At 40.4% G+C, this 121,896-nt stretch overlaps 3 protein-coding genes across 6 annotated transcripts; 1 reads left to right on the top strand and 2 right to left on the bottom strand.

The window, feature by feature from the left end:
* Positions 1 to 2,615: 2,615 nt before the first annotated feature.
* On the bottom strand, positions 2,616 to 13,652 carry KNOP1 (lysine rich nucleolar protein 1). Of its 2 annotated transcripts, none has more exons than XM_067551030.1 (5): positions 13,623 to 13,652; positions 11,079 to 12,456; positions 8,089 to 8,157; positions 7,389 to 7,466; positions 2,616 to 3,295 (listed from the first exon to the last, which is right to left on the bottom strand). In XM_067551030.1, the coding sequence occupies exons 2-5, from the start codon at positions 12,453 to 12,455 to the stop codon at positions 2,981 to 2,983; spliced, it is 1,839 nt and encodes a 612-aa protein (XP_067407131.1). In that variant the 5' UTR covers position 12,456; positions 13,623 to 13,652; the 3' UTR covers positions 2,616 to 2,980. The 2 variants fall into 2 exon arrangements, with proteins under 2 accessions (XP_067407131.1, XP_067407132.1); XM_067551031.1 differs by having other exon boundaries at positions 2,616 to 3,292.
* Positions 13,653 to 13,748: 96 nt separating this feature from the next.
* On the top strand, positions 13,749 to 84,760 carry IQCK (IQ motif containing K). The gene is made up of 9 exons (XM_067551024.1): positions 13,749 to 13,837; positions 16,315 to 16,370; positions 18,545 to 18,683; positions 21,862 to 21,959; positions 30,944 to 30,996; positions 31,139 to 31,216; positions 51,166 to 51,250; positions 62,718 to 62,829; positions 83,844 to 84,760. The coding sequence occupies exons 1-9, from the start codon at positions 13,789 to 13,791 to the stop codon at positions 83,936 to 83,938; spliced, it is 765 nt and encodes a 254-aa protein (XP_067407125.1). The 5' UTR covers positions 13,749 to 13,788; the 3' UTR covers positions 83,939 to 84,760.
* A 127-nt stretch (positions 84,761 to 84,887) lies between these two features.
* On the bottom strand, positions 84,888 to 103,595 carry GPRC5B (G protein-coupled receptor class C group 5 member B). Of its 3 annotated transcripts, none has more exons than XM_067551023.1 (4): positions 103,325 to 103,595; positions 93,593 to 94,602; positions 89,869 to 89,981; positions 84,888 to 88,400 (listed from the first exon to the last, which is right to left on the bottom strand). In XM_067551023.1, the coding sequence occupies exons 2-4, from the start codon at positions 94,596 to 94,598 to the stop codon at positions 88,356 to 88,358; spliced, it is 1,164 nt and encodes a 387-aa protein (XP_067407124.1). In that variant the 5' UTR covers positions 94,599 to 94,602; positions 103,325 to 103,595; the 3' UTR covers positions 84,888 to 88,355. The 3 variants fall into 3 exon arrangements, with proteins under 3 accessions (XP_067407124.1, XP_067407122.1, XP_067407123.1); XM_067551021.1 differs by lacking the exon at positions 103,325 to 103,595 and adding an exon at positions 102,744 to 103,161; XM_067551022.1 differs by lacking the exon at positions 103,325 to 103,595 and adding an exon at positions 100,687 to 100,777.
* Between the last annotated feature and the right edge of the window lie 18,301 nt (positions 103,596 to 121,896).

Raw genomic sequence — 121,896 nt, 5'->3', positions numbered from 1 at the left:
AGGAACACTGGCTAACATTTATGAAGTGAGGATGGTGCTTCAGCTTGTCACACAGTTACCATAACCCAGGGTGCACTGCTGCTGTTACCATGTTGTAACTTGCCTGTAAGGAATGTCAAATGCCTAAGCAGGGCAGATGGTGAAATAAATGGGATTACTGCATCCATTTGTACATTGAACTATAGGACCCATATGTTTCCTCATTGGCCATATAAGATTTTCACCATATTGTTCAATATTTTACTTGTTTTTCAGCACCCAGATAGCTATACGGTGACAGACAAAAATACCTTTGCTAAATATAAACACCTAATCAGAAAATAAATGAACACACCCCGTCTCATTAAAAATCTTTCAAAGTTACAGTAAAATGAAGTTTAGGTACAAAGAATAAAATGTTTTCATTATAAATATATAAAAACCTCTTAAAACAGAGCTGCTAAATACAAAGAAAGAGTGAGAAATGTGCATCTTACAGGTAGCTAGCGCAGAGGCCAAGGTAGGGCTCCTCACAGAACAAGGCTATCAATGTTCAGATCTTGCCCTTTTTTTTTAATATACAAGTCTGAAAAGCACTGAAGGGAGTGATTCTATACACCCCACATGCCAAAACAAGCCTGAGTAAATGAGAAAGGAAGATGTGGATTTATTCTGAAAGTGACTAAAAATGGCACCTTCATGTTCAGGAGTGCTGTTCCTGCTGCTGGCTGATTTTTCTACTCACAACTGGCTGCTCTGCAGAAGCAGCCCAGGTAGGGGAGAGTGAACTAAATGTACCATTCTGGCTCACATATCAACAGCATCATATTCCAAAGGCAAAGCAACCTGTGCAACTCCTCAGTTGATACACTTAGTTATACACCTGTGCAAATGCAATGAGAGTAAGGCCTCAGCTGATGACACAGGTTTAAGAGTAATATAGTAGCCTGCAGCATCTTTGTTGTAGATGTGTGATGTCTGCATCAAGCCAGCTTGACTTTCAGATCCCAGGCTAACCTTTCTGTGGCTCACAGTGCAGATGTTGGTTTCCCTCCTCCACTGACCAAATCACCAGCCAAGATTTTTCCACTCCTTCCTCTGCTTCTCCAATTTGATTCCTGCCTTGCTCAGAGCAAAACAAAGGCAAGTGTCTCCAGCAGCAGAGCTGCCACTCTTCATATCTTGACTAGAGAAGGTTAAAGTTAGAAGCATGGCTCTTGCAGTAGCATTCTACAGCCTGAGATTTTTCTGTTTAGTGAGAAATCTCTGCTGCCTGAGGACAGCAAGGCAGGAGCTAAAGCAAATTGCAGAGTTGTGTCACAGACAAGCCAGTCACTTGGCTTGTGGGGGGAGGGGGGGTGTAGAGGGGGAGAATTCCAGTGTGAGGGCAGAAGCTCTCCCTTTGGTAGTCAAGGGCTGTAACTTACTCAGCAAGGGGAGAGGAATTTGACTTGAGGCAGTCTCAGATCCTGCAGAAGAAAGGATTCAACATTTCAGTGAGGGAAGGGAGGTCACCATGCCCCCTTTTCCTTGTCTGAAGTACCGGAGTGGATTAGCGGGCACTTCCTACTCACCTACTCAGGTGGTTTTAATCTTACTTTACAGGAGGTACCTAAAAAGCCAATGGAGAACTGAGATGTTTTGTACACACAGACCAGACTTGTCTTTTCAAGGAGGTACAGAAGAGCAAGCTAACACTGTTTCAGAGCAATGGCTGGAGAAGCAGAGGAGGAAGGCCTAGCAAATGGAAAATCCTGGCTGGACATCATCCTGCCTGTCGGTGAGCAATGAGAAACAACTGAGCATCTGCACTATTGAATAACTAAACAAATCAGCTGGTAATTAGGGAAAATAATAGGCCATTTTCCTTGTAAACTGAGCCCCATTGCTGTGGAAATGCTGGATCCAGGAAATAACCACACTGCCATTTTTACAGTCATTTCAGAGCTATGCTAACACTTATGAAGACCATCTGCTCCCTGGCCCTGTATCCCAATAACAAGTGGCAGGACACTGAGTGAAAATATTAAACCAGTTATGTGACACACAGCTTTTCAGAGTTTCAAGAAGACAATGCCATCCCCGCTGATTCAGACTCTCTGGAGTTCCAAATATGCATAGATTGCGTAAATATAAAATTGCATTTATACAGTTCCTGCTCTCTTGTACAGAGCCAGTGAAATGACTGTGTAACATTACACACAGGAGTTAATCCAAAGGCTAAGAAACAGGAATTTCATTCATGCAGGTTGTGCAGTTCTGAGAAACAGTACTCATTAAAAGTTACTATCTGTGGTTAACTGCTACATAGAAATTATAACCAAGATTCAGCTACACAGCTACTGTACAGATATAGTCACTAACTGGGTTTTTGGTGTTTGAAATAAAATGTTGCTTGTGCGACCTTGGGAAGTGAAACTGATTTGGCTTGTGGCATTTTAGAAAAGGCAAAAGAAATTGACCATTTAAAAAAAAACAAACCATAAGATTTGCAAATAAAAAGTAGCCCATTGATCAAATTTTAGACTTACCTATAATGTCTCGTTCAGTGCTAAAGGCCATAATTTGGCACCACACTAGCAGAAAAATGTAAGTGAGGATTTTACATGGTGAACTGTAAAACAGCAAAGGAATCATTTTGTTGCCCATGAGTCACTAAAATGTATTAAAGGGTTTTACACAATCTGCATTCTTAAGAGTCTAAATAAATATTTACAAGATTTAAACTGCCACAGGCTACAGCTGCAAGTCTCAAATCTTTGCTGAAGGAGATTTTCTCCTCTCTTGTAAATAACATACTGGCAGATCTTCAAGATACATTGGAATTTGTCATTTAGTTCAGGTTAGAACATAGTCCAATGTGCACTACGATTTCTCGTCACAGCCTCACATGCTGTTAAGTGGCAACCTGGGTGCTGAACTTGCAGTTTCATTCCAAGAAAAAAAATGTAGAAAGCAAGTTTGAATGGTTTTTCATCCCATCATATTGCTGCGACAAAGTTTAGTCATCAAATTTAACAGATCTAGAAGCATATGTGTCTATGTGCACTTTTTTGTTGGAAATAGGCTGGAATCCAAGGCCAATTCCTCTGTGTTGCTTCAAGTTTATTGCTTTCTCAAACTCCATTTGTAGGGTCTGCTTTAACGTTTCCTCACCTTTCCTGTTTAGAGCCATGTTTGGTTTTTCTGTGGTTGCTGGCAGATCTTGGGTTGAGGCAGAACCCTTTTTAAAACCACCCATCAGTTTAAGGAACTTTGTTTTTTGGTCTGAACTCTCAAAAGTAGCTGTGCTCCACTGGCCAAACTTTGTATCCTGCTGAATAAAACAAAATGATTAGGTAAAACTTGCTAAAGCTGTATCATTCATAAACTTAAAGGATCACAACATTAAATGACACCAGCATTAAGTATTGCAACCACCAGTGGCTCTAAAGATTGTGGCAAAGACATCAAAACTGTGGTGGGGCCCCAGCACACCTGGGGGCCCAGCGAAGCAGAGGGGAGGAGAAACTGTTCTCTTCCTATGGCTGCATCCCACCTCCCAGCCTGCTCCATGCTCTAGTTCAGGGAAGCACATGGTAAGGAACTGGCTGCATTAAACCTTTGTAACCATCTGATGCTCAGAAGCCTCCTTGCCATCTGAGAGCAGAACTTCTCTGGAGCAGAGTGAGGTGGAGGTTTGAAGGGGGTAACCCTTAGCATCCAAGTGCATTACCTACCATCAGAAACAATGCCATGAACCCAATCCCACTGGCTTTTGCAGCCATTAAAATCTACAATAGTCTTAGGGAGACATTTTAAGCATCTTTGAACAAGACATGTACACTGCGATAGGAACTGCATGAAAAGATACCTATGAACAACATCTACCTACTATATTTCTTTTAAAAACTGTTCAGTATTTGGGACGGTGAGTTTTGAACCCTTTCCCCAGCTAACCTACAGGCAGGCTTGAGTGGTTTCATCTTTCTGGCATAGCTGCTCATTAACTTCTTCAGTTAATGAAGTAGCATAGAGGGGCTTTGCTGCTCTAACATTCAGCAATACTGAGTACAAATGTAGGCCTCCACCGAGCAGCCTCAATCCCACACAGCACTGTGCATAATCTGGCCCATGATAAGCTAAGGGAGGAGGGAAACGGAAGGTGCAATGAAATATGAAAACAGCTGGGCGTCCGTAGGTGCTCAGGACTGACTCCTGAGTCCTTCCTACTGTTTGCGATTTAGTCTGTCACAGATTATTCAAATTATCGCTACCATGTTATGCACAATTACAACCCCTGCCCACTGTTTTCAGAACTTCAGTGGGGGGGAAAGAAAAGCTACAGCCTAAATTATTTAGGCTTTGTCTACCATTAAGTGCCTCAACTACATAAACAGCTATCTAGAAATAATACAACAGTTTACCACAGACATTCATTTCAGAATATTGCACCCTTGCTTTGCCTCAATGCAGTGAATATAAACAGAGGTATAAGCCCTGTATGTACCATTACAGCATTTACTTCTTACTTATGTAATGGGACAGTGTCTCATATGCTCCAGTGAACCTTCAGATATAAGCCAAAGAATGTTCAATGGCTTTTCTCAAAGCCATGATAACCATAAGAGAGAGAGCTGCAGTGTCAGATGGGTTGCAAATTGAACAAAAGCTGCACCATGGTCCATTTTAAGATCACAGTGACAATAGACTGCATCCACCAGGACATCTACATAGATGAATTTGCAGTCACAGCACCATATTCATTCCTGTTTTGTCTCCAGTGCCTCTTTCCACTTTATCTTTAGGCATCCAATTTCTCTGCCATCTGGATGCTTCTCTCCTAAATTCCCAAAGACATAAAAAGCCTTCTCTTGCCTTTCTTATTCTAATGAGTTGGCCACTTGGCTTTTCTAGAACAGGTTTCAGATCTGTCACCTGCCTTTTCACTGTCCTCATGAAGGTATTAACCTCAGAAACGTTTTCTAATAAGTTAACTATGAAGATGCATCCAATCTGGCCCCTGGGTTCTAAGCACCAATTTCTTTCCCTACTAGTTAATTATATTGTATAGGCACAACATTAACACACACACAACCCACAGAACTACTGGCAACTCACATAGTTTGTCGTTCTTTAGCTCTCACTTTCCATGCTTCAGCTGCTAACGAAGGCAAGAGGAAAGGAGGTCTGCTCCGGTGGTAGGAGCATTCATGGGTGTTAAACAATGGAGCTTCACATCAGTCAGTCATCTCCTTTATATTTAGTTAAGCCGTACATAGCTCACTCTTCCCAGCTGCAATTTTTCTGTGTGCCAGACTCTGGACTATTTTGGGGATACACATAGGCCAAATTCTGGTCTGGGGTTGCCCTGGTGTAAAAGCACAATTCAGCCCTTTGTATTTATTGACACATTATAGGTTACATCAACAGCAAATGCACTCACCTTCATATTATTTAAGAACACTCTATTATCTATAAATCTCTTTACAGAGTTCCTATGCGGAGACCTAGAAGTCTCCCTGTCATTGTTAGCTCTCATTTCTGGCATGACTGACACTCCAATTTTCCTCTTTGAAAGTGGGGATGACACTTAAAGTGGAACTAACATGCTAGCTGACTACTGATTTGGCATTGGAGGAGCTGGTTAAACTGAGGGAAAATCTGAATTCAAAATGCAGTTTATGTGAATGTCTTCAATCCATCCAATTCAATACTTAGAGCTCATCTGAAACCACAATAGCCAAGTCAACAAAATAGCCAAGATGATACACAGCACACTATACACACTGCAAAGTTGGCAGCAAGCTGGGGAGGGTTTTTTGCAAATTATACATAGACAATGGGCGTAGAGTGTTTAATTCAACATAGACTAGTATGTCTGCTTTTAAAAGCAGTCCTTCTACATTACTGAGGAGTTTCACTTTTAAGAGGATATAAACTTCACCATTTCTATTTCAGCGTTAGTAGCAGTATTCATAGTTTTGTCATACAGCGAGGGGTGCTGGAACTAGGGGTTCTGAGAGTGCGGTAGCACGCCGAGGCTTGAAGTGGTTTCCATCATATACAAGGTTTAGGGTTTTGTGCAATGGCTTTCAGCATCCCCACTATAAAAATTGTTCCAACACCACTACATACAGTTGCTGTAAGTCAGTATCTGTGACACAAACATTCTCTCTGTGGTGTGGAGGATATATATCAGCACAGATGCACAAATAATTACAGCTTTTCAAACCCTGTAATTTTTTAAGTTAACTGCTGGCTATTACTGCACATCACTTTTACTGCAGCGTTTCCAGCTTGCTCTTTGTGAAGCTCACTAATTAGTCTTCATAGCTCCTATTCTTCTACGTGCTAATAACCACTGATAGATTAGCATCAAAGGACTGGGATTCCCTGCCAAAATGTCATTTTCTGAATGACTTCAGTGCCATTTAGATAGTTAGTTTCAAAGCATACCTTAAAATAAAAGCAGGGAGTTCACTTTCCAATCTCCCCCACCATGCAAAAATGTACATGTATTTTATAGATTTCTGCCATTTGTTTCATGTACATTCATATTTTACTGGCATTGTGGCAGTTTTCTGGTGCAATTCACAGACAGCGGAGATAATCTGGGATACTAATAAGGCCCCCTCCCGTTTCTGAATCCCACTACCTCTGCTAAAGGTCAGCAATTACAGCAGCTGACAGATGTTCCATTCTCAATCTGCCAGGAAGCAGAAGATGCAAAGACAAGGAACCCAGACAAGCTCTATGAGTGATGGGGGTAGAGGACATATGCACTATATTTTCTTATTCCCCTTTCTGCCTTCCCACACACTTGAGTTGAAGTAGCAGGTTACATTATTTGTTTATAGAAGAGAGCAGGTTTTCAAATGGATTTGTCAGTTTCTCCATTCCCTCCCCAGAAATACTTCTGCACCTTGACACGCGCAGCAAGCACTTATTCGTGAATGACCAGCTTAAAATAAGATGGCTGGGTTTGATGCCGCTCAGTAATTTGGGACTAGCTCCCTGCTCTCCATTTCCATCAGAGCAAACTATGTGCTAATTCTAATCTCAGTGACAGCTACATGCATGGGTTACTGTTATTTGTATTCCACAATAAATAGAAAGTGATTTTGCAGCAAATTCATTTTGGCTAATTCTCCAGGAGGAGCAGTGAAAATGCTACTTTTCAGGACTAATGATGGGAATTAGAGCTCTGTACAATCCCCACTGCTGTTGGAGTTGGCAAGTCTGCTCCCAGCGTCTCTTGGGATTGAACTAATTTGTTCTGTAGTATGACCTCAAATTTGCAATCAGAAAAGAGGGTTGTGTGCCAAGTGGTGTACATGACTAGCATACAGAGAAAGACAAAGTGCATTTTCAAAAGGGTTGCTTTGGACACATTCTCGTATCAGATCAAGCTCTAGGTTCATACGTACAGATTCCACTTTGTTTCTGAAAACCTTTGTTTTGCCAGATTCTCTATCAATCTCTTCTTGCAGAGCTTGCCGTCTAACCTAAAAGGAAGAAAAATAAAACACACAAGATGCTGGTTTGTGGATGAAATTTTGGTTAACTGAATTCACAACATAAGAATGAGATGACAAGGAAAGGTAACTAATCAAAAACCTGCCTTGCAACTTAATTAAAAGTTAGCATTCTAGCCTTTCACACACTTGATTTCAGAAGGTAAAGCCATTATTAATTTCCACCATTAGCAATTCTTACAAATAACTGCAAAACAGTAACTCTGGTACTTATCAAACTTATTAATCCTTCCACCTGGGGCTGAATTTTCTTGGCACAAAGTCCATTGGTAACAAAAACACTGAACCTACCAGCACTGATGAGGCATGGACAAGTAAGCATTAAATCTGATCAGCTACTTCAAACCCTTTGGCATCCACTGCAGTGGCATGCTCTAGATTTTACCCTTTAGTGCATGGCCCATGGAAAGTATAGCATACTCCATTTAGTAAATAGTACTTTCTCGCATGTGTGCATACAATAATAATCAATGCAGTTCTTATCTGCACACAGCATATCCACATTCACGTGGCTTGCTAGATCCAGACACACCTACTATTAGAATATTTGACTTTACACAAAGCTACACAATTTACAGAAATGAGACTGTACCTTGTCTATATTTATTTCATCGCAGTTTCCTTTCCTTTCCTCCACAACTGTTACATCATCCTTGCATTCCTGCAAAAAAAGATATAAACCTGAATGTAAGTATAAATATTTACTCACTTTAACTATAATTTACATAGCGATAGTCACAAATGTCAGAACACTGTCTAATAGCAGAGACAGTACAGTGTTGCAAAATCAGGTAAATGGAAACAATCACATTCTAAACTGAAAGTTACAACTGAGAGATTTCCATCAATAGGGAGATAAATCTGCCAAAGCTTTGCACAACAGAACCCTGCTTTTTAAAGAGAATCTCAGGGACACCTGAAAACCTTGTAAAAGAGGGACTTGTAAAGAGAGAGGGAACTTACAATAATCTGTTGTGCAGAAGAAGGGGACACAGAAGCATTTCACATTAAATAGTTTGGTAAAAATCAGTTACCAAATTTTGAATGTGCATATAAGCTGTACATGGTCTACTCTTTCCAGATGCAATTTTTCTGTTTCCCAGACTCTACAGAGTTCCTGTGGGAGGCCTGGGACTCTGAATATTACTCCTAAGTGTTTTCTTTTCTGTCATGACTGACACGCCAGTTTTCCTCTTTGAAAGTGAGGATTACTGGACCAACTTCTTCTGTTAGTGAGAGACAGAAGCTCATCTTGGGACCGACACAGCTACAACTACATTGCATGCATTAAAACGGCCAGCATTTTTGGCTTTCATGGTAACTATTGCTATCATAGTTATTTCCTGTTGAAAGTGTACAGAAAAACTATGGGTACCTCTGGAACCTATTCTACTCCCACTGATATCAACAGCAAAACACATTCAAGTAGAACAGGAAAGGCTTTTCTGAGATGCAGTGATGTGTGACATGCATTAAGGATTAGAAAATAGTCCAGAACTGTGATGCAGTTAAACAGAGGACCAGCACTACCACCATCTATTACAGCAGTGCAACAATAACCAAATTTCTTCAGACCAGCACTACCTGACTTCTAAACTTTCAGAAGAATTTCTTCAGGGTGGATTTCTTTGTTAATTTACTATTCACGTTCAGTCCTCTGTAAAAGACAAAACATGCGTCTCCTCTCCCCCCTTGCATCAGTTGCTTGGAAGGCACTTTGCTGCACTTTCCCTCTTCATTGTCCAGTACCATCATGCAACTACCTTTGTCATTGTAAAGCTTATCTTGCCTGTGCACGTGTGTGAGCAGCTGCAGAAATCCAAATTATGTTTAACCATCTCAGCAGGACAATTCCAATTTAATTAGAAAATTTATCCCAGCAATAAAACCATCTTGTCCTTTGAAAGGTCAAAAGGAAAAACCTAATAAAGAAGGCTGCAGCCCCAAATGTCTTACTCACATGTTAAATGTACATGCCCCCACAAACATGTAACCTTGTGATCAAAAAGAGCACATTTCCATGATGTAATGTAAGCTGAAGATTCCACTTGTACGCGGTAATCTACGTATGATTGAAAGTACTGGACCTTGGAAGGCTCTGCAGGTTTCCACTGAACACATATCAATGTAATGGAGACACACCAAAGCAGAGTACCCCAGATTTACTAATGTGCTTTGTCTCAGAAGTGAGTTAATTGGAGACAGTGTCTAAAGGACCAAGCAACCTGCAAAGTCCATCATGAACCTAACATGTCAATGTTTAAAAAAAAATCTGAGGAAGTAACTCTCATGCTCTCCACACAAGTGCTGGAGCACATGGAATGCTAACTACCACAGCTGCAGTGCTAAACCTGTGCCACGAAGAATGCTCATTTTACAGATTTAAAAGTGGAATGAGAATGAATGGTTAGAGCACAAACTAAGGAAGCAGAGTTATATTCCCTGCTCTGCCACTTACTTGGGTATCTTATCTGTGCCTAAGTTCTCCCTGCTGTAAAGCAGGTGGAGTAATAATTATTTCTGAGGGTCGTTGAGACAATGTATGTAAAGCTCTTGTAGAGCCTTAGATAAGAGGCTCTGTGGAAGTGCAGAGTATCATATAGTAATATTGTCATCGAGGGTCCGAGTTTTAGAGGTGCTGCATATATGCAGCTGCTGTGGACTTCAACTGGAGATATAGGATCTCAGCCCCTATAATTTTAAAGGGTAAGGAGAGAAAGTGATAAAATGATCATATAAATAGTAACTCGCTATCACTATTGTTACATAGAGTTGAACATTTTGAAAAACTTCAGAGAAAAAAAATTTCATTTGAAAATGCTTGATTGGTGGATTATTTTTACAAGTATATCTAATAAGCGTTTCTATTCATCCCAGCCCTCATTATCTTATGAACAAGACCATTTCTCCATGTACATTCCATCCCACAGCAAGTTCATTTGGCTCCTCAATGTACCACAGAGTGTAACAATTTTAAGAATCCCTAATGGGAGTTCCATTGTTGTAACCACTAGTATAGGCAGCTCCTCCAGCGGTGGCAACAATAGGAGAAACCTTAAGGGGAAAAAAAGGTCCAGCATAGACAAGGTGCTGATGGACACTAGCATTTTCTCTTCATGTAGACACAGGTCTAGATGGCCTGATGATAAAAACACTGGCACCCCAGTCTACACTAGAGCTGCTACTATTGCTATCACGAGATCAACAGTGGGAGGAGAATGAGAAAGTTCAGAGCATAGACACAGCTTTTTGCTTCTGTTTAACTCCTGAGGGTGGTTACATAAGTATTTGATGCATTTTACATTTTTGTAATTAAAGCACTAAGTGGCTCTAGCAATAGGCATTAAAACAACAAAATACTTCTCTCAGAACTGTTGTGCGGCTTAGATCATTCAACTCTGCTCCTGCAGGCTGTTCCTCACAGTTTGACCCTATACCTGACTGCAGCCCCAATAATGTGAATAGGGCCCTGCGTAGTCCATCCATGCAGAACAGCTTGCAAAATTGGACTGTTCATGTGTCCATAAAAAGCTTTGAGCTCCTCAGTAGGAAGATGGACAACTGATTATATTTAGTGCTTACCATTGCCTCATTTTCGTTTTTTTCTATTTTTACTGTGACTTTTTTCTTCTTTTTCAATCTTGGCTCTGCAGCAAAGTTCTGTGATCCCTGTTTATTTCTTTTCTTACCCTTATTGTCATAGTGCACATTATTATTTTCATGAAGTCCCTCATCTACATTGTCCACTGTGAGGTCTTCCAGTGGTTTGGATTTCCTTTTCCTGTTCTTTCTATTACTTTTAACTGGTGTGATCTTTTCACTTTCAGATACTTCCCCACCTTCATCCACAAGGTTTATAGACTCAGTTACTTCCTCCTCTTCCTTCTGAATGTTTTTCTTTTTCTTCTTGGTTACTTCACTGTCATCTACAGAATTCTCTCTGTGTTTTTTACCAGCAAGTGCTTTTTCCTGGGACCTGGCTTCTTTTTTTCTTGGAAGGTGTTTATTAGAAACTCTATGACTTTGGTCCTGATTATCCTCACATATTAAGGAGGAAATGTCTTTGCTTTTCTTCTTCTTCTTCTTCTTGGTTACTTCTCTGTCGCTTTCAGAGTTCTGGACAATGTCCTCTTTTTGTTTCTTACTTACGAATGTACTTTCTTGAGAATTAGTTTCTTGATTTTTTCTGAAGTCTCTTGTTGAAAGGTTCTCATCAGAAGCTCTGTGATTGTTGTCCTGATTACCTGCCAGTGATAGAGAGTCATGTTTGTCTTTCTTCTTCTTCTTCTTCATTATACCAGAATTCTGGACAACATTCTTTCTGTGTTTTTTAGCAGCAAGAGCATTTTCGTGTAAAGTGGTTTTATTTTGTTTTTTAAGGTTTTTATTAGAAACTTTATGATCACTGTCTTGAATTTCCATCAGAGCTAAGGAAGAAACGTCTCTCTCTTTCTTTTTCTTCTTCTTCTTCTTCTTGGATACTACATTGTCACCTTCAGAGTTCTGGGCAACATTCTCTCTGTGTTTTACATCAATGACTGTGTTTTCCTGAGAATGAGTTTTGTGTTTTTTTGGAAGGTCTTGATCACTGTCCTGATTATTCTCCAATGTTAACAAGGAAAGACCTTGGTCTTTCTTTGACTTCTTTTGGAGAACTTTAGATTTCTCCTTTATTTCTTTTACCAATTCAGAATCTGAACTGCTTCCTATGCTCACAGAGTTGTCAGAACATGCTTTTTTCTTTAATTTGGAGCCAACTTTCTTCTTTTTACTAAGATTTAGCTGATCCGAATCCTCTTCTGCTAAGCATTTCTTTTTCTTCACCTTAGCTTTTGCTTGTGTGTCAGACTGGTGGTCTTCTTCAATTCTGATGACAGTTTGGCTTCCAGTGCTCTTCACCTTTTTCTTTTTCTGTGTCATTTTCTCATAAACACTCCCTCCCTCTTCCTTTATCATCATTCTGAAAAACAAAATACAGGTTAGTGCACAGCTTTAGTATTGCAACACAGAACCTTCTGCTCAGTGCTTCATACTCTTTTAAAGTGTTAATTCTAGTTGAACTGTGGAGAGGGGGGAAAAACCTACTGGTCTAATTTTCAGACATGCTCAGCACCCACAGCTCCCTTGGCCTAATCTAAAAGTCCAAGGAGCGGCTCTGAAGATCAGACCATAAACGTTTCTTACAAGGTTAAATCCATCAGGTATTTCTTTCGATTAAGGCTCTGTCCACACTCAAATCAGATCTACGCTAGCTACCTACGCATTGAAAGCCTGCTGGTGCTAGCATGATTTTCCTGAGCCTCGTCAATAGGGATTTTTTTCTGATCTATGCTGACCCAACCATGAGAGACAACTCTCTGTAACAGGAGGGCAGACTCTGTGCCCTACATAGGCAAACAAGAATCTTCTGATTCATCCTGTTTTCAGGTGGTCCCAACCAACATGATGGTGCAGGCAATCACTGCATACTAACATTATCTCCAACCACAACATAAGAAGGGACAAAAAGCACGAGGGACTGGAACAAAGGATTCCAACAAATGAGTCCTTGCAACAGTCAAACTTCGGGGAAAATAACAGGCTTATATTGTGGTGTTTTCATTAGCCACTTCCTGAGGCGGGTTTTATGGGTAAGTTTGGACTATAGACAGTGTCTGTACTCTCTGTTTAGAGCAAGGTAGGACTATCATGTCCTCTGCTGCCCCCCCACCCCCACCCCTGGCTGTCTGTTATATGGGACCCTGAGAGAACCACACTAGTCAGGGGAAGTGCTAGCACTAGCACTGCAGATCTGCACGTGGGGGAGCGGGCCTGTCCCTGTCCCTGTCCCATCCCGGCTCGTGGCACAGAGCAGTGACAGCACCTTCTCTGAGGGGGCCTGACTACAGTCAGCTAACAGGGAGCTGCTGTCCCACCAGCACTTCGCTTGGGCGGGTCTGTGCGGCCCCTTCCTTTCCCCTCAACCTGCTTTTCATTCCCCCACGCTGCACGCACCAGCCAAACCCCCGGGCTCCCCCAACCCACTGCACCTGCACCCGACCCCTTCCCCCGCGTGCTCCCGCTCCCCCATCCCGAGGCAGCGCGCCAGCTGCGGAACTGGGCTCGGCGAGGTCGCTTAGCTCTTACCTGCCGCTGAGCCCACGTGCCGCTCCCCCTCCCCCCACTACAGCGTGTTCGCCGAGCCCCGGCTCTGACCCGGAAGCGGAAGGCGCGGCCTGGCGCAAGTCCTCTGGGTAATCCCCGCCTGCTGCTTGGGGGTTGCTTGGTAACCGCGCTCCTCCAGCCCCAGACCATGGCTGTAGCTCAGGGACCAAGGACCCCCTGGGAGCAAATCTGTGCAGGTGGGAGATCCCCCTCCATGGCCTCTCGGGCGGGGCTCTGCCATCGGAGCTGCCTCTCCTCTATCCAGAGCCCCCCAAGCCTCCCTCACTGGGGTAGGGGTGTGGGTGGGACTCCCCTCTTCAGAGCCCCCCACGCCTCCCTCACTGGGGTGTATGTGGTGGCGTGGGACCACTCACCCATTCAGAACTGCCCTAAGCCTCCCTCCTGGGCTCGGGGTGCGGGTTCCCTGCAAGGCGGTCCAGGTTCTCTCCATCTGGGGCTGGAGGGTTTTGTCTGTCAATTTCAGTAAGACTTTCCCTGTCTCACTCCTGGTTGGTGTTTTTTGTTTTTTTTCCCAATCCCTCTCCAGAGGAGAATCTGGTTCGGCAGGGTTGCAAAAGACTGGACATCTGGGTGCCCTTTGAAACATAATATTAGACAGACCCAGCTCTGCAGACAATCAGTCTACAAAAAAATACATTGTTCACAAATGCAGGACAAAAGGTTCAAATATATTTAATATAATTTGCATAGTACTGTTGTGATTTAAATTGCCATCAGACACTCCTGTTAGAAACATAGCCTTGTATCATGCAGTGGTGATGTGGGCGAAGGTATCCAATTTATTGTACATATAATGAAGTGATAATATCATTGCCCTTTGTGTGAGACAGTAATCTGATTCCCAAGTGAATCCAGCTTTGTGGTTTATCACAAGGGAATCAGTTTATTGCCTTAGAAAAGCAGAGAGGCAATGATATTATTGCAAGTTTAATTAATACAAAAATAATAAGCCTTCTTTTCAATTCCAATAATAGAAGCCCTCGTCCTGGCTTTTTCCCAACATCTGAAGTGGTAGCTGTGGCCACTAGGAATATTCAGAAAGTTGAGGAGCTCACACGAGTCATTTTATTGTACCTAAAGTTATCTATTTATTTATTTAGTATTTTATAGTGCCCTGGAGTGTGGTAGGTGCTTCATATTAAAATGGCCACTTTTAATCCTAAAATAAAATGCCACCTACTCTAATGTGACTGAATCAGTGGGTGCATACCATGGACGGAAGCCAGAATGCCAGTTAAGGCACCTGACTATCAAAGTGGTAGGTTGAATGGTTGCAGGCATATTTTGCATCTCAGGCCCTCATCCTGAATTGTGTAGTGTGTGGCCAGACTGCAGCTCCTTCCCATAACCCTGCCAAAGTCAGTGGGGCTCTGTAGGGACACTTAGTTCTTAAAGAATGCCGGATCAGGGTTTAAGTCTTGTAATTCTATTTTGGGTTTCTGATGATGTTGACCAACTACTTGAGCTTTAACGAGAGTCCTGTAGCACCTTAAAGACTAACAAATTCCTGCAGGCATAAGCTTTCATGGGCTGCAACCCACTTCATCAGATGCATGGTACTTGAGCTTTAGTTTTAATGTCACGATACCAATCGATCCATGTATTTACCCGATCCATGTATTTACAACTGTATTAGGTACTGAAGATATGCCAAATATTGTGTTAAGATAATATTCTGTAAGATTTCAGTTTTACTTCTCAGATCCATATATTCCTACTGTATGAATAAAATAAACTTGTTGTGGAAAAAAATAAATGGGTCATGTGTAGAAATCCTGAAATTTTGTTAGAACTTCCCTGCTAGAGAACCATTGAAATCCCTTGCCATGGCCCATTATTCTCTATTTTAAAATTAATTTAATTAAGAGCAAAATTCTCTTCTTGGTGGATCTTAACTACACTCTTGCTCTTCATGTGGCTGATCCAAGACCAATGATGCTAACTGAAGGATTTCCATTCATTTCAGTGAGAGTTGGATCCAGCCCCATATGTTTACAAATCTATCATTGACATCAATAGGAGATCTGCGCATATAGTGAACACAGAACACCAAAGTGAGATTCTGCCTTTGATATGTACTAGGAACATTTTGCAGTTAGGGTGGAGCTGTTGTCTAATGGTCAGTGCAAAGGGCCAGGATTCAGGATTCCTGGTTTCTCTTTTTTACTGATTCACTGAATAGTCTGCAAAGATCACATAATCTCTCTGCACTTCTATTTTTTCCATTATAAATTGTAGTATGATAATACTTAGGTATCTCAGAGGAGTTTACTTGTTTATAAAGAGCCTAATTTGAAAAGCACTATTGCATATAAGTGAAAAGAATTATTAATTTCATGCATCCACATTTTATTTAACAAGCATTTTATAGTCTTAAATTACGCTAAATTGTGTACAAAAGGCTTCTTTTCAAGAAAGACTTCCTGTATCACTGAAAATATTGATCTTGAGTCTCCAGAACAAGTGACTCAAAAGTTCTATCTAAATCTAAAAAATTAGATTTTATGTTAAGTATTTGCTTATCATACACAGTTTATCATTTTTGAAAACAAAAGTAGCTTTTAATAAGTAATATTTGTTTGTATGTTTTCAGAAAAATAATTATAAAGTCCTTTTAACATTTAGTGTGGTGCTGGGTTTTGTCTCCTTTTAGAGTATGAAGCAGAGCAGCCTCCATTTCCAGACAGTCCTGAATCAAAACAAGATTCTGTGAGTACAATTCAAACAAAAAATCCATACATGATATATCTAGAAAGGTGTATCTATTTCTAAAGGTGAAGGTTAGGTATCAAAAAAGTAACCCAAAATTAATTTGATGAATGTATAACTGTGTATTTCAAACTACTCTTAAGTATCGAATGCAATATTCCACATATCACTGCTTTTCTTTAAAGAGATGCTGGTAAGGCTGCTATGCCTAAAATTAGATTACCAGCTGTGTTTTGGTTTGCACATTGCACTGTCCTTCTGCTCTGCCTGTCTGCTTCCTTCTTATGAATAAGCAGGATATTGAAATATGCAAGCCTCTTGTTCTCTGAGTTCCTGCATACTTCAATACTCTGCCTGATTGTAAGAGTGAGGAAAATAGGCAGAGTAGAAGACTGATGCTCCATTTTCACACATGTGCCAGTGTTGCCTTACTCTAATTCTTGCTATTGCAAAAACACACAGATCCTCACATTTATTGCTGGTATGTCACCTGGTGGTGAGTTTGGAATTTTATATACTGTGTACTGAATCCCTCAGTTTGGGAAGCTGATTGATTTTTTTTTCCCTTCCATATTAAAGCAAACAAAAAAACAGTTACAAAAAAGTAGACCAGATTCAGACCTGCTATGGGCAACTTTGCTGATGTCAGTGGAGCTGCACCTGCTTAAACTTGGTCTGTATTTGGCTAAATATTTTTATTGTAGGAAAACTTTGGGCCTGTTGACATCAATAGTGTTCATAAAACTTAAAAAAAAAACCTTTGAGCCCTTGTCTCAAAAAGAACTGCATGAGCAGTGGGATAAATCATCGACTCAAATACAAAGCTTATTGTGTAAAGCACCAAATTAGCCCTACAAAATGATCTAAATACCAAAGTTTGATCAGCTTAATTTGGATGTTTTCATTTAAACTAAGCATCTCATAGCTATTTTAGCATACTACTAATCAGTTTGCTTATTATATTAACATTTTACAGGAATATTAACATATTAAACTTCTCTGTGCTCAGCTGTATAGGATATCCTGTTGCCTGAAGTGAAAATAACACCATTATAGCATATTAATTTATGTAAAAAGAATAGCAAACTCTGAAGACTGTGTCATTAATTTGGGAATAATATATCTATCCATTCTGTTTACCTGCAATTGTATCAAAAACATAGTGGAATGACATGCATTTATATGTTAATGAAATTCTGCTAATTCCTTAATAAGATTTCTTTATGAACCTTGCATGTATTAAAAAGAAGTCTACTCATGCCTGTATTATTAATATGCAACATATTAAATGTATTAGGGGTCTGATCCTACTAATATTTTGTTGAGTAGAGGAGGAGTATGTTCATAACCTGTCTAAGTTTTAATATGTAATAGTTTAGTAGGCCAAATTTTGATAGCAAATTGTGACAATGATGCAATAGTATTGGTAGGAGGTGTTTTCCTTTTTCTAAACATCAGGTATAGGTCACTGTCTGATAGAGTACTGTTCTGGTCCACTATAACAGTTCTCGAGTTCCTAGAACACAAATGAAACTTTGGATATACAGTCTTGTTAGTCTCACTATTTTTCCCCATCATTCTGCAATTTTTTTTTCTCATGCGAGAAGAACTCAGGCTTGGGTTTGCATCACCTTTGAATTCGACTCTCCGTATTTTCTTTAAAAAAATAAAAACACAAATATTTCAATGCTTTTTTATTTCTTAAACAACAAAAAGAATTCCAGGTTTCAAGATGAGTGATGCAAAAGCAAGTAGTGAATGCAAACAATTGAATGGAAAAAAACGTTGTTAAGGAAAATATTTCAATTTTAGTTTCCAAAGGGGTATTATTTATTAACAGTGAATAAAACATTTTTAAATTGTGAAAATCCTCTTACAGTGTCCTTTTTAAAACAGCTGTCCTAGTCTTTCATATGCATAGCCTCTTACATTTGGACATTTTTAGTGCACTGGAGCCAAGAAGTTTTTTCCAACCAGAATTCTCTCTTTGTTTAAAGTGTTCATAAAGATAGAAATGATCCAGCCCAAATATTGAAATCAGTTAATATCTTAATCATAGTAAATTCCTTTTTTTACAGAACTTGTATTTCCTCTGACACTGAATTTACTTGAAATATCTTACAAGGGAAACCAATATGGATGAGGTATTTGTCAATTATGTTTATTTTAAACAGGTTTCTTTGGATACAAGAATTTTGCAGCCTTTACGTACAGAGCAGTTTTATTCAGCTTCTACTGAATGCTCCATTGCCCAAAAAATACCTTCCTTGTCCACACTAGCACAGTCTCCAGCAGCACCTAATCCAAAAACATGTAAGTAATTGTCTGAAAGAATATAGTTACTTTGTAAGGAACAGAAAGGGTGTAAAGAAAGTCGTGTGACCACAGGCAACCTAGTGTATGGTGCAGAAAGGAAGGTCTCTTGTTACAGTGCATAAGGATGGGCACAGAGCTATGTATGGCTAATATTACTGACCATAGATTAAGATCTGAAGAAGCATATCTGGCTTTGAATGAAAGGCTTGCTGCTAGGCCAAAAACAATTTAGCAAGTATGCTGCTGTCCATAGCACATTGCATGTTCTGAGCACGTTTCTGCACAGAAGATCTGAATCAAGATATGCCCCACAGTATGTTGGGCTATCCTGACAAACTGTCCTACCTTTGAAAGAGTGCACATGCTGGCATATTAGGGCACACCTTGCTATGTTTATTTTTCAAGTTTATTTAAAAGTATACATTACAAACTTCCACACAGTTTCTTATTTGAGATTCTCATGATTGGTCCCCAGGACTTCAAACAGATACCCCAGTTTGGGCCCACATGTCCTTGTAGGGTCTTACTGATACTCTCTGCAGGCATTAGAAATCCGTAACAATGCATTTGTTTGCAGGATTAGAGGCTTAACGCATAATTGTATAAAACTATTGAGGACAGTTAGGCCCTCTCTTCCTACTCCGAATAAGTGACTTTTTACTCAGCTATTTATATTACAACAGAAGAAAGACAAGCACTTTTTCCCTTCTAATCTTAATGAGGTCAAATTAGGTTCAAGTTAAATATATAATTGAGTCTGAAAACTCATTTCAAAATATAGTAGTTTGCTCATTTGTTTCTTTTCCATCTGTGATCAAACTCTGAATCTCTCTTCTTCCATCTTTATCAGTGTGGTTTCAGCTTTCTGAACAGTATATCTTCTTTTAGATGTTTTGCACTTTATCCTTCATACTGTCTTTCAACCATCACCTTTCTTCACCTCCTTTTCTATGTTTCTTCTCTTTCTTCTGTTCATTGTTTTCCATAAGGAAACAATTGCTGGTAGTGAGAAGCAGTAATATCCTGGGCTTTTATATAGGATGCCCTTCCAATTAGGAACATTTTCCAGCTGTATCTGAACTGGATTAAGGATGTGAAACAATGAACAAACCCTCCACTCCAGATATACCTTGCGAGGAGACAACCCTTTTAAGAATCAATCTTTATTTGTCACATTAAGACAGGAATACTTACTGCAACAGCAGCTGAGGACAGCACTTCAGCTGTTTAGCCCCCTTCCACTTCCCTCCAACAAAAGTTCTGTGCTTGTTCCCTAGGATTTCTGAGTCACTCTGATCTCATGACTAATAAAAATTGTTCCACACCTGATATATGATTTATTTTATAATGTACAGTGCTCCAAAATATTTCTTCTTAAGGTCTTCAGTACAGACAAGTTTGAATCTTGAAAAGGGTTCACTTTTCTTAATGACTTTGGTGTCTAGGTTATGATTTTCAAAGAAGCCAAAGAGAGTTAAATGCCCAAATCTCATTGAAACTCAATGTCTTTTGGACACGTAAAGCCAGAGGCACATTTAAAAATTCCAGCCTGTAGGTATTTAGTTTCATTTCCAAGATTGGCATACAAGGTACCCAATTTGTTTCTAGTTTGTCCATAAAATATACAGCCAATTAAGACTATTAACAACACCACGGTTAAACAAACAGGACACACTTATATTATTAAAATAATTATTACTATCAAACAGGGTAAGGGATAAGATTAAAACTTGTTTAGTCATTATATAGTTAATCAGGATTTTTTTGTGTGAGTGAAATTTAAGTTACATACATTGTACTGAAATGCTTCTTAGAAATGGCTTTCTTGTTTGATTTAATTTATTTTTAACTTTGAGATCATAAAAACCAGAAGAAAAAATGGGTTATATTCTGCTCTTGGCTAAGGCAGTGCAAATCTGGAGTAACTCCAACGAAGGTGATGGAGTTACAATGACAGAAATCCAGATTAACTCAGGGCAGAAATTCACCTGATTAATACAAATGTCTGTGTATTTACATACACTGGACCACATAATTTGAAAGGTAATAATAATGTTGTTGTTTCAGCCTTTTTAATTAATTTTTTTTCACCTTAAAGATGAAAACTTGTATTTTCAAAAGTACTTTGTCATGGGCCTAACTCTGTGCTCATTAAAGTTAATGGGATCTTTACCATTGACTTAAGTGAGAGCTGAGCTAGGTCAATACTGAGTGCTTTTGAAAACTCCTCTTTTAAAATTCTACCCTATATTTACACATGCACATACTTTCTGTTTCAAGGAAAGCAACCATGAACTAGCTTTGTTATCTAAAGCTAAGTGTTAAAAACTTCCAAGCAGGAAATCAAAGTCCAAATCCCATCTCAGTCTCTTGCCTCCAAGGCCACAGGAACTGCAATCGAGGTGAGAGGCAAAACATCAGAACACTTGCCAGTTATGTTTGCTGGCAAATCAGGAGCTCATAGAATCATAGAGTTGGAAGGGACCTCAGGAGGTCATCTAGTCCAACCCCCTGCTCAAAGCAGGACTAACCTCAGCTAAATAATCCCAGCCAGGGTTTTGTCAAGCCGCAGCTTAGAAACCTCTAAAGATGGAGATTCCACCACCTCCCTAGGTAACCCATTCCAGTGCTTCACCATCCTCCTAGTGAAAAACGTTTTCCTAATGTCCAACCTAGACCTCCCCCACTGCAACTTGAGACCGTTGCTCCTTGTTCTGTCATCTGCCACCACTGAGAACAGTGAGAACAGGAGCTGCATTGACGGAGCTCTGATGGCAATTCTGTTTAGCTTTCTTGTTCCTGGAGGGGTTTATTCTTCATTATGACATAAAGCCTGTGAAAAGGAAGTGGGTAAGAGAGGGAAATCATTGTGCCACAAAGTGCAGATTTGACTTGCCCCTCCTCCTAGTACTTAGGAATTGAATTTTGTGACTGACTAAGTCACTCCAATTTCTGAGGGATTGGAAAGCAAACTAATAATGGTGGATATCATTCAGGGGCAGGGGAGGAGAAAGCACTCAGTTTGAAACTTATTCAAGTTGGTGTATTCTTTGTGGTTTAAGAGGAGTGAAATAAATTCTGTGATTATCTTAACTGAAAGAATCTGTGTTTAGAACAAGCTGAGATTATAGTGATTCAAATTGAGGCTATTTGAAAAAAAAATTGTTTTGTCCAGGTTCTCCTCGAGAATACTTAGAATATTACATATTTCCAGTACTTCTGCCAGGAATGGCTGAACTTCTGCATCAAGCAAAGAAGGAAAAGTGTTTTGAGGTCAGTTCTTAGTTTTCGGTTCAAGACTCTGTTTCAGAATTCCATCGCTTTTTAATCCACTATCTGCATTTTATTATATTTTCTTTTAAAAGCAAACTGACTATAATAAAATAAAATAATGTATTGTATGTCATTTTAAACCGAGTTAGTTTTGAGTGGTGTACTTCATAAGCCCGATCGATATGACATGCCCTACATTATGCCTTTTCACGTAAAACCCTTTCTTAAATTTCCAGTTGTATCTAGCCCAGATAGCTATCCAACTTCAGGGGGAGGGGTCACCTTTCTAATTAACACTAAGAGGCACTCAGTTGAATAAAGAGAGAAGATTATGGACCAGAGCAGTTGCAGATAAGGAATTTAAATTGTATCTGCTACAATAGTTATGAAAATACATTGCTCTGCTCAGTTGTAACACTGTCTGTTGGACTATTGTCTTGATTTATTTTTTGTATGTTGGCCTTTTGAAGTTTTGTGAAAAGTGCTATTTATAAAGTGCACTATACACTTTAAGTATTTGGTTTCTCTCAACAATCTTATAAAGACTGGGCATTGTGGCAAGATTTGTTTGCCACATATACACAGTTTTTAATAAATGCTTCCATTCATTTTTGTAAAGTTGTTATTCTTAATTCAAGTCCACTTAGTCATAGCAATCCAAATTTTGCCCTTAGTTAAAAGTAATATTTCTATATTTTTCTATCTGATTAACAGTTAATGTGTCTTTCATCAAACATTTTCTTCCTTGTGTATAGCTGATTTGTCTGATTTATGTACACTTAACTTCAGGGGTGGCAAAATCATCTGAAAATACATTAAGATTTTCTGTTGAGAGATGCATACCAACTGTGTTAAATTAGTATTTCTCAACCAGGGAGTCATGGAAGAGGTTATGGGGGGGGCGGCGGCACAAGCAGTGGCACCATTGGGGAGTAAGAAGCAGGGCAATTGCCTGGAGCACCACATCACAGGGGACCCCATGAACCTAAAGTCTAAAGGGGGTCATCAACACAAAAAGGTTTAGAAATAGTGTGTTAATAATCTGAAAACAAACTAAGGTGTGTGTGTTAAAAGTTCAGACCCTATATAGCAAAGCGTGCAGTTTAGACAGTTTTGCTATTCAAGCTACTGACACAGACTTCCTATTATATATAATATAATATTTTAAAGTGTTTGGCTTGCAATTACACATGCAGAATTAGCCATTGATATATGCACATATGGTACAGCCAAAAATACATTACACTTTTCCGCACTTGGCTGCTCCTCCCTAATTTGTCTTCCTTGTTCAGATCTTGTTCTTCTGTGTAAATAGGTTGCTTCAGTTTTCACTGACTTCACAAGGTTTGAGTGTAGTTGTAAAATTATTCATTTTGTTAAGTGAGCAGGTTTATATCACCTGTGATTGACACTGTTGAGGGAAATGGAAAGTTGTTTTACTGCATGTAAAAATACTTGGTGAGCTCTATACATTCATGCCATGATATTTGTACTGTCTAGCTCAGAAACCTATTTACGTATACAATATTCATCACATTATATACAAGACCTATACTGAGGTTTTGTAAAGAAAGGAAATAGAGGGCAAACCACCTCATAATATGAAAATATTAAATATTTTTAGGACAGTTGAATAGTTAATTTTCACAGTTGCTTAGCATAGGTTTGGGAATTTTGGGGGGATGTGAGTTGGTTGGTTTGGTTTTTTTAGTTGACATGTTGGGAAGATTCAGGTATTTTACTATGAGGGCAATAGATTGTAACAGAAAGTGTAGGAATACTGTCAGTTTTTAAATCCTCTGATGCTTTTTCTTAACAACTTGTGCTACTGTATTAAAATGTGGTTAAATAGGTTTTAAAGACACTATTGATGTAACAGTAAGAGCAGACAGAAGCCACTTATAGATTAGGATAAGCACTGAGAGAGCCCAACAATGTAACAAAAATATAGTTGTTATAAGGAATGTACTAATGAACTCTTTTGAGTCAATAATAAATTCATCCCAGTGATTAAATATGTTTTTTTAATAACAAGCAAAATAAAATATCCATGTACTTTAAAAGTTGGTTTATGTTTGTATATGAACTTTTACAACAAAGAAACAAAAATTACAAACTCAAACCGTAAGCTATATTTGTCTGTAATACTTTTTTACTTGCTATTTTAGGGTTGGTTTTTATTTTGGTTTCTTTCACATAAAAATTAGCACACTTTATCAAAAAATAAACTAGGTGATTTTGGTTGTAAAAGGGAGTAATGTCGTGTTGCTGGGGAGGGAAATTTAGGAAAGCATGGGTGTGTCATATGATAGTTGGGACAACATTTTTTGCTCTTTTGGAATAATGATAGCAAAACAATAGCTCTTGGTAATAGCCAGGCTAATTGCTGGTGTCTCCTTGTGGCAGATGTCCAGTGCAGGTACTCCATAGGGAATGGATGTGGTGATCAGATAAAACAGATGTGGAAAAGATTTAAAGAAGGTATTCTTTAAAGGCGTGGAAACAGGGTGGGTTCGGGGCTCCTATGACTGGTATGGCAGGAAGTGAACCTCCACCTTTTTATAATCCCTGCAGTACAGTGGCTGGGGACCAGGATAGGGTAAGTGAGAGGGCTCACAGCAGCCCCCAGGGTATACATAAATGATTATGGAATTACCTGCACTGTACAATTTTATCTACTGAGTACCTCCAGACTTTTAGGAATGAAGTTGCAGCCTAATTCAACCACATCCAGTGTTTCTTGTCCTTCCAGCATAGCCAGACAATTATAATACATTGTGGTGACATGTGACCAAATTTTCAGTGGGCCTCATGTGTGGTCACGCATGACACCTCGTTGTGCATGCAAAGTGAGTTACTATATGCAAGAATGTCAATTTACATATGGAAATGGTTGTAGCTGCATATTTTTCTGGCACATTTGTGAATGCTGAAAATTTGATCCTTAATTGTTATATCAGTTGTTCATTCAACTTGTGCATGTGATATTTAAATCACAATATCAAAAATTTATAAAAATCCACAGGAGGATCTGTGTAATAAAGGTGAAGCAGAAGTAAGGCACTAAATTTGTTTCAAGAAAATGTTTGCATAGCTCTGTGAATATTAGAAAGAGGTTCTAATTATCATTTAAAGCATTTTTATGCAAGTTAGGCAGTAGACTTTGCTTGTAATTCACCAAAAAGAATGCTTTGATTATGTGACTGCTAGCTGAAGTAGGCAAGGTTCAATTAGAATTCATGTATTCAAGTCAGAAATCAAAATAGATTGTCCAAGTATTAAGCATTCTGTCACCAATGGAAAGTAACACTAGTATTCATGCCAGTGTTGCCAGTGTAGGAACTTTTTCATCCCTTTTCACTTGAGAATCAAATAATGTATTTATTTATCAGAATAAAAATTGAACACACTTTAAACATTTTTGATTACCATTATTCTGACATTCTTTTCAGGTTGTATACAAATAGCCACAGAAAAGGGAGGTTACAGCTGTGCCTCTGACAAAATATTTTACATTTTAAAAGTACAGTATATACTGGAAAGTGAATGGAATTGTGGTCACCAACAAACTTTCTGGCTTGTGATGAATTCATCTAGACATTAACAATAATTTTTCAATTTATTGTACTTAACATATATCATATAAGATAAAGAATGGAAAATGATTCCTGTGTATAAATAGTTTATAAATACATCAGCAGGTTAACAATACACAATGTGCAGGCGTTTCCTGTGTTTGTCCTGATCAGTGCAGCATAGGAGGAATGTGCCAAGAGCAGGTCAATTTATGTCGCTTTTTTCCTTCTAACAGCAGGCTGCTGTACAACCACAGATCTCACTGACTAACAGTGATAACAGCTGCATAGCGTAAAAAACCTCACATTGGGCCAAATTCATCCTTAGTATAACTCCACTGACTTTAATAGAGATACACCAGTGATGATTTTGGCTTATTGTTTTCAATGGTGACTGCACCACTGTTCTGATTAATTACTCTTGTATTATTCATGCTAGATAATTTCTATGTTCCTGTCAAAAAAAAAAATAGAATTTACTTCCTAAAATAATTCACTGTATGGTGGGTCCATTAAACAGTGTCTAGTTTAATACTATGATTTAGAATAACCATCATATAAAGAGATTGAGCCAAAGTCTGCCAGTTGGTTTTAGGTGTAATCAAAATCAGGACTTGGCCCTCTAGTTAAGTTAATTCTTGATAACCTAGCAGAAGGCTTTCTTATGAAGGAGCTGGCCTTTTAGAATGCTGAACTACAGAGTGTTCTTAAATTCTAGGAACAGCATCTGGTATTGTCATGACAAGCCCAGGGAAAACTCCTCTGGGAGATTTCTTTGTTTCTGCACATCCACATGCTGAAATGAAAGTTAGCTTTACATGAACGCTGGGAGTCTTGCTGTGAAGCAGCTCTGGCCTGATAACATTTTACCATTATCTCTTTCCCCCTGCCTGTTTTTTAAAACATGGTTAAAACTGTCCTCTGTCCCAGGGCCATATCTGTGTGTCAGCATATCTGCTTTTTATGCTGTGATTCTTGTTCAGGTAAGGACCATTGGCCACATCATACCTTCCCAAGGGAGGGGAAGACTTACCAGGAAAACTCATGTGGAGTTGTTGCTATTTAGTCATGTGGATGCCCTGAGTCCTTCACTTTGGAGAGCTAGCCTCTCATGTGCTTTTCCTGAGCTCCTCGCCTCCCATTGGAACATTCCACTGGTCCCCAATTCATGTCTGCGCACGAATCCCCTACCCTTTAGGAGAAGTATATGATGTACAGTATAGTTCCAGAGGAAGCCTACCAGGGGGCAAACTTATCAGGTACCCAAACAACTCATTTGACTCCTTTTGATCCAGAGGAATAGGTGAGCTCCTCACCCTGTCTCAGAGAGTCAGCTCAGCCATCCTGTGGAGAAACCTAATTTCTGCCACTTGTACCCATAATCTTGTCATTTCAGTCATTACCCACAGTTCATGACTATAGGTGAGTATTGGGACGTAGATTGACCTGTAAACCGAGAGCTTCGTCCAAATACTTAGCTCCCGTTTCCCCGCCATGGATAGGTACAGCGCCCACATCACAATCACCGCTGCACTAATCTGCCAGTCAATCTCACAGTCCCACTTACCATCATTCATGAACAAGACCCCTGGATACTTTAACTCTTCCATTAAGAGCAGCTGCTCCCCCTTCACCTGGAGAGAACACTCCACTTTCTTCTGGGAAAGAACCATGACCTCTGATTTGGAGGTGCTCATTCTCATCACAGTTGCTTCACACTCAGCAGCAAAGCATTCGAGTGTGCATTGGAGATCACAGTCTGAAGAAGCAAGAAGGACATCATCTGCAAATAGCAGAGATGCTACCTCCAAGTCCCCATACAGGATACACTCCGTGAATATCACAAACAGGAATGGGAACAGGACGCATCCTTGGCAGAGGCCAATGCCCACCTTGAATGAACTCAACTTAATGTCAAGAATGTATGGGGAAATCAGCCTGTCAATGTTCTGATTCACAAGCAAAGAATAACTTAGATTGTAATCTCTTTGGGACAGAGACTGTCCTTTTGTTCTGTTTTTGTACAGTGCCTAGCACAATAGGACCTGGTCCATGACTAGCATGGTAATGGTGATAATAATATTACTGATTAAAGGAGGAAGTCATGACATTAGCTGTCTGCAGCAATTAGCTTTTTAGAGGGCAGAGGAAGAGAAGGAGAGCTACACAGAAGGTGATTGTCTTTTCAGAAATAGCTGCAAATGCATTAGGAACTGCAAGTGTATTAGTCCTTTTTCCTACATCCAGTGCATCTGTCTGCTGTTCTCAAGGCTTGGCATGGAATCCTGCCAGTTGGTCCTGAATGCTGCTTGCTGGATTTGGCCCCGAGGCATTAATTCTGCCCTATATTCTCAGTTCCAACTATGAAATCCTGGCACTACCCCCCAAATGCTGGCTGCTGCTTGTAATCTTGGTTCTTTAATCATTCCTGCTGCTTCTACAACTGGTCCTTATTCCTGGCTCTAGTGGTGCTTTTAGGGCCAAATTGCTGTACATTTATAGACCATTGGAGTTTTTCAGTTGACTTCAACTAGATCATGATTTGGTCCTTAGTCCTTAATATTGCTTTGCTTCTGGTTCTGTGTCCTTTACCCTTGCTCTATTTCACATGATTTTTATCTCCAAATGTTGCTCTTGATCCTGTGGTTTGGGAGGTTGCACCACACTTAGGGCTTATCCTTGAATTTTAGTAATGCGCAGTGTATTTCTGGACCGGGGTTTGCATGTCCTTTGCGAAGGTCACCCAAAGTTTCCACTTCCCCCTCTGGACCACCCAACAGATAATGCTTCTAGTTGAGCAATGGCACAATACTTTGACTGTTCTGTCTGTGCGTGAGTATGCACAACACGTCCATGCTGGCCCCAAACAAAGAGAGAACAACATTTCTTCCATTTTCTTTCTCTGCTTCAGAAGTGATTCAATCGCTCAGTGTGCCCCTTACATATCATGTTGCTTGCCTATTTTTACAGTAGCTCTGGCAGCACTTTTTAACTATATGAAATGAAACTTCAAAACTAAATAGTGCTGTAAATGCGATTACAAACAATGTATTTGCTGTAAAAAGAAATGTTGCTATTATGCAGTTTATTTATGACTAGCTAATTTAAATGATTTTCATACCATTTACATAAGATGCCCACTTTCATTTCCCTACAGTTATATTTTTGTGTTTTCATTAATACTGTCTTTTAGAAAGCTACAACATGTTTGAATTGGATTGTAAGGTATAATTTAAGAGAAAATAAGCTTTCATTTTACTAATGTGTATGGCAAACAACAGAACAGTTTGTTTATTACTGTCTAGTGCATTAGAGCCAGCCAGTATCTTGAGTAAAAAAGTGGCACATGAATTGCATAATATTTGATTGCATTAAACATTTCAAAGCAAAAGTTTCAATTGTGTATCCTTTTTATAAGTTCAGAAGTTACTATTATGCATGCATATCTGTTTTGGTATGATCTTTAATGTTGCCAAGCAACCTAAAATTATGCTGGCCTAAAAACATTTGTAATGGAATCACCCAGGTCCCTGGATTTCAGATTATACTAATGTTTGTTTTTGTAATGCTAAATTGAATGTCTAATTATATACAATTTTGCTTTTTTTTTTGAACATTATTACAAAAGTTAAAAGGGTAACTTCCAGTAATGCCAACCACAAGTATTCAAAAGTCATAAGTCAGGCCCCAGAAATCAGAAGATTGGCTGAAAAATGGAGTTTTTCAAACTACAAATTTTTTTGAGTTCTTTTTATTTGCTTTCTGTTTTATTTTTAAGCATTTAAGGCTCAGCATTTTCAAGCTTCCCCCCCCCCCCTTCCCTACCTCTCCCCCATCCTCACAACTATAAGGACTAGAAACTTATTTATTTTTTAAATGAAAGTAGAGATTCTCACATGATCACTTGTCTCGAGGAGCTGGAGCTTCTAAAAAAACATCAACTATTGTGACACTCTCAGTAAAACCATGAAAGTTAGCAACTCCTATTTCAGTGAAACTTTACCTGGGGGACTGAATACACTGGGCCAGAATGTCCCTAGCCATAGTTTTGTTGCTTCTTCCTCCATACACCCTAGGCAAGGCTTGGAGACAATCCTAGTCTCTATGCTTCCTCTGTTTTCCTTTGGATGCACAGATTTCTCCAAAGTGGGATAGGGCCTTGCTTGCCTTCATACCTGTCTGCTGAGCTAATCATGTGTCCTGGAGTAAGCAGCTTGCATGACTTAAGTACAATGCCTCCCTTAGCTCCAATGGATTGATGTCGTTTCACACTACCTCCTACATACAGCTGTTATCTTGTCCATAATAGGGGTCCAATTCAAAAGAGAGACTGGAGTCTTGTGTGTCTTTGTAACACACGTTTTGTGTGGAAAAGATAGTTTTCCATATGCAACAATCAACATTACTTTACAGATTAGATTACTTTTATTTTAGATTAAGGAAAACAATAAAGCGTAGACTAGATCCTGTGATGTTCTGGGTGCCCTCAACTTCTACTGATTTTAATGGGAATTGAGGGTGCTCAGCATATTGCAGTAACAGGCTCATATGGCCGAATGCTGCCCTCAGATACATAGATGCAGCTCCCTGTGACCTAAGTGGAGGTGTGCTTGATTATACTAGTGCTCAGCTTGGCCTCTTAATTGTAGGAACAAGGCCATGAAGTCTGCCAGGCGTACTTGCCAGCTAGTTTCTTGGGACCTATCACATTCTGCTCACCATCCTTCCTGGCTCCCTTTGCCTTACCAATTTCAGATGCCATCGGGCACATTGAAGTTCTTAATATAGTATGTATCTTGTCTTCTGTTATAAGTGAATGGTAAACCATTTTGTTCCAGAATTGGATAGTGTGTTTCTGAATCTGTTGTTTGTGTGTGTTACAATCATTTGAACACTTCGATGTGCCACCATAATCAAAATGAGAAAGTATTTGTATCAAAGTGAAAGTCTATGATGATGATGAAAAATATGTCATAAGTAGGTTAAGGAGGCATTTTAAGAATGGGATAACACCTTTGAACACAATGTACAATAAAATGCAGCAGTTTCTTACATCAAATTCATTAATTCCTTCAATCGAAACCACCATCTGGGAGGAATGCTCTTAGGAAAGAATTTGTTATAACTTCAGCACAACAAACATCTAGATACTAGTGTAAATGTCAAAATGGATGAATTTCCGTTACTCATATTTAGACTTGGCTTGAAAAGTGGTTCCACAACTGAAATTTCTACAGCTTTGGCTAAGCGACAGATGCTTGGCAGTTGCAAAATTAAAGTAGACACAGTAATGTACTATATATTTTATTTAACAAAGGCAGTCAACCTAGCTGCAGTTCCTCGGCACTAGTTAAAACATGTGACCAATCCAAAGGTAATAAATAATTTGAAATGATCTTCTATCTTTAGAGAAAAAGGACCAAATTTATCGCCTGTGATTTTCTGACTGAGTGGTTATACAAGTAAGTTAATCTTGTTTCTAAATATTAACTATGCCAATGATTCTGCAACATTAATTTACAAATAGAATAACAACAATTGAGATGAATATATGTTATTTTCCTATTAACTGAATTTTAAAAAAATGTATGATATAATTATCAGCCAGAATCCAAAGAGGAAAGATGAGCCATTCACAGAATTCTTCTCCATCCTTTTTGTGAAGGACTGGCTAAAGGACCAGTAAGTATTATGCAGTATTTAAATAGTACTCTTTTTCTCTTTTTTCTCTTCTCCCCTTAATTCCCCTCCTCCCCAAAAAAACAGAGCTTAAATGTGTAAAAATTGTCCCCTTTGGAGTGTCCTTTACTATTCTTGCATAACAAAGGGTTTTTGTGGTGCTTGTTAATTTGGCAGTTAGAAGGTTTTTTGTGCCAGGCTCATTTGCACAGAAATTGTTGTGGGAGTGCAAAACATTTCATTACTTTGAAGTGCAGGGAATTTCAAATTTCCTGATAGTATTATGAAAATCTTTATACTAATGAACAAATAACCCTGCTTTTAAATAATGTTTGCTAATGTGATGATTAGGAACCTCTCTGAGGCTCTGCAGTTTATAAATTGTTCCTCCAACCTGTGATCAGCTTGCTTAAAAATTCCTGTAGTAATACTTGGCAGGAAGATGCCTTTCTTCTGCATATTATTCATGATTTTGTATCTAAGAGATGACACTTTTTGTTTCTGGAGTAAAGTGTTAACTGTGTCCCTTTACAGCTTTTCCCCTTCCTCCACCAATACAGAGCTGTATCATAGTTTTGTAGGAATCTCTTTCTTCTTGGTTGCATGACTTGTCCAGCAATGCAGCTGTTGCTTGAGAATAGAATAGGGGTGAAATGACAGCACACAATGAAGTAAGGAAATTCTATGGGCCAGATTTTCAAGAGAATTTCCATTTAGGCACCTTTAATGATGTGGCCAGATTTGTTGCCAAGGGAAGCTTCTGGAAGCTGAGCTTTCTTGAAAATTTTGCTAGATGGTTCCACTTGGAAAAACCTAGAACTTTGAGTCACTGCTTCAGAAAGAGAGGAACGCCTTGATATTTATAGGTCTTTGAAGAGAGCAAGGTGAATGAAAGGTGGACACTCAGACACACTACAGAAATAGTAAGTTTCTTCACACTGCCCTGCCAATGTGGCTCAAATCTTCCTTGGATGGACAACTTCTAGGGACTAAGAAATTTCATTCCCCATGCCCTTTAGCTCCTTGCTATCTCTGTCAACCAGAGTGCCAATTAAAGTGGCAATTTTTGTGCTTTGGACTGGAGTGAGACTGTCATACTAATTCTATAGAGGCTACTGAACAGCGACCAGATAGTATTATGTTTCTATTATTACTGACCTGGGCGTTGGAAGTTTTGAAGGTGACCAAGGCCTGGTCTACCCTACAAAGGTAGGTCGATGCAAGGCAGATTACGTCAACCTAACTCTGTAAGTGTCTACACTAAAATGTCGCTCCGACTGATGTAAATCTTTTGCTATGCCAACTTAATAACTCTACCTCTGGGAGAGGCATAGCACTTAGGTCGATGTAGTTAGGTCAATGCTGTGTCAGTGCAGACACTCTGTTACTTATGTCAACTTTAGTGGCCTCCAGGACATGTCCCACAATGCCTTACCGTGACCGCTCTGGTCACCATTTTGAATTCTGCTGCTCGGCAGCCAGGTACGCAGATGCATGCCCCTCCCCTTTTAAAGCCCTGTGAATTTTTGAAATTCCATTTTCTGTTTGCTTGGCATGGATAGTTTACCTAGCAACTGCCCAGCTGCCCATGCTGGCTTCACGCTGCAGATGCACTCCTGCCTAGAGTACACAGGCTGTGGTGGATCTCCTGGGTCTGTGGGGAGAAGAGGCTGTGCAGGCACGACTCCGATCCAGCCATAGAAATGCTGATATCTGTGAGCAGATCATTTGGGGCACAGGGGAGAAGGGCTATAAGATGGACCCATAGCAGTGCCACGTGAAAGCCAAGGAGCTGTGGTAGGCGTACCAGAAGCCAAGGAAGGCTAACAGTTGCTCTGGTGCAGTGTTGCAGACATGCCGTTTTACAAAGAACTGCATGCCATCCTCAGCAGAGACTCCACCACCACCGCCAAGAGGCCCTTGGATGCTTCGGGGGAGCTGGAGTCAGGCCCCCAGAGTGAACAGTGAGAAGGAGATGTTGGATGAGAACGAGGAGGAGGAGGAGTATGGGGGGACAGATGACGGTGGAATCCAATGGCGTAGTGAGCCAGGACCTGTTTTTTACTCCAAAGCAGTCGAGCCAGTCCCTACAGTCCAGCACAGGCGAACCTGATGCAGGGATAGAACCTCTGGTAAGTATATAGTTTGCTTTGATATTGCAGGGACACATGTTCATTTACTCTTTTTTAATAATTTTTTTTACCTCAAAAGAGGTAGTGAAATAACCAATAGAGGTAGAGTCACTCTCTGCTTCTCATTCCACTATACAGTTAGGCAGAGGGGGCCATGCAGAACAGGTTGTTTATATGCACCTGGATATTCCATGAATCCTCCATAGAGATATCGAGGAAACTTTCCTGGATGTAGTCTTCAATCCCTCTGTCGAAGGTTCTGGTGAGGGTTGCCTTATTTCTAATAGGACACTTTTCTGTGCCACTCAGCAATTACTTCAGCAGGCACCATTGCAGCACACAGTCTGCAGCTGGATGAGTGTAAGAGCTGTTCCTTTTCAGCCTCCATTACCCTCAGGAGTGAGATATCAGCTAAAAGCACCACTGCCTGTGTAAAACGGTTTCAGTATTCAGTTCAGTTGCCCTATCTGCATATACTCATGCCCATGACTTGCCTCTCACTCTTATTGTCCCAATTCACCCCCTCCAACCATGGGCTACATTCACCATGGCTGAGACTGCCACCGTGCTCTATGAATCCCAAGGAGAAGTGAAAATGTAGTTCTTGTAACTTGTGTGGATCAAGGGAAGTGAGTTCAGTATACCAAGTTTCCATTTATTTTGTGAATGCACTCACAATAGTACCTCTGTGCATTGTGTCTTTTGCAGATGCAAATGTGGCCTTGAGGGTCTCTCCATCCACACCAGCAGAGTGACTCAGCCAGATAAGGAGGAGAAGGAAGAGGACAAAGGATGACATGTTCCAAGAGATCCTGCAAGCCTCTGGTGCTTTGGATACCAAGTATAGGGCTTGGAGGATCACCCTCACAGACAGAATGGACCAGAGACAGAGCGGAGAGGAGAAAAACACATGAAAAGAAGAGAGACATGCAGCAGAATATACTAGCACTTCTCGAATGGCAAACAGATATGCTGCAGACTCCTGCTCACCTTCTGGTTCAATAGACCTGTATTTGCCTCCCTCTGCAGCCCATAAAAAACTGAATTCCAGCATCTCCCTACACACACACACACATTCCATGTGGTGTCTGGGGCTGCTACCCTACCCTTACCACTCCATCCCAAGAGAGAATACAGGCAGTTGCAGCCACACATACACTGACCTCTCAGAGAGACAGTTGTTGTATGTGTTCGTGACATGAAAATGACTGTTCTGTCCCCTTCAGAGCTTCTTTTCCCTGTATTTATAAAGTTTCATTCAGTTATAAATATGTCTGCATGTGTTTGGAATAAAAGTCTATTTATGAAAACTTAATTCATCTTTATTAGCTCACAACATATGCTGGCAGAGGCTGACATCATTCAGAGATAACAGCAATAGGTTCATTTGCAATGTTGTACTTCTGCACACACAGCACTCATTACAAGGTTCATATCAGGGTGCAAAAGAACAATGGCAGGCAGAGCACATTACAGCAACACATATTACTGTGGCTCACTAGTAAAATAGTAGAGCTCAGGGAGGCTTTGAAAGACTTATTTTACTAGTGTGCTCTTTACCATTGTGCTCTTGTTATTGCCCTGGTATCTGACTGTTCAAAATCAGCAGACAGCTGTTCCATCTGTGCCCTGGCAGAAACTTTCCTCCCTTTGCTTCACAGATATTATGAAAGACACAGCAGGCAGCTATTACCATTGGGATATTATTTTCACTGAGGTTTAATCTCATGAGTAGACAGCACCAGTGGCCTTTCAAATGGCCAAAGGCACATTCAACTATCATTCTGTACCTGCTGAGCCTGTAGTTGAAGTGCTCCTTTCTTCTGTCAAAGTGGCCAGTGTACAGCTTCATGAGCCATTGGGTAGTGGGTAGGCTGGGTCTCCTGGATCACTATTGGCATTTCTTCATCCCCAATGGTAATCCTCTCATCTGGAAAGAAAGTCCCTGCTTGCACCTTTCTGAACATGCGTGTATACTTAAAGATGTGTGCGTCATGCACCTTCCCTGACCATCAAGTAGCCCTTTCCATCGATATACTCTGTGGCAAGGTGGTCTGTCACCAAAATAGGGATATGCATGCCATGTATTGTCCCACTGCATTTCAGGAACCTCATTGCTGCAAAACCATCCACTATGTCCTCCACATTGCCCAGAGTCACAGTCCTTCATAGCAGGATGCAATTAATGGCCCTGCACACTTGCATCACAGCAACCGGTAGCAATCTGGCATTGCAAGCTTCCACACAGCAAACACCATTCACTTCTCCACTGGCAGTGCAGCTCTCACTTTGGTGTTGCTGTGCTGGAGGGCTGAGGTGACCTCTGCACACAGTACCAGGAATGCGGCCTTGTGCATCTGAAAATTCTGCAGCCACTGCTCATCTTCCTATAACTGCATAATGATGCAATCCTACCAGTCAGTGCTTGTTTCTAGGGCCCGGAAACAGTGCTTCACCATCTGCAGCTGCCCTGTGATTGCCAACAACAACCATGAATTGTTTCTTTCTGTGTCCCACAGCAAGCTAGCCTCCAAGGAATCGTGTCCCACAGCAAGCTAGCCTCCAAGGAATCATGTTCCTTGCAGCTTCTCTGACAGCTCTGCAAATGCTGCAGGATCAGGCATGTTGTGCTCGCAATACTCATCACAATAGTGCAGAGCTGTGCAGGATCCATGCTTTTCACAGAGATGGCGGATGTGCAGGTTTGAAAAGAGGTGCGAAACATTATAGGATTCAGATAAAATTATGGATGGAGACACCTGCATCATGGGACCTTGAAACTATGTTCCCAGTCACCCCTGCACGACTTGTTTGCCCTCATGAGGCATTGCAATCCCTTCCCAAAACACCCTGTGTTTGACGGTGGCAAGTTGCACTGTGGGATAGCCACCCATGGTGCACTGCTCTCTGCATCAATGCAAGCGCTGGTAGTGAGGCTGCACACTGCCAACGCAAGGAGAGTCGTGTGGGTATGGAAAAAGGATTTTATTATTATGGCGGCTGTATGGTGACGTAACTTAGGTCCACTTAATTTTGTAGTATAGATGTGGCCTAAGTGAAATAGGAGCATTGACATCCAATGGGACTTGTGCTCCTACGTCACTTAGACTCTTTTGAAAATACTACCCAGGCTGGATTTGAAAGGCTGTATATTTGATTGCAAATCCTCTGAACCATCCAGTCAGGTGGATTCATGTAAATCAAAGCAGTTTAAATAACTGATATTAGTCCTGATTTCAGTTAGCACGCAGGAATGCTTGATGTAAACTATCAATTTCAATCTTGTTTTGCATTTGTCCTTTTTAGTTATTTTCTTTTAAAAAGTTGATTCTCTGTGGTTGGTAACCATTAAAACATGTTGGTTTGCAACTAAATATAATCTTTATGCTAAATTTTTCTTTTTGCTAACCAGGTGGAAAAACTTATATCTGTACACTTTTATTTAAGCAATTATATAGCTTAATATGCATTTATTTAGATTCTTCATTTAATTTTTTTCATTATGTTAGAAAATGGTGAATGACACATTTATTTACTAGATTATTGATATTTTACTTTTGATTTGTGTCCAGCTGCCTTTGGATGGAAATTGGAATTCAATTCAAAGTGCACTGAAACAGCATTTTAAAATTGCTTTTTATTAGTTAAATAAAACTACCTTCAATGTGTTGGATACATAAGGGAAAATAGTAAGATTATAAAATATGTTTTGGATTTAAAACTCATTTATTAAGCAAAGGAAGCATTATCTGTAGTTAGTGAATTGAACTAATTGCTTCTAGTTACCATATCCTTCAAGATTGTATAACTAGTAGATCTCATCTTCTGATACCTCATTTTTATTCATAGATTGGAAAAGGAAAACAAATTCTCCTGCTTTTACAAATCCCAAACAGTTTCTCAACTTCTAATGCAGTAGTCATTGGACTGAAATAGCTGAATAAACTGAAATGAAGAAAATATTCTCTCTGCACTTGCAGAAAAGGCTACTGCTGTCAAAAGTTGATACAGCACTTCAACAAACTCAGGTTTCAGGTCCTTATCCAGTGACTTTCACTAATTCAGTGGTTTGACTTTCTTTTACCCTTCGGTAGCAAGCATGTACTGCTTGAATTTTTTTAAAATTTAATTTTAAATAGGTTTATTTTTTAAAATAAACATATATTTAATTTAAATTTAAAAAATCTAATGTAAATAAAATGAATCTATTTAAATAAAAATATCTGATTTAAATTTTTTAAATAAATTTATAGATTTTAATCCACCCTACATCCAGTACATTAAATGTAATCTATTTATGGAAGACAGTAATATCTTTATTTGTAAAAAAATATTTTAAAGTTATAGATTTCTCATAACTAACATTTGTTGAATTAAAAGTTATTGGAGCAAAGATAAAAATTCTGCTATATAAAATAACATGACTAAGAAAATATTGTTATAGCCTGCTAGATATCATTAGAAATGTAAGTTGTTTGATGTTTCTTATTTTATTTTCTATTTTTATTTATAGCACAAACCTGCAATTTTCAGCTTTTAAATTTTTTGATTGTGATATGCTATGAAATTCTAGTTACTTTTTCAATATTTAACAACTTTTCATCCCCAAAACAATATATTTTTAACCAGACAGTTAGCAAAGCTAGCACACCAATGGTAAAAATTGAAGTGACCTGCATATAAGCATAACATATCAAAACTTTTCTTAATAAAGTGTTCAAACATATGACTAGATACTATTAGTAATATATATGAAACCTGTAACTCTGTGTAATTTGGCAATCTAGTTATATATTTTAACCTTTCTTTATTATTTCCATATAATCACACCATACAAAGTTACATTATGAAAAGGAATTAAAAAAAATTCCCATGAGAACATTACGGGTAAGCTATAATTTAGAAAAACCCTTAAGCATAACCCCCGTAAAAGATTTTCCATGTCATTTCTGCTTCCTTTCCTTGATCACACCCTCTTTTAATCCATAATCTTAGCCATAACAATATCAAATGGAACTTTGAACATATAAAAGAAGCACAATATTGAACTAGCAGGGTCAAATTTAGATTTGATATTTTGTTTTTTTAATCTTTCAGATCTTTTTATATATGATGAAGAAACAAATAGGGCAAAGAACATCCCTCCCTCTCCCTCCCCCCCCCCCCATTAAGGGAAAAAATTCCTGTGCTGCATTTGTCAAGTATGTGGACCAGATTCAAAAAGTATTTTATTTTGATGGTTCTTTTAAGTGTACATTTCAACACTGTTCTAAAGCAGATTTTTTCTTATTAAAACAGCAAATTTTGAATACTTTAATGTAATCCTCCTTTGGATATTTTTTTTTCTTCTAGTAGCAGTTCAATGACTAAGAAGTTTCTTCTACTCCAGGTTGTTTGTAATATGCCCAAAATGTGAAGGTTACCTTTATTGGCTGTTCTCCAGTGCCTCCAATTTCTTATTCAAAACTAAATTTTCTTTAACTAAATTCAAAGCCACAGTCTTATGAGCATAGACATATATTCTGGGGGAGGGCAGCTCCAGTCAGGTCAATGGGGCCGCACGTTGGGGGGGGGGAGAATTCCTCGCCTGCCTGAGGTTTGCAGTGTGGGGGGACAACACCCTCCCTAAACTATGCCAATGCTTATGAGTCTCATTTTTTGGTATAATGTGTTTCTAAATGGGTTTGCCTAAATTTTCTCAGAATGAGAACCGAAAGCTATATCCAGTTGCACAAGTTTAGATTAATTCACCTTCGCTTTAATTCTGGAGAGCTTGCCACTGTAGAGAACTGAAGCTGTCTGTAAAGTGACTTTACAATTGTTTTCATCTGTAAAATTCACAGAAACAGCCAAGGAAGCCATAGATAAGTTTTTCAGGGCAGTTACCATGTCTCCAGCTGGGTTTTGTAAAGCACCAACCAAACTGACAAATATTTTATCAATATTTATTGAAACCTTGGTTACTAAAGCAGTTTTTGAAACTAAAGATGTCCTGATAACTGTCTGGCAACTCTGAATTAGGAGCAGAAATATATTTTTCTTAACCTGCAAGTGTCTCTTTAACATGAGGAATATTTTCTCAGTTATAACAACCAAAAAACATTATTTTAGAAATGTAGAAACTTTCCCTTAACATGTTGATGAGTTCCAGAGGGGTAGCCATGTTAGGCTATGTCTTCACTGACGGCGGCGAATTGCCGCTGTCAGATTGACTTATCTGGATTGACTAGGTGGTCAGTGAAAACCCGTCAGTTGATCCAGAAATCAACGTATTAAGACCACCTTCTCAAGTGGTGTAGCACTGCATCAACGGGAACGCGGTTCCTGTCAGCACAGTGCAGTGAAGACAGCGTGCAGAACAGAAGCACAGAAGTCGACGGGAGTTACGCAAGTTTTTTGCGTAGTTTGCGTAACTCTGATCGATTGCCACCGAATCTCCGAGGTAAGTGAAGACAAGCCCTTAGTCTGTTTTTAGCAAAACAGTGAGAGTCCTGTGGCACCTTAAAGACTAACAAATTTATTTGGGCATAAGCTTTCGTGGGCAGAAACCCACTTCGTCAGATGCATGAAGTGGAAACTTCAGTTTGGTATGTATATATACACATGCAAGAATGGGTAAGTTACATCACAGTGAGGAGGACAAGTGTTAACGAGGTAAATTCAGTCAGGGTGGACGAGGCCATTCACAACAGTTGATGAGAAGGTGTGAATGTCAGAAGAGGGAACTTTTTTTTTTGTAGTGGGCTAGTCACTCTAGTCTCTATTCAGACCTATTCCCTTAATAGATTGCTGTAGTTAAAGCCTTGGATAATATGTACTCTTTCCATAAATACGCAAATAAGAGCAGTGGAGTTGCCTTTTGTTTGCATTTTCTCAGAAATGTTTCCAGCTGATCGACTGTGAAATCCAAGCACAAATAATCGAATTATATAAAATTCAGGGGTGGGGAGTGCCCATGTCATATAATGATCCCATTGGAGTTTTGATTTTTAGTAGGGTTACGATCAGGGCTATACCTGCTCATCATTTGTGTGTCCGACTTTCCAGTCCTCTAAAGCAGATTAGTTAAATGTGTGGGGAAAAAACAATAGGATAAATCTATAATGTTGCAGTGCCGTGAAAAATGCTAATATGATGAGATTCTCATGTAATATTAATTTAGAAGTACTACTGCTTCATTCTAGTTTACCTGAAACATTGCCTGAGAATGAAAGGCAATATTATGCAGTTCTGTGTTTGTGCATAAACACAGTTTCCTCTGTGTAGTTTCCTCTGTCATCTGCCCAAGGTCAGCTCTTGCATAGGTATCTGACTGAGGTTACAAGAGCTCTACAGTTTCTTTATGAATTAACAGTAATATGCAGAACATTGAAACTATCTGCATTTTTTATTTTGTTAAAATTATATTTAGCAGTATCTGCTCAATATTGCATTCAGAAAAATATATTCCCTATTGGCATTGTTGGAGTCTATCTCTGTATACTGAACAAATATAGAGATATGGGGAAAATAAATTATCATAGCCTTTATCATAGTGAAGTGTGTAGATAAAATACACTGGTACATAAATGATTGCTAATGCAATGCTAGTTGCTTTATGTAAAGCATAATCTATCTATCTGTGTGTGTATATAGAGATTGGTTTTTTTCCTCCTCCTCCTTTTAATATTCTAATTAGGCAAAGTCTGCTGGTCTCAGCTGCCTTTACAGTTGACTTCACTGTCAGTTCTCAGCTGGCCAATAGGGATAATTTTGCATGGGTGGCTGACTTCTTTCTTTCCATAATGTGCCCAGTTCCCACAGGTTTTGCTTCATGCACACTACAATATTTCATTGCTCTGTCACTAAATCAGTCATGCTCCGCAACTTTCAGTATACATTTAATTTGCACTACATGTCTTTTTCTTATAACTTGTGCTTTCAAATGTTAGAAAGGTAGAATAAGCACTAACACTAACACTATTAGTAAGACAAAGCAAACAAACAACTCTATATGGACCCTATCCTGTATGAGTCCAGCCACACAGTTCTCATTACAGGAATTTGGCAGAGTTAATGTTGCTGTCGGAAGCTTAGATTTTTCATGTCATGTTTTGTTTTCTCTTTTCACTTCAAATTGTGCAACATTAACATTGCATTGACATAGTATTTTTGCACTGTTTATATATAAAGTATTTACAATGTGATATAAGTTTTTGGGACTGAAAATCCTCTTAAAATATTGAAATTTGCTCTGATTTACAGTAGAGATTCTCAAAATTACTTTGGGGATAATGGAAAAATATTAATGGTGTACTTTGGCTTCCTAATAGGTTATATCAAAGGTTACTACCATTATTGCTAATGCTTTATGTTTGCAGTATATAAGGCCTGATCCAAAGCACATTGAAGTCAATGGGAAGATTTCCACTGACTTCTGTGGGCTTTGGATCAGGTTCATGTGCCTTTGATTGAAGAATCTTCTTCCATCTAAGCCTGAAAACAGCCCTGTGAAGTAGGTAAGTGTTGTTAGCCTCATTTTTGTACAAACGAGCAAACTAAGGCACAGAGCTATGGCTCCTTGTGCTATGTGATACAGCAAGTCTGTGGATCTAGTAATAGGGCTTAGGTCTCCTGACTCCCAGGCTCATGCTGTAACCACAAATTCACCATTAAAAACTAAGAGTTCTACATTAGAAGCAGACAGAGAGTGTTGTAAGGGAAAATAGTATTGTGATGGCCTGTCACAGATAAATATAAAACCAGGGCATTTTAGCTCCCACCCAGACTAGACCTAGAGACATCCATGACACCAACACACACCCATCCTTGGAGAAAAACAGCTGCAGCTGGAAGGAACTTACATGGACCTGATTATGGAATCTATTTCTAGATCCATAAGACTCCTTCCCCAGAGCATCCAATGGCACCATGTGAGCTGAAGGCACAGGGTGTAAATCAGAGCTATCCAGCCTCCCCATTCACAGCAAGATTGAGAGGGACCTATCTAGGGCTCCAGGCCTGTTCACATTCCCTTTCTCCCCCTTTATGTGGGGAGCAACAGGAGCAGCTGAGAGGAGCCTCCACAGCCTGACATCATTCATTCAACTCTGAAAGTTGGTCTTTGGATGTTGTTTTCATCCTAACCTTCTCTTACTCTCACTACCATTCAATTGTCCTGCCTCACTCTCTTGCCAATTATGCTTCTCTCCCTCATCCTCTATACCTCCTGACTTTCTAACTTTATTATATTAGTCCCACACTCCCTTTTCCTTCTCACCAACCCACTCCGTCACCTTAACCCTAGTATAGATCAAACAGGTATATAATAATACAAACAAACATTTAAAATTAAATTAACAAGTTGTGAACCTTTGCTTGTACATTATATACCTGTCCTCCACCCAATGTCTGTTTATTGTCTTTTTATACTGTGAGCTCTTCTGGGCAAGCATTTTGTCTTCCTATATATCAGTACAATGCCTAGCATGATTTCTTTGCTACCAGAGTATAAATAATAATAATAAGGGGGAAAAATTTTTCTTCAATTTGTCCCTTTGGGAACAGCCAACTCTCCCCTATATCATGAATGAAACTGCGTGCAGTACATGCTATTTTTGCAAATACATTGGAATTGCAATAACTTCAGGGCTAAACTGTTAAGTTGTCAGACACGGTAGATGTCAAAAAATGCTCTGGAAATCTGGCCTAGATTAATGCCTGTGCTCTACATGGATATATTTATACTTCACTGTATGTCTAGAAAACACCGGAATAAGTTAAGATTGAAATTTGCATCTTGATTCTTTTCCCTTAAAAGTTGACTACCTAAAATATAAAGAAAGCAGAGAGCTCTTTTAAAAAATGAAACACTCTCCTCCTTCGCATCCTAGGAGCTTTGCACTTGGCTGTATTCAATTGGATACAAAAGTTCAAGCAAATGAATCCATGAAAAAAGCAATAGGCAAAAAAAGGGGCTCACAATATTTCATTATTAGTTCTTAGTTGTCAGCTGTAGGAAAGAAAAAATGATAGAAAGGAGAAGACTTTGTGAAGCTGTACGTCTGGCAACTGTGTAAAGGCTGCTGGTTTGTATTTTTTTCTTCAGAAGGTGAAGCATGATTGTTTCCATATTCATAGTCTTTCACAGGAGAAGTACCCTTCATAAAACGGATGAGGAGTGGTTTGTGAGCTTTTTATATTGTGAGGGCTTTTTCAATCACTTACTGTCAATCTGGTGTATGGGGGTTGCTCCCAAAAGACAACTAGTATTCAATAGTGTTTCTGCAAACTGATTGTTGAATGAATGTATTGTGACCCATTGCAAAGAAACTGTCTTGTAAGGTCTCTGTGCCCACTCCACCAAGTGCTCAAGGGATATTTTCATCAAGTCCCTGTATAAATCCATCCCTTTAAAACTGTGGAGTCTTCATGTAGTGTTAGATGCATTATGTGGTTAGGGTTGTTGTCTGCATTTAAAAGTTAGGTCACATAAATCAGTGCTGCAGTCTCTATTTGATTAAGTAATCCTCTCTCTTCTTTTGGGGTAAATCATACTTAATAATATCCATTAACAGAGCTTTCTGGAGCCATTTCATTTAAAATACTTTCTTATTTTTCCATGCCTCTGAGTTTCTGGACTCTGGATAAGAACATTAGCAAAGCGCCTACAAAGGAAGCTGCTATTTCAGTCTGTTCCAGACTGACTGGAAGCAGGAAATACTAGAAAAATGATTTTTTAAAAATATTTTTGAGCCAGGACGTTTGGATAGTTCAGATCAGTGTCTGAACTTTTGAGTGCTTACGAACTTTTTTAAGGATTAACCAGCAAAATTATGTCAGTCACCAGATTCATTTATGTGTTCGTTAACCTTTTGTCTGTTCCTGTTTCTTTTAGACTGTATGCTGTCCAGTGCAAGGACTGTCTCTATATGTGTTTGTAGAGTGTCCAACACACAATTTGGGGCTTTATGCCCTGTTATAATATAAAAATTTGAGACTAATAACCATAACAATCAGCCTGACAGCAGTATATTTTGTTCTCCTTTATATAGCTGTGGTTACCATGTTGAGAGACACAATCCTAGTTAAGGTCAAATTGCTTTTTAGTGTGGCAGTCCCTAAAGCTTCAAGAGCATAGCTATATGGAGGCAATAGGGCCTTATTCTGAAATTGGTTGTATATGGACATTCCACTGTATCTACACAGAGCTCCATTATTGTCAATGGGAGTCTAAACACCATTAGGATTTCCTCCAAGACCTCTTTCCACTCCCAAGAAATCAGTTTGATTCCAGATTTTGTCACTCAGGTATTTTTATTTGGCATACAGCAAAGTTATGCTGAGTTGATCAGACCCAAGTGTAGGGCTGGGTATAGGGCATACCACACATCCAAAGTCACTTCCACATTACATTGCATTACATGTTTTGGAATTGGTTTGGTTACTTTGTAGGAATCAAGTCCTGTACAGCAGGCTCTGTCCATGGACTGTCCATGTATGACTTACTCTTTACCTCATCTTATGTTCCGGCTTATCTTATCCATTGTAAATGGTTCCTCGGGTGTTCTGCCTCTTATCTTACTGACCCATTTATTTATCTTAGTTAGCATAGACAGTCTGTTTCCAGCCTGCTGATCCATTTATGTCCCTAATCCTATCTCCCAAGAAATGAGGCCTGATCTGTGTCTAACTACTCATGTCTAGCCAGGCCTACGCACCTGTGCTGCAGTACACCTGCATGCAATCTCTGTAAGACTGGGTCCTAAATTTGAAGATTTTCAGTTGCTGATAAATAATATATTGGATTTGACTCCAAGGAGCAATTAACAAATGTTGAATTATACGTGGTGGAAATTCTACATGATAATAAAAGCAAATAAAAGAGGAGAGAAAAATAAGATGACTCTTAGATCGTAAATTGTTCAAAGAAGGGACCAAGTCTTATGTTTATACAGCAGAATTGGGTTTTAAACCTGATTGGGCCTCTGGGCATTACAGTCAAGACTGACTCTAGACCAAATGGCACCCCAAGTGAGGAGTGTCTTAGGTGCCCCTTCCATTTGTTGAACTTTTGAATATCTTATTTTTGTATTGAATTTGTAGTCCATTTCATGACTTTGATGCACGATTTGCATGCATGATTTATTCCGGTCATCATATAAGATGATAAATTTGCATGCTAGGATCTGTAAATCTGTATTTATTATTGCCATGTATAAGCAAATAAAAAAAATTCATTTCCTCTAAGCTTAGAGAAACTTTTTAATTTTAAGAATAACTGAAATGTACTAACATCAAGAAATGGAACTGTGCACCAACATTGGGTGAACCTTATAGTGTTACAGTAGGTGATAGCTTTAGAATGTTAACTCTAAAGAAGTAACAGTATTTCTTTTATATTGTTGCGTAAATAGGTGTTCGATAGATATCTCTGGCGTCTCATTAAATATGTCCTATATTAGTCGCTATTTACACTCTTCATGTCTTAAATAATGACACTTTCACAATTACACAGTAAAACAAGGTTCACAATATCGCAGCTGGGCCCTCACTTCACTTCAGTTTATTCTTATATCTTACTGACTGACTGGCAACGCCCTGCCCCTTATATACCCCCAAGGGCTTGGCTGACAACATTCTAAGAAAGTTCAAGGAAAATGTAGTTCTCACAAATTCTGGAAAATTCCAGAGTCTACAAAGGTCCAGAACATTCTAGAAGGTTAGTGAAAAATGAATCCACGTACGGAATACCTGAAATATTTTACTTCAAACATTCTATTTTCCTTTTTATTGCTAGCAACAAAAACAGCACCCCCAAGCCCGGTGCCTCCCAAATCCAGCATCCCAGGTAGTCACCTGGGTCGCCTGCCCCTAAATCTGCCCCTGATTATAGTAATACAAATATTGGGTACATACATGTATATTGATGTGCTTACCAATCACTACAGGAATTCCACGGTGCTGACATGATAATAAAAGCTCTTCCCTCCCTCGCCTTTTTTAAGAACAGCTTTCACATTATGAAAGCCAACTTCTGAGTTCAATATAGAAATCACAGACACCTGGGTATAAAACTGAGGGCTTCGATAAGAACCCTTTGCAATATTTCATACGCTTTTTAAATGCCAGTGTGTTGTATTTCTTCTGGATACTGAATTACATTTGCATAATGTGATGTAAATAATAAGTCTCTCATAATCAGGATCCTTACAAGCCTGATTGCTCAGAAAGCAAAGCACATCCTTCCTGACATTAAAGATTCTTCTGGTCAATGCCTGCTTTATTCAGGTAAAATGTGAAAAACAACTGGTAAAATTTGGTAAAGTGTGAAAAACCACCAATAATCACCAACGCATTATTCAGAAAGATTATTCTATTGAAGCCATTTTGACTGTAAAACATATTCTGCACAGATACACAGTTTTGATTTTTAAGATTTTACATGATTTGAGGCTCTTTTATTTTGAAATAAACAGAATACATTTACCATAATTTTAGTTGTCATTTCTGATCTTCTTAGAGTGTTACAGCTGTCTTCTGCCACAAATGACATATTCCCTCTTCCCCATCTCACTATTGAAGGGTAGTGCCCCTGCTCATATTCTATTTTTATTTGACCTGAGGCCAATTGCATGTATTCCAGTGGACAGATATGGACCTGGCATGACTTTTGTTCCTTCAAGCTGGCCTGCTGAAATAACTGATATTTCCCAGTGATTACCACACTAAAGATTAAGTCCTTTCCATTTTGCTTGATTTACACCAGCTTTCTCAGATTTGATATTGGATTGCAAACCAGATGGATCCCCATTATTTAATAACAAATACAGTGGAGTGGCTAGAGGTAGTGTTGCAAGACTATTGGAAATCTTTTTGCTTTTTGAGATGCCACTCTCATGCAAAGGAGTCTAATGTGTCATTACCAGTGAAAGCTCATGGTTTCCTGCTGTATCAGCTGTATTTTAAAATGTATTGGTTGATGCCTCATTTTCACTGTTTAAAATAATAGAAACCTTTTCAGCTTCTCAAAAAGATAAATCCTAGAACAACAGGCAGTCCATCAGCAAAACCAGCACAGTCTAAATTCGTAGATGAACACATTACAAATGAGAGACACAAGGACAGTGAGGTAATATCTTTTATGGGCCCAACTTTTGTTGGTGAGACAGACAAGCTTTCAAGTTTATACAAAATTCTTCTTCAGGTCTGGGGAATGTATTCAGAGTGTCACAGCTGAATACAAGGTGGTACAGAGTAATTAACACACATTTCAAGGGACCATTCAAGGTGAAGTGGCCCGTTAAATCCTCTCCAATCCTGGGGTGATGGGCAGGGAGGAATTGGGGAGGGCAGACAAGGTTAGTGGATTATAGATTGCTGTAATAAACTATACTTCTAGTGTCTCTATTCAGTCTATGATTTTGAGTGTCTAGCAAAGTTATGAATTTAAGCCCCCAGGCTCATTTTTTGAAGGCATTGTGCAGGTTTCCTTTGAGGATGAGGACTGAAAGGTCAAAGTGTTTACCAACTGGTGATATAGTGTTTTTGTCTTCTATCATTTTGCTGTGTGAGTTAAGTTGAAAGAGTAATGATTGTCTGGTTTCACCCACGGTTTTTTGCGGGGCATTTGATGCACTGGATGAGTTATACCACATGTTGTGATAGGCATATGTAGGACTCATGGAGCTTGAAAGGTGTGTTATGGATAGTGTTGAACATGGTAGCAGTGGAGATTTGTTTGCAGGTTTTACATCTGTTGTTCTGGCAGGGTCTGATGCTACTTTGAATTGATGTGTCCTAGTCTGTGCAGAGCTTGCTTTTGGTTATGAGCTTGGTGAAGTTGGGGGGTTATTTGGAAGCCACAAGAAGGGGTTCAGGAAATATTTTTTTCAGAATGTGATCCCCATCAAGTATAGGTTGTAATGGTTTGATGATACCCTATATGGGTTCCAGGGTGCTGTGGTAGGAAGTGTGGTTGGAGAGGGTTTTATTTCTGTATTGAAGCAGGTTCTCTCAAGGTATTTGGGTGGTCCATTCCATGATGTGATCTGTTTTTCTGGTGGAGTGTCCTTGTTTGATGAAGATGGTTTTCAGTATGTTAAGGTGTATATCCTGGACTTTCTCCTCAGAGCATATTCTGTGATATCTGTGTGCCTGGCTGTATATAACAGATTTCTTGGTGTGTTTGGGGTGGTTACTGGATCTATGAAGGTAGGTGTGATGATCTGTGAATTTCTTGTATCTAGTTGTCTGTAGGGTTCCAGACAGCTCATTGTAGTGTCTAGGAAGTTGATCCTTGTGTGGGAGTGTTGTAAAGAGAATTTAATGGATGGATGGTGGTTGTTGAAGTTGTGGTGGAAATCTATGAGGGAGTTTACATTCAGAAGATAAAAATATCATTGATATATCTCAGATGTATCATTGGTTTTGTGGTGCATTTGTCCCGAAATTCTTCTGGAAGGTGGTCCATGAAGAGGTTGGCATATTGGGGAGCCAACCTAGTACCCCTGGCTGTTCCCATGGTTTGGACAAAGTGTTTGTTATTGAATGTAAAATTGTTATGGGTAAGTATGAAATGGATGAGTTTGGTGATGTGTTTGGAGTGGATATATGAGTGTTGTCCATTATCTTGTAAAGATTTGAGGCAGGCGGTGATGCCATCCTTGTGAGGGATATTGGAGTATAGGCAGGTGACATCCATGGTGGCAAATATAGTGTTTTGAGGACGGTTGTTAATGTTGCATAATTTCTGGAGGAAGTTGGTAGTATCCTGGAAGAAGCTGGCCATTTGTGTGGTGAGTGGTTTGAGGATGGTTTCTATGAGTCCTGATATTCCTTCTGTAGGAGTGCCATGGCCAGCAGGGCACAAACATAATTTTTTCAGGTGCAGTACAAACTTGTAACATGGACCCCATCCCACGCACATACCACAATCCCTCATTGCATACATACAATCTCATGAGCCATGAAAAAGTTTGAATTCTGAAATTACTATTACATATTCTACATTTCTGAAAAATGCCCCCCCTTTGCTATTTTTGTTTAACTCCCACTGTCTTATGGTGCTTTGCTTTGCCACTCCTACCAGCTGTCCCTCCTCCTGCCTATGCACAAGGAACTCTGGGACTGGTAGTTCTTGATCTTGTTATGAGAGACCATGTCACAGAGAGGAGCACAAATCTCTCTGTCTCTCAATCTCCAACCACAGGTCCTAGTTTTATTTTGTATAAAATAAATGAAGGCCAAAATCCCAGCCGACAGGATGTTGAGCAAAATTTGTTCCTGTGTACACTGACTGTAGGGTTGCACTCAGCTTTGTATATAGTTAATAATTAAGGTCATGTTCTAACTTGATGTACTTCTCCAGTCAAGACCAGCCCTAAGACAAAGGTCTCAAAAGGCAAAGAAAATTTACTAGGGCAAGGACAAATATAAATGAAACTAAGCAAAGAAAAATGTACCTCAATGTATGGGGGAAAAACTCCTAATATGAGATCTCTTTTGTTGTAGAATAGCATTCCAAAAGAAATCTTGGAAGAACCAGTGGTTTAGGTCAATTAAAATTGGACTAGACAAAGCATTTGGGGACAGACTGTAAAGAACAAACTTGCACTGGAAGGGATATTGCCTCCTTATTAATTGCCTCCATCTCTTATTTCTGTGAAAAAGAAACAATGGTATTCTGTTATAAGGATTGATTTGGGCAAACACTTGTTTGATTGTTATGTCCAAATGATCACTCATATAATCCAGATTCATAAAACTCTGAGCTTCCCAAATCAAACTTTTGCACAGTAGCTTAATCTGTGACTTTTTTCTTTTAAGGATAGAGCAAGTTCTACTAGGTATTCTAGTATCATGCGAGGTCAGCTGTTTATAATGGGCGCTCTCATGAGTTGTAACCTTTACCTGCAGCCCAGTGACTTTTAAAACAAAAGTGTGGGGTGTGACATTTTCTTACCTTTGAAAAAAATAAAAGAAAACCAAAGAAATTATTTTGTCTGCTCCTTTCAATTGGATGCCCGTTGATCAATATAAATAAGAGTTAACACATCAACAAACATAGTGAAATGGCTTTTGTAAAGCAGGATTTGATACACTGATCTGAATGTTCTCTGAAACCTAATTACACAATAAGTGATTCTCATTAGTATTGGTAGAAGAATTTATTGTAAATGCTTTCAAATCACCATCAATTTATACCAAAAATTAATTGTTCAATTCTTTTCTTTTTTATTCCTCTGACCCTTACAATGCAAGATTTATCTGACTATTTATTAAAGGTAAAACTGCCACATTTATTTTACAATCCTATTAAGACATGTCTATGCAACTTCTTGTACATGGTTACTGTATCTGTAATCCTTTCAAAACAAAACAATTCCATCTAAACAGAACACATAATGTAGTCCAAATGGTTTTATGGAATAAAGTGTATTTGAGTGGCATATCTACACTGCATATAAGGATCCTCTGTGAGTTGTACACTCCATTATTGCAGCCATGCCCTTCAGTGTTTATAAATTGTAAAAAATAACCAAATAATAAAATACAGGAATGAAAAACACTTGAAGGATAATGGAAAACATTACAGTCCTTGATATATTATTCACATTATGGTGTTTGCAGAGAAGAAACAGTTTATATAATAATGTACTTATATTAATGTTTTAAAAGGGCATATTATTTAATTAATACTTGTTTATTTTGGAGTATTAATAAATTGTATCTTAGAAATACAGAATAACCTTTCTCTTTTTTGGGGTGGAGGGAGGGGGAGCTATATTGTAAAGAAGGATGAAAAATTGTAAAAGGCTAAACAATTATTTTTTCTTTTAGTCCCAGACCACCAATTCCTCTGTCTCTCCTATTATCAGAAGAAGAAGCATGTAAAATAATTCAGTCATTCTGGAGAGGTTATCGGGTAAGAGTCAACTATAATTATTTTTGCATGATGTTGAATCTGTGTGACTGTGAAGGCCCTGGGGAAAACCCTTACATAAATTTTAAGTAGCAGATACTATAAATAACTATTAAGACCTCCATGGTTCACTGGGGTTGGATATGCTTGTATGTAAGCTGTCTAGTGACTCAGATCTTTTCATAGGAGTTATTGGCAATGTACTCTGCTTTGTTTTCTTCAACAAAGAAATTTACAGAAAATTTTATTTTAGAAATATAGTCTTCCCTTGGGAGCCCTCTAAGTTTTATTTCAGCTTTTAACTAGTAGGTATGGGATAACATTTCCAAATTCTATGTGTGAATGGGCGTGGAGGTAGACATGACAGAGGTTGATGGGGAAAGTAAGAAAAAAAGTATAGTATAGAGAGCAGGAGAGAGAAATAAGACAAGGAAGGAGACAGAATACATTTAGGAAAGGTAGAGGGCACAATGTAGGGAAAGAGAGAGAGAGAGCAAGAAAAGTGGAAGCAGACATTGAAGACAACTTAGGAAAAGATACACCATGATTTCTTATAGGAAACAAAAAATAGAGTGAAGCCAGGAAGGGCAAAAGAAAGTAAAACATATAAGGGGCATAGTAATTAGTGCTGGATGAATAGCTGGGACTAGCTAAGTGAGGAGAATGGAACTGGGATGAGGAGCCAGAGGTGAGAAAAAGAGAGGAGTGGGGCAGATACAGGTTGGAAGGAATGGGTCAGAATGGATCATATTTAAGGAGGAATAGACAGAAGAGTCTGTGCTTACTGGAGCACACTCCTCTCCAGAGCCTTGAGTGGAGTCCAAGCTCTCTGAGTCTCGCCATTGGTCTGTTATCAAAACATATTTGTGAAATCCACTGGTAAAATGTCCCATCCCCTCTAGTGCTGGTCCATATTGAGGATGACAATCTACTACTGCTATCACTTACTCCATTAGCTCATGTAGCTGAGGTCACTATGAAGGATCTAAAGGCTCCAATCTTGCTGATGACCCATGATGAAATTTCTGTTTTTTTAGTGTGTTTTATTGTAAAGAAGGAAATAAAATTGAAAAAGGCTAAACAATTTTTTTCTTTAAGTCCCAGACTACCAATTCCTTTGTCTCTCCTTTGGTTTATTTATTTTTCCTGGTTTTCTTTTTTTAATCTATCAAACATTGATTCCCACAGTAACATTAATTAGCACTAACAATACCACTGTTGGCATCCTCACAGTAGAATATTGCAAAGCCAGTCGTTATCCAATATCTTTTGAATGCTGGATTAACACCACAAGGGTGCTCAGATACCTAGTGCTTGGGGGCAAAAGTTCTGAAGTGCAATGTCTTTTGCCTTCTACATTAACATTTAGTTTAAAAGAGCAGAGCCATCCCTTGGGGAGTGCGGGGCCCAGGCAAACCACACTGTGTGGGCCTCCTACCTGGCTCCCGCCGGATCCTGGCACGCAACCGGGAGGCAGGCAGCAGCTGCCCACCTCCTGCGTGGTCCCTGCTCCCAGCTGGGAGGTGGACTGCAGCCACCCGCCTCCTGCCCGGTCCAGTCCAGTGCAGGGCTCCTCAAAGCGCGGGTCCCAGGGCAGTCACCCTGATTCGCCCTGCCTTAGGGACGTCTCTGTAAAAGAGTATTGTTTGTAGTCCTAGACTGATGTATTAGAAAAGAAAAGCAGAGTCCTAAAGAGCAGTCAACTGCAAAGATTAACTCTGACTATCCAATTGACTGTGAAATATTTTTGTTTGTTTGTTACATGCAGAGGGAGGCTGAGTTTTGTTATTTGTTTTTAAGATTTACAATCTGAAATTAAAGAGACAAGGTGGGTGAGATAATATCTTTTATTGACCAACTTCTGTTGGTGAGAGAGACAAGCTTTCAAGCCACACAGAGCTAGCTGTTAATAACAATCTACAGTAAAGTAAAGCTAGAGTGATGTATTTTTATATGTGCCGGTAAATAAAAAGAATGTAAACTTAAATGAAAATCACTCATCCCCTAAGGAAAATGGCTAAAAAAAATAATGGGAAATTGTTAATTTAAGATTTACTCTGTCCATATTTGTTGGTCTTTAAAGCGCTACTGAACTCTCGTTGTTTCTGTCCATAACTGTGTCTTTGTAAAGGCTTCTCCCCACCCCTGGATCTTTTTAGGTCATTATCTGGCAAACTCATTTTTTATTTCAACAAGAACCAAAAACTTGTCATCAATTAGTCATTTAAAACTTTTCATACAGACATTGTTCACTGAATTTAATGATATAATTCATATAATCTGTCATTCTAAAACATCCTCTTACAATTCATACCTTCTGGTAATATTGACTATAAATACAAAGTTGTGTCCTCATATATCAGATCGTACACAGCACTGTGATAAAGGAAGGTCATTACTTCCACAGGACTTCTCAAGTTACATTTTCAAGGACATGAAATCATACACCACACACATTTGTTTGAAAGGTAGCGAGGAAAATATTCTGGACACACTGTTGGATTTCTGAAGAAGTAAACAACTCAGAAATTTAATAAAGTGAAAGATAGAAAGATAGTTCCATGTTTAACAATAACATTCCTCCCAGGAGTCCAGGGGAGGTGCAGCGTGGGAAAGATAGAACCCACCTCTTCCTGGCAGGCTGAGCAGAGCAAGCCTTGGGCAGCTCAGCACTCACAGAAATGGGGGGGATGCGGGGGGAAATGTCACATGACCCTATGTGCTCCTCCCATGCTTTGCCTGTTTGGGGGCAGTGCCCCCCCCCAAATTATGCCCATGACATGACCCTGAGTGGAAGCAGAGAGATAGAGCTTCTTGGGCACAGAAATTACAGGAGAGGCAGGTTTGGGCATTTCTGAACAAATAAACTTCCTGGGGTTGTTTCTATTGTGTTTAGGGAAACAGGACTTTAGTGCAATCCTGTTTATTTACAAAGAATGCACAAAGAATGTACCTGATTCATATCATCAATTTCTCCTCCTAATGGAAATAACCCTGCAAGTCCCCAGATGTTGGCTCACTATTCAGGCCAAAGGGGCAACATTATCATTTATTATTTATCTGTACTTGGTGCTTCACATGTGTAAAGATAAAATCTCACCCTCTTCCATGAAGAGGACAAGACGGCATCATGATTTTGAAGTTGTGTCTAGGAGAGCAGCTGGAAGCCCCCAAAACAGATCTATGGCGGCCCTTCCACAGAAATTCTTTCTTTTCTTCCTGTAGTGAACTTGTGCACACCCATCATGTTCCAAAGGAGCACCCTGAAATATGTTGAAAAAAGTTGCTTGGCAAATGTAAATTTTACTTACATTAGGTGAGAGTTTAATTCCTTTCTCTTTACATTTTAATTTCTGTAAAATTTGATATACATTGGCTCAAAATATCGTTTTCTGAAGTAAAACCCTGTATGGGTTTTTTCGTGGGGATAGTCTCTCTTTCCCTTCTCCTTCCTCTTTGCACACACACATGCACTCTCATGCCATAAGGCAGACAGATATTCCTCCTTATGAAAAATGCTCTGGGGCTTGGCCCTAGCCCCAGGGCCACTTGCATTGAGCCCCTTTGCTGTCAGACTGGTTATGGCCCCACCGTCTTCTCCAATTTCCATGCACCTTAGTTATCTATGTTGCCCCTCATTTTGAGTCTGAACCTGAAAGTTATTGAGGGCTTTCTAGGTCAATGGGAGCTTAACTCCTTTTAGGTCTGAGTACCCTTCTGTGGAAGTCAATGAACATTGAGGACACTGAGCACCCTGCGGGATCAAGCCCAGAAAGAGTTGAAAAAAGAATAAAGTTTATCTTCATCTTATCTTTGTGGTGGAGTTGGTCCAATTCTAGGAAGATGGACTTTGAAGAGACAGGAGAAGTCAAAAAGAAAGGGGAAGGAATGGGAAGAAATAGAATTTATCATGTTGTCAATGTCATCCATGTCAGACATGGAGAGAGGAAGAACTAAGGAATTAGGGCTTTGCTATTTTCCTTTTGAAATGTTCCCTACATTTCTTAAAGGATCTGTACAAAATGTGAGTGTCAGGAAGCTTCTTTTTCTTTCCCAGATGGCCAGTTCTGGTTGCTTTGGTGGTAGGAGAAAAATTTTGGAGTAAGGCCTTTTCAGATGGAAACATTGAGGCTTGATGTCCACAAGGGAAAACAGTGCCTCATTTTCCCTCCAGATCTTTCTGGTAACATACTTTCACTTTCTGGGGAAAACATCAGCAAGAGCCTCAAAGACCATCAGGGTGTTGAAACAGAAGACTGAGTCTCCTACAGAAGCAGAGTTGATTCATTTTTGGAGGAGGTGTTTCATTTTTATGGAAATGTTTTTGGACACAAAAATCTTGCATCCTCAAAGTTTTAGTCACTAGTTTTGGCTGGAGAATCCTGTTCTTTTTGGGACTCAGCTGGAACATGCTTCCCATGAGCAAAGGTAGAAGGAAGAGTGCTGTGCCTCAGAAGCACAATGGAAAGATTCAATTTTCCTCTTTAAAAGGAGAATTCCACCATTTTAATATTCTCCATTTTAACCTTCTTAATAAACATTCATAAACTGATGGGAGAAACAAAAAAACCCACCAAAATCCTGTTTTCTTATTATTTTCTTTTATGTGCTGAGAAGCATGATCAGAGATAGAAGGTTTAAAGGCTGGTTCCAAAGGGTGTTGAAGTAGTAGTGGGAATCTGAGATACTGCCAATACCTAATCCAGAAGTAGGTAAAAAGAGCTTTGAGATCAAACAGCATTTGAAAACCCACAATATTCAAGAATTAAGAACTGTAATTTCACAAAATATAGCAATGAACATTTTATTACCATTTTTCCACTACTTCTTGTGTGGCTTGTTAGAATGAAGGAATAAAATTAAAAAATTTGTTAATTAAAATATATAATCAATCACTATAAAAGATGTCACATCATAAAAGATATAGTAACTTAAATCTTTGTGTGCTGCTAGCCTTTAGCCTGATCCTGAGTCGGACTGACTTCAGTGGGAATAGCGGGCATTCTGTATCTCTCAAGATCAAGCCCTTACTGTTCAGTGTTTGTTTATACGAACACTCCTAGGCGTTTGTTATTCTTATGGCTTAGTTAAAATGTCTTCTTTTAGCCCCCAATTGAAAAATGAAAAGGATGGGAGATATAGTATGATTTGTGTTTCCAGAAGGACTTCTGGGAAAGGAGGGTTACTTTGATAGAATGCATATTTCATACTGAATTGTCTCTTCATCTTAATTACTTCACTGTCATAGATTGACAGAAGCTATGGTAATTGACTTTGGCTGTAAAGGGATCAAACAATACATTTGCATTAAAGGGAATGTTAAGAAAGTAACATCATATCAAGTTGTCTCAATTACTGTCTCCACATAATGCATTTGTCTCTGTGAATTAATGCGACAGCAAACATGGTAGCTTACCTACGCCATAGGAGATGCAAGTATTATACCTATGAAAAGTGAAATAAAGCTTAGTTCATGAATAAGAGGAAACAAGGGAGCAATCAGTGGTTCTTCAACATATTGCTTAACAAATGTAGTTTAAATTGCAGTAGGTACTTAGTATCCCCAAAACCAGAAAAATTATTTAAAATATTTATTTTTGAGACTTATACTCAAAATAATTATATTAAGGAAATCTATATTTTCATAAGAGAATTTCCTGTCCCTTTATAATCCTGGTCACAAACGTAGGTTGAATTTTTAACATCTATTTTGGAATGTTAGAAAGGATTAATTTAAAAATGTGTTTCAGTTATGGCAGGCTTGTATGTAAGGATATTTTCATCAGGCACAAGTGTGACTGTTGGGAGGTGTTTTTTAAGTAACCTAACCTCCACCAAATGTGCACATTAGTTAAATTTATCACCACTCTGGGCCTTATACTAGATACAAGATCACAAAATGTTTAGCAATGTATAATTTTATAATAGATAGGTATAGATTCATTAGAATTAGGAAGGTCACCCTGGATATATGTACTGGAATTCTTCTGTATCCTTCCAAATAAGTGGTGTAATGGCATGGCACCCACCTCTTGTCAATGCCTCCTTCTGGTCTGGTTGTCTGCAATCTTTTAGTTCTGGTGACCCTTGTCATTTGTTCCTCAGGCAGGTTTTCAGTGACTCAGGTCTCCGGCCAAGTCATACACCATGCATGAGCGAAACAAGACAAACACCTTCCGTGGTATTCTGTCCAGTCAGGCCTATCTCAAAGCCCTCATTATTGTCCTGTTGCCTTCCCTGAGCTCAGTCCTTTAACAGTCCAATAGGGCCCATCATGGTACCCTCAGTTGGGGTCTGGCTGTCTTGCAAAGGTTCCCGCTCTGGGAGGGAACAGCACCCCCAGAGCTTCCTTCCTGGGAGCTCTTTGCCTGTCTTTTAGTCCTCTGACCTTAGCTGGGTCACTCTCCATTAAGCAGCCTTCCAGGGGTGTAACAGTTCCAACTATCAGCCCCTTCCCTGAGCCTGTTTCAAAGCTTCACCACTTCCCCAGTGGCTGTTTGAAGGGGACCCAGGCCCACCCACTATTCCAGGTCCCAACTCAGGAACCTGCAAAGTGTCAGACATGTCCATCTAACTGCATTTCCCTGGGCCACTTCCACACAGCCAGCCAGGAGTGCTTCCTCACTCCCCAGTCCCTACTAGCACTGAGCTGTCCATTGTGCTGTAGTTGCCTTTGGTCAACCAGGAGAACCCTCTGCACTGTTCTAGCTCCAGCAAGGAACTGCCTGCCCTGCCTGGTGCACTGAAGCTCCTTTTTACAGGGCCCTCTGGGGCCCTGATTGGCTGCTCCCTGCAGCCTTTGTGATTGGCTGCTTCTCCTGCAACCGCTCTAGTGAGCTTGGAGGTCCTCTCCTCTGCTCTGTTCCTGGGACGAGTGTGGCAGGACCCTGAGCCTTCCAGCAGGAGGCTCCTGGGCTTAGTCCACCCCATCACAAGTGGTCTGAAGTGATTGCTGAATGAATATTGTCTGCATTTCAGAAAAGATTTGATAATGCACTATGCATTAGATTGGTCTCTGAATCAGAGATCATGGTCCACAGGGGAAAACTGTTAACAGAGTAAGGTTAATGATCTTGACTCTTCTACTCATTTTTTGGCTTTGCCTTAGGCCTTAAAAAGAAAGCTTGTGTACTTTTTGGTTGACACAGCATTCTGCAAATGTATATGGTTGAAAGCTCTTCTCATAAAAATATAAATTGTGAATTGTACTGGAAACAACAGTTTCTGCTTAAATTGGCATTTCTGAATCTTCAACAGTTGACCATCATTTTTCTTAAAAGTGACATCATTTGTGACACCAACAGTATTGGAACCCTAATCGGACAGTGCAAAGCGGTCTCTTATGTGTAATTATTGTGATGTTGTAAATTTAAACACAGCTGTTCAAAAGAAAGTTGAGGGTGGCTTAGTATCTTAAGTCTCAGGTTTAACCTACCTAGGCTCTGTAGCAGCATAGATTCAAAACCCAGTGGTGGTAGACTTATTCCTTTAATGTAGAATTGAGTTTTATACAATTTGCTTTATGTGGGTCTTCTGAAAGAGATGTTAAAAACTGAGGTCCTGTCCACCACATTGCAGGGCCATCATACACCCCATGACATATTTTAGTAAGCAGGTGTTTCTTCAGTGTCTTTGGTCAAAAATGGTTTAACCTCCCCTCTGTTCTGCAGTGTGCTATGCCCCAGTTGGCTTCTAACCCAGACCTGAATGCATTTCATTGATGCTATGTGTAGATATGACCCAAACGTTACTTCATTGTGAATTTTATATGAGGAAGGATTGTAGTATTATGTCTATAATTTGTTAAATGTTTTATGATTGCTTGGGATCAAAGGCATATGGGATCAAATATAAAATATCATAATTTGTTATGTATGTATTCTGACTGTTTAAACTAGAATTAAATCAGAATAGAAGTTGATTTACCTTTATCTCTGACAAAGTGTTTTTATATTGCTTCTGCCATAAATGACATCCGTTTTCACAAGATACAGTCGCTGCTAAAAGGCTCAAAATAAATGAGTGTGACCCAGGCAATCAACAGAATGTTTGCTGCATTTACAACAAATGTAGATTCACTCTAAGAGGTTTGGGTTTTTTAAAAGAAAATCTGCTCTCTGACTTCAAAATTGGATTTGTTCAGTGCTTCACATCTTAGTGGTCTTCAGTGGAGACTCAGACGTGGATTCAGTGGACAACACATTCATCTCCATGCCTTGATTACTTGTCTAGAGATTTGCCTGTTGGCTGTTTTGCAGATTATTGTCTGGTTAGAATTATATTGTGTTTATAAAGCAGGAACTAATTTGCTGGTGTATGAATCGACACAGATACGTTAAAATATTACACTGAATTATTAAAAAGTTGATATAATTGGAATTGACTTAAATTCATACCAGTCCCTTTACTGAAGGTGTCATACAGGCATTCCTTTCTCTTTTCTCTGATTTCTATATAATATTGCATTGTTCTAGGTGCATGTATTCACTTTTTGCTTTCAATATTGGACCCCCAAATAAACAGAGTCTCCTTTACTATGCATGACCCTATCTCAAAGTCCTTACCTTTGCTAGTGTTTGATTTTTCATTCTGTGACCAACATTTTGTGTCCACCAGTCACTTACTGGAGGATGTGTGAAATGGACAGTTTTACTCAGATACCTGAATTTGTCCCCTTCATAACATAACCAAATCCTATCAGTCTAAGGACTGGAAATCTCAATGGTCATTCATAAACCATGAGATCTCTTAGCTGTTAAATAGCTGCTAAGTGATGAGAACTGAGATAACTACAATACATTGAGCAAGTAATAGTATTTTCTAAGTTTCATAGACCATATTCAGCACTTATTACACCCTATGCACTGACATATATTCTGTGACCCCTTCAGTGGGGTAGCATGAAGTATAAGTCATGGCAGAGTTAGTCCCTGTGGGCTTTACTCTGCATATTAGGTACTAGCCTATGCTGAGGGCAATATAGAGAACTACACCACCTCTGGTCGATTTCAGCGAGGAATTCTTTTTGTGGAAGAGAGTCACATTGCTGCGCTCTTTCATAGGATGATGGGATACAGCAAAATGCCCTCATGCTCCTTTTCAATCTCGTTTACCAGTCTCACTACAGAGCCCAGTGGGATGAACAGCAAGAGCAGTTCCTGTACTTCTGATAGACACTTACAGGAGGCACAAAAGGAGGGGATCTCCTTGTGTACTCCCCCCTTCTGCTCACTCACTTAGGGGCTGTAAGGGCTGCTCTAAGTTTGTATTTTTCTCCGTTAGCCATTAGAATCATTGTCTTCCTCTTTAATATGTAAAGATCAGTAGTGCACCCTGACATGCACCTGAACATTTGACGTAGGTTCGGTTATAAATTGCACTCTTTACTTTTTCAGCATATTTGCGTTAAGGAATAGGTGCTGTTATTTCTTCGGGAGAGAGCCCCCCCCTTTTCCCTCTTTATATTCTCCTCTTTATATTCAATTATATCAACTTTATATTTATATTACCCTCTTTATATTCTCCTGCAGGTCCTTCCCCCCCAACTCTTGTACACATGGGAAGATTGATTCCATGCAACGAATTAATTGATACTGATTTAGTAGATGTTATATGTGAGAGCATAAGAGAGACGCAAAACATCCAGTGTATGGACTTGTCCTGGGTAAACAACCTTTGGGAGGAACAGCTGATGAGGTTCATAGAAATGAGTTTTGATTTTTGTAATCATGAAAATACAGTTTCAGCTAATAACATTAACACTTACTGTTTTTCAGATTTATAGTGTTTGTACTAAACATGTTAAAGTGTAGCAAACGATACACTGGGTGTTGCGGAGCTAGTTTATTGGAGCAAAGATAATGTAGTATTGTATGAGATATATAATGTCAGGTCACTGAGTAAAATTCTTCTGTCAGCATTCATTTTGTAACCTTGCATTGCATTACTCCTCTGTCATTGCACTGTCTACAATATAACAAGTACCTTCCTCTGAAATGGATTAAAATCTACTCCAGGGTTTCAGCTACTGTAGGTAGCTTTCTTGGTTGCACTGCAAAGGAAATATGTTCTTAATGGAAAGAATGATTTTGCTAAATAACATTCATGGTTTCCCTTAAGAATTTTGAAACTAATGGGGATAGAGTCCCGCTCTTAATATCTGTCATAAAAGAGGAAGAAGATTGGAAATATAACAGTATACCACTACATAAATTGATCTTAGTTACAATGTTACCTAACATTAAGTTAATGTGGGATGGCTTCCTGGGCACTAAATCTGTGGGTGCACTGGAAATGAGAATGTATTGAGAATGCCAGCATTTTGAGGGGAAACCAGGTTTGTTAATATTTGTTGTTGCCAGCCATTATCTTTGAAGGACCCTAAATCACAATGCAGTTTTATGTACCTAGAGATTAGAAAAAACAAAATCTGCATTTTGGTAACTATTATAATTCAGGTACCACCTGGTGTGGGTTCAGCCACACAGGAGAATCTGCTTAATTGTCATTGGCCAGCCTGATACAGTTTATGGCCTGTTCCTGCTCCCCCTGAAATCAGTGGAGCTGTGTCTATACTTGGGATTTTCTGAAATTCTCCCAGAGTTGCTTTAGCATTGGTGCTAGGAAGAATGGGAATGCTAAAATAGACCAGCTGTCAGCATATTTACCACTAGGTCATCTAATTCTGTTTACGGCAGGTCAGGATGACACAATGATAAAAACTGAGATGGGTCTAGCACTGCCGCTGTTGCTCATGCCAGTGAGAACTGTGCCACTGCTAGAGCAAGGTTAGAGTACTTCAGAAAATCCTAAATGTAGATATGTCCTGCGAGTGTTGTCATTCTCTTCAATGGGAGCAGGCCCTTCATATGGATGATTGACAAAGAATAGACGTCATGTAGTGCATTTCAGTTATTCTAAATAATGGATTAATGGCATTCGTCTTTTTGAAAGTGTATTTAAATTGTAAGACCGCTTGACTGCAAGCCTATTTGCAGCTGTTAGCAGATGCGAATTGGTTTACTAGCATTAATTTCTTGCTGCATGGTCCTTTGTTTGCTTCATGTTCCTCTCCTGCACTCTTATGGCTAATCAGTGGGTTGGTAAAGGCATTAGTGCTTTAAAGTACAATGCTTAATTTTTTAAACAATTCAGGAAATATGTAACTATCTTCTATCGCATAGAATTCAGAGGAGTCCCTGGTAGCCAGAACTGGCATATATCTAGTTTCAACAGGTTATGTCAATTATGTGGATTTTGCTCCTCCATAGACTGAATTTTTTAAGCCCTCTGGGGTAGGTTGTGCTTTTGCATCTGGCCTTGTATAAGAATTGTGCTTCCAAAAGTCATTCTTTCTTAACTGCTGTTCTTGAAGCCCTATGTGTTTCTTACTGCGTTAGTTACATAGATTTGTTGTAGTAAAACACTGATAATTCATTTAGGGAAGACACTAGTACATTTCTTTTCCCAGGTCCGCTGTGACACTGAGGTACAAGAACTGCGTCAATGGCAAAAGCAATTGAGAGAGGACAAGAACATTATTAAAAGAGTGCAAGAGTTCTGGACTAAACAGGAAACCAAAGGTAGGTTGCCCAAACTAGGGATTAAAGACTTGCTTTTCCTCCATAAAATGTTTAACATTTAAATTACAATCTGCACTCCGATGTACATAACACAATGATACACCAATCACAATCCAAGAAAGGCATGTATTGACATACTGTTTCTTCAGATTTCCTAGTTGTGTGTGTAACTTGAAATGCTAATGAAAAATACAGTACTGGGATATATCCTCAGCTGGTGTAACTTGTCATAGTTCTATTTGCTTCAATGGAACTATGACAAGTTACACCAGCTGAGGATATGACCCAGTATCTGTTATGCCCACTGGGCTCACACCTCTCTACTAGATACTGCCACATTTTATTTCTGATGTTGCTAGCAGGGTTTTCCTGAACTGGAAGACTTTTCTGTCTGAAAACAGTTATACTGGTGTTATTCAAACTTTAGGCTTCGTACGGTGTAGTTATTTGTAGAAGAGGTTGCCTGGCACAGTTCTCAAGAAAAAAACAGAGAAAAATTTTTCCAGGGAAACCATGTTAGAATGCTGCTGGTAATAACTGTATAGCCCACTGTTCTGATCCAACTGTGTACAGGACTTTACAGACAGGGCCAAAGTCTACCCTCCATCTAACTTAATTTGTGCATGCACATTTATAGAAATTAGAGAGAGATTAGATGGCTTTGTGACAGATCCCTGGAGCACAACCTAGAACCGTGGGACTGCTATGCCCCCTTAACTCTCCAGTCTGGGCTGTCTCTCATGATGCTTTGCTAGTGACAAGCAGCAAATCTCTCCAGGTGCTGTGATCACTCAGTCAACAATATGCAGGCATACATCCAGCTAAATTGCATGAATGTTTTCTAAACCACTCATGAAACATACACAGGGAAACACCGGCAAATTCCCCCAGCCTTGCAGCCCAGAAATATACCATCTTACACTGCTCAAGATCCTCTTGAACAATGCAAGCTCATTAATTATTTTGCCGTTTCATCAAAGGATAGGGGACGTGCACCACCCTTTGTAATCTGAGCAGATTCCCCAAGCACTTTAGACAAACTCACTGGTAAGGATAAAACATTAAAATAAGTTTATTAACTACAGGAAGATAGATCTGAAGTGCTTATAATGGGTAAGCATAAAGGTCAGAGATAGTTATATAAGAGATACAAGTAAACCCACATTCTAAATCATAAACTTTATCAGACTCAGTAAGATTTGAATCAAACAGCTTTTCTCACCCCACTGGATGTTGCAGTTCTTAATACAAAGACTGAATTCCCTTCTCAGCCTGGGATCAATCTCCCCAGTTCAAAGTCTTTAGGTTCCTAGCATTCTTGTTGCCTTCAGAGTGGCTGGGGGAGGAGAGAGGTGATCTCATTCTCATTGATGCCACTGTCCCTTATTTTATACTCTCAATTCATGTCCCTGGAAAAATACTGGCCCAGGCATGTCCTAGTGGGCCTTGCTGAGTCAGAGTTGAGCAATCCCCATTGCCTGATGCTTGCTCAATTGTCTCATTGAATTGTAAATCTCTTGTTTACAATTCCCCTGCTGGTCAATGGCTGGTGATAGTTGTTTAATGCCTGCCTGAGTGTGCATCACTTCCTTGGTTGCCACTGGAGAGCTAGCTGTGGGCGTCTCCCAGGCTCACAACATATTTCAATAACAATCATATAGCAAAATCTCATAACTTCATATACAATAACATTATACATATTTTGACAGAATAATGAGTTTCAGCAGATCGTGACCTTTCCTAAGATATCTTAAAAGGTATTCTTTGTACAAAATATCATAACTATATACAAGTGGTGAATGTGGGGGGTAAAAGGGTGCTACTTTGACGTACAGTGCATCATAGGCATGATAGCTCTTTTCCATCTCACTACTAATTCAGGATGGTTCCCTACAATACACTTCCAGTGTCTTGTCCAATCTAGTTTTAAATTCTGTTAGACTCAGTAGTAGTGTATAAAGGATGTAAATTACACATTGATAAGTGGGTGTGAATGTAAAGGATGTAAATGTTGGTATGATTCACATGCTGAAGTGGCAAGGGAAAATTATAAATTTTAAGTTTAGACTCACTTAGGGATTGATTCTTACATCATTGTGACTTACTCTACACCTGTGTAATTCCATTGACTTTAATGTAGTTACTCCTGATTTTCACTGGAGTAAATGAGAGCACAGTCATGTCCTTTGTTCCACTGACCTCACTTTGACTCTATTCTGAATTTGTCCCTCTATCTTTAGTTCAGTGAAATTACAACAAAATGATTAATACATAAGAGATCTATCTGGGACCTGATCCCTGTAATCTACCTATAGATACTTTAGAATTGTTCGTTTAGGGTTTGTCTACACAGCGCCGTTGTAGAGCGCTCTAATGTGTTGTGCTTTAACTATCCTATATAGTCCCTGCTGGCGTGAACTGAAAGATACCTAGTTTGCAGTAATATAGTTCTGTCTGAAGTAGGACTACATCAGTGTGAAGAAGGTACCTTTTCATTCATGCCAGCAGGGTCTACATGCGACAGTTAGAGTGCAACATGTTAGAGTGCTCTACAATTCACACCCTTGTAGTCTGGACTGCAGTGACACATAGACAAGTGACAGTGAAAAAATGTGTTGGGAGCCATGAGTTGTTTGTTGGTTAATTTAACTTTCCTTATTCCAATTCATGGAACATGCTTACATGGAGCTCTTTTTAACACAAGGAATGAACGAAATAGCTAGAAATTCTGAACACAAGTTTCCCCTGATCAATTCAGGTAACTATGTTGAAATGAAGATTTTTGAATAGTCTGACTATAGTTCTGTTAGTTTCATTGTTTTATATTTAACTGTTCTTTTTAATTAAGTAGAGTTTATTATACTAATCTGCTCATATGAAAACATAATGAGTTCTGGAATAAAGAGCTTGTTATTCTCAAGCAGTATCCTGCATTAGATTTGATATTTAAAAACATCTGAATTTAAAGAGCATTTGATAATTTTATTACCCATAGAACTTAGATTTTGCTGTAAATGATTAACCATGTGCAATTCCTACAATAACTGATATTGTCAAAGATCTTCCATAGACATTATTAATTCCAAAACAATTCTGTTTTTCATAATACAACTTATGCTGTTCCATGAAGTTGTTTAATTATAAAGTAATCTGTGCTTTGTAATTGTAAGTGGAATATATAACAGTTAAGTCATTAATTTAATATGCTGCAATTATTTTTTCATTGATTTTTATTCTGCATCCAAATTTTGTCCCTCAATCACGAGTTTACCATCCTAGATGGATAGCAAGAGGATTCCTTCCTTTTTTTTCCCTTTGTGCTTCTCAACTGTGCCCTGTTTATATCTTAAAATCCTTCCCTGGGAACCTTGGCTTGAGGATGAACACTTGTGAGAGGAAAATGCTCCTCAAAACATTGCCTTCTAAGAAGGCCAGCTCCGTTCACAGGTGTAAATGTCCATTACTAATGATTATTATTGTGGTTACAATATAGTTGTCATAAGCCCTTTGCTTCCAACTTTGCACAGTTTAGTCATTTTCCTTATTATTTATTTTCTTTGCATAATGCCTACAGTATACTAAGTATTCAGGTCCTGATCATGCAGTTTTTTCCCATGTGCTGGACCTCTGCACTTGAGTAGAACCCCACTGACTTCAGTGGGGCACCCTGAGGGCTCCTCTGTGGAGTTAGTTGCAGGCTTGATCATTTTTGTGATGTTGAATATAAAAAAGTGATTGCATATATTGAAGAGTTCCTCATGTAACCATATCTTAGATTCCCTAAACTCTCCACACACCCCTAAATCTGGAAGACTATTAAGTGTATAATTGAGCTTTTTGGTTTTCTGAAAAATGTGTGAATGTATAGAATTGTTTCCTAGTTGTAACTACATATGTGCTTGCGTAGCATGGTAGTTCTGAAAAGCTACAGTCAAGGTGACATTGTAATTATACCCTATACTTTTGTAGTGAAGCATTCTGATAATGTATGTTAAACACCTGCTAGTACTGCAGTCAGAACTGGAACAGACTACCAATAACAGGCAATCAAGGGGTTCAAAATGATTTTCCCCCTAGATTTATTTTAACACATACATAACTATATACATATCATATGGATGTGTGTATAAATACCATATTAAATAGTGCCATTGTAATTAGATTTCATCTTCCTCTCTTCATTATTCCTAGTGAAAACAGAACTACATCTGAACTCATTTTATGCAACAACCATGCAGCCAACTCCACCCAAGGGTTCTGGGTGAGAGTATTTTCAGCTGTTGTATTGAATTTGTGGCATAATAGAGGCTTTCTCACATTACACTGAGTCAAACTCTTCTAGGACAGATACAATGTTAAATTGCTATAGCTGTATCCATCCATTTGTTTGTCGATTCATTCACTCTGAATGACATATTTTAAAACCTTGTGATAAGAATTGTGAAAAAAAATATTGAACAAAGTCCAGCCTGCAGAAGGCTGGTAACATATTGTTTACTTTAACAAAATGTGCTAATTTCTAAACTCGCTTTGCAGTTAGAAGCTGCATTTTTTATTTGGTGATAATCATCCTTGTGACCGTGCCTAGGGTAGCCACCTGAAAACGCCAAGGTCAGGGCAGGCTGTAAAAGGAGAGCAGATTCTCCCAGCACTGGTGGGTGACACCGAAGTCAGACTTTCCAACCAGCCACAAACAGTGCTTCTGATTTCCCACACTGGTTATCAAGAAGCCAAAATAAAAATATATACAGCCCTCTTTACTGCATTTCAGTCTCTGGCTCCCAATCAGCCACTAGGTCCAGTAAAGAGACCAGTTATTTAAAACTCTATGCTCTTTATCAAAAAGGTTTCTCCTGACCCCAAAGGGTCAGCCACAGTACCAGATGAATATAAGTTTGGATCTTACCCAAAATACCACGCTGCCAGCCAATCCTTTAGTAAATAAAACTAAAGGTTTATTATAAAAAGAAAGAAAGAAACTATAAGAGAAATGTTAAAGGATTAAAGCAATCAGACAAATACAATTGATTTGAAAGTTCATATATATCAGGTTTCTAATAGAATTGTGGAGTTTGCAGGCTTGTATAGTCCCTCTGGTGTACATCCAGTAGCTGGATGGGTCTCAGTCCTTTGTTTCACAGCTTCAGTTCAGTTCAGTTGTAGATGAGTTGATCCAGAGGTAGGCTGGAGACTAAAGACAAAATGGATCCCAGGCATCTGCCTTGTATGTCCTTTGGTCTTTGCCATGCTGCCCATGGAAATTTGCAGGAATAAAATGGAGTCCAGAGTCACATGAGTAAGTCCTGGTGATTCATCAGGTATATCCCTGGCTTCTCACCCTGGGCCCCTAGTACATGTGAATTTCTTAATGGGCAATTAAGGAGGCTAGTGCTGCAGCCATCCTTTCTGGGGTGTCGCCCAGACACAGCACAATTTGAAATACAGATATAACAACCATATCTATAATTTTCATTACACATATAACACATGAACATAAACATCATCATCCTACTTAGCACATTATAGCCTTTCTAACAGTACCTGACATGGCATATCTCACATGAATTATTATGATTTTGACATACTGATGTTAAATAATATATTAAATGCCCCCTGCCCCCTCCTCCCAGTCCCACCAGCGTGACAATCCTTTCACATGATTTTATGAGGACAGATGCACGTAGGATATATATAGCATGTGCTTATTTCCCATTGACTTTAAAACAGAACTTCAGTGGAATTTAAATGATGCATAGGGCTTCTGTCACCCCACTGTAAAGGAGATGAATTTCACATTTTATGAATGAGACTCTATTTTTAACATTGAGGCAAAATGTGATTATAATTTGTAGCTGGATATTTTGGGATTTGGTGCTGGTGTCTCTTCCTCCAGTTGTCCATCACCCTCATTCCTATCATGTATTCAGTAATAAAACACATATAATGGAATATGTTTTCATTGTAGTACTTGAAGAGCTACATTCACAGCACTTGTTAGCAACAAGAATTCTCACCCAAAGAATCACTGGGCTCCATTGATTAGATACATCAAATAATAGCAGGTAGTGTTGGGTAAATTTTTAGCTAGATAGTTTAGGAGACACTCACGACTATAATTAACAAAACCAATAATTATTGGCAACCAATGCAGTAGTTCTAGACATGTACACGAAACATGGAAATTGATTGTAAATAATGATTCCAGTAGATTGCTTTTGACAATGAAAGGTAGGTTTGACTCTGAGGTCAGTCAGGAAGTTCACTGTTTTTTCTTCCACAATATAAGTAGAATTTTTTGAGGACAGCAGGATAGAAATCACAAAGGCTGTGAAGCACCAATTAAGGATGAATTGGATGCATACAAGTCACTAAAAAAACTTAAAAATTAGAGCCATCATAGTGACTAAACACTTTTTCAATAGAATTTTATTTTTCCAAAATGTTTCTGATATGAATTCTTTCAAACCTTCCAATGTTATGTGAAGGACTGCTCACATGCTCTAGATCTAAAGATGCCTGTGTATGTGGGGTATATATACATAACTATTGTGTTATTATTGGATGTGAGGTATCATGAGCTGCTACATTCAACTAGAAACTACATTTAGGACTTGATGAGGGCAGAACAAGAGAAGTTTGCATCAGTGAAGTACACATTTCAGTATCATTATTGGGTTTGAGGTAGTTTTGTGATCTCTTACGACAAAGTCTTCAGTCATGATAAATTATGACAATTTGTTATAAAGACTGTACAGATTCACCATATATGCATTAATATTTATACTGCAGTCTTACACAGAAAAGGTCAGGGTCTTGTTTGCCAGCCTATACATCTGCCTGAAGGATATTTTATAGCTACGCACATTTCATTTTGAAGCGTAAAATAACACATTGCATCAGGAAAATTTACATTTGCATATGTAATATCTGTGTGTGTCTGTGCAATGGCACAGTAGAGTTCTTGTTTTAATAGCTGAAGGCAAGGGGATTAGATGAAATGTTCTGTAATTGTATGCATAAAACAACTAAAAAATAAATCCATCACAGATACATTCTCCTTTTCCAGCAGGCTTAGCTCGGATCTAAGGAAAACTTTGGCAAAATTGCTGCAATTTTCTTCCATCACCTGTGGAATTCCATAGTTTTTAAATGGTTCAGTTTTTATCTGCTTTTTTTGCAGATGGCTGTATTTTTGAAGAACACATATGGATAATTCTGAAATATCTGAGAACTGCAGATTCAAAAATGGCATTAGAACATTTAAGCAACCCACATAATGTGATATAGTTCACATATTGTCTCTTAATAAATTCATTAACAAAATATTGGGCCAACTTCTGCCCTCAGTAATACCCATGTAATTCCATTTATGTCAATTGCCCAGAATTTACTTTTCTGAATTCGATCCAGCATGTTTGCTAATCCATTTTAAATGACTTAAGCTGAGTGTTGGTGTTCTGGGTACATTTTTCAGTGTGTTAGCATTTATATTATCTCATCAAAGCATGGAAGCTTTTTACATGGCTAACTCCCATGGATATCAATAGGAGTTATGCATACGTGTCTCTGGCTTATTGATGGGAAAACAAGGCCCTAAATTAGGATCATACTAGTCAGAGAGAGAAAACAGCTATTCAATTTATCAAGACCATCCTACTACACATTTATGATATAGTCCCCTGAAACAAGACATATTTGATATTAAACTGATACTATACTTAGGGCTTGTCTACACATATAGCACTTAGTGCAGACACTACCTACACCAACAGGTACACAGCCATGTCAATGGGAGAAGTCCTCCTGTCAACATTAGGTTGGTATAATTGCATTGCTCTGGGGTGTGGATTTCTACACCTGTACACAAAACATGGGAATCAGTTTAGCTTGCCCATCAGTTTAGCTTGCCTATGTTATTTAATTGCACCTGCAAGTACTTAACACGGCCACTTTAAACAATATATCAGTGTCCATGCACCAAGTTTCACTAGCTTAACTAAATCATTGTAACATCACCACTTAGTTAAACCAGTGAGCTTTGTGTGTAGACAAAGACACAGCATTTGTAGTGACAAAAGCTTTGATGGCACAAATAAAGGATTAAGTTTCACAATAAAAAACAACTAATTTTAGTATATGATAAATACCTTTAAATTCATAATAAATGTTTATTGCTACATTACCATAAATATTCATTGAAATATTTTATTCTTTAATCCTGTTATTTATTTAATGTTGTAAACAGTGTTGAAATTAACAATAGCAAAAACAGCTTTTAAAACTGCAAGCTGAAGAATAGCTATTAGAAAATGCTAACTCAGGCAGTAATGTGATTCTTTTGACACTACTAGAATGAACAGCATACCTTCCATCAAAATATCTGCCAAATAATCTGTAGTGTGAGCTAAAAATCAGATTTTGTTGTGTAGTGTCTGTCAGTACAATGCAGTAGAAACTTGATTTCATGAGTACCCATTGGATAAATATTTACATTTTTATGAAGTTATATTTATGTAATCTTGGCATCTGTCATAATGAATGTATCAAAAAGAATGCACAGAGTTATGAATTTAATCATTTGTATAATTTAACATAATTTAACATTTTTAAATGTGTTCTTATATATTCTGTTTTCAAAGGAAATAGAGTTATGGAAATTAAAACAAGATTTCAGGAAGGACTTTTAAACCACATTAATTAGTATTTGGCCAAATACAGAAGTTCTTATTTTTTATTCAGTCCTAACTAGGGCAAAACTCCAGTGAGAGTTTGCCTGAGTAAGGACTGAGGCCTGGATCTACAAAGGGCTCCTTCTCCCCGCCCTAGCCCTGGAGGAGTTCTGTGCCCCCAATGATGGGGGGCTGTGCCCCCGCTTGCCTCCCCTTGCACACATCCCTGCCTGTTCAAATCAAGTAGATGGGGGAATTGGACCTGGGTCTCTCATCTCCCAGGTGAGTGCTCTAATCAGTGGTTAAAAGTTACAAGGGATATGGCTCCTCCTGTGGGGCCCACTCTGATAGAGGCTCAGAACATACCTACTGGATTAGAGATTGGCGTGACCCCAACTATCTTCCCCTGATTTGAGGAGTGTACTGGGTTTAGGTGTGAAATAGGCATTTGATTGCCTAGAGTGAGGCAACTGCATGCATGGCCAGAGGCAGGAACTTTTACAGCAAAAATTTAGTCACCTACAGCATTGGGCAGCAGCCGAGAGCAGGTTTTGTGGACCACATTGGTGTCCAAATCTGGAATTTAAGCATCTGTATCTGGGGTTAGGTGCCAAAATCCTTCTGTGGATCTAGGCCTGGTGAAAGCTCAGGTCCTCACTCTGCAGTCCTTGTCCTGATGTCTGTGGTAGCTTTTTCATTAAGTTTTAGATTCTGATGTAATCAATCACTTGATTCCAGGGGTAGGGCAATCTGGGCCCCTTAATTCCCCACCTCAGGTTCTTCCTATAGTGCTAATGGGTTAAACCAGCTCTGCCATCTCCTCTTTTCCCCATCAAACATGTATGGCTTTACCAGGATAGAACTCTTCTAGAATCCCCCAGATTTACTTTTTTAATTACACCCACTTACTCTCACCCCCACCTCCCAATGGTAATTTATATCCCCCTTACAAATGACCTCTGAAATTAGCCCAGTAAGTCTTCATGGGTGTAATTCGCGTGCTAAGGAGCCAAAAGAGAGAAATGTAGCAGTTACCAGGAGGCTATAAGGATGCAAATGTTAAAGTAAGCCTACCTTAGCATATGTGTTCATATACCTTACTCTCACAATTTTATTCAAAGATTGATAAAATGGGTGCAGGTAGGTGTAAGTGAATCTAATCTACACTTTACACATCACCGCTGAATTTTGCTGCTTGTTTCCTCCTGCTCCTTCCTGTTACCTCTACTGATCTAGTGCCAGCTTCCTTTCTGTCTTTTTATACAATCTCTTTGTTTTTAATACAAGAGTTTTCTCTGTAGCTCCCGCCATCTGGAACAACCATTCCATATTTCTCCATTGACTCTCCATCTATTTCAAATCTCATTAGAAAACATCTCTTTTCTTCCTTGTCTGTACTGTTTTAATTTCTCTCTCCCTTGATTTTTATTTTAACTTGAATTCTGTTACTCTGCAAAGTATTTTGGGATGCAGTTAGTATGAAAGCTTTGCGTGAAAGTGACTGTAGAAAATAAAGTGGTGTTGCATTGTACTGAGGATTATCCTCAGGAGTGTATGCTGTGCTGCATGAGAGTGCCCACACAATCCAAGTTGGGGACTTGAATAAAGTTCAGTTGGTCTTTAATTCTGAGATACTATTTTCCTTCTAACACTTTAGAAGGAGAACTTCCCTAGTGGTCAAGGGGACAAACAGATAGCTCCTTCTGGAGCACAAGATATCACATTGTTAGTGAAAATTACTCTAAATACTTTAATTTTGTACAACACCTAGATCTATAGCATCCTGGTCTCTAGGTGCTACAGTACTACAAATAATAAATAACAATAAGTTAGAGGGGGCCACAGAGTTGCATTCCGGCCTGCATTAGGAGTAGACTAGGATTGGGTTTGAGTCTTGAAGGTAAATGAGGGGTAGGATTTGAATTTAGATTAGAACTAATCAACATTTTTCCATATCTGTTTTGTAAAAAATTTTAGTTTCTGAGCAAAAAAAAAAAAATTGGTTTCTGAAATCCAAAAAGGTTTTCAGTTTTTGAAATTTTGGAATGACAACCATAAAAAATTCAACATAAAATGAAAAACATATATATGTTTTTTGGTGAAAAGGAAAAAGCCCTTTACCAACCAACTTTAGTTTAGCTTCAACAGCCCTGAAACCTGGAGAGGTGTTTTTGGGAGATTTTGGTCCCAAATTGCAAAAACTTAACAAAATTTACTTATCTCATTAGATTTCTGTCTTTGTGATTGGCAGCTGTTCTTATACATTGCCATCATTTTGGGGCTAAAAGCTAAGAGTCAGAATATTATGCTGCTTCCCATTTTAGATTTAGCACTGAACCAAAACTACAAGATCAGAACCTTTCCCCATACCAAACTCCAAAGGAGCAGGATTTGAATTTCCCAGGTGGGCCCATATCTTACTGTATTCAATTATTCCACTGACTAGTGAATGCTCATACAAACCAAACTTCCTTTTACCTACAAATAAATGGATTTCTTCCTTTCAATCTTTACCCAAAGTCATGGATCCATTCCATGTAATGGACGTATTCCATCCATTTACTATAAAACATCACTGCTGTAATGTTACATTCACCAACCAGGTCTTTACTTAGGATCCAAGTAGTTTGCACTCTCTCTCTGCTTCTACTTTCAATCTGGAAGTGGAGAGGAGAAACATAAAACTCAAAATACAGTATGATGCTGCATTAACTTTAGATTTTATAGGGAGTCAGATTCATCCCTCATATAACTTAATTGTTTTAGTAAATGTGATGGGATGAATTTGATCCAAGATGTTTTACAAAAATAAATGTTTAGGTACTTTCTATTTAGCAAAACATAAAAGTGGCCTGAGAGGGTGAGACAACAGCAGCTGGGCTTCTGCTTCATTTGAAAACATTGTCCCCTGTTGACTTCATTACTCAGATAGTGGAAATTATTTTAATTGGAGCTTAGTTAAACAGGGAGTGCTAAATCAATAGCTGCCTTCATGTTATCTGTGATTAAAATTGGCAGGATGTGACACAGAAGCAGCACCAGCCTTTCTCACTTCCTTTGATCCCAGCATGCCTTTCTGGGGCTGGTCCTTTCCATTTTGCCAGAGCCAAACAGCTGTAGCCAGAAGGTAGCCATTTTACAATTGGCTATGGTTTGCTGCATCTTCCTGTTTTCTAGCTGGTAAGTGCTCCTGAGGAAAATACTGTTATCTCATACAGGTCCTGAGATTTGGTTGAAGACCAGATTGTATTTTTAAAGCACAGATTCTCATTGGGGTGGTACAGAGCAGCTCTGTACCAGTTTGAGTTCTGCTGGCTGGTGCTGGGGAAGAGGTTGGGAGTGCAGGGACTGCAGCTGGGACTGGCACCTATGTAAGAAGGTCCAAGAGATTAAGGTTTGTTGCATGATCCCCTCTTGTGCACCTGTGTGAGGGCTAGGAACAGTCTGATCCTGAGCGTCGTAAAACCTGAGCAATATACTAAAAAGGTGCAGTATTGCTGTGATAGTGTTAGAAATTAACAAATGTGTGTTGTGCAATGTAAGGATTTTAAAGACGTTTGGTCTTTATTTTTGGAACTGTCTAAAGCCTTTATTCATCATTTGCCTATACAATATACCATGCTGACACTTTTATCTGTTACTTTAGTTATCTTTGTGCTGGTGTGCTTTTGGAAAAACAACTGTACAAGGTGTAAGTGGTTTGTATCTTAAACTTCTTTCTTGTTTTCCACCTGGCTCTCTTCCTTCTTGCCTCGTTTTGTAAAATATCACAAAAAAAGCATTTTTCTTGGGAAAAATATTAGAAGAAATACTATATTTATTTCAATTGTGAACATTTTTGAACCAGCTGCAGCTATGAAACCAGCAGCTAAAACAAATTAATTAAGCATGTTAGCTGTGTGAGATCACTTTATATGATGAAAACCCTTGATGTGTGACAAACTAAGGTAAACCAACAAAAACAAAGCAACCTGCACAGCAAGTAACTTTCTGCTTTCTAGATACAGTGTATTTCTCTGTGGAGAGTGCAGCCGCATTAACATCACCAGAAAGAGTTGCTTTTGTCTGCCTTGTTACTCTTCTACAATATATTGAGAGATGTTAAAAGAAATGTCTTTAAGACAACAATCTGGAAATGGGAGGGAAGGGGGGAGGAGGGTGATAGGATATGCCACGGTTTATGATTGAAGGAGATATCTCTCATGGTACCACAGGGGGACTGGTGATTGTGGTTTTATTTAATTCATTAATGAACTGGAAGATGTAGTTAACAGCACAACAATGAAATACACAGATATTAAATTGGCAGGAGCTGCAAACACCAATGAGAACAGATAAATAACACACAGGGACCTAAGGAGGTTAGAAACTTGGGCAGAAAAATGAAATCTTCTTAGGGAAAATGCAAGCTATGCCATCAGGGGAGGAGGAGTGGAGACCAGCCAATGGGAGGGAGACTAGGAATACAGGTATTCCAGGGGAGGGAGAAACCTTGAAAGTAGCTAAACTTATTCATGTGCCTAGGTTGATCAGTGTTAATGGAGCCATTTACATCATGTTTGCAGGTTTGGGTAGTGGGGAATAGTGGAAAGGAGGCATAGTTTGGGACACTTTTAACTCAACTGTGAATACATTTAAAATGTACTGTAGGTAACAGTCCTGCACTGGCAAGAGAGAGCCTGGATGACCTTTAATTTTAAAAATACAGTATCTACAGATATTCTGATTGCCTGTGCGAACTGATTTCTAATTTTTTCCCAAAACAAAAGCTCTATATTCAGAATTGCTTAAAATGGGGTTCCTGAAAAAAAAAATTCACAAGCTTTTATATTACACCAAAAAAGCCTTACAAATTTCTTTGACACAAAAGAATAATCCAAGAACAAAACTGTTCTGATAGCTGGGTATGTGGTGTTTACATCAAGCTAATTCAAAATGCTTCAGATGGTTAGAAAGTTTAATCTTGGCAGTAACAGCTGAGAATGTGAGAAAAGTCATAAGACTCCTGATGTGGACTCTGCTGTATTGGTCCACACCCATGAGTCAGATGTCTTTGGAAAGCTAAAACTCCTGCAACTTACATTACTAGTGGCTGAAAAAATTAAAGATGATAGTCTAGATTGGTTATGTCAATGCTGAGACAGAGGACAGCTAAACATGTGATTCCCTGAGCAATAGGCACTCACAGCAATACTGCAGCTAATCAGTGCACAAAGTAGCTCTCTGATACAAAAGTTCTATTTTTTTTCCAATCTCTTTGCTCAAGGCTTCATCATTTTGCAGCCTTGGCAAGACTATGGTCCTTGATGTTTTCATTAATGTTGACCTGCAAAAGGAAAAGAGAGCTTGTGCCTTCCTGTGCTGCAGAGAGAGGGCTAAAATAAATAACCTTAAAAAAAAAAAGTGCATGTGAGGATGCTAATGCTGGGGGAGAATTCTGCTCAATTTTTAAATTCATTTTCTCTGGAAGACTAGTGATCAGAGAACTAGTGAAATTGCAACATGATGAGACTAAAAGCTGAACAATTGAAAGGAAAATATTTTTTTTTTTTTTAACTCTTGGATTTTGATGGTTTAAGGTTTTTGTTTTAGCTCTTTGCTGTTAACCCCGCTCCAGTGTGTACAAACACTTGGGGAAAAGACTGAACACCCTTGCCTCTTCAGTTAAGGTGTGAGGGCTCACAGTACTCACTCAATGCCTCCAACAAAGCCTGCAACAATCCAGACTTGACACTCTTGATATTTTGACAGTAAAAAGCCAGCAAGAAAATAAAATAAAACTACCAGCACTACCTTTTATGGCCACCTTCATAAATAATAAAGAAGCAAAATGGTGCAAAACACCAATTTAAAAAAAAACAAAACCCCTCAATGTTTTCCTGAACTCCACAAGCAATAAATGGTTTTACAATACTAAATCATGTCTTACAAAATGTAAGCCAATTTAAAAAGTCCCCCACAAAAATCAAAGATTTCCTTTTGAATCATTGAATATTTGGAGTACTCCAGTGTGCATTTCCAGAACTCTTCATGTGTTTGGTGGGATGTAAAATATGGGTAGGAAGAAGGGGTAATGCAGAGCTTTGGTACTGTTCATTCTTTTGAAGGCCACAACTATTGTAGAGCTTGGCCATGTTATTTATAGAGTAGCAGAAATGTGCATGGTGCATAAGAGAGTACATATTGCTAGCCACTAATTCCACCTGCGAGGGCCCACATTTTGCACTATGGTTAATGAGCAGTGGGCGATGCTTCTCACTGCTTGTGTATCATGTGCCTGAGAATATAAATAGGAACTGGAGAGGGCTGGCATATTTTCTATGTAGTAGGAATTTCTGAAGTATGGTGCTCTTAGAGGTGTAAATGCAGTTTCTGTGAAACCTCAGCAGCAGACCTGGCAAAGGGACACTCTTGTTTTCTGCCTAGGTTGGCTCCCTTCCACTCTCTCTGGTTGCAGAAGTCTCCCATTTTGTGAGCCAGTCCCCTTGCACCATTTCTTGTGGTAGCACCCCACCCCCACAATCCTCCTTCCGAATTCTGGCCCGCTCTGCCTTGCTGGCCTTCATGCCTCCTTTTTCATCTCCCCTCTATTTCCAGACTTTCTTGTGTTTTCTTCCCCATTGTATATATACAACACATCTATATTGCTCAGTGTGATGTCTCCGGTGATCCGACTGCCTTTGTTCTGGATTTTTCTTCTATCCAGACACTTCTTCACCATAGTGATTAGATTTTCATCCTACCTGTTTAGATTTATGATTTGACCATTGCATGTTAGTTTTCCAGAAACAAATCTGTTCTTTTGCTGTGGGTTTCTTTCTGAGCAGTATGGAATGCTGATCTCAGGTTACTGATTCTTTTATGATTAAGAATTGTTAGTCTCATCATTATGAATGATTCGATTTGTCCCATTCTCTCTCATTTTAAACTGTTCTTCTGGTCCTTGCAACATTTCTATGGATGCTTTGCTCCTTGGAGACTGAATTGTAAGGATAATGTCCAAAATGCGAGAATGTTGGAAGAATGTTACTCCTGTTTTTGTTAGAAGCCAAATCTAAAATTAATGGTCCCCCTCCTAAAATAACCTCTGAAATGCACACATTAAAAAAGATTAGGGGAAACTCAGTGCATCATATGGAAAAGTGACTCCAAAGTTACTGAGAATTGAGGGTAAGTTGCATGGTTTGCAGAAATTGTCTTGAGAAAACCTGGAAAATATACGTATGCCCCACATTTTACTGTTTCTTCAGGCTACATGGCTGGAGAACAGTAGCAGCTAATTTATAAAGCCCAACATTTTCAGTCTTTCACCTCCATTATCAGCTAGTTTCTATAGTAGGGTGTGTCTGTTTGTTTGTCCGTCTCTCTATCTATCTGTGAATCAGCTCTGGGTCCCTTAAACTGTTGTGGGCTTGACCCTATGTGGAGAAGTCCATTTCCTTTAAATAGTTTTATGTTCTTTAAAGGAATGAGGCCCAGGATGAATAAAGCATGCGTAGTGCATAAGAATGGAATGGAATTCCAGAAACCTCCTGAGTAAATGTAGTTGCCTTAAAGCAGCCTGGGCTGTGAACTGCTTTTAAATAATGATTCTGCCTTGTGCATAATGGCTGTGCAAATCATGTACCCAGTCCTGTGAGGTGCCTGCCAAGTACCCTCCACTCCCACTGCTGTCACTGGCCATTGAGGGTACTCAGCACCTACCATTGTTGGTCAGGCCCTGTATTAGAAACTGGTTTAGACTAAATAGTCTTTAAGCCAAGTATCAGCATGTTACAAACTTTGTTACTGGCTCAGAGAAGCACTCTTTTACATATATGTTGTGTTGAATCATCATCTTCTGAGTGATCACGAGGCGGTGCCGCTTTGGATTCATAAGCAAGGGCATCTCTATGGCCTCACTTCTAGCGTATACTTCATCGTATCTCAGTTTCCTATCACTGTTGGTTGAGGATCTCTTGAAGCAAAAGGTTTGATCATTAGTTGCCTAGCTGGAGACTTCCGAGAGCAAGAAGCTTTATAAAAAAAAAAAAAAAAAGCATTTTAAAAAGTCACTGCCTCTTTAAAAGCCAAGTCTGCTAACAGCTCCAATTTCATTTCCAGGCTGCTTTGGCATTTCACTGGGATGCTAGGGTGATATTCCTTTCTATATATATTTTACACTAAACCCCTGCTAATAAGCTAGACCAAATAGCGTCTCTTTAATGGGGCTTTATTTCCTTATACTGTTGTTGTGCCACAGTCTTAACAAATCTGTGGTATTTTTCATTATCACTTTCAAATGTTTTAAGTGGTAAATGTAATTCTCCTATTCTCTATGATTTTAAAAAAGAATCAAGGGTATGTGTGTGCAAACCTTTTGTGTTTCTAGGATATTGCCAAACACCAGTTATGCTGTGAAGTAGTGTATGAAGTAGGTCATACTTTGTTCACTGTTATACTGAAACAACCAAATCTTCAATCAGAACATTTCAGTCATGACTCAGAATCTGTGCGCTAGGATTGCCCATGAAAAATGACCTCCTTTATCTCTTATAGGTGGTAAAGAGGCGTGTACTTAATCCATAACTAAATAGGGCAAAAATGTTAATGTTAGCCCTGAAGCTTTAACCATGCAGTTCTTGGAGTTTTGCAGCTAAAAACTCCACCGAATGCTTTGAATTTCCCCCATAGATGCTCACTGAAGCATGTAAAACCAAATATTCAAAGTCAGTCCTTTCCTTACCAGTTGTATGTAAATATTGCAGCACATAGGTGGTAAAGTATGTAAAATGACCCACCGTTCTCAGGCACATAACAGCAGCCAGACTGATACATAGCCATGTTTTTATGTGCTAGAAATAGCACAATAACAAGTACAGCCAAAACTGCTCACTCCAGGCCTGCTCCTGTTTCCCCCCTCCAAATCAGTTGCAGAATTCCCATTGACTTTCAGTACTGGAGGAGCAGGATTGCATGGATTACAAAATGCCCAGATTAGCACTGTGTGGATTAAAGAGGGTCTAATGTATATTTTAAAATAAAGGCCTTCATTAATCAGTAACAAGATAGAAATCCAGTACCAACAACACTAAAAGGTCATGATTTAAAACTATAACAAATGTGATTTTGAAAGATATGAAACCCTAAAAAAATGGGGTAAATATTGAGAGGTATTATACCAGTACTGCCAACCCCACACTCAAAAATCATGAGACAAGCCTTTAAAAAAGTGAGATTGTCTTAATTATGAGATTTTTATTTTTAAAATGGGATTTTATTTGCCCTCTGGAGTCTGAGCCTTTAGATTATTCATTTCAAGCTCTCCTTTTCAACCATGAAGGCTAGAAACGTAATTTAAAAAAAGAAAGAGAGAGAAATCGGAGATTCTCATTATTTATTATTTGTATTATGGTGACTCCTGAAGCTCCAGTCATAGACTAGGAAACCATTATGTACAAACACAGAACAAAAAAGATGGTTCCTGTCTCTAGGAGCTCATGTCTTAAAAGAGCACTAAATATCATGAGACTCGGGATAAAAATCATGTGTTGGCAACACTGTACAGAAATAAGATTTCAGTAGTGCTGGAGTGACAATTTCTTAAACTAGCTACTCTACATATTCTGAGGCTGACTTTCACACTTCCTTTGCACTGAAGTCTTTTGGAGTTGTGTTAGTGACTTTAGTTGTAACAGAATCTGCCCTTCCATGAGGTGCCTCAGACTTTTGCAATATATATTTAATTAATTGCCTTTCTGAACCAGAGCTGGGCAGCTCCATTTTCTCCTTCCTTCTGTTTTTTCCAAATATAGCAAGTGACATCTGTGCACAGCCATCATAGCCACTACAGAACTGGCATTCTCTTGCAGATTACCCTGGGGAAATATGTCCAGAACTTGCCCGTTCCCTCCTCTGCAATTCCCAAAAAAACCTCTCCAGTGAGCAATCTATGCTCTCCAACACAATAGAATTGCAGTTCTGCAGTGTCACTGGATGTGTGGCAGCATCATTTATTACATAGCGAACAGGAAACCAAAGGGACCAAATGGACCTATACAGCTGATATACCATGTTTTAAAATCAATTTGTAAAAAAAGGGAGAAAACCGATAAAGGGGCTCAACATGCTCCCACTGAATGCAATGGCAAGCCTCCCATTGACTTCAATAGGAGCAGGATCCAGCACATAATTAGCATGCTTATAAGTAAATTATGCATATTCATGTTCTCACGATACATTCCCTTTAAATATCCTGGCTGTCTGAAAACAATGGGCTGGATGCTCAGCTAGTGTCAGTTGTTGTAGCTCCACTCCACAAGAGCACTATTTGATTTACACCAGCTAAGGATCTGGCCTAGTATTTTCAAAACATTAAATCCAGATAGTGCAGTTTGAGAACTAACTGCTTGAAAAATATATTTTTCCAAATTAAGTTTCCAGTGAAGAGGCTTAACCAAAGGGATTTTTCCCTATCTTCCCCGCACATCTGAAAGCCAAGGAAAGTTTTACTTTTTTGCCCAGCTTAGAAACAAGAGAATGTCCGAGGATATTGAAATAACTCTTTGAAATCCAAATTCAGGCTGACAACCTTTGCTTTGTGCTTTAGTGTGATGTGCTTTGAAAAAAGTCATGCCTAAATAATATGATCTGTGATAGAACATTGAGGCCCCTGACTAATAGCACTATTAAAATACTTGTTTAACTATCCTGTTTCATTTTAATATTGAACAATATGTGTTAGGTTCAGAGTCTCAGGAAAAACATGTAAAGAACAAGCTCATAGCATTCTGGGAATATTTAATAAAATGGCTGTCCACTAGTGAATATTCTATAGAAGGTGCAAAACTGTTACATTCATAGTTACTTGGAATACATTTTTAACCAGTTTAATTTTTCTACCTGGCATCCCCTAAGCTAAATGATGTAGTATCAAAATAAGGTCTTGTATCAACCACGCACTGCACATGTACCAACATTGCCTTGTCCACTGTGGGGCCCATGCCATACCTTGCAACCTCAGCTGTATTTGGGTTTCTTAGAAAACTGATTTTTGAGTTTTCAACCCCATCAGGTGCTACGTTTCCCCGTCTACAAAAATTTTCTGGTATGTTTGCCCACAAGCTGAGATCTTCCAGGCTGGGGAAACCTGGTTAGGAAGTTAAATTAGAACATGGACTCATTGTGCCCAGATCTATCTGTATATGTAAGGGGACTTTTTGATTGCACCTCTCACTGGAGTATCTAAGCTATACTGGACCTGAACCTTCCTGAAAGTTAACAGTTAACTTTCCTTTCCTGCACACAGGCTTCCAAACATAATTATCCTCTAGCTGGGAGGGCTGAACTCTGCAGCTCCCTTCTGAATTCCAGGCAATGGATAATATAAAAAATTAAATAAAAAATCTGTTAAGTTTTCTTTAAGAACAGCATAATATTGGACATCACAAAACTTAGCTGATTGCTTGCCTCAGCAGAAGAAAACATGACAATCAGCTGCATTATAGCACTTAGAGCTTTGAAAAGGAGCTTTCATTAGAGGGTGGGGCTTTTTACTATTATGTGGGTGGTTTGTTCACTTAGGATTGTTTACTCCAGCAAGCAACCCTGTGCTCTTTGTTTGGCTGGTTTATTTTTTCCCATTTGGCAGACCCCTCTAGATCACATGGATCACATTCTTGTTTGCAGTGTGACACAGAAGAAACTATTATTTATTGACCTTGCTGTTGTCCTGAGTGACTGAAAACAACAGATACATTTGGTGAGCTGTAAGGCTAGATTATGTCATTAGCTTTTATTTAAAAATTCTTCAAAGTCAAGAAACTCAGGGTTTGTCTACACTGCAGAATCAGGCTCCTAGGGCACAGGCTAAGGGGCTGTTTAATTTACACATTTGGGCTCAGGCGACCTCTGGGAAGGGTCCTAAAGCCCGGCCTGCAGCCTGAGTCCAAAAGTCTATGCTACAATTAAACAGCCCCTTAATCCCAAGCCCTGCGAGCCTGAGTCAACTGGAACTGGCCAGCCACAGGTTTTTTATTGCAGTGTAGAAATACCCTCAAAGAACTGCTCTCACCTTTATTTGACTCCCCAGTGAACAATCCTGATGACTGCTAATTAGGAGACAAATTCTGCCTTCAGTTAGATAGGCACAATGCCCATGCATGTCACTGAGGATTGTATATGAGGATCTAAGAGAACTTTTTTCAGGGAAAAAGATGCTATGCATTTTTTAAAAATAATGATTAGTTGGTTACTTTTTGTTTATCATACAAGTGGCATGGTTACAATAAAAACATAGAAATGATTTCAGTTCCTGTGTGTTGCAGAAAGTCAAACAGTTAATATTTTGTTTTTATATGGTTGCAGTGGGAAGCAAATTAGATTCAGAAGAACCGACACCAAATCGTTCTGGAGTTTTGATTTTTTCACCAACACTGCAAAATACAGAGCTCATGGACTGAGTTCCTAGTATGGTTATCTGATTTGGAAATGCTCCTTGAGTTACATGCTTGCTTTAAGATGTGAAGTGTTTGTACATCAAGATGGGCCACATAAGGACCTGGGGCTGCAGTCATTCAGCACACCATGAGCAAAAATGCATCCCTGGCATAACTGAACACTACTCTGAAATTAATGGAATTGTGCCCACTTATAACAAGAGCTGAGTTTGGCCAAAGGCTTCTGTCTGAGTGTTCAGGATAGGGCATGAAGTTTTTGGCGAGGTACAAAACTCCCACTGAAATAAATGGCGGTTGGTTCTGCCCATACAAGATCTGGGTGCAAAACAAAGGGGCAAATTGTCAGCTGCTGTAAATGGGCATGGCTCCTTTGGCTTCAGTGGAGCTACAATAATTCACACCAGCTAAGGATCTGCACCAGTGGCCTAAACTGCCAGCTATGCTGTGCATCCACAACTCCAACTGAAGTCAGTAAGAGGTGTGGTTGCTCAGCACTCCTAAAAAAATAGCCTGGGGGCCTCGTATTGTCACGTATGCTGTGCCAAGAGAGTATGATACATGATTAGAGCAGAATGGGAGCAGTTTAGATCCATTTTGCACAAGTTTAAGTAACTACACAAGGCGCAAGGCAGTGGGAATGCAGGCCCAGGGCCTCACAATTTGCCCCTCTGGCACATAGGTCATCATTGGGCCTTTTGCACCAGTCTGCATGTCACATTTAGAGAAGCTATTTACAGAGCTGACAAATTTAAGCCTGACAAAATCTCACTGACTTAAATTGGGCCAGGATCAGACCTGATAAGATGTACAGTTAAAACTAGCATTGGTATCATTTAACCTAATGTCACCAACATGGTAGGATATGCCACAGGATAATTCTGCCTCTAGTATCAATAGGTGATAGGGGACTTAAAGATTAAGTATAACACCAATTTACCGCAAACCTTGTAAGTAAATATTAATGCCTTTATTTTTGTTAAGAACAGCATTTTGAAAATAAAACATTTGCCCATGCTTTACAGCTTTTTTAATTTTGTATACTTATATACAGTCATTATGGTATACATTGATTGTCTTGAAAATCCTTCAGAGATGTACTTAAGATATCAGTATGCAACAACCAGTGGGGAAAAAGGGTATGTTATAAAACACACATTAATACATTTAATAAATATATATTATCTATCAAAAATGAGCCTTAGCTCTCATCAATTAATAAAAAGCACCAGCTGTGTAATCTTGTAAGCTGGTAGAATAGTTCAATTGTTTAATTATAAAAGCTACAGTGCTCCCTTTTGCACAGCCTTTGGTTAGACCCAAGACATCAAGCTCAAACACAGTCAACCATGAATACCTGTCTGATACTAAATACAAACTAGCTAGCTCTGCAACAGTTAAAATCTACCTTTTTATAGAAGCTACTGTATGCATTTAGAACTCCATCCTACAAGGTGCTATACATCTCCTGGGAGATGGTAAGCATCCACTCTCACAGCAGTTGGGACTGGGTCTTTAATGTATGGCTATGAATTGTTTTCTAGCTATTGAACAGAAGCCACATCTTACAGAAACATTTTCTGTAACCAAGTTTTAAAATGTTTTAGGATTTCATTTGCCTATATAGATAAGAGGCCAGAAGGAAATAACCATTATCAATTTAAAAAGGGACAACACAGTAGCTTTTATAGTATAAAAGCTAAGTATAATACCAATCCTGAAAGATTTGTTTACAGTTATGTAGTACTGTGATCACAGATGCTCTATATTCTAAAAGGCAGAAGTAAACAACTTGTTTACATTAATAAAAATAAATTAACACAAAGGTGCCTTCCATCACAGGTTATCTGGAGCATTTGGCATTAGACAAATCAAATGGCAAAAATAAGTTGCTTATTCTAGTTGTGTGAAGTTGAAAAATGAATAAACTTTTTAATCAATTAACACACCTCTACCATCACAAATTGCAGACCCAGTCCTGCTACTACTAATGTGAACAGTCCTAACTCACATGACTACTCAAGGGGACTAATTATGTGAGTAAAAGTTTGCAGGATCTGGCCCTGTCTGTGCTTAGGTCCTCAAATCCTAGTGACTTCCTTGGGAGCAGGACTGGGCCCTTAATTTGTTAATATTTCCCATGTAGAAAACTGAACACAACTTCAACATTTATAAAATAACTATCTAAGAAAGAATTTGTCCAAGGTCTATAAAATGTGTATAGTATGAATTTATACTTTTCAGCTGTAGCATGATAATTCTTTTAAAAGAAAACTGTCCTCCCATTTATGCCATGGTCATCTTATGCATTTTTACAATGAAGTCCTTTCAGAGAATTTTACATTTTTAAAAGTGATTTTTTAAAATGAAACTTTTGCAGACACACATCACCACTAGTTTTTATACTGCTCCAAATTATGCAGGTTCTGGGATAGTAACCATTAATTATCACAAAATATCATTTTATCTGATCAAGACTTTAACAGCCAGAGGTAATTCTAGATTACTGGATAGCATGCAATATCCACCCCTAGCCTACTCAGTTTCTTAAACAATCTAGTTACCTAAACAAGAGACTAAAACCAAGCACATGCTTCCACTTTGCCTCTATGAGGAACATCAGACGTGGAACTAACATGTTCCTTTAATCACGAATGACAGAAAAGTATGGTTCCTGAAACAGAAGGGCTGTTAGAAATAAAACCCTATAAGGTGATCATGGCAAGAATGGCAATATATATCTTGTATGTAATACTTAGGGCCTGATCCTGCAGCCTTTACACTTCTGAATAGACCTATTGGTGCCAACAGGGCCTACTCATCTGAGTGCAAGACTATGGGATTAGGTCCATATACCGTAGAAATGAGATACATGAAGAAACAGGGAGCCTCTTAAAAAAATAAACCGCTTATTTCTTTTTTCAGTATGCAGTGAATAGTATCTTTTTGTGAAGCTACTGAGTTATTCAGTTTTCTTTATATATTGTATTTTTTATTTGAAAATAGAATATATATATTTTTATTACAGCATATGCAAAATTTTACTCTTATACATAACCCACACCCTCATGTAAAAACAATTGCTTTTAGTATCTAGGAAAGCTAGGAGTAACATTGACCAAACAGTGACGATACAATGATGCTTTCAATGTTTGATATGTATTAAATGCTAAATAATAAAGGAATGATTTGCTTTAAAGTAACAAAAACCAGGGCAAAAATAATGGGTAGTGAGAACTTGTTACAGATAAGCCTTGGTAAAGAGTCTGCCTTATCCCAAGTCCAAAACACACAAAAACCTGAACCGCCAGAGTGGAGATTCTACTAGCTACGCATTAAAAGACAAATACATTAAGATGCACAAACAATTGCAGTCAAGGGGACTACTCCAATGAACAGGGTTACAGGACCAGGTCCAACAGTAAGAAGAGAGGGCCTGATCCTGCAAGTTACCAAGCTCCTCCTGCGAGGTGATAAGTACCCTCTACTCCCCTGGATTTTCTGCTTGGCACCTTACAGGATCAGCCATCAGAACAACTTAAGTTCTGTGTAATACAGCATGTTTCCTTTAATCCATCATCCTATGGGACTACTTTAGGCAACCCCATGCCACATCCTCTCCTCAGCTAAGAGCTTTTGCTGAAGTTTGTCCCTCCATAGTTTGACTTAGTGTTCCCAAGGATTGGAGAACACACAGTTCTTTGCTTATGCTCTGGAGGGAGACAGCATCAACAGGGCATCTTGAACTGCAGTGTCTGACTACATTGCTGAGGTAATCTGACTCTACCTTCACCCTCTTGCCACACAGACATTTCACAAAGTTGCATGCACTGTCATTTCCTTTCACCACAACCAAATTTGATACTATTTTTTTCCTTAAGTGGATCATGTCTCATTGGTGAGTAATGATAATTTAGTTGCCATAGACTTACAGGTGGATAATGGAACAACCAAGACACTTGAAACGAAGAGAAAAAATAATGAAATAGAAAGAAACCCTGCATATTTTCACACTGTATTGGCAATCTCTCGTGGCAGCATGGATTAAATTAGGTAAGAGAGGGTTTGGGGGTTTGTTTTTTGCAAACAGCTGGCAACCAACCAAAATCAGGCTTGCCTCGCACACTAGTTACAGACAGATTGTATCTTACATGTAAGAATGCGCAGTGTCCTCTCTTCCATTTCAAAGTGTGCCTAGTTCTATTTTAAATTAGATTTATCTTGAATTTTGCAGAGTTTCATTTTTGTGATTAGCTCATCAGTTCAACAGCGTTCACATTTACATAAAATCCTATCTAGGATTCCAAAGCTCCTGGCTGTCTGGCTGCTTTGCTGTGGTATTATTGATTCCTCCCTTAGAAAGACACACTGCCAGGGAATAACACTTGTAACAAAGATTCTTATCTCTAGAACCTATAGCCTTTCACCAAAGGTGTCTTCCAGTGTAACTTGGCGGAGCAGTTGGTATCTGGAAATAAGGATAATAAACCTGTAACTAAGAGTTCCAGACTGTTCAGAAATCAATATTAACATACGCTACATTACATGTGTAGTAGTAATAGCATTATCGGTTCTACAGTAAAATGGTACAGTCAAGCTTATCTTCAGTTTGTTTCAATATACATAACTCACCACAAGAAAAAGGGATTGATGTATATAAATTAGCCTTTCTTGCTTTACTATCTAATAAGGTAATCATCTTTAACTACTGTATGTGCATTATTCTCCAGGAATAAGCTTTGTGCCTACCCCAGAAAAGCTCTCTAACCCTTGATCCTTAAGCTGCCTCTTCCCTGAGCTGCTTATTCTGGTATAAGGGAGTATAGGGATGGATTAATGCAGGCACCCAAAGTAGGGTGCTCATTATGGGCACCGTAAGCCATTCTGAGAGCAAGGAATGAGCTTGTTTACATCAGTTTTGAATGATGTATCACCCACTGCAATACCCGGGAAAGGAAAATCCTGAGATCTAATAACTCTTCTTCCCAATAATAAATCAAAACTCTACTTACTTTATATATAAAAAAAAAAAAAAAAAAAGACCTCCAGTCAGATCACATTCCTTGTGGTTTTTTTTAATGTGCAGGTTGAGTTATGGAATCAGCTCATGATTTAAAATAATGAAATCCCAACTTATGTGAGTGTAAACCAGCTCATGAGTAGATTTTTTTAAGAAGCATGTAGGTATGCATGAAAATGTAGGAATGAAATTCTCCCTTTTTTTTAGCAATAGGAGAGAGCTATATGCAATTCCTCAAGTGCAAATAATACACACAATGGGAATGAAATTTAAAGAGGCTGTTTGGCATCATATTTCTAAGCCATTCTTGCAATGACCTGGCTGCAGAATAATAGTATATCTATCAAATAATAGCATGCCAAACCATTGTTTGAGAGGAAAATTAATTCACATTAGTATAAAATTATTTTACATGCCCCTCTCACGTATCTCTTTCCAAGGGTAGCACACCTCAATTGGTGTTCACCATATACTGAAAAATATAGATTTTACAAGGAAAGTGTAAATGTGACGGCAGCACTATCTGCAACAAAGATTCTTATGCCAAAGAATATACTGGACTGTAACCAAAAGTGTAACTTGCAGAATGTTGCAGAAATCAGGCTATGTTATAAAGTGTCACTTAGTTACATTCATCCAAAGGAGCCACTGGATATGGACAGTCAGCAGAAAAGTTGGTTCATTCAATCTAAACCAAATGGCCAAGTAAAGAAGTTCACAAAATTTGTAATTGAATTATCTGAAGGAGGGGAATGGAAGCATTACATGCATACTTGCTGCTAGATATTTCATTTATAGTGTTTTTTCTCTCATATGAGCAAGCAGTCTAAACTCAGAAGTTCATTCAATAAGTAGCGGTTGCACATTCCCCAGTATATATCCAAGATTCCTTACATCATCCCATTTTTATACTTACAGTCCCACCATTTAGCACAACTGCCATCTCAGTTGGCTGATAAACATTGCTTCTAAAGGGAGCACTAGGTCGGCTTCCCAAGCTGCCATTGCGAAATCCTGCAGTTCTTAAAGCTGTGGTTAGAATAAGAGACAGTTTTATTCTCATGCAAACAAATCGAAACCTTCTTTTCATGTATAAGAATAATACATATTTTTTAAAATCACAAAAGTAACCGTGGGTGAAATCCTGATCCTGATGCAGTCAAAGGTAGTTCTGCCATTGGCTTAAAGCCATGATTTCATCCCCTCATTTTTACTCTGCTTCTCTAGTAGTAGTTATACATTTTATGTTGAATCTTAGTGTTTACTTTTAAATTAAATAAACTGCTTGGCACAGGACAGGGAGACAGAATTTAGCTCCTAGTTATAACTGCTGATGTGTTTTTCATTAGTGCTTCCCTTGAGATAATCTTCAGTCTGCATGCTAAGGGGTTAAATAAAACAACATTTCTTTTCTGCATCCTCTCACATTCAGAAAAAAAGACATGCAAAATATTGTTTGAGCCAGTAAACACAACCCCCTGAGTACTACTTCAGAGTGGCTAGTGCATAATGATTTTCCAGATATCTCCTATATTTACTCTGAGAAACTAGAAATATTACATGAATATTTCTTTTGAAGCAATATTTCTTGAAGCAAAAGATAAAATACTGTTTATATCAGAAATATCTGGTAGTCTCTGCGTTATGGTAGTCATGAATTTTAGTGCATCTTTTTTCTCCTTTTAATATTTACGTGCCAAATGGGAGATAAAGTTAAGAGGCGTCGCTATTTACCTCTGAGCCAGTCAGGCAGCAGAGATTTGCATATGCTATCTGATTAGTTCAGAGGTGAACAATAGGCTTCACTGAATCAGCTGCAGCCAGACAACATGCCCTCATTTGTATATGCAATCTGAGTCATTACAGTTGTTCCACACCTCAGTATTATTGATCTCTTTGAGGTCATAGATAGAAACATGCCTGTTTCAGTTACTCATGAACTAAAATTTCTCTCTCACATTTAATCCAAATTACAATTCTATAGTCATTAGGTAAGATCCTGGCCTCATTGAAGTCAATGGGAGTTTTGCCACTGACTTCACAGGAAAGGAAATTTCACCCAATGCGTACAGAGACTTAAATTGATCATAATTCATAGGGCTGTATACTGCCCTCAAGTCTACAGCCACTCACATCAATCGTAGTTGTGCACAGAGATGAAGATCAATATTGATCTTCTACCATACGATAGTTTATTACACAATTTTTAGGCCCTGGCCCTGCAAACTCACACATTTGAAATTTAGCTTTTAATGCTCTTACCTCCTCTGGCAAGTACTTTTAGATGGATGGATGGATGGATGAAAAGCACTATTTAAATACTAGGTATTATGCTATTCCCAGGTCAATGCTTAAGACACCCCTTTAAACATGTGTATCTCATGATCAGTTATATATAAGCTGGCCTCCTATCATGTGTTAGCATAAATGGTTAACACTGGTATTTGTTACTATGCAGTAAGAAGCAGTTTCACATGAATACAGTATACCATTTACAATTAAGATATTTACCTATCTATTTTACTGCCTATATAATTCACATATCTATTTGCAAATAAATCTTAAAGGGACAATGTTTCTGGCTAATTTTTTTTAAAAAGCTGCTATTACTGCAAGTAATTCCTAAATTACTATATAACATGGAAATTTAGGTGGCTTTTTTTGGTTTGTTTTTTAGTTTGCTTTATGTATTTGTCTAATCATTTTTACTATTTTCCTTGTATGATCTGTATGTCTTTAACACAACAGAGGAGAAACTTTAAAAAACAACAGGCAAGTTGTAGGTAAAAAACACAAAAATCACCTGGCAGACTTGGGTAAGTATGCTATCCAAATCTACTTTTATCTCGTTTTTTCAAATTCACTGTATTCTTTTTAAGCATTCTGATCAATGAATAGACTTATAGCACTAAAATAAAGTATAAAATAAAATAAAATATAGCACTAAATAACTGAAGATCAGTTATGGACCAAAGTCCAGTAGTTTTTGGTATTTGTAAAACTAAATTTCTACTTACAGGCATTTTGTTAAAAAAGCTTTTTACTTAAGAACCAAATCCTTATAGGAGGAGTAGCCCAGTTTCCACACATTTCACTTGCTGGAAGTTTGGGGAGATCATCAACTTTGTCTGCTTTGTGTAAATTCTAAGTATTTTACCAACATTCTCACAATACACATATATGCAAGATACTCCTCCAAGATGACATTTAGGCCAGGTCTACACTAAAAAGTTAGGTTGACCCAGCTGTCACCCCTTCCATCACTGTAGTGAGTGTCTACATTGAAGCAACAGTGCAACATTTCTAGTGAAGACATAGCTTTACTTCCACACTCCACATGACACAAACAAACATGTTGTTTTGCTTCAGAACAACTAATACTAGGGATATCAGACAGAAAAATCTAGTTACCACCCTAACAGGACTGAATTGCAAATACAATGCCAAATTTTAAAACACCACTATGCAACTTAGGCTACAGCAAATAATGCAATTTAATGATTCTTTAGGGGGAAAAAAAGATGCATATAACTATTTTACTAAAGAAACACACAATCCAAAGTAGATTCCAACAATCTCCATTAAAATATATCAAACATAGATAAGAAAAATAAACTATTTAGAAATAGGGATCAGATTGGCTGTACTGAAGCAGCTACATTAGAATCTCTAAACAGAGATAAAGGGCCGATTTTAAAAGTATATATATATTTGGAAGATTTAACAAGTTTACAATCCTCACCATGTAAATATCTGAGACAAAACATTAATCATTAAACAATGAGCTTTTGTTCAGAGAAACTTTATTCAGTAATATCATCTCTCTATTTAAATAGCCCAGTTCTGTTCTCTCTTCTGTCTGCATTCATCTCTGATAACTCCACTAAAGTAATTCTAGTTACCCCCCTGTAAAACGGGCTGAGGGGAGGAAAAAAAATCAGGTCCAAAATGCCTAGTGGCTTTAACAATAAGAAAACATAAAAACAGCAATGAAGCTGTCTGCTGCTGGTTCATTAAAAATATACAGCCCACTTCTTACGCAGCTAGAATGAAACCTGCGCTAAGGACATCAGGCAGCTCTCTAACATAAGTAGCCATATAATTATCCCTGTGTACTTTCCACTAACATTTTGTTCAGGTTTTAGCTATTGATTGTCTCTGCTAGGCAACCAAATTTTGCTGGCCCCTTGAGTAGTCATTTCAGGCCAATTTCACTGTGATTTAAATTGGATCTGTTATTCTTCATTTCCTGTCACCTAAATGTTAATCTTTACAATTAGAGCAAATTACAAATTTTCTGTTGAATTTTTTTCAACAGAAAGCGGCTTTTTTCTTTCAAAATGAAAACTATGAATATTTGCCATTCATTTGAATTTTTCCAAGTTTTTGGATGAAAAATGAAAACCAAAATAATTGTTTTAAACAAAGCCCACAATTAAAAAAAACCAAAAAACACACACTACACTTCTGGAATTTTTCAGTTTACAGTGTTTGAAACCCCTCAAAAATATTCGCTTTGGGTTTTTCATTGAAAATATTTGTTTCATGGAAAATTTTGAAAAGAACAAAAACAATACATTTTCTTTTCTTTCTTACTATAAGAAAGACCAGTATGGGTCCTTTATATAGTAAAATCTTACCTGCATTATGTTCATCCATTGAAAAGGCTTTGTTTTCCATGTAGCTCCGAGGAAGTTGTATATCTTCCTCAAAAGCAGTTTCACGCATTCTTGGTTGCGAAGTATCAAAATAATTGGGTGTGTTTTCTTGCTGTGATGGAAGAATGGTGCAATGAACTTCTGGGATAGCGTGAAAAATAACAAACACCCAACCACTGGACACCAGTGCAATGGCAAGAGTGGGGTCATTCCACTTTTCTTTTTCCCTCAGTCCAGTATTGCCAAACAGGTACATAGTCATCCAAGCTACCCAAATTAGAATCGAGAAAAAAATGGTTATAATGAGGCATCCTCCATTTTTCTTCCATTTCTTAAACTTTCCACACAGGGTGAAAAGTGAGACGCCCATGGTAACTACCATCAAGAACATAACATAAATCAAAGCCATAACAAAATCCACTGGCTCATAATTACAGGCCAACTTCTTTTCTCTCACAACTGTCAGAATTAGCCACTCCGTTGCAATAATGACCTGGACCAGCATAAGACAGATTGCCATGCCAGCTAGATGCCATCCAGATGGACTTTTACCATGTCGAACTAGTTTACGCAATCTCCAGGCTTGAGCTAGCAAACAGGAGAAGCACAATGCAAAGATAACGCCCCACAGAAACCGTCGAGTGGAACATACTGTTTCATCTTCCTGTATGATGAATGCAAAAGTCAGCCCAAACAGTCCTAGTGTCCCAAAGAGAAAGAGGAAATGCATTCCCAGTGGGCTCTTCTTCTCTTTGTCCTTGATGAATGGCAACCTCACTAGCAAAATCAGCATCAACAGCAATGTCGTCAGCACTCCTGCTCCAGCAACTGCCTCCACTACTATTCCCCAAATGGCATCCAGGTCACACAGATAAATATACTGGGGAAGAAGATCCAGTCCACACCCTCTAGACGTACTTGAGTTTTCAGAAGAGCCATAACTGATGACGAAGAGGAGGAGGAAAACAATGGCTGGGTGGGTTTTCATTTTTCTGTATGAGACAATAAGATCAAGTGACAAAATAATTGTTTATTTTAGCTGACTGTGCTTAAGCTTTTCCTGAGAAAACATCATTTACTACACAGTACCTTTCGAGACCTCATTTTAACTGGAAGCACAGCTTGCTCACCGTGGGAAGTTGTTTGTTTCAATTGTTCATGTCAGTAAATATGTTTACTCTTATTTGCACTGGATTTTCAATTTCAACTGCTTCCCTAAGCCATAAAAGCTATTGTTGTCCTGTTGAATTCAAAATTTAAAATGATCCCCTTTTGTTTTACGTAATATGAAGACAACATTTCCAAACGCAGGCCTTGGATTTAGCCTCAAATACAGTCTTTATTAGTGCTGAAACAAATTATTTATGGTGCAATGAAATGATAAAGTACATATGTTTATTTAGTAATCAAATGTCATTAGAATGAAATGTGTATAAATTACACTGACTGTTTAAAAAAAAATCAGGGCCTGATTCCATAATATAAGTGATTTCAGAATCAGGTCACTGATTTTACACCTGCGTAAGACAATTACCTTCCATGGAGTTACTCCCAGTTCTGATGGGTGTAAGGGAAATCAGATCCAGACTTTTGCTCTATCATTACTGTTTACAAGCATGGATAAAATAATCCAAGGTGAACATAAAGTTGGATTTTAAACAAAATACTTTTTTTTCAGGTTTTTCCGTGTTAGGTTAAAATTTCATTCTGCTCAGTTTGTATCTCCTCACACAATATTTACTCTTTCCCACCCTGAGTCCTCCTTCTGCATTTACTGCAGGGAATGCTTAACTACAAAAGTTGTGTGTAGCGGAAGTACATTGTACACATGCAGCATTATTAATCGACTGAACAAACAAGTGACTCATTGTCCTTAAGAAATATAAAGCCGTGCAACAAGAGAAACAACAAAAATGGAACAGCATGGTCTCTGCATCCTCAAAGTAAACAACCTTAAATTCTCTAGGAAGACAACGCATCCAGTCATATTATACACAAATGCCCCAGCAGAACCAAAAGGTTCTGAGGATTCCCTTTAGTTACATGCTGCCTACTTAAATTCTCTCTGAAGTTTTAGAGAGTTTTCTTCATTGTCATGCCTTCTTAAGCAAAAGAATTGTTAAGAATTAAGCAAAATCCTATACATGTCACCTTTAAAATATACATTCCACCCCAGTGATGGCCACACTTCTGTGGTTGGGTAAAATATATCCAATATGGACCATATATAAAGCCTGATTCCCTCACACAAGTAGCCTTACTGATTTCAGTGAGACTATTGATGATGTGATAAGGGCTATTCACATGACCAAGCATTTGAAGGATAAGCCCACATTATTTTGAGATCCTTTGGCATAAAAGCACTATATAAATGTAAGCTATTACATTACTCGTGCACCAGCATATCACCATGTGGCAGATTGAACATGTACATCAAGAAAAAAGAAGCTATTGACAAAGATAGCTTTCCTAAAAGTAAGAAAACAGCCCCAAACTGGCAAATCTGTACAGATATTTTACAGATCAGAAATATAGCTAGTGAAGACCTGAAAATAAGTTGACGTGACTTGGAAAAGGATTAATGTAACTATAAAATGTTATCAAATTAAATGTAATGATCCAAGTTACATTTTTATTCTACTATTGCAATAACTATTTACAGTGTAAGACTACAACAGTGTGCGAATACTCCCCTACCACATTCCCATGACCAGTCAGTCAAGTCCTTATCAAGAGGAATTTAGGCTACGTCTTTACTTACAGCGACAAATTCGCCACCGTCAGCTCAATTTCTCTGGATCAACTGAGCGGTCAGTGAAGACCCACTCAGTCGATCCAGAAATCGACATATTAAGACCACCTTCTCAAGTGGTGTAGTGCTGCGTCGACAGGAACGCGGTTCCCATCGGTGCAGTGCAGTGAAGACAGCCCGCAGAAGAGAAGCAGAGAAGTCGACGGGAGTTACGCAAGTTTTTTGCGTAGCTTGCGTAACTCCGATCGACTGCCACCAAATCTCGGAGATAAGTGTAGACAAGCCCACAGTCTCAGTAAACTAGGTTTACTTTTAATTGAACAGTTGTTACAATGAATACATTCACTGGAGTATGAAAACTGAATTAATCAGAACGGGACATATTCTGAATGAAATCTTACAATCCCTTACACACATACAAACAATTCTTACAATAAAGTGTCATTGACTTCAATGGAACTATTCACCTGAATAAGCACTGTTCACAGGTGCAAGTTTCCTGGATCAGGCGTCTGGTTGGGCTTTTCTAAATATTCAGGGGCATCAGGCAAGAACACCACTAAACTCATTCTGCAGAGAATGAAATGCAGGGGGCAGGGAGGAAATCTTTACTGCCACTGTGGGACATTTCATGCCTATAATCCATTAGTGCCAGTGTGCCCTGTTCCTCTTGAGAATACAGGTCAGTTGCAAACCATGCTTCTAGAACTTCTAGAACTCCATGGTGGAAGGCAAATAGCTGTCACTAACAAATTGAGACCAAGTACAACTCTTTTGACAGATGTAGGATCAGTCCCTGTATAATTGTGATAGCACATTCACTATCTAGGTTGCTGAGTAGTCTTGAATCAAAGTCTAGTATGTACATGTATTAAATGTTCGTGTACTCAGTTGTACAGGACTGAGGAAGAATCACATTTTGAGGTTCACTACATCTTTTTAAAAACAAAACGAAACTAGAAAGACATTTAATTACAAGTTTAAATTCAGCAGGCATAAATAGCAAATTCAGGGTTACCAATCAGGATTTGAAAATAGATCAATAGCAAATTAGAGGCTTCTATATCTACAGTTGTGAAGGTATTAATACAATCCCAGGATATGTAATTTAAGATTCAGGTGGAATACTGAATAAACAGTGAGACACAGAAAACGTGCTACTGTAATTAACTTTGCCAAAAGCCAAAGGTCATAGTTACTTGGCTACATCTTTTGACACACACAATGATTAAAGGGCCCAATTCTAAGAAGTGCCGAGCGCCCTCAACTCCCATTTACAGCAAAGTGAGCAAAACCCTTTTTAAAGAGTTAGTGCAATACTGGAAACCTAGGAAATAAACTGAAGCAACAGGTCATGTGGATCATTATTTAGATTTCACTCTATGCTGAAGTCTGTTGGGTTTGAAAAGAATGTAATAAACTGCCCTTTAAATTAAGGTAACTTTACATTTGCATTATCCCAATGCATCCAAATTAGGATATACACATACTAACTGGGTTTCAGTACTAGCTTTGTTGATTAGTTGCTCTCCAAAGACCTGAGGGTAATGAATTAAATGCAAGTATCTCCAATTATAAGATATTTTCTGGCTACTTTATTCATGTCATGTAATCCTCATGTGATTGAGCTATTCTAAGACAGTGTTTCCATGGAGATTACGCTACATGGATAACCAGTCATATTGTCAGTCCATCATTTTTTCCTGTCCCTAGTTAGATATTCTTATCTCCCATACAGGAAGGGGTAGGTTTCTTTGGAGAGGAAATTCTCCAGCAAAATCAAACTCAGAAAAAGCCAGTCATCAAATTCCACTGAGAATTTTTTCAAGTTGTTCCCATATCAGTAGTGACTTTTGGAAGAGCTGTGTACCCTAGTTTGGAGATATGTTTATTTGTTCTTTTTAGAACATTCCACTATATCCATCATAACAGCTAGGGAAAAGTTTGGGATTGCTGCTGGGGGTGCTTGTTCATGTCAAGTTTCAGTAAACCATACTGTATCATAGAATCATAGAAATATAGGGCTGGAAAGGACCTTGAGAGGTCATCTAGTCCAGCCCCCTGCGCTGAGGTAGGACCAAGTACTCTTATACCATTCATGCCAGGTGTTTATCTAATGGGTTTTTAAAACCTCCAATGACAGGGATTCCACAACCTCCTCTGGAAGCCTATTCCAGGCTTCAGCTATTCTTCTAGTTACAAAGAATTTCCTAATATCTAGCCAAAATCTCCCTTATTGTAGATTAAGTGGATTATTTCTTCTCCATATCCACTGAAGACTGGACAACAACTGATAACCGTCCTCTTTGTAATAGCCCTTAACATATTTGAAGACTGTCATCGGGTCCCAATTCAGTCTTCTTTTCTCAAGACTAAAGATGCCCAGTTTTTTAAACTTTTCCTCATAGTTTCTCATTTTTGTTGCTCTCCGCTGGACTCTTTCCAATTAGTCCACATCTTTCCTAAAGCATGGCACCCAAAAATGGACCCAATACTCCAGCTGAGGCCTCCCCAGTGCCAAACAGAATATGACAATTACCTCCTGTGTTTTACATATGACACTTGTTAATACACCCCCAGAATGATATTAGTCTTTTTTGTAAATGTATCACATTGTTGGGTCATGTTCAATTTGTGATCCACTATAACCTACAGATCGTTTGCCTAGCCAGTTATTTCCCATTTTGTAGTTGTGCATTAGTGTATGGTATTATTGAATCCTATCAGAGGTTCTGTCCACACTGGTCTTGTAACAGTGTCTAAAAGCATTCCCGAACATGCTTATAGCAACAGGATGTCTCTACACTGTAAGCACAATCATGTAATTTAACCTGTTTACGACACACTTGACCCCTAACCTGATTACAACTTGCAGTGTAGAATGCATTTCATAATAAGGCTAAAACCTCAAAATTTTGTCCAGAACACTGTTACAGACAAGAAAAATGCATATTATAGCATAGGGACATGGCAGAGTCCTAGCCTGTTGTCTTTTGTAGTTAGATAGCACAATATGGAAAGTTTAAAGCATGTTTTGGAAGGAGCAAAAATGCTGCCCACACTGGATAAACCAACCCAACCTATGTTACAACCACAATATAGTGGGCAGAGTCAAAGAGGCCTTTTCTATCCTAGACTTTTTCAGGAGAAATCTTCCACTCTTGCACTACCACCAGTGCAGATCTGCTCTGAGCAGGATTATATGAGCTGGGGTAAAAAAATAGGGCACTGTCTTCATTAGTGCTCTCACCATTGCTACCAATGAGCAAGCTGCATCAGGAATTATGCAACGGTGGGATATTTCAAACCCGCATCCAATATAGACACAGGCAGTGTCAGAGTATCCAGTGCAGCTGGAGTAACCAGGAAAAACAGCTTTGAATGGGGGGCAGTTATAGCACTGAACGAAACCTATTGCAGAATTATTTTTCACAGATCCTTCCCCAAAATTACATTTCATGACATCAGTCTAACCCAGCATGTCTGTAACCCAACAGGAATCCTGGGCATGTGAAAAGAAATATTAGACTCTATATTACACTATATTTTAGCCTCTTCAGTAAAAACATTTCCAATATCTCTCCAAGAGAGTAACTGTAACCCAATGCAAACAAAATCAGAATGGCTTGAATATCCAGAGAGACACGTTCAAATTCTGATCTCAGTTACACCAGCACACATCCAAACTAACTCTAATGTTTTTAACTGAGAGTCGAGTCTGGCCGCAGTGTATGATTCACAGGAGGAATGGTGGACACCAAGACACTCCAGCAATTACAAAGCACAATTATAAACAACTAAAAGGAGACTGAAAGGCTAAAAGCTGTCTTCCAAAAGTTGTCATGTTTAAGAATCTTACAGTAATCTGTCAGGGCTGACCTTCCACAGCTAAAGTAGTTGTGCCAGATCACTGACTTCAGCTGAGCATCTGGTCAACATAGCTCACACAAAGATATTACAGTGCAGTTCACTGCACTCTTTTAAAATAAAACTTGCATCTAAACTTCTCAGCCTGAATAAAGTTTTTCAGCTACATTAAATGATTACATAATTTACCATTATTAAACAGTTTAAACTTCTAAAAATCAATGTGTTTGACACATGAGAATACCATTGTAAAAACATCCAACTGTCTAAATTTGAACAGAAAAATGAGTCCTATATAAAAGCATTAGTGGTACAACTAGCAATCCTGTTCTGATTTACATGGTGTGATGGGGTGTCCACCCCACACAGGAGTGGAAGGGGTTAATGGAGACCAGATGCGCCAATTAACTTAGTAGTATGGAGGTGAAGAAAGCCCTAATTAGAGGAACAGACTCACCTGTGCAGGAACAGGCAGGGCCTGCATAAAACCAGGTTTAGCTGGCTGCAGAGAGGTTTGGCTGCTGCAGCTGCAATAGGACAATGACTCCCTGGGCAGAGGGAGGTGTGTTAAAGGGCTGCACGGAAGCAGGCTGCAGTGACTCCCTAAGTGGATGGAGTGAGAGGTTGGCAAACTCAGAGAGGGTGAGAGCCATTGATGTCAGAAGAAGCCCTGGGAAACAGCTGCAAAGGGTAGGACTACACAGGGACAGTGCCTGCTTGTTAGAGGGTCCCTGGCCTGGAACCCAGCATAGCTGGTGGACCTGGGTTCCTCTACCAGCCACTGGGAAGTGGTGTTTGGTATGAGAGATGCCAGCCAGACAGCTGGTGCTGAAGGACTTTGATTTCCCTAGAAGGGGAGGACTTTAGTGACCTGGCCAGAGGGTCCAAGCCACAGAGATCACACATCCGGGAGTGAGCAGGGATGCAGAGCAAGAGAGGTCGGGGGAAGAACATGAGCTAGCAGAGCTAATCCCCAGGACGGCCAGCAGGAGGCGCTGTAAGTGGTGAGTGTGCTCTGTCCCTGACACCTGGACAGAAGATTTCCTCCCTGTTAATTTTTATCACTGATACTGCTACAAAAAAATGCTGCCACTTACCATGAAGCATTGTGTAGAGATGCTTATGAGTTAGAAAATAATCGTAACATAGGATGTGTATCCATCTTTTTATCAGATGTCAGGAATAAGCTTCAGGACTGATAACAGTGCAGCAACAGCTAAGCTGAGATCAGGCTGCTGAAGAGATGTATTTCCAGAATCATAATTAATAATCAGATTGTGCCTTGTATGCAAAAACGTGACTGTGACTGAGTCTTCCTCTGCATAATAACACACACAATGCTTATAGCAGCTGAGGTGCTGAGCTCTAAAGAGTTTCCCTCCATTCAAGAAGGGACATGTAGAATAACTATTGCTACATTTTAAAATACCTTGTAGTGCTGAATATAATTGAAATGATCGTTCTAATAGTCTAGATATTCTGAATTCCTCGGTGTTGTTTTCAGCACATCACCCAGCCATGTCTAGATACCGGCAATTATAAGGTCTAAAGAGCACTGGTTGTGCATTCACGCAGTTATGCACTTGATCATTTCTCTTGCTGGCTTTTACTTCGAGGGATGTCCCTATTAATGTCAGAACTTCAATCGTGGACTCTTTTCCCTCTCCCTTCCCAACAGATTCATTGCAATTTCTTTTGGGGTGGGGGGACAACCCCTCAAATTGCAAATGCAGTATATCCCCGTCAGTGTACAGGTAAAATACCCTGCACACAGCAATAGAGATTGTAGAAATGATTTACCAGTCTAAGTACTGTGATTCATCGCAAGGAAATCCTGTTACCCTTTGGGATAAACATTAGATCAGGCGTAAACAAAGGGTTCAAAGACGTGCTAAGTCCCTGTCGCTTTGGCTGTCTAAGGGCATGATGTCTGTAAGAATCCTCTACCAGCTAGACGACAAGCCGCCCGGCCCCCTCCCCTAGCCGCTACCGTGCCCAAGGTACCAGCTCACGTACAACACAGGAGCTGCACGCCTGACGCGGGGCTCCCACCGTCCAGACAAACACGGCTCAGTCAGCCCCAACAAAGGCAGCGCTGGCCCAACAAAGGGCTCGTCTCCACTCAGCCCGGATCCCCTTACAATTGTCCTCCGGCAGCCCTCCCCGGCAAGCGCGCTGCGCCGCAGCAGAGCAGCGGCGAGATTTGCTGGCGCTGGGGCGGCCTCCAGCTCTCCTGCAGCAAGCGCTCGGGTCAGCGGGGGGGATGGAGCCCTAAAGAGTCGCCAGCCCCGTCCTCCTAGTCCTAGCTGCAGCCGTCTGCTCCCCACTCCCAGGCGTCCCTTAATCCCGTCCGCAGCCGCCGCCTTCTGTTCTTGGAGCCGATCCACCCTCTTCCCCTTTGTCGTCCCCCCCCCCCCCCCAGCCCCAACTCTGCCTCCAGCGTCTTCCCCTCGCCCCCCAGCCGCCCGCAGCCCCCTCCCGTCCTCGCTCCAGCCGGCCGAGCCCCCCTCGTACTCCTCTCTGCAGCCGGCTGTCCGCCGCCGCCGCCAGGCTCACGCTGCTGCGGGCGCTGCGGAGGGAAGCAGGGCTGGCGATTCTTCGGCGGCGCCTGTCTCCTACCGTCCCTGGCGCGGGGTCCCCCGGGGCTGCAGCTGTCAAGCGGACCCCGCTCTGGGGGTGGAGCGAGCCTCTCGCTTGTCAACACGAAGTCAGCGCGCAGGGAGCCACATCTTCCCGTTGGGGGGGAGGGCGGAGAGTGCCCCCGCAGGCTGCACGGTAGCGATGGCCAGCGAGCCACGGTCCCCCGGGCACGGCTCGAGCGAGACCGATTCCCCGAGAAATATTGCCTGGCTCCACGTCACGCCCCCTCCCAATCCAGCCGTGCCCTCCCCCCCGCTTCAGCTGCATGGGGGCCCCCGCTTGCAGCAGCAGCAGCAGCTCCCCGGATCCGGTGCACCCCCCACCCGCCCCCCACTGACCACGGCTCAGCTCCCGGGCTGCAGCCCACGCCGGAGCCAGGCGCCTCTTGCCCGCCCCGGCTCAAGCCCCGGCCCGGCTCCGCTGTTCTGCAAAGAGGCGCGAGCGCCGCTACCTACCCGGGGAGGCGGAATCCCGGGGACCAGGAGCCGCGTGAAGTTTCCTCCTCTCTCCTGTGAGGCGCGCGGGAGCAATGGAGGCCGGGCAGTGGGGAGCCGGGGCGGGCTGGGCTGGGCTGGGCTGGGCGGGGGGGGGGGAAGGAGATCTGACTTCCACCAACGTGGTGCCCCCCCTCCCCCCATGCTGACAACTTTGTCAGCCGCGCCAAAGGCGTCAGGGACCGACTACACCGCACCACGCAGACAGCGGCCGCCGCCGGCTGATGATTTATCAGCCGCTCCCCACTCAGCGAGCTGCAGCCAGCGGGGGGGGGGGGGGGTGTTTTGCAAATGAATGCAAAGAGGATTAGAAATAGTCTCACCCCGCCCCTCCCCCCGTGCACACACACACACACACACACACGAACAGCAGGAGAACAGCGGGAGGGCGCCGCCGGACAGATCAGATCAGATCAGAGGTGTGCCGGGTCCTGACCCCGCCCGCGCCCGGCGGGATGGGGGCTGCAATGCGCCACCCGGCAGGGCCAGGGGCAGCTGTGTCCTCTCCCCCCGCCTTTCCCCTCCCCCCTCCACGCTCCTTTCTTCCTCTGCCCCACGGCTCCCTCCGCGCTCACCCCAGGCTCGCCTCCCTGTTCTCGTCCCCTCCAGCCCAGGGCTCGCCCCGCCCCGCCCCGCCGGGCTCACCCCCAGTCTCAGAGCTCGCTTCCTCCCCCCGCCGCGCACATTCCAGGGCTCGCGCTCGCCCCAGCCGCGCCGCGCCGCGCCGGGTGTCCCGGGTCACTCACTCGCTCGCTCGCTCGCTCGCTGGCTGGCCGCTCTCCGGCGCTGCGGTCGGTGGCCCGGGGCGGCGCCCGGGTGACTCTCTCCGTTACAGCCCGCAGGCAAGTCCCATTTCTGGCCAGGCTGCGCGGCCGCCCCGGGACAGGGACACGGCCCAGCCCGGCTCATGCAGCGAGCGCTCGGGCTCTGGGCTGACAGCTCCCGCTCCCCTCCCACCGGCGGCTGCCCCGCCCGCGCCCGGCCCCCTCCCCTCCACTCCCAGCGCGGCTCGGCTCAGAGCTCCCCGGAGCCCCGCTGGGCCCGGACCAGGGAAGCCGCCCCCGGCCTTTGCTGCTCGGGGGAGCGGCACTGGACTCCCCGCTAGGCACAGGGGCAGGGGGACATGGACCCACACTCGTGGGCAGGGGGACATGACACGCGTCCATATACGCGCAGTACATGTGTGTAGCACACATGTCTTTGTGGAGTGACACACATCTCCAGGACACAAATACACATGCATGCCGGGGTGACCCAGACCTAAGGACAGTATGTGCCCATTCCCACACGTACAGTACATACGTGCAAGGGAACACAAACACAAATGCACAATACACAGGCAGGGGGATCCACACACAGGGACAACACATGCACCTATTCACAGGCACATATCTACTGTGACACAAACGCAAGTACTTCATGCACACACGCACATCGGACGGTATAGCATATGCAGACACTAGACTGAGTGCAGTATAAATTCATAGATAGAATAGATATGCAGTGTGCACATATACGCACACAAACACAAAGGCACATCCCAGTGCATACAGTTACATATACAGAAGACACAACAAGAGTCCTGTAGCACTTTAAAGACTAACAGATTTAATTTCTGCAGGCATAAGCTTTCGTGGGCTGTAACCCACTTTGTCAGATGTAAGGAATAGAAATCAGAGAGGAGGTATATATATATACATCTAAGGATAAGGAGCAACAATGGGGAAGTTAGGTAAGAGCAAAGTCCATTCAGTTAGAGAAGTTGTGGCCTATTCACAACCATTGATTAGGAGGTGAGAATGTGTGAACAGTGACAATTACTTCTTGTAATGAGATAACCTGTTCCAAGTCGGATTCAGACCCAGTTTAATTGTGTCGAGTTTGCGGATGAGTTCCAATTCTGCAGTTTCTCTTTGAAGTCTGTTTTTGAAGTTTTTTTGTAGAAGTATAGCAACTTTCAAATCAGCTACACAGTGTCTTGGGAGATTGAAGTGCTCTCCGACTGGTTTGTCGTTGTTACCATTTTTTATGTTTGATTTGTGTCTATTTATTCTTTTGCGTAGTGACAGTCCGGTTTGGCCAATGTACATGGCAGAGGAGCATTGCTGGCACGTGATGGGATATATTACATAGTAGATGTGCAGGTGAATGAGCTCCTTATGGAGTGGCTGATGTGGTTAGGACCTGTGATGGTGTCACTAGAGTCGATGTGTGGGCAGAACTGGCAACAGGGTTTGTTGCAGGGATAGGTTCCTGGGTGAGTGTTCTTGTTGTAGGGTGTACGGTTGGGTGAATATTTGCTTCAGATTGGGGGGCTGTCTGTAAGCAAGGATGGGTCTGCCTCCCACAGCTTGAGCGAGTGAGGGATCATCATCTAGGATAGGTTGTAGATCCTTAATGATGTATTGGAGAGATTTTAGTTGAGGGTTGTAGGTGATGGCCAGTGGTATTCTGTTGTTTTCTTTGTTGGGTCTGTCCTGTAGTAGGTGACTTCTGGGTACCCATCTGGCTCTGTCAATTTGTTTCTTCACCTCTCCAGGTGGGTACTGTAGTTTTAAGAATGTTTTATGGAGATCCTGTAGGTGTTTGTCTCTGTCTGAGGGATTGGAGCAAATCCGGTTGTATCTTAAGGCTTGGCAGTAGACAATGGACCGTGTAATGTGTCCAAGGTGGAAGCTGGAGGCATGAAGATATGTACTGCGGTCAGTTGGTTTTTGGTATAGGGTGGTATTAATGTGACCATCCTTTATTTGTGTTGTCGTGTCCAGGAAGTGGATTTCTTTTGTGGACTGGTCCAGGCTGAGGATGGTAGGGTGGAAATTATTGAAATCCTGGTGGAATTCTTCAAGGGACTCTTTCCCATGGGTCTAGATGATGAAAATGTCATCAGTGTAGTGTAAGTAAAGGAGAGGTGCTTGGGGATGAGTGTTGAGGAAGCGTTGTTCTAGGTCAGCCATAAAAATGTTGGCATACTGTGGGGCCATGCGGGTGCCCATAGCTGTGCCACTGATTTGAAGGTATAGATTGGCTCCAAATCTGAAGTAGCTGTGGGTCAGGACCTGTAGTGTGGAGACACATACATCTGAAAAAGCCTAATTAGAAGAGAAACTGTTATGCAGCAGAAGCTGGCAGTTAAATGCTTGCTGGCATAGAGTCGTCTCAAATGCAACTGCATAACAGCCACGGGCTTTGAAAGCAGCTAAACATTAATGGCAGAAAAATGTTTAGTGACTGTTTATTGTGTGGGTGACATTCACCAGTTTGCCTAGGGCAGCAAAAACTTGAGAGCCAGGCCTTTATGCACTAGAGATTTTAGGAAGTCTTCAGAATTTGCCTCCTACCTCTGAAACAGGCAGCCTCATCAGTTATGCTCTCTGCTCTCCATGGTTTACACTATAAAAGAGTTGTAACCCATCTGAAGGTGGATTTGGTAAGAAGTTACACTGCATGTTGATATGCGTGGGACAGAGCTCCTGCTTCACTTGGAATCATTCCCTGCAGAGAAACACAGACATCTTCAATGATAGTATGTTATTCCAGGATAATATATTAAGCAGAAACTGTTTCTCTTTTAAACTAGTTGAAAAGTATGCTTCAGTAAAGATTCTATAAATGGCAACCACACTATATTGTGGAGGTGGGGGCTGGGGGTTTGCTGTTTTTTTGTTTGTTTTTCTTTGTAATGGTTTCATGTTAATTGAAATTAGAAATCATCTCATCAGCATGGACAATCAGTGTTCATCCTGGATGTCGGGAAGCACCCTCCCCACCCTTTTTTTATTTTCAGCCTTTCTGACACAGAACTTTTTTAAACAGAAAGTTCTGTTTTGAAAAAAGTTCTGTTTTGAAAGGTATCAACCTTCACCTCAGTATATGTGCGCTTGCTTGCATGCATGCTGCTACTTTTGCCTTGAGAGTAGCTGCACTGCTCAGCTTGGCTGATACAGTATAAACACAATTGGTGGCTGGGGTGTGATTTCTTTTATTTAAATGACCTAAGTGATATGGAGGAAAGTCAACCATGATAAAATGAGAAATTACAGTGTCTCTTGCTCTCTAGATGATTCTGAAATTTAACCTCTTTATCTGAATTGATGCACCTACCTCTTATACAGCATGTTTCATCAGCAGATTTCAAAGCACTTGACAAGGGAGTCAGTATCATTATCCCCATTTTAGAAATGGGGAAGCTGAGGTTCGAAAGGGGAATGACTTATGCAAGGTTATCCAGCAGGCCAGTAGCAGAACGGGGAATAAACCCAGGTCTTCTGAGTCTCAGTCCAGTGTTAGGCTATGCTTGTACCACTTCTCATGTCCAAATCCTAGTAACACACACAGAAACTACAGTGATGAGCTTGGTATAAAAGTCCATTCATAGATCATTACAAACTGGAGACAGAGTGGTAGACCAAAGAAAGGGACCAACCAGAAGAACTTGTGTGTGCTGGAAAAATTGGCCCATTAATAGTGCAATACAATTCAGTTCTTCAGCAAATGTAAATTCTTTTGATTGTTCCCCTCTTTTGGGAACCTTTCTTTGGTGTATTTGTCTAATATGACTACCCAGGCCCTTAGTGAACTGACCTCCATTTGCCTTGTCCACTGTTAGACTACTCTAAGAGTTACAAGGAGGTAACACAGGCTATTGCACTTCTTGCCAGAATGAAACAATTCTTAGTATTGTTTATATAGGAAGGACATATGACTGCCTCAAGAAGGGAAACTGATAGAGTAGATAATGCAATAGTTGTAGACCACTAGATGAAAAGTAGTTTTGGGCAGTGTAGGAAGGTGCGGGGCATGAAGAAGGGCCACCATCTCGGGGTGTGACAGTAAAAGGGCCAGCCGTCCAGTCTGCCCGGCAACCGGGAGGCCGGCTAGCGATAGGTCCGGCTGGCCGTCCAATCCAGCACCAGAGGGGTGGGGCCTCAGCCAGGGCTGAGAGTATAAAAAGCAGGCCCCACAGCTCAGAAGGGAGGAAGCTGTCGCCAGAGGCAGATGTGCTGTCCTGCCGGCTGCAACAAAGGCCTGAACCGGGCCGCACCGTAGCCCCAAGTGAGCGCCTCCCAGAGCGAGGAACTCGGGAGCGGCTCCAGCGACCAACCACTAAGGGTTGGATAGGGCCCCTGGGCTCCCTAGACTGGCCTAGTCCTACAGGCCCCCAGGACTGGACCGAGTCCCCTGAGCCTGAGGGCTGGGGGATCCCCCCCCAAGGCTGGACCTGACCTGGAGGAGCTGCCTGAGGCCGAGCCATCCCCCGGGCCCTGTGACCTGGAGGAGCTACCCCTCGCAGAGGAGCTCCCCGCCTTGCCGCCAGTGGACGCAGAGGGACTGGAGAGCTTGCCGTGGGCTGTGTACCCCAGTGATACCGAGGATCCCACCAATACAAGTACCTGGGGATATGGGGAGGAAGTGGCCCAGGGACAGCCATAGCCGTGGCTGAGACAGGGGCAAGCCCCATCGGTGTGTTGCGGCGGAAGCCCCGCTGACTCAGTGGCAGCGTCTTTGCCACTGCTAGGGCCCTGGGCTGGGACACAGTAGAGTCGAGTGGGCCTGCGTTCCCCTCCCCTCCCCCTTATCCTTGCCACCCAGAGAGTGAGTACCATCCCCTGCTCTCCTGACTAGAGGACACTGCTTGCTCGCCCGCCCTGCCTGAGGCCCGGGGCACTGACTCATCACAGACGTGAACGTTCCCCTTGTAGGAAGGTGCGGTGGCCTTCCTCCGAGCCAGGGCCCGAAGAAGGGCCACAACCGCGGGGCTGGACCGGACCCCGTGTTACAGGCAGCTGTTGCAGAAATTGGTCACTAGTAGCTAACAGCAATCACCAGCTACCTCAGAGTGGTCCTCCAATAGTTTACTTTTTAAAAAACAGGCAGTTTCAAATAGGAAAAAGTCACCGGTCAAGATTTCCAGTCCTCAGATAATTTGATAGAGTGATGGAAGAGATGTTGCTCAACCTCCAAGTGGACTATTTGCACTGTCTGATTCTGTGAGATACCAAGTATCCTCAACTCCCAGAGCACCTCTTAGAACTGGACCTTAAAGAGGTGCACCCATAGAACGGTGTGTGTCGCATGTGAACACAGCTCTGAGAAGGGGCCTGGAACGAAGGGGTGGAAAATATAAACCCAAACTAAAGGGAGGATGAATTAGGAAGACTCTTCTCATGCAACTAGATATTTTCTGAGTCCACATATGATGGGGTGGATAAACCCCATGCTGGAGAGCCCGAGGTACAGACACAACTCTGGGCCTGGGAAGATTTGTCACCACAACACAATGGGGCCTGGCTGGAAGGTCTGTGAGAACTGCCCCTGACTATGAAGATGTGTAATGCCATATATTGGGAGCTACAGGCGATGTTGAACTTCAGGGTGGTAGAATAATCTCACAGTGGGTGGTGGAGCCCAGTTGTCTTGGTGCCCACAGTAGATGCGACAACCCGGTTTTGCATCAACTTTAGAAAAGTGAATGCGATAGCTGCATTTGATGCGTGTCCCGTGCCCTGAGTCAACAAGTTGTTGGAGAGATTGGGGGGCTGCAAAGTATATCTCAAGCTTGGATCTGACCAAGGGCTACTGGCAGATCCCCCTAACAAAGAGATCTCGAGAGAAAACAACCTTTGCAACTCCTCTCAGCCCGAACCATTTCAAGACCATGACCTTCAGCCTTTATGGATCCACAGCCACTTTTCAACATGTGGTGAACATGTTCCTGGACATGGATGCTTTGGACGTGTGGTTAGGGGGGCTGCACAGATGTTTGGGCCTACTCGACTGTAGAGAAAGAGGTCTTGGCAATGAAGTGGGCCATAGAAGTATTGCAGTATTACCTGCTGGGAAACCCCTTACTTTTTGATAACTGACCATGCACCCCTCTGCTGGCTACATTCTATAAAAGAGACCAACCCCCAAATTATGTGGCAGTATTTGGCCTTACAAACCTATACCTTCCATGTGGCCCACGGGCTGGGGAACAAACACCAGAATGCTGATTTGTTTTCCTGGGATAGGGGATTGCAAGGCTTGGACTCAGAAACCCCAACACCAATCTTAAGGGCAGGGGTGTGTGTTGGGGTGGATAAACCCCATACTGGAGAGATGGGGTGCAGGAACAACTTTGGGCCTGGGAAGCCCCACCCCGGCAGGCCTACTGGCCGTGTGCCAGTTGGAGGAGGGGCTTAAAAGGGATTCTTTTCAGAACATCAGGATGCTGGGTGAAGAGAGACAGATCTGTGTGCATGGCTATGGAGGGATTGTGTCAGGTGAGTATCTCCAGGAGGAGGACTGATGCATGAAACAGGGACTCCCCAGCCTGCAGAGGCCTGTGGGCCGTGTTGCAAGGGACAACCACAAGCCACGACATGGCCCAAGGAGTGACAGAGTGGTAGGGACAGACCTAGGAAAGGTGGTAGCTGGACCACAGGTAGCAGACGCCTTCCTTAGGGCACCCAAGTCAGGCCCCTGGGTCAGGGCCTGGTATAGTGGGAGGGCCTGGGTTCCCTATCTCCTGCCGCTAGGTGGGGCTGCCATCACAGACTCTTAACATTGGGGGGGGGCTGCCTCTGCTCACACCATATCTCTGGGAGCTATAAATTCAATGTCCTTTCTCATCACTGAGTAGGATGGAAAAAATCCCACTTCTATCTATGCACATAATATATGTTCAAGTTGGGCTTTACTGAAAAAAACAAGCAATTAGATAAATGGATTATCCTTTGCTTTTGAGTTGTTTTACTCTTCCTATTGACCTTCCACACATCCTCACTGTCAGTTCCTTTTTCTTAGCCGCTCTTCAATACTGGGTCTCAGACTGCTTCCCTTATAAACACACTGCAAGCAGTGAGCCTGTGTGATGTTATTTAGAAACATATATGTAATTTTCTCTCCTCTGCGACAATATCCTTAGCAAAATTCAATAGCAGTGAGAGTGCAATGTCACAGCAATGCTGAAGTGGAGACCATTGACCCATCAGTGAGTGCCAGCTCTGTAGTGCCACAAAATGTCATGCTAATTTCAAAATTTCCTCTGCATCCTTACCCGAGGTGAAGGCAATTCCCACCCCCATCACACCTCACCCCATCCTCCTACTTTCCTTTCCCAAAGCCATGAGTGTGTCACTTTTACAGCAGGGACAGAAAGAAAATCTTTCAAACAATATATCACAAATAGAATTTTACATTGTACTGTGGCTCCTGGAGATCCCTTTTCTCTTGCTAGACTGATCATGTGGATTTACTGCCTGCAGGGTTTTGTGTTTACTCCAATTCTGTTTGAATTAGTGGTTTTTAAGAGCTCAATACATGGCATGTAAAAATTACTGTATTTATTACAGCCACAGTATTAATGATTATTGCTGTTTCTGTATTACAGTACCACTTTGAGGTCCTAGCTGAATAGAGGGACACAATAAGAGACCATCCCCAGCTGAAGATTCATAGATTCCAAAGCCATATGAGACCACTGTAATCATCTAGTCTAATCTGTATATCACAGGCCATAGAATTTCCCTCAAATAATTCCTGTTTGAACTAGAGCATTTTTTCCCCTCCAAAAAATCCAATCAATTTAAAAAATTGCCAGTGATGGAAAATCTACCTGAACCCGTGGCAAATTTTTCCAGTGGTTAACTACCATCACGGTTAAAAATGGATGCCTTTTTTCCAGTCTGAATTTGTTTAGCTTCAGCCTCAGCCATTTTATTGTGTTATTGTGTCAGTCTGCTTAGACTGAAGAACCTATTATCAAATATTTGTTTCCCATGTCTGTACTGTGATTGTGGGTTCTATAGGTCTTACACTCTATATAAACAAGACACACAAAGTGTTGGAGGAAGAGTGTATTGCCATCCTCATTTTACAGCTGGGGATCTAAGGCCCAGAGAGTTTAGATGATTTAACCAAAGTGAGTCATGGCAGAGCTGATGAGTTCTAGCCTGGTGCATTAACCACCAAACCTCACTTTGTCAGGGATTCTTAAGGGAATATTCCCTTATCATCAGCTATGCAAGTTTGCAGTTTATTTGCAGACTGATTACAAGATTCTCTGATTTCACCTCATTGTTTCATAGCTGCTCCGACACAAGGGTGGTGAACAAGGTATGAAAGACTAGCTAGGCAGACAATAGTATTCCAAGAATTTCCTGTTATACTGAAATGGAATTGCCTCAAACAGTAGAGCGCAGCAATGCTGTGTACAGTTACTGACCCACAACGGTCCTGTTATATTTCATTATGCAGATCCCTGCAGTTTGATTGGTGTGGGAGGACTGATTTGCATAACAATTGTATTTAGTAACCCCACAGAATGGACATCCCTGTGCTCTGATTGGCTGAGGGCCATTAGTACCCAAAGAGTGGGCACGGATATGCACAGCAGCTGTAAGGTTATTTAACAGTAAATATAGAATATGCTCATCCCACAGTTCCTTGCAGTGAGAGAGGCAGAATCTAGTATCTCCACATTTCGAACACCTTCCCCTGCACCAGTTATTAAATAACGAAGTGGGATAATATTCTTTTTCAGTGACGGGGGAGGAAAGAAGTGAAGGAAAGAAAGAGTATTAAAAAAAATCAATCTAATGCAAAGGGGAGAAACTTGAAAGGGAATGGAGAAGTACAGGGATGGGGGAGGATTGGGGAAGATTGGATTTGGAGGAGGACCAGCCCATATCAGGAGAGGGGTGATAAATTGAAATGATTGGTCCAGGATAGATCAAGTTATTACTAGAAAGTGCTCCCAGTTTATGAGACAATAGCAATATCATGTGCTAAGAAAACAGAAAGCGATGGCTGAAGTGCTCATAAGCCCAAGATATAGTTATCAAACAATCCAGAAGCATTCTCAAGTTAAGTGCCAATAAATGAGAGAAACAGAATGCTGGTGAGATTTACAGCACAGTCAGGATTATATTCATTCCTTTCCTCGACGTTTTTATTTAATGCCCATCAGCAATGCACAAATACTTCACATCACACTGCAGAGAACCATGAACAGATTAAGATTTAATGCAGTTGCTAGTGCTCAATTAATATATGATTAAATTTAAAATACATGAATTTTGAATCTAGAAGTTCTGTAGCACCAGGCATATGTGATTAAAACTCCCCACGGAGTGGGGATTTGTGCACTTTGAGATCTTTATTTCATACTGGAAAGATATCTGGACCAGTTTAAATCAGCTGACTTAATTAAATCACTGTAACTCAATTCACTTCAATGGAGCTAGGATGTTTTATACCATCTGAGAAGAAGATATCTCCAAGATGGGACCAAATCGAAATATAATGGTCTAGAGGCCCACGGTGTATGTCAGATGGCCTGACATCAGCATATCTCAGGATAAAGTGTGGACATATAGCCCCTAGCCCTGCACCACTGAATCAATGAGAGTTTTGCAAATGGTTTCAGTGGGACATAGGCAGGCTCATAATGCTTATGATCCACTATCAGTGTCCTGGGAACTGCAAGACTTTTTACCTGTCAAGAACTGAGCTGACAATGCAGCAGTTCTAACTGAGCTGTTGTAGACGTTGCTATCATCTAAAATGCTTACATAGATTCCCCACACCCTGTGTTCTTCTCTGGCCATTAAGGATGTCAGCAGATGTAATGAAGACTAACAGAAGTCTGAATTTGGAGTTAGCTACGTCTAGATTGATTTCCAAATATTTCTTTTTAAATGCCTTTATTTATATATTTTAACTCCACATATAGCTTATGTTAGTCATCTGGGACTTAAACAGATTTTGTTTATGCATCTAAAAACACATCAGTCCCATTTGAGCACAATATCAACATTTGTAATGTAAAGCAGAGTCCACGAAATTATACCCATGTATATCGTTTACTTTCCTCTCCGCTGGCATTTCTGATGGACAATATTGCCAACTTGGTGTGAACCAAATATATTCTAGAAGAAAAATAGTCATTGTTCAAACAGAATATTTTATGAATGCTGGGGACAAATCACTCTTTTCCAGTGAAGAGTCTGGTGTGTTTTCTATTGATTACAATGACACCTACTGGTCAAGGAGCAGCTAATCATCTCCTTGTGAATCAAATCAAAGAGACTTTAATAAATTAAGCATCCAGCTTTGCTTTTAAAAATAACAAAATCCTTATGATACAGTTGTATCCTACGATTTTATAAAGAGAGGTAAATGAAGAATCCAAAAAGGTTCCGCACTTACAAACATGCAAATACCATAGTGCCATTGATTTAAAGCTAAGAAAACCAAGATCTCTCTCTCTCTCTCTCTCTCTCTCGATTACTGTCCTTGGAGGCTTGAGGTGAAATTCTGGCCTCCTTGAAGTTAATGAGATTTTTGCCATTGATTTCAATAGGGTCAGGTTTTCTCCCTGGATTGTAAAGTAAGCACAATCAAAACATGGTCATAACACACCAGGCCACAACAAAAGGACTATGTGTTGTATCTTACGTGGACTTTCAGTAAGTCAGAGCATACACTCAACAGACAAAGGGCTGGAGCTTCAACCCATGTAATCAGCATAGCCCCATCGAAGTCAATGGAACTATGCCAGTTTATATCAGCTGAAGAGCTGGAGTATAGTTCTTAGCTTTCCAAAGAAGGGAGAGGAAATGCCTCTAAAAATGGGCTTTGTCTTCTTTTTCTTGCAACTTTCCTCATATTATTTATGTTGGTCACTTTCAACATGCCATTTTCCACCAGTGTCTGCACCAGATCGTTACCTGGGGTAAACCAGGATGGTCCTGTTGACTTCATTGGAGCTACTCCAATCCACACTGCTGAGGATTGGTTTCTCAGGCCCTCCCCAGGACCTGAGCAAAGGTGAACGCACTTTCAAGCTTTGAATGGTATTTTTCTCTATTTCTCAAAAATAGAAATTGTTTTCCTAAATGATTGAATAAGTAGTCCTGAATTGGAAAATTGCACCATTACCATGTATTTCAAGTGACAGTCACTCAGTATATTTCTCTTTGGAATCTTTATTTTTCTTGAGTGTAATTGAGATTTGTCACTGATATGCTTTATGCTGCACAATTACAGCTGGGGAAGGAAAGCCAGTGCCACAGAAGGATATTTTAATGACAACTGTCCTCAGTTCACTCAGTATTACACAAGGGTATTTGCTGCCTGAAAGCACATCTAAAATATCCTTCAAGCTTACTGCTGCTATAGATTGTACTGAAACCTTTGAAGAGTAAAGACTTTTTTTTTTCCTGGAGATCTTTCAAGTGTCTCTTTGTTCACATCTTTTAAAAAATATATTTCACATACTTTAGAAATATTTTTAGGATCAGACTTAGGGCCAAATCCTGACATTGAAGTTGTGCAAAATTGGCCACATTATTATTTTTTGTGGGGATTGATGCAGCATTTTTGCCTATTTAATCTTGTATGATTTCACATCACCAAAATGTCTATTTTTGGGGAAACGTTGGGAGACTGGATATTTTTCTCAATGAAGCACGTGACAAATCAAAAAGACACCTTACCGTGTGTGTGTGTGTGTGTGTGTGTGTGTGTGTTTCAGAGAGTTGACACCCACATCCAAGCCCATTGAAGTCAATGGAAAGGTTGATTTTCAAAGAGGTTTGGAGCAGAATTTGGATGAGAGATGCTCTGTTCTAGTAGATTTCCCTAGCTGTAAAATGGGGACATTTATCTACCTCAGAGGGTTATTGTGATGCTAAACTAGCTATTGCGAATTGCTTAGAGCAGTACGAAAGGGTTCTAAGGCCACTCAGTGGCACGAGAACTCACTAGTTCCTGTCTCCCAGTCCGGTGCTCAGTCAGTTGAACCAGGCTGCCTCATAGGGCCATCGTATCTTACTGCTCACCTCCACCGGTGTGGAGTGTAGCACGTACTGCACCCTGCTCAGCCTCCTTCTAGAGTGTGTGGGGGTGGGGGCTGATAAGAAAGTGGTAGGCAGTTGAGCGTTTTGGACGGGCTGCAGAGGGAGTCTGCCCTGCCACTGCTCTTCCTGGAGCTCTACCAGACACCTCAGCGTGTCGGACTTATCCTTCATAATACTCAACCTCTCCTGTTGCATATCATGCTACTGCTCCTGTGCTGATCTTCTGTGTTCCATGTCCATGTCTAGTTTTTTCAGACAAGGACATCCTCCAGGCTCTGAGCCCTGTGTTAGCAGCTGTGGAGGCACTCATTAGTTCGTTGAACATGTCATCCTGCGTGGTTTTTTTCCCCGCTTCCTTATCTGGGAAAGTCTTTCAGCAGGAGTTCTGCAAGATGGACTGAAGGCTGAGGTGTCAACTGTAAGAAAAGCAAAGCACAAAGTTGCCATTGTTAGCTGACCCTAAGTAGTAAAAGAAATATTACAATGTAAAAAGTACTCCCCTTCATGGTCACAAGGCGAAGCCAGACCCGCATTCCAATCTGTACATATTGGACAGGTCGGAATGGCGTTCCAGACATGGTAAGCAAGGGGCCCTTGCATCCATTATAGAGAGGTCTCATTAGCACTAAACTCCACAATCCAAACTTGAGCAAAGAGGGGGATCACTGGGCTCCCCTGTAACATCCCAAGGACCGGTTTGGGAGAAGGTGGGCAAAACAGATTAGAGGACGCTATGGGTGAAGTGTAGTGGCAGAAAACGGCAATCAGTTTCCCGACCCATAACCCCCATAGCAACAATATCATGACTAGGAATTGTCTTGTGGAGGCACCCAGGGGCACCATCCACAGCAGAGGAATAACACGGAGTGACTATATTGGTCAGGTATTTTAAACTTGCGCCATCTTCCCTAGGTGACCATGTGTGATATCAGTCTCCTAAGGGTAACACAGGGGGAAAGGGAAGATTTGTTGCAAGCATCGGGGTACAGACCTGGCCCTTATGCTGCTATTTTGTGTTCCATGATGATGCCTGATCATTTAATAGCAGAATGGTGGGGTAAAGTCTCTTACCGTGGCGGAAGAAATAAGGCTGCCCTCCCCAGAAACCTTCTGCAAAGGATTACAGATTACCTACATGAAAGTTTCCTTGGGATATCCATAGAGCATTCTCAGAGCATACCACTGCACATAAATAGTCTGTTCCGGGGGTAACCCTCCGCTGAAGTTTGCCAACACCCAGGAAGCCCATCCCCACAAAAACTCCTTTTAAGAAGCTGGACTGGGGACATAACCAGAAAAATGAGATTTTCCACACACAGTTACCAGATATGCCTGCCCTGGTATTTTGTTCAGTCTCGCTGTCCTGTGTGTGGCTGGGCTGCTCTGGGGTAATGAACAGGTCCTGGCTCTCAGGGAGAATGGATACCCCCTCTCCTGCACCCTGCTCTCCTCATCCTCCTTGTCCACAGAGTCCTCCTCATTTGTCCTGGACTGGGATTCTTTGGAGGTATCGATGTTGCATGGTGTCACAGTGGTGGGGTCACTGCTGAGAATCGCATGCAGCTCCTCGTAAAAGCAGTATGTTTTGTGCGAGGAGCCAGAATGACTGTTAGCTTTCCTAATTTTCTGATAAGCCTGCCTCAGCTCTTTGATCTTAATGCGGCACTGCTGCGTGTCCCTGTTGTGCCCCTTCTCCAACATGCTGCAAGATATCTTCTTGTAGATATCCAAATTTCTTTTGCTGGCTCAGAGCTGAGCCAGAACAGACTCTTTGCCCCACAGACTGGTGAGATCCAAGGCCTCTGGTGAACTCCATGCTGAAGCACGTTTGGGCAGTGCAGTCGCCATGAGTGGTTCAGCTAAAAAGCTCTCTCCACACTTGACCAAACCAGAAATGGGAATTCAAAATTTTCCAGGGCTTGAGGGAAGGAGCTATTTTCTGTTTATGTTACAGCAGAGCATGAATGTCCCAAGTGGTCAGAACGAGCATTATGGGATACTTCCCAGAGATCAATGGTGTCGATTTATGTTACAGTCTGCCTACAATTATGCTAATTTTACCTATGGAATTCGACTTCAGTGCTATGCCACTTGCGGAAGTGGTTTTATTAGGTCGACTTTTGCCGAGATTTAGGTTGGCGGAACTTACATGCAAGTGAAGACGCATACTTTAGGGGGTTGATGTAAGCAGCGTTACGTTGTCCTCCATTGCCAGTGTAGACCAGGCCTCAGTGAGTCCTGTGTAAGGTCGGTAGGATTTTACCCTTTAGGGATTTGGGCATCTTTCAATGCACAATGTTTATTTCCATTCCATTGCATTCCTTAACAGCTGCATTCTCTCATCACAGGGAGAATTTTAATTTTAAAATAGCACATATGTATATTGGTACAAAGTAAATCTACTGGTGAAACAAGTTAATGTTGTGTTTACTAGGATAAATAAGGGGGCTGTAAAGATTCCTGCACAGAAAACGAGTTCTAGGATCTTTATTCCTATGTTGCGTGTCCTTTTTAATAGTCCTCACTGTATTTTATTGAAGGGTGAGTCATAGACTGCTTTTACTGCTTTGGAGGGAAGGAAATGGAGCATGGCCAAAAGTATGGGCATCTCAAATGAAACCAGCAAATAGTGACTTTGCTCAGGTTGAGAAAATGCAATAATGTGTTTCTACAGCGGGGAGAATTGAAGATCCTAGAGAAATTTCACTTGCTGTTTTATGTTCTTGTGACCTGAAACTTACTTCTGGAATCTTTGGGGCTCATGCTGACAAGGCCAGTAGTGGTGAGAAAGGTCACAGGCATTTCAGATTTGCCCTGGAAAAACATAGGCCCTGATCCTGCACTCTGATCCACCCACCGGGATGGAGCTCCCACTTAGTTAATGGGGCTCTGCTCCACCCAGGTGCTTTATATTATGGCATCAGGACTCTAATCACTTGCCAGAGTAGCACAAGCAGCCTCCTCCTGTTGATTTATTGCACCGAGTTGTCACTTGTTCGAAGTTAAAAAAAACATTTCCCCCCCCCCCCCTTTTTCAGTTGGTGAGTTGGAGAGAGGGAGAGAGTGTCTGGTGTTGTGTAGCAGGTTAGTGACTACTCTGCAGTGGATGATGATAAAGCCTCTGCAGATGTCCTTAAGAGTGTAAAACTGGGCATGTGGTTGTAATGGAAGAAGGAACAGTGTGAAAACTGAGCTCTGTAACCCCAAGCAATGCCCTATCTACAGTGTAAAAATCCTCTATCTTGGGGTCCCAGTTACAATGGGGTAGTGCCCCAAGACTGTCAAAACTCACTTTGGTCGTGAAGGATAAAAGGGAGTGAAGCACGTTGTAACTGTAACCTCAAACTGGGTTACAGCCTTGAAACCAACCTGTGTAAATTGTCACAGCTCAACTGAAGTCAATGGAGCTATGACAATTTACACCAGCTGAGGATTTGGTCCTTGGATTTTGAAGGCTGTTTATGATCTAGGGACACAGTGAAAAAACATGGTTTGTTCCTGTCTACAGTGCTTACTTTCTGTTGAAACCTAGTCCCACAGCTTGCATTGGTGCTAGGATACTAAGGTCATGTGCACTAGAAACACATCAGGGGGGCCTCCGAGGGGAAGTGAACTAGAGGAGGTGTGGAGAGCTAGCACAAGAATGCTACCCAGAGAGAGGATGGTTAGATGCTGACAGAGGCTAAGCTTTTGGGAGACCTTGGTGGAGGAGGAGTAAGGCTTGTAAAGAACTGTGGGCGGCACAAAAGTGAGTGAGAAGATCCTAGCAGAAACTCCTGCAGACTCCACTAGAATCTCCGAACTGGCCTATCTCGTCTAGAGCCCCAGAAACCTCTAGACCAGTAAACTCATTGCTCTACTCTTAATCCAAGCTGCCAACAGGAGCCAGCTACAAATCGTCCATGGAAGTTCTCAGTAGTGGGAGGAGGAGTGTAAATATGTTAGAGAGAGAGAAAACATTTAATGACCCTTTATTAATGCCAGTGGCTTCTGCTCTCACTTCTAGCACTCAAGCAGCAGCCTCTTGTATTTGGGAGAGTCTCTCCACAAGTTACAGCCATTCACACGAGTCCGCAGCTATGACCCGGGAATGTTCCCTGCATGTCCCTGACCAGGACTTTGAAGCAACCGGAGACTATGCCACAGTTCCCTTCCCAAGTTTTTCCCTGAGCCCAGTGAATGCTGGGACAGGACTTTGGAAGTTTAGTCAGTGCACTGCAGAGATGGTTGATGAAGCTGAGGAATCTGACGCCCCAGTTTGTCTGTTCATCTGGACAGAGCCCAGCGCAGGGAATGGGAAAAGGCTTGTGCTCACCTGAGCTTGGCTACCAAGAGCTGGTTTGGCCAGCCTGAAAAGCCGCTGCTTCACTGTGCCCATAGGCCTTGTCGCAGCTGGAGAACAGAGGATGCAGGACTGGCCAAGCCACAGCCCCTCCCACCTCTAAAAGGCCCACCTGTGCCCTGGAACACTTCCCACAATGCGGGTTTTGTGGTGGGGGAAGTGCAGAGGCTCCATGCACCAGGGGTATTCCAGGCTTTGGGCTCACTATGCTGCAAATTGGGCCCTCACTGCCTTGGTTCCAGGAGCAGCCCATCCCCTGAGATGCACCATCTGTTTTGTGGTGCAGAGGTTCCAAGCCTAAAAGCAGGGGACTAAGTGAACTGGAGACCAACTGCAGGTGATTCCCATTCCTCCAGCAGTCACTTGTGGAGCCACCAGAGATGGCAATAAGGGCGAGTTTATTAATTTATTTAAAAGTTAATTGTGGGGTGGAAACTCTGTAAAAAGCAGCTCCTCCCTGATGACTGAGTGACATTTGGAAATGCTGTGTGGTTGGCCCAGGAGTTTGCGGCTGGGATAAGAATCATCCTGCATGTTAATTCCAGAATTCAAAAGGTAGCTCTGGGAGCATCTGAGCACATGGCTCTAGAGGGCCACAGGGTTTTTTCCTTTTCTTTCAATGGCTGGTGTCCGTTCTCTATATCTCATATCAAAATTGGGAGGAGACAAGACCTTTCCCTCCACAGGTGTTTGTAATGAGGCCATTCTGTCCCTTCCTGTCCAATTGAATGTATATGAAGGAGAAAGTGAATTGGGGGGGAGGAGGGGAATGTACTTAATTTTGCATGGGTTACTCGTAGAGTTTCATGAAACCCCAGCCCTCCACAAAATGATGTTAGAATGGCTGCTATACATACACAAACTAAAAGTCTTTATAATATATAGAACATGCACACACATGAGCTATTTTCATGACATCCATGGAATAAATTCCTTTATTGCATTCATCTGCTGGCCTGATCATTTTAGTCCTTGTATACCCAAGACTTCTGTTGATTTCACCTGGCATTTTGGGTGTGCAAGGAATGCAGGATCAGGCTCCATGGGATAAACTGCAGAAGCATGATGATGCATAGAACTTGCTTCACTTAGGTCCTGAACACAGTAACCAGAGCCTTTAAGCCTTAAATGCCTGATCCTGTAAATGTTTATGCAGGTGACAATTTCATTCATTTTAATAAAGCTTTTAACTGTCACAGTCCTTATAACTCTCCCAGACTCTGGCTTTTCATTCTGCTAAATAGAAGAGTCACAGTTTATATTTTCCACCATCTTAGAGGCCTCCAAGAGGCCCTTAGGTTACAAACACAGGCCCAGATGCTGCAGACATTTATGTGCATGCTTAG

The sequence above is a fragment of the Emydura macquarii genome, unplaced genomic scaffold (genome assembly GCF_026122565.2).
Source record: "Emydura macquarii macquarii isolate MOO-44397 ecotype Brisbane River unplaced genomic scaffold, CSIRO-AGI_Emac_v2 contig_1348, whole genome shotgun sequence".
NCBI lineage: Eukaryota > Metazoa > Chordata > Testudines > Chelidae > Emydura > Emydura macquarii.
This window is presented reverse-complemented; position numbering and strand designations above follow the sequence as displayed.

Coding starts and splice junctions, on each gene's coding strand:
- IQCK (XM_067551024.1), top strand. CDS start 13,789: ATGGCTGTAGCTCAGGGACCAAGGACCCCCTGGGAGCAAATCTGTGCA. Junction 18,684..21,861: donor AGCACCTAATCCAAAAACAT/GTAAGTAATTGT, acceptor TGTTTTGTCCAG/GTTCTCCTCGAGAATACTTA. Junction 62,830..83,843: donor GACTAAACAGGAAACCAAAG/GTAGGTTGCCCA, acceptor ATATGGTTGCAG/TGGGAAGCAAATTAGATTCA.
- GPRC5B (XM_067551023.1), bottom strand. CDS start 94,598: ATGAAAACCCACCCAGCCATTGTTTTCCTCCTCCTCTTCGTCATCAGT. Junction 89,982..93,592: donor AATGGATGAACATAATGCAG/GTAAGATTTTAC, acceptor TTCTAACCACAG/CTTTAAGAACTGCAGGATTT. Junction 88,401..89,868: donor TTGTGCTAAATGGTGGGACT/GTAAGTATAAAA, acceptor CCTTATTTCCAG/ATACCAACTGCTCCGCCAAG.
- KNOP1 (XM_067551030.1), bottom strand. CDS start 12,455: ATGATGATAAAGGAAGAGGGAGGGAGTGTTTATGAGAAAATGACACAG. Junction 8,158..11,078: donor AAAACGAAAATGAGGCAATG/GTAAGCACTAAA, acceptor CTTTTTTTGCAG/GAATGCAAGGATGATGTAAC. Junction 3,296..7,388: donor TCAGAAACAAAGTGGAATCT/GTACGTATGAAC, acceptor TGTTTTATTCAG/CAGGATACAAAGTTTGGCCA.